Source organism: Nuphar pumila, chromosome 16 (genome assembly GCF_984573655.1).
Source record: "Nuphar pumila chromosome 16, dmNupPumi1.hap1.1, whole genome shotgun sequence".
Taxonomy (NCBI): Eukaryota; Viridiplantae; Streptophyta; class Magnoliopsida; order Nymphaeales; family Nymphaeaceae; genus Nuphar; species Nuphar pumila.
The window spans coordinates 61,784,506-61,908,790 of NC_143264.1; the positions used below are offsets into that span (position 1 = coordinate 61,784,506).

Genomic DNA, 124,285 nt, shown 5'->3' on the forward strand with positions numbered 1-124,285 from the left:
ATTTTTTGCCCAAGAATACCTTCTAACACTGAAGCCAAGTTTTAATGCATAATCATTGTATAATTTGTATGCAGCTTTCTTATTATTAAACTTCATTCCCTCTACGGGAACAGAGTCAAGTGTACTATCATGTAGACTTGAGGTGCCTGCACATTTGTCAAGTGTACTATCATGACTGTCTACCTCATTATCGATTTGCATTTCGTCTGTTGAAATATTCAAGTCAAGAGTGAATCCAATGCATGCACCCTTCTTACTATGTGCATCATTAGTGCACATATTCAATTCTTCAAGTGCGTTGATAGTATGGATGTCTGTTGCTCCATGACTTCCCAATGATTGAGATACGTCATCTTCACTGCAACTAGCTGATATGCTCAACACTGTCATATGCAAAATATCAATTTGTGTTAGCCAACACATACGTTTATTATGATTTATTCAAGATGCATATAACAATGGCTACTGATTAGTTAAGCACAATAGCTTACAAATTGATATTAACAAACAACACCATATCTAACAAATCGATACTCAAAAACACATAATATCTTACAAATCGATATACGATAATTCAACATAATATATTACAAATTGATAGTAACAAACAAAACAATATCTCATAAATCGATAGTAGAAAATACATAATATCTTTCAAATCGATATACGGCAATTCAGCATAATATATTACAAATCATTATTAACAAACAAAATAATATATCACAAATCGACAATAAAAAACACATAATATCTTATAAATCGATATATGACAATTCAGCATAATATATTACAAATCAATATTAACAAACAAAATAATATCTCATAAATCGATAATAGAAAACACATAATATCTTACAAATCGATATACGACAATTCAGCATAATATATTACAAATCAATATTAACAAACAAAATAATATCTCAAATTCGACAATAGAAAATACATAATATCTTACAAATCGATATACGACAATTCAGCATAATATATTATAAATCAATATTAACAAACAAAACAATATCTCATAAATCGATAATAGAAAACACATAATATCTTACAAATCAGTATATGGCAATTCAACATAATATATTACAAATCGATATTAACAAACAAAACAATATCGCACAAATCGTTACTATAAAACACATAATAGCTTATAAATTGGTATACAACAATTCAACATAATATTACAAATTGATATCAACAAACAAAATAATATTTCACAAATCGACACTAGAAAACACATAATATCTTACAAATCAATATACAACAATTCAGCATAATATATTACAAACGAAACAATATCTCACAAATTGATATGCATGTTACTATAACCACAATTTGTGTTACATTGCATATACTAAGTGAATGAACGATACTGGATGGGGTAGAGGCCCTTGCTTGCATCTGTAACCAAGCATTCTTGTCAACAGGTCCCAGCGTCTTACAAATGTCTTCAAGTTTTCAACCATTGAAACGATAAAATCTACCCGAAATAACAAAACAATGCCTTAATGACACTCACAACGACATACATTCTTCAATAATAGCACGATGACATGAAAAGGTACTCACGACGCTTTAATGGCACTTGTTGGAATATTTGTGCTTCATTGCTTTTTTTCATACTGCCTAACGAAAATGAAGAAGAAGAGAAGACTGTAAAAAGAGATGGCCGACAAACCCCCCTTTGACGCCCACCATTGATCGAACCAATTGTTTGATTTATAGTTATCTCCATGAGGTAGGAACGAACCAGGAAAAGTTTTCTATCTAACACAAGGCAGGAATGAGAAGGCAGCCATGTGTTGTAGCACAAGCTAAAAACAAAGGCAGAACATGCAAATCTATATACGGAGAGCGAGAGGACATTTTCGTCCAACGCATATCTATCTTACGGGAGGACATTTTCGTCAAAAGCATGTCTACCTTTTTTATATGTTATTTTATTACAAAGTCATCGTGGACATCATTGGCATATGAATTATCACGGGTCCCAAGATATTCCTCCGTACACACAAGAACACGCGAATTTGTGTTTTGGGGAAAACACACAACACCCTCCTGCTATAGTATAAGCTCAAAAATAGTCGACAACATGTCTCTTGTTGTCAACTTGAACGACATAATAGAAGTCTGAATTTTCTTGTTTCTTCTTTATAAAATACTTCATTGCAATCTGACAATCTTTTTCAAAATAACTTTGTTTTACATTTTTCAAATAAGCATACATCTGCGCTTTACCGAAGGAGACATGTTGAATCTCTCATGCATCATTTGCAAAGTCAGCCATTACTTGACATGGTTTTAAACATGCTTGCAACCCTCTTCATGACATCCATGAGATGACTACATCAATTGTATGCTCCTTGAGATTAAAATTCACAGGAAATGTGAAATCAGCATCATTCAAGAGTTAAGTGCACCAAGGTCTTTACAAAAGAGCAAGTATGTCAGGTCATGGCAATAACTGCATAATACAAAGGTTAAAATTGTTCTTTTACTTCAAATATTTGTGGTTTTGGTCATCGGGCAGATTTTGGTAAATTATGGGTTTTAAAAAAAAACATGCATCATTTTTTACCGTACATCAATTTTCGCTTATTCAAATTGCAGACATCTATCAAATGGCAAGAACAAAGAGATATTACTTAACAAAAAAGTCCAACTGAACACTGCATTCGTTTTACAAACAGTTTGGCTAAAGTAATTGGAATTAGACCTAATAAGGTTCCATATATTAAAAAACCTGTTGTTTCGCTTTGTTGTTTGAAGTTTGAACAGGAAAGATGACTCTGATTCTAGACCTAGATATTACTCGACCTTCATTGGATGCCAGAATCCAGAATCAATAGATTCCAAACTTTTTGATATCAGATTTGGTAAAATGTGTTTAAACTAGGGGTGGGCATTGGGTCGGGCCGCTAATGGACTGGGCCGTTGACCGGCACAGGTCCGGCCAAATGCCCGGTTCGGGCCAGCCCATTGGAAAACCCTGGCGCACGGGCCAATCGTTAGGCACATATGCCTAATCGGGCCAGACCTATTATTTAATCTATAATATATATTATATTATATATATAATGTATTATAATATATATTGTGTATTATATATATGTTATATAATATATATATATTATATAATATATATATAATAACGGGCTGGACTGGGCCGGTCTGGCCCAGGCCTGGTTCATGGCAGGATGGACCGGGTCGGCCTGCAGACTGTCCGGCCCAGTGCTCACTTAGTTTAAACTTGTTCATTTCTAATTTTGTATTGCTTTATTATGAGGGGGAAACGAGACAGTTTTCAGTCCAAAAATGATAAATCGTACCTGCCCAATTCTGAATCTTGACCTGATAAAACATGACTACTTTGTTGGACATTATGGGTTATGGGTCCAACCCACATTGTGACCCGGATTGACACCCATTAGTGGGTCACGTTAGTGACCACGTAATGGGGTTAGTGGGTGGGAGTTACGTGAATGTGGAGAGACCACATTCACGTAACTGCCTAATCTCCTATTACATAAAGGGTTAGGGGCTACGAGGATGATGTGACATCCATAGCATTTACCATGCCAAATTCAGTTCCACATTTAGATACAGCGGAACAGGGTCCTGCTCACCGTCGACCTAAGGCTTGGGCTCACTGAGGGCGTCGACCGACTGAGGAGAATGTCGAATTTCCTACACGCACTGTGGCAAATTCATGTATGCTTCCCGTCAATGTTTGTTTTACAGGATTCGCCAACATTGGGTTATGGGCCCATGATGCACGCATTCAGTTGCGCGTGGTCGTGTAAAACCTTTCGGCATATTGCAGCGTCTGTGGCTGTCGGGCGACTATAACAGATTGAGCCTGACTCATCTGTATTCAGAATACAGTCACTGCCGCCTTGGGGCGACAACGTTTTTCCGGCATCACATCCACGAAAAACCTCTGCCATTGGGCATCGGTGTAGTCGCCGTGGGGCGACAACCACCGGTACGTGGCGATGGTCATCGTGAGGCGACAAACATCGCGGGCAGCAGATCAAATCCTTATAAAAGAAAAGAAAGGAGGATCGACGTATACCTGTGGTCGTCGGGCTGCAGAGAGGATCTGTCGTTGCCGGGATGGTTGTTGTAGTCGTCGCCTGAGATCCCCTATAGTTGTCAAGCTGCAGGGGGTTTTGCCGGCGCTGGGATTGCCTCACTTTGATCGCCGACGACATATATAAGGTATATGGGTTTTATACCTGAAGCGTCGCCGGAGACACGCCGGAGGGAAGGTTGTCGGATTGATGGCGTCCGTCTAGCGACACATCGAATCAGAGGATTAAATTTTTTCTCTGTTTTTCGAATTCAGTCGTCGGGCAGGGGTTTCGGCTGGGGGCTTTTGCTGGAGAGCTGCAAGTAGCAGCATCGGCCATGCCGGTGCCACGGGTTGCCCAACCTCATCGTTGGTTTACAGGTTACTCCGACGACAATAAAAAAAAATGTAACCCTTACCTGTCACCGGGGGGTTGGGTTCGCCAGGGTTGATCGTTGTGGGGCGATTTGCCGACATGGGCAGACGTCAGTCACCAACGACCTTGTTGGTGCCGCTGGGGTGTCGCCGAGGGATTTAGGGCATCCGAAAACGACAGTCATCGCCTGGATCTATCGGAGCCAGGGGGTTGTCACTGGATAGGCGTCACCGTGGGGTGACGCAGGTCGTCGGCAACCGGCGTTGGTCGTCATTCGACGACGTGGGTCGCCATGGAACCAAAAAGGGTGGAAACCCTTTTGGTTTCCCTGAAAATGCAAACAGAAACCCATGATCAGGTTTCTGTTTTATTTTATGAGGGGACCAGATCGGGTCCAGCGTGAAGACCCGATGACAGACCCGATCCAAACCCATTTTGGGTCGATCGGGTCTGCTATTTAATTTTGGATCTGACCCGGACCCATAATGGTACCGGGTCTGGGTCTGATCCAGAAACATTCGGGTCCATTTAGGACCGGGTCCGATCCGGATCCATTAAGAGTAGGGTCCGACCCGAGTCCATTTTGGACCGGGTCTAACCCAATTCTATTTCGGATCAGGTCTAACCCGGGGTCCGTTTGGATCGGGTCTAACCCGGTTCTGTTTCAGACCGGGTCTAACCCGAGGTCCGTTTTGGACCGGGTCTGTTTCGGACCAGGTCTAACCCGGGTTCTGTTCAGGCCAGGTCTGACCCCTATCAAGTATGGGTCGGGTCAGACCCGGATCCCATTTGAACTGGATCAGATCCATGTTAATCAGGATCCAAACACTATTAAGACTGAATCGGATCAGGAACCTAATCTGACCCCTTCTGGAATCGGTTTGGAGCCGTTTTTTACTGTTTTTTTCCAGTTTTGCACTGATTCCTAGATGCTGAGACCCTGTTTTCATAAATATAAAGAGATACAGGGATTTTGGCATACGATTATAGGGTTTTATGAACTTTTGTTCATATTAAGTATCAGTTTATAAGGTTTAGAACCGGTTCAGACCCTTAGATGACCGGTTTGGGGCGGTTTCAGGCCAGTTCAGAGTGTTTTAGACTGGTTCCTACTAGAGAACCCTAGATTTTACCCATATGAGCATGTTTTTGTTATTTTTCATGCTTTATAAAGTATTTATTTTGAATAATGCATGACTTATGCATATTAATTCATGTATTTTGCGTTGGTTAAGTTGTGCATGATGATTTTAAGCATGAATTGTAACTAAATTCATGACAATTAGTTTATGCATATTTGTTGAAGTATGAAGTTATATTATGTCATGAATATACATGCATTAAAATGTGTGCATGGGCGTGCTCCATAATACGAATAGTTTTTTCGGTAAAAGATCTTGATTGATCGATTCATGTAATCACCAAAGTAATCTGAGTCGTGTTAATTAAGGATTCTTTGGACCGTATTAAGATTCGTTATTATGATTGTGTGTGAATTTATGAAACATTGATTCTATCCAAAGGTAGGTCATTGTGTTCCAAATTTACACAGAGTGTGATAGTAGATATGTATTCCAGCCCATGAAACATGTTCGTACCCAAAGGTACAGTGTTGAATTGCCTCTGGATATATGATCTACTAGTTTCACCAACTGAAGTCAATTCCTTGAGAATTGAAGAGACAGAGCAATTATGAGTATTGTCGTTTTCACCAAAGTGAAACAATAATGGCTCAACTATGCTTGTCTCAGAAAAGGTGAAAATAAAGGGTCTCACTTTTACCTTTTCAACACGAGTCTCGTCTGAGCAATAATAGTAATGTCTTTCAGTTTCCGTTCTTTGTTTTATCAGGTTCCTTCCTTATCGATGGTTCAAGTAATATCCCTATCTTAGATTGATCAAATTTTTCTGATTGAAAAGAAATTGTATTATTCACTTTGGGCTATATGGATTTAGATCTGGCCCTTAAAATTGATGAACCTCCCTCTCTTACAGAGCAGAGTACAACCGATCAAAAGGTTGCCTCTGAGAAGTGGGAGCGGTCGAACAGACTTAGCGTGTTGCTTTTGCAATCTCGAGTGGCTAAGAATATTTGAGGCACCATTACTCATTATAGGGTTGTGAAGGAATTTCTAGGAGCCATTGAGGCTCAGTTTGTCACTTCTAATAAGGCAAGGGTCAGTACGCTCATGTCCAAATTAGTTTCTATGAAATATATAGGTGACAGTCACATCTGACAGCACATTTTAGAAATGAGGAATATTGCGACTCAACTGAATGACATGAAGTTCACCATCTCTGACTCCTTCTTAGTCCATCTGATCTTAACCTCGTTATCTACTGAGTATGGACCCTTTAAAATCTTCTACAACACACATAATGATGAGTGGTCTTTTAATGACCTCTTGGCCAAGTGTGTTGAGGAAGAGGAGAGATTGAATGGTGAGAGAGTGACAAGTGCACATATGGCCTCTCATAAGGATAAACAGAGGTCGAGGCCAAAGAAAAGCTCCTTCAAAAGGAAGAATCAGAAGAAAGCCACTAGGGAGAGTTCAAACTCTCAGGTGAAAGCTAAATCCCAGTTAGGAGGCCCTTCTATGAAGTGTTTCTTCTGCAAAAATAAGGGGCATAAGAAGGTGGACTGTTTGAAGTACAAGAAATGGCTCGAAAATAAAGGCAATAGGTCTTTTGTTTCTCATGAGTGCAATCTAATTCATGTTCCATTGCATAGTTGGTGGATTGATTCTAGTGCCATGGTGCACATTGCCAACTTTTTGCAGGCATTTCTAAACAAAAGAGAACCAACAGAGCATGAAAAAGCATCTTCTCAGGAAATAAGATGTGTTCGCATATCAAGAGCGTTGGGACCTGCAGAATTGTGTTGGAGTCAGGATTTATATTGGATTTGGTCGATGCATTTTATGTGTCATCTTATAGTCGGAGCCTAATTTCAATTTCAAAACTTGATAAGTTTGACTTTGTATTTAAATTTGAAAAATCTGAACTTATTATTATGAAAAATTCAATGAATATAGGTTCTGCATATATGTGTGATGGTTTGTATCGATTAAGAATCAAATTCCAAATTCGGGAATCTCACTCTATTGAGAACACAATGATTGGCAATAAATGTGGCCTAAAAGATAATCAATCCTATTTGCTTTAGCATCAAAGGTTAGGACATATCTCGAAAGAGAGAATCCAAAGACTCGTGAAAGAGAGAATCCTTGGATCCCTTGATTTTACGAATATAGAGTCATGTGTTGACTGCATAAAGGCTAAGCAATCTAACACATATAAGAAAGATGTCAAACACAACAATGAAAAGTTAGAAATAGTGCATACGGATGTCTACGGCCCTTTTTCACCGTGTTATGCGGGTGAAAAATATTTTGTCACCTTTATAGATGATTACTCGCGGTATATGCATCTCTACTTATTATCTGAAAAATCAGAGGTTTTTCAGGTTTTTAAGGACTTCAACAAAGAAGTAGAGAAATAAACCGGTGAAGTTATTAAGGTTGTCAGGTCTGATAGAGGTGACAAATATTATGGTCGTTTCACTGAGATGGGACAAAATGAAGGTCCATTAACACGGTTTCTAAAAGAGGAAGGCATTGTACCTCAGTATATCATGCCTGGTAGTGCTACCAGAATGGTGTAGTTGAAAGAAGAAACTGTACGCTTAAAGAAATGGTTCGAGCGATATTGAATCACTCAAACCTCCCTTTGACCTTATGGGGTGAAGCTCTTAGGACTGCAATGCATATTCTGAATAAGGTTCCTACGAAGGTTGTTCAAAAGACTCCTTACGAGTTATGGACAGGTAGAAAACCTTTTTTATCATATATGCACATATGGAGATGTCCAGCAGAAGCTAAATTGTATAACCCACATATAAAAGCTTTTGATCCTAGGACAACTAGTGGTTTCTTCATTGGTTATCCAGAAAGATCGAAAGGCTTTAAGTTTTATTGTCCATCTCATACACCATAGATAGTGGAAACAAATAAAGCAAGATTTCTTGAAAATGGTTATGTTGGGATAGATGCATCTCAAAATATTGATTTTGAGGAAATGCAGGATTCAGGTTTATCACCTGCTAAGGATAAAGACTCAATTTTCTCTATCATTGTTCCTTCGAGTAATGTAAGAGAAAATCCAGTCAATGAATATCAATCCCAACTAAATCTGGTTATTGATGAGGATATACAACAGCAACAGGATACAAAGACTCATTTTGAACCACCTGTAGCACCTGTATGGAGGTCCACCAGAATTAGGAAATCTGCTATCCATCCGGACTATGTGATGTATTTACAAGAGTCAAATGATTTCATAGACATAGATGAAGATCCCTTCACATTTGCAGAAGTCATTGAAAGTGAAAGATCAACACATTGGATTAATGTCATGAAAGAAGAGCTTGACTCTATGGCAAAGAACCAAGTGTGGGATCTTGTACCTCGACCTGATGGAGTTAGACTTGTTGGTTGTAAATGGGTTTATAAAACCAAAACAGACTCTAAAGGTCATGTGGAGAGGTACAAGGCTAGGCTTGTTGCAAAAGGTTTCACACAGATAGAGGGCATTGATTATAATGAGACTTTTTCTTCTGTCTCAACTAAGGAATCATTGAGGATAATCATGACCCTCGTAGCTCATTTTGATTTAGAGCTGCATCAAATGGATGTGAAAGCTGCCTTCCTGAATGGGGATCTGGATGAGGAGGTGTACATGCAACAACCTCCTGGTTTCAGTATTGATGACTCGAATAACTTAGTTTGCAAATTGAATAAGTCAATTTATGGACTTAAACAGGTCTCCCGTCAGTGGTATAAGAAGTTCAATAAGGTAATAATGAACTTTGGATTCACTGAAAACATTGTTGATAAGTGTATTTACATTAAGACTAGTGGGAGTAAGTTCATAATTTTGGTTTTATATGTTGACGATATTCTTTTTGCAACTAATGATTTGACTCTTTTACATGAAACAAAAGATTTTCTTTCGTCTAATTTCGATATGAAAGACATGGGTGCAGTCACTTATGTCCTTAGAATCGAGATCTATCGTAACAGAACTAAGGGTGTCCTTGGCCTATCTCAGAAATCCTATATCCTTAAGGTTCTTAAAAGATATGGGATGGAGAATTGTTCTCCTTGTTCGGCACCTATAGTGAAATGAGATAAATTGAGCTTAAAGGATTGTCCTGAGGATGATATTGCGAAGGCTCAGATGAATGTTGTCACATATGCTTCGGCAGTTGGGAGTTTACAATACGCGCAGACCTGCACTCGACCTGATATAGCATTTGCTGTGGGAATGCTTGGTAGATATTAGTCAAATCCAGACATTGTGCACTTGAAGGCAGCGAAGAAGGTCATGCACTATTTACAAGGAACGAAAGACTATATGTTGACCTACAGGAAAGCTAACCACCTAGAGGTCGTTGGATACTCTGATGCAGACTTAGGAGGGTGTATTGACAGTAGAAAATCCACTACTGAATACATTTTCCTTCTAGCCGGTGGTGTTGTCTCATGGAGAAGTGGAAAGCAGTCTACCACTGTTGCTCATACCATGGAGGCAAAATTTATTGCTCTATACGAGACTTCGTCACAGGCCATTTGGATAAGAAACTTCATTATGGGTCTTGGTATAGTGGACTCTATTGAGAGACCACTAAAGATCTTTTGTGACAATGAAGCAGTCGTGTCCTTTTCAAATAACAACAAGAGCGCAACATCGTGTCGACACATGAAGTTAAAATATTTTGTTGTTAAAGAAAAGACTGAGAATCATCTGGTATGTATTGATACAATTGGGACAAAGGAAATGACTGTGGATCCCCTTACTAAAGGGCTAGCACCGAGATTGTATTCCCAACATGTAAAGGGGATGAGTCTTTTTTATTCCTTCTGATGTATGACAATACATTATGTGATCACATTTGTGTTTATATTTTGATTCTCTAAGGTTTTGAGTTATTGTTGATTTTGCATAAAGAATCTCTCATATGGGTTAGAGAAAATAACAGAATAACAATATTAAAGGACCAATAGAATAGGTGAGAGACCAACCTATTTATAAAGGTAATTTTTATATGCCTAAGCACTGAAGGTGAATTGTAGCGTAGTACATAGAAATATGATATTTCATAAAGGAGTGTTCATATCCATGACTCATACGATTCATTCTTGTGATAAAGGGTGGCATGTGAACCCACATAAAGAATTAAATCGAGATAATGGTATACACCTCAATTTAGTATACTTTTGGTGTCAATGGGTCAAGTGGGAGAATGTTGGACATTATGGGTCCAACCCACAGTGTGACCTGGATTGACACCCATTAGTGGGTCACGTTAGTGGCCACGTAATGGGGTTAGTGGGTGGGAGTTACGTGAATGTGGAGAGACCATATTCACGTAACTGCCTAATCTCCCATTACATAAGGGGTTAGGGGCTACGTGGATGATGAGACATTCATAGCATTTACCTTGCCAAATTCAGTTCTGCATTTAGATACAGCAGAACAGGGTCCTGTTCACCGTCGACCTAAGGCCTGGGCTCATTGAGGGCGTCGACCGGCTGAGGAGAACGCCGAATTTCCTACACGCACTATGGCAAATTCAGGTACGCTTCCTGCCGATGTTTGTTTTACAGGATTCGCCAACACACTTGGGTAACAAAATCAGATATATAAAAAATGAACCAGATCCAGTTTGAAGCTCCAAGCCTCTAGCTCTTTTGCATCATAGAAAAAATCCAACTAAAATGATTCAAATTGGTCAGATATCCAACCCACACCCATAGCATAAACCCTATGAGCCTGGTGCAATGCATTGGAGCTTGGTCAGACATAGGGCTGTCAACAGGTTGGATGTGAGGTCGGGTACCCGCCCGACCCAAACCAATATTTTTGTGTTTGGCAAAAAAATTTGTAAACCCAAAAAATAATTTAACGGATCTGAGATTTCAGTTTAAAAAATATTGAAAGTAGTTTCAGAAACACCAAGAAGCTCGTATCAAAATGCATATGAAACTCATCCCTCAAAATATTGAAAATCAGCTTTTTTTTTGCAAGTGAAACCAGTACTTAACCTGGTTTCATCTATGTTGGTGACAATAATTGTATCCCTCTCAAACAAGGTAAGACATAAGATAATAGGACCTCTGCAACCCCTTCTTACACCTTCTTGTATGTGTGGATATAGCTTACTTTCATTGAAACCAACACCAGGATTCTCTCACATTCATTCAGGTTGCCTATTGAGATTTGATAAGACATACAAGATACAAGAGATCATGCTCATACTTGCATATACTTTTTATATATCCTTGCAAGAGGCAATAATTACATCATTAGCTTGGGACTGTTCTATGTTTTTTTCTTTTAACTAGTTATTTTATTGCACGTTGCCTATACGTGGTGAGAGGTGATATTTTGATTTTCAATGCTTTTGTTTTTTCTAGCATTTTTTTGTCACGATATATATGATGGTATTATTTTTATAACATAATTGATTTGATGTAATTTTTATAAACTCCTACCATTATCTACCATTATCAAGGAAACCACATACCAAAATCTCGTAGCAATGTTTATTAAAAACTCCTATCAAAATTTTTAGATATACATTTTAATAAAAATGTACCCCAAACTTTGAGGATCTTTCGTACCAGTGCTTGTATCTTGTACCCGTACCCATCTTTGGCAACTATGGTTTTATGAAAAGGATCTCAAATAAAATACAAAGTGCTTACAGATTGGATTTGGACTTATGTGATATGCCCTTTTCAGTTTTCAGATTAAGACTCCCCGATCAGTATTTTCTATTAGTGTGTTTGGATCTGGATCAAAGCCAATCTGTGTGTGCTTTTTCACATGTAAAATAACAGGTTTTCATCCTTTCATACTGGATATATATAATACAAAACACAGATCCAGGTTCAAATCTGGTTCATCAGATCAAGCTTGTATTTGGGTCTGGACTTGAAGTTTCCTCTTTTCTCTTAGCCGATTTAGTGTTTGCAAAATTAACATCAATCCGGATTCAATTCTAAATCATCGGACCTAGTTCGTGATTTGATCCGAATCGAATCCGGATACTGATCGGTCATTATAAAACCGTATCCGATCCATTTGGCACCTCCATGATTCCCGTGGTACAAGGACTGACTTTCATTGTTTCCTGTGGACTTCTCTCTCTCTCTCTCTCTCTCTCTCTCACGAGGCGGCGTGATTGCAAGGTTGGTGCTTTTCCCTTACAGCCAAATTCTGTTTTCCGTCTTAGCTTCGTCTGGCGCCTCCTCTTCTTCTTTGGGTTTCAGTTTCTTTTGGATTTTTACAAGCACAGTTGAAAGCAGTAATAAATCAGTAAATTTTTTGTTGGTAGTGTTCTACTTATTTCCTCATCGAATCTGTATGATTTTGACTGTGATTTGCATATGCTATTTTGTTTTTAGAAGAGATTTGTATATGCTATTTGTTGAGAATTGGTATTTTGAGTGTTTGGGTGTTCTCCTGTTTGGATTTTTCTTGGGTATGGTGTGATGATTTTCTTTTTCTTATTATTTGTAGTGAGTTAAATTGGAACCAAGTTGAATTCAAAGTTGTGCTGTTATTTTTGTGAATTGATGATGACCCAAGTTTAGTTTTTTATGGCTAGACGTGATAAATAAGGTCTGTTTAGTTGTTTCTTGTTGGTTATTGTCTTGTTTAGTTGGATTTTGGGCAGATAACATGCTTCGTTGGTATACCTTGTTGTGGTTGGAAGATCAAAATCTTGACTGCCGATTTTGGAGAGGAAGGGGAGGTTGTGTTTTGTTGTTGTTTGGCATTGATTTTGCTGCTCGGATTGAGTTTTGGTTATAGAAAATGTTCAAATGATTTTGCTTTACTTTTTGCTCCCAAAGATACATGTCTCAATTTAGGTTTTATATGCTTGGAAACACGAATCATAGAAGAATTTGTTGTTTATTCATTTATTCTGAAAGCAGTTTTATTCTTTTTCGTTGAGCTCTGGTGGATCTAAATTGCAGTTTGAGCATAGATGGTTAATGTTCGAATCCCATTTTGTTTGCGCTCTGAGTGGAGCAAAGGGCTTTAGTTGGTGTCCTTTCACCATATATCTGGATATGGAGTTGGTGCTTTCTAGTTAAACGGATGTTGAAATCTTGTCTCAAGTGTTCTTTTGAATTTGAAGGTTCTTTGGCTGCTTTTGTTTATGCAGTTCTGCTCTCCTTTGAAAAGTATTTTGCCTGTTTCTAATTTTTGTATATTTTAGGGCCCTGTTATTGTGACTTTTTATGATTGAAGATTGTTTTAAATAAAATTTTAATTAATTTATGATTTTAGCTCTTGACCTTTTTCTTTTTTTCTTTTCTTTGCATCAGCTCTAAAGTACTTTTGTGCATTTTGAACTTACGGAGCCATACATTAGTAAACATTTAACAGGAACTAGTTTTCAGAAAATATCTTCCCTGGAGTCAAATTCTCTACTGGGACATATTCTCTATGCTATTACATTACTCCTAAGGGTAACTTTGTCGCTTTAAGGAAAATTTAGGGAGCACTGTCACTATAAGAACCTCGAGGTTCTTATGGACTTGAGGAAAATTTAGTCAGAGAGTGGTATATGATAAACTTTTCTTTTACAATTGGCGATTTGGAACATTGGATCTAGATCTATATGTACTGGATTGGCATGTAGGTATTTTTATTTTTTAGAGTGACAAGAAGATATCTGGATAGAAATGTAAGATCCTAGAAGCCATTGAGTGAAACTTTTGCGTATTCATTTCTTACTGATGGGGCTTAAAAAAATATTGGTAAAATCTTTGATTCTATGCATTTTATGTCCAATCAGTTCTTAAGTAGGAGCTGTATCCATCACTATTAAAGCTGTTTGAGCCTGTGTAGGCTTTCTTTTTCTTTTCCTGAATTTCTTTCTTTCTTTCTATAGAGAGGAAAGAAGAGTCTTGCTGATCTATCGTATATTGGTCTGCTAAAAATCATAAGGTCCTGAACAGAATCGTCTTTCCTTTCATGTGTGTGTGCATGCATGCGTGTATATGTGTGTGCTGTTTGCACATGCATGCCTGCATGCGTGTGCTTGTCTTGTGTTTATGTGGCTGTGGTTATTTGTATGTGTATGTTTCTATGCATAGGTTTGCAGATGGATGTGTGTGTGAAACTGCACTAGTGTGGTGGATGTGGATGTTAACAAGTGCACCAACTATTATTACACCTGATGAACGTCAATTGCCATGTTAGTACTTTCATATAACTGAAAAAGGCATTTGAGTAATATAAAACATGATTGCCTTTAATGGTAGGGAACTTTTTTAAGGAGTAATTTTGTGTGTTACAAACTTTATCAAAATACCATTAGGATTGTGAAAACGCTGCCATGACATTTTAGCTGCTGTTCTGTTGTTCATTTAGTTTAGTAGATTTTGTATTGCTTTACTTTATTCATAATCATGATCATGATTTCTCTAGAAATAAAATTAAACTTATATTTTACATCTGAATTGATTAGAAGAGGAATGGACGACCTCTGGAATCTTCTTCATTCAGGATATTGTTCCTTGTTATCTGCTTGCTTTGTTCTAAAAAACAACATTCACCTCATCTTTTGAACAGACCTTGTCCTCAAGGTTGGATGTTTCAGATACATTTGGAACTTATAATTGTATATCATCCTCTGAAGGGAGTTGTGCCGGTTGAACTTATTAGTGCTTGCCCATATGTATATTTTACTTTTTAAGCCTGTAAGTCTTCTGTTTTCCATTGTATCCTAGGGGTAATTCTTTATTTTCCCACCTTCCTTTGTACCATTGTCTTTGTATACTCTTTTACAATCTTCTTTCTCTTAGTGAATGAAATCGCTTTGCAAAATTTCCAAGCTTTTTTCCATTATGTGGAATTTTTTTCCTTTTAAGCATGATCTGGTTTAATTGCCATTATGTTGGATTTGTTGATGTTTAACATTACAGGCTGATTCATCCCCTATATTATTTACTTTTCTTTTGAGAATGCATCTTATATTATACTGATGGCAGGCCTAGCACATATATGTCCTCACTAATACAGTATTTTAAAGAGTTTCCAAGCTTGTCATTTTCCATATACAATTTCCGTGGGAACTAATCACTTCCAGTGCCTAGCATACAATATTCATGTGTTAGGAAATGTAATTGTACTTCATCTTCTAGTGTATGATCCTAAATCTAGATATTAGGTAATCGCAAAGCAAGTGTATAAGGGTGATTTGGTCATTCTATTCTATTGAAGTAATCATTGTATGTGTTTAGAAGTTACATTGTGTGATGTATCATCACGTTAATTAACATGTGGAAGCCATTCAACAAGGGCTAATTTATTGGGATTCCACCTCATGTTTTTGATGTGCTAGGTTAAATTATGAAAATAAGCACTGGGTTCATGTGCATAGTACTCTGAGTTGGCTAAGTTGATTTTGCTTTCAGTCTGTTCTGTCTGTGGTCTGTCAGACTGTCAGCTAGCATTTTTGCTGGTTATGCTAATACAGATGCATGTGAGCCTAGCCAGAGCCTGGGCTGATCGAGCTCGCCTTAGTGCCTTCAGCACATCACTTGTGTTTGGATGAATGGAGTTTGTTTAAGCTTGGAGCTTAGTGAAGTAGAGCCTGGGTCGTTCGAGCTCGATTTTTAGTGCCGGGGGCACCAGGCTTGGGCTCAGCTTGATGCTTGTTTAAGCTCAACTTCAGCCAAGCTTGAGCAGAGCTGAGTCATATTTTTCACAATAAAGAATTGTTTTCTTTGTCTAACAAATTAATATATGAGGACAGGATTTGAACCCTGGCCTCCCTTTCAAAGGAAGAGCAGGGTTACCATTCTAAAGTCCTTTGCTCATGTTAAAATTTATAAATGTGTGTGTGTGTCTGTGTTTGTGTTAAATGAGCTTAAAAGAACACCTTTTTAAGTGAACAATCTTAGAACAAGGCTCAGGCTTGGCTCGTTTAGTAAACATGTGAGCATAAGCTGAGCCCGAGCTTATCACAACAGGCTGGGGTCATCATGCAGCAATATTACAGTGTACACTAGGTCGTCTAAAAGATAGATTGAAGTAAGAAAAGGGAACTTGTGAAACAAAATAAAGGAAATGAAATGTAAACTATAAATATAATAGCCTTTTAATTGATCAATTGCAATCCATAGAGACCAACAAATTGCTATAAAGATTGACTGGGTTAACAGATTATGGGGTAATTTGCTGGGGTCTTCTCTCTCTCTTATATGTTCTTCTTTTATCCTTATATTGTCCTTATTTCTATACTAAGATCATGGAACTGTCTTTTGCAGCAATCATGGATTCCAACAGGGGTCAGGGAGGAATTCAGCTTTTACTTGCTGCAGAGCAAGAAGCTCAGCAGATTGTTAATGTTGCCAGAGCTGGTACATTCACATCTCTGTTTTATCTGCTTAGTGGATGAGTTTCTGTACAATTTTCACTAAATACTTGAGCTTGCTCTGTCCCTAGCAAAAATGGCCAGGCTGAAGCAGGCAAAGGAAGAAGCTGATAAAGAAATTGCTCGGTATCGTGCTCATATGGAAGCTGAATTTCAGAAGAAAATTGCAGAGGTAAATGTTCATTGGATTATGTGCTCCAATTTTTATGTTTTATACCATCATATGCGTGACTCTCTCTCTCTCTCTCTCTCAAATAAACAGAGCAGTGGTGACTCTGGGGCTAATGTGAAGCGCCTTGAACAAGAAACTGAATCAAAGATTCAGAACCTGAAAGAGGAGGCTTCGAGTATATCGCATGATGTGGTTCACATGCTTCTCAGGCAGGTCACAACCGTGAAGAACTAAGAGAATATCCTCAGCAGCTTGTCGTCTTATCATATGTGTGAGCTCTCATTTCTGATGGGATTCTGAATCCTAGCTTTCTTGTCTTTCATATTTCGAATGTCTTTTTTTCGGCTGTATCATCTTTGGAGGTGCTCTTAACTGGCTGTACTGTTTTTTTCTTGTTTAGATGATATAATGAGTTTATCTGATGTCCACATATGATTTTGGGATTCTATATACCAATGTCAACATATGTTCGACACTTCCTTATTTTATGGAAAAATGAAACAAAATAGATGCAAAACCATGACTGTCACGGGCCTATTTCCTTCAATGGGCCAGCGCGGCGCGACGGTCCTTCCTTACCGCCGCAAGCCTACTCGTCAGCTCGCTTGCCGGTCGCGGAAGCTTGTGATCAGAGAGCAAGAGAGAATAGATGAAGAGAAATTGCAATCACAAGAAGCAATCACAACGAGGGTGAACAAAAGAAAGCTCAACGCATTTAATTCATTCACAATTTTGTCCGCAGGCGATTACAGTTCAAGTATACGGGCTGCCCCTTCGGGGTATTGATTCACCTGAACCGGGCAGCTTACATCAGACTCAACAAAAGCAAAACAGACTCTAGCGCAACTGTACACTGTAAGTCGCAAGGGAACATGCTCTCTCCTTCAAATCATGTGTCGTCCTCGGCGCCATCTGTTTCGTGGTAAGCTTTGACTTCAGCCGGGTAGCGGCTATTCATTCGAAATGCAGGCTCCCACGTTGGTTCCGCTGTTTCTTCCCACTGCACCAAGTATTTCTTCGTTTGCCCCAAGTAGTTGACCTTGTGGCGAAGGATCTGACTGAGGTGCTTCTCGGCCCGTTGTGCTGCCGGGGCCCTCTGCATGATGGGAGCGCGTTGTGGCACACTGTGTTCCGGATCTCCATCATCTGGATGAAACTGCTTGAGGTTGCACACGTGGAACACCGGGTGCACCTTGAAGTCTGGGGGCAACTCCAACTTGTATGCCAACTTGCCCACCTTCTTTGTGATGGTGAAGGGTCCCTCATACTTTCTGAGTAGTCTGCGGTGCTGCCCACGGAAGATGCCTGTGCGACCAGGATATAGCTTCACCAACACTTGGTCCCCAACTTGGAACCCTGCGGGCCGACGGTGTTTGTCCGCCCACTTCTTTATTCTCTTTGCCGCTTTGTGTAAGAATGCCTTCGCCAACTCATTCTGCTCGTGCCAATCACGAACAAACTGATAGGCGAAGGATGGCCTTCCCTTTTCTTGTGCGACAAGAGTGTGCGGGGTCAGTGGCTGCTGCCCCGTGGCTATCTCAAACGGGCTGTGGCCTGAAGATTCGCTCTTCTGCAGATTATAACAAAACTGTGCCACATCAATGAGCTTCACCCAATTTTTCTGATTGGCACTAACAAAGTGCCTAAGGTACTGCTCTAGTATCCCGTTGATGCGCTCTGTCTGCCCATCTGTCTGCGGGTGAAAGCTTGTTGAAAACAGCAAATCAGAGCCAAGTAGCCGAAATACTTCACGCCAGAACTTGCCCGTGAAGCGAGCATCGCGATCACTCACAATGCTCTTTGGTATGCCCCAATGCTTCACCACATGCTTTACGAACAACTCTGCAGTCTTCTCTGCATGACACTCATTGGAAGCTGAGATGAAGGTGGCATACTTTGAGAAACGATCCACCACGACCAAAATAGAACTGAGGCCCTCTACCTTTGGTAGACTAACAATAAAGTCCATAGAGATGCTTTCCCAAGGACGTTCTGGAATTGGTAGAGGCTCAAGGAGACCGACAGCCTTCTGGTTTGTCTCCTTATCTTGCTGGCAGATGAGGCATGTCCGCACATACCCCTCAACGTCGTCTCTCATTTGCGGCCAAGAGTAGCCGCGCTCAAGAAGTGCTAAGGTCCGTTCCTGGCCAGGATGGCCAGCCCATAGTGTATCATGGCACTCCTTGAGTAGCTCTCGGCGAAGGCTTCCCCACCGTGGCACAAAGATGCGTCCCCCTTTTGTTACGAGGAGACCATCTTGTACCCAAAATCGTCGAGTCTTCCCTGCCTGCGCCAGAGAAACAAGATGTTGTGCGGTTGAATCCTACTGCGTACCTTCGCGAATGCGGCTCAGCAATGCACCCTCCAAATGCACTTCAGAAGGCTCCGCGCGCGTAGCTGCCAGTTCAGCCCTCCGGCTCAAGGCATCCGCCACAACATTGGTCTTTCCAACCTTGTACTCCAAGGCAAAGTCGAACTCAGCCAAAAACATCTGCCATCGAGCTTGTTTAGGCGTCAACTTCTTCTGCATCTGAAAATAGCTCGTGGCCACATTGTCCGTCTTGACGACGAACTCGGCACCCAAAAGGTAGTGCCGCCAGGTCCTGAGGCAATACACAATGGCGGTCATCTCCCGTTCATGCACTGTGTAACGGCTCTCTGCATCTTTCAGCTTGCGACTCTCATATGCAATCGGATGACCATCTTGCATAATAATTCCGCCAATGGCAAAGTCTGAGGCATCCGTGTGGACTTCGAAGGGTCTCGAATGATCAGGCAGTCGCAGCACTGGCTCCCTCACTAAGGCTTTCTTCAAGCCTTCGAAGGCATCTTGGCACGCTCCTGTACAGAGCCATACCCGATTCTTCTTTAACAAATCAGTGAGGGGCGCAACAATGAGGGAATAACCTTCGATGAAACGCCGATAATAATTTGCCAAGCCGAGGAATGACCGCAATTCTGGCACTTTGCTTGGCGGAACCCATTCCTGGATGGCCCTTATCTTCTGCCCATCCATACGCAGCACACCACGCCCCACAACGTGGCCAAGGAAGCTGATCTCCTCCTTCTCGAAGAGACACTTCTCTCGTTTGACACAGAGGTCATTCTCCTTCAGCACCTGAAACACTGTTCGCAAGTGCCCGACATGTTCCTCCATGTTACTGCTGTAGATCACGATATCATCCAGATAGACTACCACAAACTTGTCTAAGTAAGGGTAAAAGATTTGGTTCATTAAAGTCGTGAACGTGGCTGGAGCATTTGTCAACCCGAATGACATTACTAGAAATTCGTAAGCACCATAGCGGGTGACACAAGTTGTTTTTGGCTCATCACCTTCAGCAATCCTCACCTGCCAGTAACCCGATCGCAGATCTAACTTGGAAAAGATATGGGCACTGCCTAGCTGATCGAACAAGTCCGCTATCAATGACAATGGGTACTTGTTCTTCACCGTGACCTTGTTCAAAGCACGGTAATCCACACATAACCGTTTAGAGCCATCATGTTTCATTTGGAAAAGGATCGGGGCACCAAATGGGGCTTTTGATGGACGAACAATGCCTGCGTCCAACATCTCGTCTAGCTGCCTGCGCAGCTCCTTCAACTCTGCTGACCCCATACGGTATGGAACCATTGCGGGAGGCTTTGCTCCCGGGGTCAACTCAATCTTATGGTCGACCTCGCGTCTTGGCGGAAGACGTTTTGGCAATTCCGGAGGCATCACCCCCTGAAACTCCTCCAATAGAGGGGCTCGGGTCGGCGGCACTGCTGCTTCTACCTTCCCTTCATCTGCACGCACTGCAACTAAGAATGTCTGCTCCCCATGCTTGACACCCTTCTTCAGTTGCATTGCTGATAACACTGAAGACTTGCCTTTCTGCGTAAGGCACTGCACTGTGTGGGACAGGTCTGATCCCATGATCGTCAACGTGTTAAACTTTGGCAGCAGCATCACATTCTGGCTTCGCAGAAACTCCATACCCAAAATCACCTTGAAATCGTCCAGGGGCACCACAGAGAAGTTGGCTTTGCCGACCCAACTCCCCATTTGAGTAGCCACATCTCTTGCTTCACCAAGGATGGGCTTGGCCTCAGAGTTTACTGTTTTGATAGTCCTCTGCTTTGGCCCAGTTTTCAAGCCCAACCGCTCTGCCTCTTCCCGCGAGACAAAGTTGTGTGTGGCCCCGGAGTCTACCATTGCTGAAGTAAACTTTCCATTCATAATGACTTCTACGTACATAAGTTCCTTACTGACCTGCATGTTCTTAGCTGCGCAACTTCTAGCTGCGTTAATCGATCGCATGGCCCCCATCCTTGGTTGCATAGTCTCAGTGTCACTGCATTCAGTATCGCTGCATTCCTCCCGTGCAGCATTGGTTTGCCCGTCGTCCTTTAAAAGGCGCTTTGGGCATTGCCTGACAATATGTCTATCGCCGCAGAACCAACATGTCACAACCGCACCCTTGTTGCTGTTGTTATGCTTTGTGAAGTTCTGCTTCTTTTCGGATTGATGGCGTGTCGACGCCTCACCTTTATCGTTGCGCTGCTCATCCTTCTTGCCTCCGTGGTCAGGCTTCTTCCCAACTTTGGTTGATGGGGTGAAAGGCTTGCGCTGAGTGTCAACTAAGCGCTCTGCCGCCACATATGCATCCTCCAAAATACGGGGGTTACTCTTTTCCACTTCAGCCTGTGCCCATGGCTGAAATCCTACAATGAACCAGTTGAGCATGTCGTCTTCTAGCATGTTAAGTATCTCCAGCATAAGCTTCTGGAACGTTCTGACATAGTCTTGCAACGAACCAGTGTGTTTGAGCTCACGAACCATCCGATAAGCCTGTCTCTGCGCATTTCTTGGCATGAAGTAGTTGCGCAACTCTACTTTGAAGTCATCAAAGGTGTCTATCACACATTGACCCCTCTCCATGTCATTGCGCTTCCGCCTCCACCAAGCGATAGCATCACCATCAAGTAAGGCCGCTGCAACCTTGATCCTCATATCTTCGAGGGTCACATTCTGGATATCAAAGTAGTCTTCTACTTGGAACAAGAAGTTCTCAATGACCTTGCTGTCACGAGAACCATTGAATTTTGCGGGTCTAGGTACATCAATCTTTGATGATCTCTCACCATTTCCGCCATTTAAGGTCACCGTCCGCTGCAACGTACGGTTCCTCAACTCAAGATCGGTCACTGTAGTCGTCAATGAAGTGACCTGCCCCATTAGTAAGTTCACCTGCTCTTGCAGGCTCGCCACCACATCATTCAATCCATTGAATGATTCACATGCGCGTGAAATCGCTTCATCATGCGAAGTCACATCTTCCACCAGCTTGTTAACAATTGCAGCCAACTCTTCTTGGCCCCGAGATGAACCCATCTCCTCAGCTTCGGCAACTGCCTTGCCTTTGGTGTTGCGCAAGTGTTGATAAGGCGTCACGATGTCTTGCTCACAAATCGCAGCCTGTCGGCGTTTCTGTCGACACCGACTCCGGAGTCCCTTTCCCAGCACGAGAACGAGCTCTGGTACCACTTGTCACGGGCCTATTTCCTTCAATGGGCCAGCGCGGCGCGACGGTCCTTCCTTACCGCCGCAAGCCTACTCGTCAGCTCGCTTGCCGGTCGCGAAAGCTTGTGATCAGAGTGCAAGAGAGTAAGAGAGAATAGAGGGAGAGAAATTGCAATCACAAGAAGCAATCACAACGAGGGTGAACAAAAGAAAGCTCAACGCATTTAATTCATTCACAATTTTGCCCGCAGGCGATTACAGTTCAAGTATACGGGCTGTCCCTTCGGGGTATTGATTCACCTGAACCGGGCAGCTTACATCAGACTCAACAAAAGCAAAACAGACTCTAGCGCAACTGTACACGGTAAGTTGCAAGGGAACAATGACAATCCTATCATTTATTGCTTATTTCAGATCCATATGAACAAATATATTGGTTTACCCTTGGTTAAATTTCACTATAAGCACTGAATTGTGGCGTGGAAACCTTTGAATTGATGTATTTTCATCTGCGTCTATGCGAAGATTATAGTTGTTTTTCTGTTCAATTCCATTGAGCTCATCGGTGTGCTTACCTTTCGCTTGCGAGACTGCTGCTTGAAGCCTATAGAATCGCCAGGTTAATGGGTTGTCTATCCCATTATGTGTACAGCACTCTTTTTGAGGTCAGTTCACAAAGGCGGTACTGGACAGTAGAAATGATTTAGTTTTCATGCTTGAAACTGCTTCGTTCTTTGGATCGATGATTAGTTCTATTAATCATCGTAACTGCTTGAAATCCATTGCGAAAAATTCGCCAAATATGAGATCCTCACCGGGAGATGGCTCCTGTGTCACGCTCTCTTGTGCCACCAAGGTTAACTCCATTGATGAACTGAAAAAAAAAAATCATTGGAAAAAAAAGTGAACTCCATGGGAAGTAGTGCATTCTGCAGAAATTGCACCATTTCCATGGGAGCAGACACCGAACTTATATGGACACGATTTTGGGTGAATGGTGTAGATTGTGTAGTTAAAGTTTGATTTCTACATCCTATTGTTATTGAAATACTTTGATGTGCCAATAAAAAGAAAAGAAAAGAAATACTTTGGTGTGGTCTCTTAGGAGAATCCAGAGATGGTCTGGCCTCCATTCAAATGGAGGATCTGATATCCTTTGTTTTAGGCCCAAATCCATCGATTTTAAGTCTGATGGTGGTGGCCCCAAAGGGGTTTGGCGTAGTGGGATTGGGGGCCTAGGCCGCTAGGCAGGTGGTATAGGTTCAAATCCCATAGGTGTCATCCCTTGTGCAAGCCAAAGCGTGGTGACTCTCTTGGGGCAAGGTGTAAGTCCACGGAGTTTTACAGAACAGTGATCGTAAGTACGACAGGCAGAGCCATCACAGCTAGGTCTTTGGTCTTGAGTGCTGTTTCTCGGTGTAAATATAAAAAAAAAAAAAAGTCTGATGGTGGTGGGTTTGGGGATCTCTAGTCAAAAACCCTTAAATTTGAGATCTGAGGGATTCAAACGCACTCCATATAATTCCGAGCCTGGAATCCCAGAAATCTCATATTCGTACTTTTTTGGGGGAGAAACATGAATTTAAGATCTGTGCAACTGCTTTTTGAGAAAAGAAAATAAAAGGCTTCGATGTGATACGACCAAAGTTGCCCATTTAAGAATTCAATCAATTCACACTTTTAAGTGTGCTGATGCACCTGATCACCCACGATTCTGATGCTGATACAAATCTCATGAAAGCAGGTCATTTTCTCTCACTTTCTCGATGAAATCTAAGGTGAGAGAAAATGGTTCGTCATTATCTCAGGCCCCAGTTAGACTCATTTATCTCAGGCTCGTTGATGATCTCGAATTTGGTTCTGTTAGCTATAAGAATGGGCTCATTGATGATCTGCCTTCGCTTAGTCTCCCTGTCCTTTTCATTCTTACCTCCATACAGCAAAAAGGTCATAAAGTTAACAGTCATCTATCTTATAAATTAAGTGAGAAATGCAATTGTTTATTGGAGTATTGACGCAAATTGAAAAACTATTTTACAAATAACAAGTTTAATCTTACAACTCTGATCTCTTTTTAGATAACAAGTATTTATAAAAAAATAAAACCCTAATCTTACTTTTGGATTTTGGATAGATCCAATATTTAAATATAAAGATCAAAAAACTCTAAAATCTAAAATAGATCCAAATGAATCCTTATAGACCCGAGTCTTTTGCTTTGCTCCTGCATCATTCTCCCTAAGTTGGAGAAGACTTACATTCCAATCCATATCTCGCTTGAGCTTTTTTTTCAATCTCGTTCCACCATGTGGGTTATAGGCCCATAAAACAGAACCGGATCCTTATACTGTACCACAAACTGAGTAGACCAAGCAGATTCTGCTTCAATATCAATATATATATATATATATATATATATATATATAAAAACTTGAAACATTCTTTCTAAACCATCCATGGTTCTCGACTGTATCTTTTTGAAGATCTGAATCAAATGGACTGAATGGATTGGATAAAAGGTTGGTTTGATCTAATCTAAAGTAGTTCATGAACAAACAATTTGAATCTCTAGTTCCATCATCTCATGTTCCATATGCTGCTGATGTTGTACTCTAAACAGACTCAGGTTTTGAGGCAGACTTGGTTTAGGTGAGGTAGTTACAGGTGAAGTTTGGGTTTGGATAGGAGGTGATGAATAGATTGTTTTTTTGGGTATTGAGTCAAGAGGACTTGGGTTTAGGCCTACAGTGGGTTTGTCTTGAATCAGGTTTTTACTATGTTCTAAAAAAGGATTTGGATCGGGTTTCAGTTCTGCTTCGATATCTAAGGCACCTTGAAAAGTTTGTTCCAAGATTGTGAAGAAGATTTTATATAGTTTCTTAAAAAGGTAACCACAAAGTCTAACAATAAACTTAGCTATTTACTGGTCAAGGGTCTCAAAATTGTAGGTCTGCAATACCTTTCTATTAAACTCTTTTTATGTATTCTTGCAAAGACATTGAACCTTGATAAATAAACTTGATTTGAAGCTTATTTTGAGTGGGGCAGTGGTTTGGAGAAGTAGGAATATAAGTATAGGTAGGATCCATTTGGGTTGAATATGTGTTTGGTTCATGTTTGGTATTTGGGTCATGGGTTAGTTCAAGATTTTGTTGTTTTGAGTAATACTAGATCGATGTAGGAGGGTGGTGGAAGTGATTGGGATCCAAGACAAGGTTATAATATGACATTGTGGGCTTTGGGTAAGGGTTTAGGTCAAATTGGGTGAATTTAGGATCCAAACAAGGGTTTAAATGGGTTAAAAGGACTTGAAACCGGTTCTAAAACTCTGAACCAATTCCAAAAGTTGAATTAGGAGTAAAGAGAGAGCAATGAGACAAAACTATTTCAAATGGACATACAAGTCAAGATTTTTAAGGTAATGGAAAGGTCCTGCATATAATGTCATTCATATTCTAAATTATGTCACTGGCTCGACACTTTATATATTTTTAAAAAAATGGTTTTGACAAGGAGCCAAATTAAAAATGAATTAGTGAGGTCTGTTCATATGTAAGTGTCAATGGGTCAGTTCCATCTTTCCTGGTTATCTCAAGAAGCGTGTGGAGAGAGAGACTTTAAAATATTTCGTTTACATGAGAAAAATCTTGGGAAAATGTCAGTATATATGTACTTTTAAATATTAAAATGTATACAAACTGTAGAGAATATGAAAACATGTTTTATCAGGCTAATATCACAATTAGCGGTGTCACCAGGTCGGGTCTTATCAGACCCGATCCTGAATCGGGTCTAAAAGTAAGACGCAATCTGATTCATGTTCGGGTACAGCTAGAAACTGTGGATTCATATGGGTTAGCAGGTTTGGGTCTGGGTATGGCTGAAAAAATTAGACCCATATAGTATAATAGATTCAGGTATTAACGGTTCAGGTCTTAACAAATTTGGGTTTCAGCTGTGATCTTGATAGATCGGTATTCTAGGTCTAATTACCAACCAATAAAAAATATGTAAAATAATGAAATCAACTGTTTATTAAGAAGATTACATGCTACAAAATAGAAGCTTGATAACTATTCTAAATAATATAAAAAGAATATATCCATGCCATCCAAACATTTTAAGTTGAAAAAAAAATGATATATCAAATTCAATGAATTCTGAGTATTATTTTGGGACTCACCTCAATTCAACAATTTTCACAGTAGAAGGGTAATAGGAAGTATATGCAAAAATGAATTAAAGTTTAGATTACTAAAATGCAATGCATATTAATTTTAAGTTTATTGACATCTTTAAATGTTTAATTGAATATATAATATTTACCAACTACAAACTTTCAGATGGATCAAGTGTATAGTCAGTCAGGTCAAGTTCGGGTAAAAACGGGTTTGAATTCATAATCGGGTCGATTCGGTTTTAAAATATGGAGAACCATTTGGGTCCGAATACACAATCGGGTCGGGTCTGTTCGGGTTCGAGGCATCATTTATTATATGATACCCAACCCATTTTTACTACGGGTCTATATTTTAGACCCGACCCAAACTCATGGGTCCACCAATATCATTTGGGGTTGGGTATACCTAACCCAGTTACACCCCTAATGGCAAAGACAATATTTTGAAAATAATTCAGTTTATGGGGTTTATTGGCTTTGAAAAAATATTATAATAAAATCATTGTATTTTTCAAATATCACCGACAATTGTGTGGGAGATGGAGACTGACCTGCATGAAGTGACATTCAATAAAATATTCATGGTTTTTTAACCTTATGAAATTTTGTAGGGCTCTGTTGTTTCATTCGGAATGACCTTCCATGGTGGGAAACGACAGGGATTTTTAGAAAATTCAGCCAGCTCAACCTTCTCACTAAAGTTCTTTCTTATAGAAGGAGACATGATAGAAGGAGACATGAAAGGATTTTCCCATGAAAATGGTAGGTAGTGAAAAAAACTGAGGCCCACTTATGCCAGCATGACACAATCTTTTTTTTTTTTTAAGGCAAGCTGGGGTTAGGCAGACCCCCACCAGTTATTAGTAACAAAGTACTGGGGTTTGAACCTGCAACGTCCCAAGGAGACGTGCACTGACAGCTCCTGCAAACCACCCAGAGCCCCCATTGGTTTTTTTTCAATTTGAAGCTTGTTTCACTTATGGTGGGAAAAGGATGTCAGCTCAGCAATTTTCCATGAAAATATCATGAAAAAACAAGGGCTTAGGCATCTTTTGTTTCATTCCCACCAATGATAAGAGATTATCATGGGAATGTCATCCCATGATGGGGATCGACCATCCCAGGTGAAAGAATTTTCATATGAAAGTTTTCCTTTTCAATTTTAGAAGATGTTTGTTTCATGTTGAAAAGGTGGGTGGAAGTTGTGTTCATTTCATAAGAAAAGAGAGGTAAAAAATATAAAAGTGGGTATAAAATAAGACACATGCCCATTTCAAATGCCCATACAAGAATCGTGCGGGAAACGATTCACACCTGAAACCATTCGCAGGGGTGGGGTGGGGTGGGGTGGCGAGTTGTGATTGGATTTTCGTATCAACTATATGGTCAATGGTAAAAGAGCTAATGTTGATCATGAGCCCCATAGGAAAGTGATATAGGAATGTTTGTTTCACCTAAGTTCCAAAATGGGGAGGATTCATATGTAAGCCACCTATTTTCACATGAAAAAATGGTGAAACAAACATGTCCAGTGATTTTGTCACCGGTGTGTTTTTACCTAGTCCACACCTAATTTAGTTGCTTTGAGGTTAAGCTTACTAACGAGGAAAGATTGAATAGACAGGAGTAGTGAAGGGGAAGAAGGAAAGAAAAAAATGCAAACATCACAGAGAAGAAAAAATATATTACTTTGAGGGTTAAAAATGCACCAAGAAAAAACTATTTTATTTTAATATAGTTTAGTTTGTCTTTCAAGATAAACCTTTAAAAAAACACTATTTTAATGTTTAAAATGCACCCACAATAAAAACTACTTTATTTTAGAGGCCAAACACTGCTCAAGAAGGGTTCGAAGGAATGGAGCACGAAAGATAGCTATGGCGGTGGAGAAGAGCGTATCAATGGTTGGCCCTTCCCTCTCCTTCCTTGGGGGAGTCTATTGTTAGCTGGACAAGCCCCATGGTCACCAGTGAACCACTCACCAAACGTCGATCCTTCGGGCCACAGGCCATAAATCCTTGGGGAACATCGTTGGAAGGGGCAGCAGGTCAGAGTTAATGTCGATGAGGGCTAACTCGATCAAATTATGATACACCGAGGATAACTATTACCAGGGAAACAGTATGAACACTATTAGAACCGCTATGACGGACTCTCATGGCGGGATTTCTACGAGTCTTGACAAACTGCCCTCTACCCTATAGAGTTATGATTGAAGCCCTGGCAGTTCAATGACTGCAGTGTTGGGTCGGTCTGGAATCGCCTCCCCTTAAATGGTGGTGGCCCTGCGCTGAGACAGAAAAGCACAGCAAACACAAATACTGTTATGAAAAATAGTATATCAGCAGGGGAGGTGTTGTGTACCTGAGGCAGCCATTGACGGGTTGTTGTTGACGGTGGTGGGGTCGACTGGAGCAGAGAAGGCTGTTACCGGACGGTGATGGTCGATCAGGCAAAGAGGATTTATCTCCGCTAAGCCGGGCTGCAACCACCACAAGCACATACTCCCTTAGGCAGCCGGTGAGTAGACCTTTTCCCTCTGGATGGAAATCGACTCTATGGAGAGGTAAGAACTTGGAAGAAAACCCTCTCTCTCGATTTTCATGTATTTCTCCTTTTGATGAGGGTCGCTCATGATACCCTCTTATATAGGCACAAAATGGGAACGGTTTGTGCAACTGTTCTCTCCTTATTCTGTGCAGGTTTAACGAAAGAAACACCTTCCATAGAGGAGCGTTATCCACATCATGGGTAACCACTACCAACGTGGTGGTTTATCCCAACATTCTTCCACTTGTTCCGACGATAAACCTTTAACCAAAAAACTTTATGGGAATAACTTAATGAATGAAATGACCTTTTTATTTTATTCTATAGGTCCTTAGTAGAATCTCTAATCCTTATGAGATTAACAACAAAAAATAATAAGAATCATGAACTGAAAGTGATCACTTTATTTATATGCATATGTCAAAAAGAGTTTAACAAGCCCATCCTCATTACATGTTCAGAATATAATCCCGGAGCTAGCCCTTTAGTAAGAGAATCAACGATTATCTTTTTGGTACCAATATTAACAATATGCACTAAATGATTCTCTGTCCTTTCTTTAACAACAAAATACTTCAATTTTATATGCTTACATGACATAGTACTTTTGTTGTTGTTCGAAAATGACACCACAACTTCATTATCACAGTAGACCTTCAGTGGCTTTCCAATGAAATCAACCACCTTTAACTGTGATATGAAGTTCTTTAGCCATATAACCTGCAAGGTAGTCTCGTACAATGCTATGAATTCTGCCTCCATGGTGTGGGTAATAGTGGTCGTCTGCTTCTCACTCCTCCAAGAGATCGCGTCCCCAGCAAGTAAGAAGACGTACCCAGTAGTAGATTTTCTACTGTCAAGGCATCCTCTTAAGTCTTCATCTAAGTAGCCAATGACCTTAAGGTGATCAACTTTATGATACATCAAAATATAGTCTTTTGTCCCTTATAAGTACCGCAAGACTTTCTTGGCAGCCTTCCAATGGGGTAAACCTAGGTTAGACTGAAATCTGCCAAGCACCCCTACTACAAAAGAAACATTTGGTCGAGAACATGTTTGTGCGTACTGCAAGCTGCCAACAACTGATGCATATGGATAAACACTCATCTGTGCTTTGTCAATATCGTCCTATGGACAATCTTTTAGGCTCAGCTTGTCACCTTTTGATATAGGTGTTGAACTAGGAGAACAATTTTCCATCCCATATCGCTTTAACACCTTATCTATATAGGATCTCTGAGAGAGGCCTAAAAAACCTTTTGCTCTGTCTCGACGAATCTCAATGCCAAGAACATAAGCAGGCTCACCCATATCTTTCATATCAAAATATGATGCAAAAAATTATTTTGTCTCTAAAAGCAACTTTATATCGTTGATTGCAAGTAAAATGTCATCCACATACAACATTAATATAATGAACTTACTCTCACTTTCCTTAAGATATATACATTGATCAATAATATTTTTTGTAAACTCGAAAGTCACAATGACTTGGAAAAATTTAATATACCATTGTCGAGAGGTCTGTTTAAGTCCATATATTGATTTATTGAGCTTACAAAGTAGACGATCATTTTCAGAAAACCAAGAGGTCGTTTCATATATACCTCTTCATTCAGATCCCCGTTGAGGAACATTGTTTTTACATCCATCTGATGTAGCTCTAAGCCAAAATGAGCTACGAGGACCAAAATTATCCTTATTGACTCTTTAGTTGAGATAGGAGAACATGTTTCATTGTAGTCAATGCCCTTTATCTAGGTGAATCCTTTAGCAACCAATCTTGCTTTATGTCTCTCTATGTTACCTTGGGAGTCCTTCTTAGTCTTAAAGACCCATTTACACCCTACGGGCTTTACTCCCTTAGGTAACTCGACAAGATCCTACATTTGATTTTTAGCTATAGAGGCTAACTCTTTTTCATAACTTCTATCTAGTGTTTAGATTATTTTCTTTCCACAGCTTGCATAAAAGTCAACAGGTCATTCTCCATATCTATGAAATCACCAGGCTCCTGAAGGTACACCACATAATCAAGATGTATGGCAGATCTCTTAATCCTTGTGGATCTCCAAATAAGTCATTCTTCAGGTTCAGATTGAACCTGGTTATCTTGTTTGTGCTCTTCCGCATTGTCCACAATAGGTTCACTTTAGATTTGTGCATCAACAACTGAATGATCAACCACATCATCATTAGAAATAATAATGCGGTATCTTTCGGTGTTTTCCTTAACAGGTGACGAAATTGGATCATGTACTTCCTTAAAACCAAGGTTTTGAAGTGCACTTAATCCTACTGAACTATCTTCTAGGAATTTTGCCTTATCCATTTCAACAATCTGTGGTAAGTGAGATGTGTAATAAAATATGTACCCTTTTGATCTTTCTAGATAACCAATGAAATATCCACTGGTTGTTTTTGGATCCAAGGCTTTAATGTGGGGGTTATACAATTTAGCCTTTACAGGACATCCCCATATGTGCATATAAGACAAAGATGGTTTCCGACCTGTCCATAACTCATAAAGAATTTTAGGCACAAATTTTGTAGGTACCTTTTTAAAATATGTACAACAGTTCTTAAGGCTTCACCCCACAACTTCATGGGAAGTGTTGAATAATTCATTTTTTTAAGCTTACGATTTCTCTTTTTAGCTACATCATTCTAATAAGCACTACCAGATATGGTATATTGAGGCACAATGCCTTTCTCTTTAAGAAATCACGCTAATGGTCCTTTCTTTTGCCCCATCTCAGTAAACCTACCATAATATTTGTCACATCTATCAGACCTGACTATTTTAATAACTTTATCGGTTTGTTTTTCTACTTTTTTCTTAAATTCCTTAAACATTTAAAAAATATCAAATTTTTCAAAAATCAAGTAAAGATACATATATCATGAATAGTCATCAATAAAGGTGTCAAAATATTTTTCGCCTATATAACAGGGGGTAAACGGTCTATATACATCCGTATGGACTATCTCTAATATCTCACTACTGCGTTTAACACCCTCTTTATATGTGTTTATATGCTTAGCCTTTATGCAATCAACACATCAGTCATTGTCGGTAAAATTTAGAGATTTTAAGATCCATTTATTTATGAGTCTCTTTATTCTCTTTTTAAAGATATGACCCAACCTTCGAAGCCAAAGTATGTAAGATTTATCATTTATCAAGCTACGTTTATTTTCAACTAATGCATATTCAGAATTTTAGGACTCCTGAGTTTGGATCTTCACATTCAATCTATACAAACCATCATAAACTGAAGCATAACTAATTTCAATTGAATTTCTATAAATGAACAATTTGGATTTTTCAAACTTAAAACAATATCCAAATTCATCCAATTTCGAAATTGAAATTAAGTTTCTACTATATGATGAAATATAAAAGACATCATGAAGATCCAAAACTATGCTTGTATCTAGAGTAATCTTGCAGGTTTCAACACCCTTCACATGTGAACGCATCTTGTTTCCTAAATAGATGTTCTTCTCATGCATTTTTTGTTCCCTTTTGCTCAGGAACAACTGTAGACAGTTGAAAATATGAACAGTAGCACCAAAATCAATCCACGAGCTATTTTCAGGAATTTGTAATAAATTACTTTCATGAGAAATAAATGATAAATTATCGCTCTTTTCCAACCACTTCTTATACTTTATGCAATCTATCTTCTTGTGTCCCTTCTTACAAAAGAAACACTTTATGGGATCATAGTCGGATTGCTTGCCTTGAGATGTCTTATCCCCTATTGGCTTCTTCCTAGCATTTCTCTTAAATGCATTCTTCCTTGGTCCTATCTTGGGTGCATGAGAAGCCATATGTGTACTTTGCACTTTTTTCCCTTTCAACCTCTTTTTTTCTTCAACATACTTGAACATAAGTTCATTGAACGTCTATTCATCATTATGTGCATTGTAAGAGATTTTGAAAGGTCTGTACTCTAAGAAAAAGGACGCTAAAACTAAATACACTAGGAAAGAATCAGAGATGGTGAGCTTCTTGTCGTTTAGCTAAAACACTATGTTTCTCATTTTCAAAATATGCTGGCGAATGTTTTCCCTTCCAATATATTTTATAGATATGAGTTTAGACATCAGGGTACTGGCTCTGGCTTTGTTTGAACTCACAAATTGTGCTTCAATGACACTTAAAAACTCTCTAACTGTCCTGTATTGTGGTATGGCACTACGAATATTCTTAGCCACCTTAAATTGCAAAAGCAACTGACTAAGTCTATTTGAGTGATCCCACTTCTCAAAAGCATTCTTTTGTTCAGTAGTGCTTTGATCAGTTAGAGCAGCGGGTTCATTTATCCTTAGGGCCAGATCTAGATCTATATACCCTAATATAAAAAGTACAGTTTCTTTTCAATCACTAAAATTCGATTCATCTAGAAAAGATATACAACTAGAGTCATCTAAAATTATACAACTAAAAACTGCACGACAAAAGACATGTATCAAGAAACATTCGTATGAGACTAAAACTTTAATGAAAAAAGTAAAAGAATAAAGGCCCTTAATATGTTTATTTTCAGGCGAGTGAAGGGGATCATTAGAGTCCTACTTTGGTAAGAGCTCCGACATGTGAAACCACTTCGCCTACCGACCATATTCGATAAAACTAAGGTTCTTGTGAAGTTAGACCATCGACACAAGGTACCTTTGGATACACATGTGTCATGTATCTTGACACATTTACTTTATTCTACCCTACTTAAATTTCAAACACGATAAAACTACCTTTGGGTCGTTTATCATTTCACGAATCTAAGTACAATGTTAATATCAGCTTAAACTATATGATAGTGTCGAAATTCTTTGACGACATACGTGTATTCAGTCACTTTGGTGACGTGAATACACTAAGTCATCTAACTGTCCTTAATGCCAATATTAAACAATCATTCACACATGCATAATTATAAATAAATACATGAACAATAGCAAAAGTCAAGCTTAAATGGGTAAAACCCTAGGTCCTTAGCCAAAAACTGGTCTGAAAGCACTCTGAACCGGTCTGAAACAGCCCTGAACCAGTTATCCAAGGGTCCAAATCAGTTCTGAACCTTATGAAACAGTGTCAAGTATGAACAAAAGTTTATAAAAACTCTATAATCGTATGCCAAAATCCCTTTATTTTCTTATATTTATGAAAACAAAGTCTTAGCATCTCAGAACCGGTGAGAAACTGGAAGGAACCACTCAAAAACAGCTTTGAACCGGTCCTGAAAGGGGCTAAATTAGTCCCTGATCCGGTTCAAGCCAAATAGTGCCTGGACCCTACTGGATCCGGGTCAGAACCAGTTCAAACTGGATCTGGGTCAGACCCGACTTTGAACTGGATCCGGGTCGGACCCAGTTTAAACTGGATTCGGGTCAGACCCGATACATAACCGGATCTGTGTCTGACCCGGTACAAGACTGGATCCGGGTTGAACCCGGTTTGAACTGAATTCAGGTCAAACCTAGTACATAACTGGATTCAGATCAGACCCGATTTGAACTGGATTTGGGTTAGACCTAGTTTAAACTGAATCCGGGTCTGACCCAATACATAATCGGATCCGGGTCTAACCCGGTACCAGACTGGATCCGAGTTAAACCTGGTTTGAACTGGATCCGGGTCTGACCCAGTTTGAATTGAATTCAGGTCGGACTCGGTACATAACCGGATCTAGGTCTGACCCGGTACCAGACTGGATCCGGGTCAGACCCAGTTTGAACTGAATCTGTGTCGGACTCGGTACATAACTGGATCCGGGTCTGACCTGGTACCAGACTGGATTAGGGTCGGACCCAACTTTAACTGCATTCGGGTCTGACCCAGTACATAACTGGATCCGGGTCTGACCCTGCTTGAATTGGACCCGGGTTAAACCCGGTTTGAACTGAATCCGGGTCAGACCGGGTATATAACCGAATTCGGGTCTGACCCCGTACCAGTTTGGATCCGGGTGAGACCCGGTTTGAACTGGATCTGGGTCGAACCCGATTTGAACTGAATCTGGGTCAGACTCGGTACATAACCGGATCCGGGTCTGACCCTATACCAGACTAGATCCAGGTTGGACCTGGCTTTAACTTGATCCGGGTTGGACCCGACTTTAACTAGATTCGGGTCTAACCCGGTATTAACCGGATCAATGTCAGACCCGGTAATAACCTTATCTGGGTCCGACCCGATATTAACCAGAATGGACCCAGGCCCGGACCCTATCCGGATCACCCACTAAAATCAGAAAAGGAATATAAAACCCAAGGGTTTCTGTTTTCTGTGAAGAAGAGGGTTTACCCTCTTGGCTTGTCGACGACCCACGTCGCCGACCAGCTCACGGTGAAGAAAAGGCACCGACCCTGAACCGCCTCCGGTGACGGATTCACCCACTTCGCCCGACGATAGAAAGGATATCAGAAAGGTGTTTTGTTGCCCTGAATGCCGCGTGATGCCGGACGGTCGGTGGTGGTGAAAGCAGCCAACAAAGGCTGCCTCCACTCGACGACACATCCATGGCGTCCTGCAGGCGACCAGGGAGAAGAAAACCCCGCAGCCCGATGACCACAGGTAAAAACCTGAGCAGTTTTTATTTTATTTTTTTTTGTCTATCACCCAATGATGGCAGTCGCCGGTGCCGGCGACCAGCTGCAGCGTCGCCCCATGGCGACCTGCATTGCTGGACGACCAGAAACACACCCCGCTCAACGGATGCAGGTATGGGCCCATAATCCATTGTTGGGTCAGTTTGGAATCGCCTCCCCTTAAATAGCGTTGGCCTTGCACTAAGACAGAAAAGCACAACAAACACAAATACTGTTATGAAAGATAGTATATCAGCAGGAGAGGTGTTGCGTACCTGAGGCAGCCATTGACGGATTATTGTTGATGGTGGTGGGGTCGACTGGAGCTGAGAAGGCCGCTACTAAACGGTGATGGTCGATCAGGCAAAGGGGATTTATCTTCCCTAAGCCGGGCTGCAGCCACCACGAGCACAGACTCCCTTAGGCAGTCGGTGAGTAGACCTCTTCCCTCTGGATGGAAATCGACTGTATGGAGAGGTAAGAACTTGGAAGAAAACCCTCTCTCTTGTTTTCCCTGTATTTCTCCTTTTGATGAGGGTCGCTCATGATACCCTCTTATATAGGCACAGAGTGGGAACAATTTGTGCAATCATTCCCTCCTAATTTTGTGTGGGTTTAACGGGAGGAATACCTTCCGTGGGGGAGCATTATCCACATCGTGGGTAACCACCACTAACGTGGTGGTTTATCCCAACATGCAGATGATGGGACTCTGCACTTGGCTGAAGGACAATTTATTTCCGATCTTGGTCGCAAACGAAGAGCACTACAAAATAGTAACCTATGGAGGAGCTTTGAAAGTAGCAGGGAAGACTTAGTAACAAACAAGTGGAGACCAGAAGCTGTAATAAAACTGGAAATCAACACTAAGATCTCGACATGGTTTTAGTTTTCGAATATATCGCCTGAGCTCTGGTCGAAAGACATCATCACGGGGATTGTAGAAGCGATAAAAAGGAGAATACATTGGGGCCGATGTCTTCACTTGATCAAAAGAGAGGCACCAATTTGTGTGTGTCTAGATTGAGGTGTCAGTTGGCATTCCGACCACCACCAGAAGTGGAAATCGAAATTGAAAGGGGAATCACTTTCCATCATGAAATTGTTTATGAATGTAGCATTCACTATAGTTCTGTTTGTGGATCCATTTCACACCCGATGAACTTGTTCGAAGCTAAGCAACCATCGTCGATGAAAGAAGTGGAGGGTGGATCGAGCTCAAGGTTTCCCGTAGACAATGAAAAAAGGGTAAGGAATTAGGTGCTCAGATGAAAAGAAACCCTTTTTAGGTCCTGCATGTGGAAGGAGAAGGGGTCCCATTTAGAAGGGACCCTCTGTTAATTTCCACCAAGAAGAGATGAAGACAACAGAGTATGTTCCACCGGATGCTTTGATGATCACCGAGAAAGATCTCGACTTGTCTGAAGACACAGACCAGCAACAAAGTCACGACCCCCAAGACAGAGTATGCTACACATTTCAGAAAAGCATACACAATCTTCCAATACAATCTTTGCATTTCCCCCTACATCTGAACAAACTGGTGGTTGGGATCCAACTGGACCCCCACCCCACCCAGGTAAGGAAAATAGAGGGTCTGCCCTTTATTCGTGTGGATCCTTTAAGCATAAAGGTTCTACAGCTCATCGCAACCCAATCTCTGTAGAGGTACCACACTCAGGGTGGTCTGAACCGTAGTCAGTTGCAACTGTGTCTAGAACAGCTTGACAAGAGCCTTCCATGGCAGGGGGAAAAGCCATCGACAACTGGTCATCAAAGATTTTCCAGTGAAACACCTTAAAGGAACCAATTACATCTCGAACAATTCCCATAAAGGTAGCGACATGGAACATCAGAGGGCTAGGTCGTCGGTGGGCCCATCAACAAATTCTAAACACGTTGCACAACCATAGAATCGACATAGTGTTTCTCTTAGAGATGAAGATCACGAGAGATAAAATGTCCCAGATTTGTAAGGAATTTCTTAGTTTTGTCATGTCTGAAAATTTTGGCTCGAAAGAGAGTAGTATGATCATGTGTGTGTGGAATGAGATCTTTGTCAAAGTGAAAGTCATATTTAACTCTATCCAACTTATGATAGTTATGGTGGACTATCAAGAAAACATGGTAGTTATAACTGGGGTGTATGGAAGTAATGAAGCTTCAAAACGACATGAGTTGTGGAAGTACCTTGGGTCAGCTCCCTAGGGACAACCCCTGTCTAGTTTCAGGAAATGCATCAAAATTTTTAACTTGTAAAATTTAGAAAAAAATTTAAATTTTGTAGGTAATTGTTTTTAAGAGTTAAAATGACAATACAACAAAATATTTGTTTAAAAAGAAGTTAGTGAACCCTAGGCAGGTTATAGGTGAAATATCCAGCAAAATGATTGAGTCTTCAAATGTCTCAAATCACATTTTCATATAATCATTCAAACCAAAAATTTAAAAAGAAATAGTTTTATGCAAAAAGTTCATATATAAAATATCAAAATATGCTTAGGTGTGAACAAATAGAGAGAGTGGATTCTTAACATCACTATGTCATCATTTGTAGCAGTTGTTTACTTATCACTTGATCCCGTAAAAAGGGTTAGACTCATGAAAGCTTGGTAGGTACAACAATGTCACATAACTCAATACATGTATTAATCAAATTTTAATAACATTGTAACACATGCAACTGAACGATCCACAAATTTGTATAAGCGGGGTATTATCTCTATTTTGATTAGCAGTGTGAATATCATATCTTTGTTTCAATATTAACCTACCTGTGGGTACTCATGGGACGAAGTCAGAGAGATACACTAAGATCTTTCAAGGGTTTATTATTTCATGCAAATTGATGTCTCAAATGACTAGCTGAATCTGATCCAAAGGAGACGATATAACTATTATGATTTTTTTTTTCAAAAACCCCAAAAAAATAAGGATGCATATTAACTTCTACAAAAGTTGCAGGATCTACCACCTAGGACAATAATTGGAAGTCTTGTCTTCTAACTCTGATGTCTGGATACGCCGAGTCATTGATACTCGTAGATCTTAACAACTTGTCCATAGAATATTTTACCTCATATCCTCTTTAAATATACATTATATGTTAATGGGTTATTGGATTCTTTATTATTAAGAAGATTTACCACATTAGCATATGCCTCACTCAGGTATGTATCATCTACCTGTTCTAGGTAGGTTCTCATATTTATTATTATTGTAACCCATTCACTATGCTCTGTTCTTGAAACCAATCGAGCATCTTGCCTATAAAAGAGATTCTCAAATTTGCATGTGATTTTTTTATATTAAGGTTCATTGTTGCGTTGCAAGGTTTGACATGAACCTCAATTCATTTATCAATGTATGAGCATATCTCACATATTTCATAGTACAATGAAGATGATAATTGACCCGATTTTCATTAAAAATTAATGCTTTTGTGTTTGAAAACCAACAAGGGTATTCTAGAAAATTATCACGGTCAAAATGATATCCTGAACCTTTAGTCAAGGTGAATTTAGGTTGTTCCCAAATGTATATAAGGAAACTTGATACATGTGCGACTGAAGGCTACGTAATCGAAGTATCACATTTGCCCATGCAAAAATAGATTTAATTGTGTATTTCTAAAATTTATCAAACTATTTTTTTTTAATAATCTTTTAAAGTTCAAACCACGTAGGGTTAATGTTTCGTAAAGTTTGATAATTAAAAATGTTTGATGCATGCAAACATAAAATCTCACACATGTGCTTTTGAAAAGTGAATTAAAGCATGCATATGCATATTAAAATGTGTGTATGTAAGTAAATCATGCATAATTCAATAAAGCAGACATACGTAAAACTGCACACATAAGTAAATGCATGCATAATTTAAATAAAGCAGTCCCTGCATAAATGTCATCGTAAATAAATGTGTGCAAAATTTTAAATAAAGCAAGCACACACAAAACTGCATATGTAAATAGATGCATGCATAATTTAAAAAAAAACAAGTGCATGCAAACTGTGTGTGTATATATATAAAAGACGAATTGGGAGATGAAAGCTTGCATATGTGCAATGTTCATTCTAACCTCCTTATTAGAGGCAATAAAAAGAAACCTGATTAAATGTGCAAAGAACAAGGTAGGCTCAATCTGAAACAAAATCAAACAAATTCAAGTAGTATTGGAATTTTGCTAAAAATGAGTGAAGGAGGGTGACTTTGATGGGGTTAAGCATGAACTCCAACTAAAAGCTGAATTAAAAAGTCTTCAAGAGATGAAAGAGTCAATATGAAAACAAAAAGCTTGATGTCAGTGGTTGGATGAGGAAGATCACAACACAACTTTCTTTTACTCCCTTTATAATAGGAACATCAAAAGGAGTAAAATAACATCATTGGTTCTCGAGAACGGTTCACATACCTATTCTCAAGAGGAGATAAAGACAAAGGTAGGTAAATACTTCACAACCTTATTTCAAAAATCCATAACCAATTTGGTCACACTCATGTAAGAGAGGGAGGGAGCCAAGGGTTCAACATGAAGAGAATGAGCTGCTAGCAAAAGAAATATCAGAAGAGAAAATTAAAGGTGCAGTTTTTGAGATGGACCCCAACAATGCTTTTGACCCAAACAGGTTTTCAGGGTTCTTCTATAAAAAATATTAAAGCATTGTAGGTGTAGATGTTACCAAGGTTGTTAAATTTTTTTTTACACCAGGGGGTGCACCAAGTTTGCCTCTTAAATAAGTCTCTCTATGGACTCAAACAATCCTCGCAGAAGTGGTTTGCGAAGCTTTAATCTTATTTAAGGAAAATCAGATTTGTTCAATCCAAGGCAGCTTATTCTTTATTCTCATGTACAGGGAACGACCACAAAATGTTCATATTGGTGTACGTGGATGACATAATCATCACAGGAGATAATCTTTGATTAGATCAACGACCTCAAAAGGAACTTCAACAAAAAAAATTGCCTTAAAGATCTCAACCATCTAAAATATTTTTTGCGCATTGAAATGACTTCATCCAAGCAGGGCATATTTTTATCCCAACGAAAGTATACCTTGGATATATTAGAGGACATGCGATATATGGGTTCGAGACTATGTTGCTTTCTCATGGGGCAAAATTTCAAGTTCAATAATGAAGATGGATCCATTTTAGAATATATGAGCCTCTATCGACGGTTGATTGGTTGACTGGTATATCTCACCATCACACGCCCTAATATCCCCTATTCTATCCATGTTCTAAGCCATTTGTTAAGCCAACCACACACCTCTCATATGAATGCAACTCTCTAAATTTTGCAATATCTCAAAAGTACCTCGAGACAAAGAATTCTAATGAATTCTTTTAGTCTGTCGACTATTCTCGGTTATTCTGATTCAAATTGGGCTTCTTGCTCAATGACTCATAGATCTACTTCTGAATATTGTATCATGATCGGCCTGAGTCTGATATCTTGAAAATCAAAGAAATAGTCAATTGTATCTCGATCATTTGTCGAAACCGAGTACCATTCTATGACCTTAGCCACTTTGTGAACTCACTTGGGTCAAATATTTGTTGACAGATTTTGGGATCTCTTATCCTCAGCCGATGATTCTTTTTTATGACAATCAAGAAGCACTACATATTGTTGTTAATCCTATTAAATATGAGCGCACCAAACACATCGAAACTGATTGTCTTCTTATTCGGAGGGGGAATTCAAAATGGGTTAATACGCACTCAATTCATCCTCACCTATTCACACTGTGCAGACATTTTCACCAAGGCCTTGGGCAGTGAGCAACTCTTTATTTTGAAGGCCAAGTTAGGCATGCTTCAACTTGAAGGGCATATTAGCTCTTGTAATACTTTATCATTATCCAGTGATTTGTTACCTACACTTTTGGATAAAGATCAATCAAGATATAATCTTCTAGTTAGTTACCTAAAAGGAAAGGATTGACCCTCTGTAGTCAACATGATGTTATATAACCTCTTTTAAAAAGAATTATTACACATGCATTTGTCTTTTATGTCAGGTTGAATGGGCCCGTTCTTCTAATCACGTGTCATTAAATAATAAAAATATTAAAAATATTTTAGAACGTCTTCACAAAATTTAAAACTCAAAACATATCAAACCAAATCGACCTTTTTGTAAAATCTATTTTAAGTCGATTCGATACAAATTACAACAATGCATTGGCCTTCGCTTAGTTCTTCCTGTCCCCATTTTCACCAAACATTAAGTGGGGTTGACGTTGCTGTTAGACTAGTGGTCAAGGTTTGATTCTTGTAACATTTTCAGACGCTCAGCATAAGCCCCCTGAAGCGAGGATCTTAGCCTCGAGTATGATTGTTTGTTTCCTTTGGGGCACGTAAGTCTGATTGTCTTTTCAATTAGGAGGCGAGCCCGTTAAGTGGTATTATTATGCATATGTTTAAAAAAAATTAAATTATAAATTCATTAGAGGGGAGCATCTTATAATAAATTAAAGACACTTGTTTGTATAAAAAAAATTTTGGGAAAGTGTTTGCAAATAAGAAAAATAAAATATTAGAAATATACAAAACTATAAAAGTATTAAAAAAAATTCTCACATTAATATTGCAATAAAAAAACACAAGGCGATTTTTTTTTTAAATGTGGTTTTTTGAGAATTGCATTGGGTTTAAATATGTTGATAAAATCATGATAATTTTCAAATGACACCGATATTTGTGGCATCTACGGAGAGCAATCCTTTGGATGTGATACCTATTAAAAATTTCTTTGGGTTTTGGTCTTAACGAAGTTTCTTGGGGCATTCGTCACCGGTATGTGTATGTGTGGCTGTTGCTTTGAGGCCAAGTTTCCAAAGGGAATATGAAGAAAGCAGAATTTGGTGATGAACTGTGAATGGGGTACATGTTTCTTCACACTAGTCAATCTTTTTCTTCAAAATGGTTCATTTATTGTGCCTCTTTCAGGGATAAGGAATATCCGCCTCAGATACTTGTGATAAGTCTACACAGACGATACCAACACCTCTCTTTTTCCTCTTACGTAATCATCAGGGGAGAGAGAGAGAGAGAGAGGACAAGCAGAAGCCTACAAAAACGGTTTTCCCCTCTTACAGAATCTACCCCTGAAATGTTAAAGTTGAGGGCCAATGGGTCATTGAGCGATAGAGAAAGAGAGATCTTGAGGAGCTAAAAAGGTGAAACAAAAAAGCACTTTTTCTTCTCGTTTTTTTTTTTTTTTTAATGGTTGCTTTTTGGTGGATTTGATGTCCCGTCTTCTTTCTCCTAATCTTTTTCCATATCTGGCTGCGCCTGCGCGCGCTTTTTAGCTCTTCTTTCTTGTAAAATACTTTTAGTTTGGCTCTTGTGGGTCGGGTCAGATTTTCGCATTCTGGAGTCGGTTCTTCTTCTTCTTCTTCTTCTGTGTGTGTGTGTGTGAGAGAGAGAGAGAGAGAGAGAGAGAGAGAGAGAGGGGTAGTAGGGTCTTGGTGAGATTTTTTGGAAGGGGGAGGAAGAATTTGATTGGAGACTTTTGCTAAAAAAAGATTTACCTTCATGAGTCAAAGTACATGGGCTTTTGTGGTGTGCTTAGTGTGAATTTTTGAAGAAAAGAAAAAATATCAGGAAAAGAAGAATTTCTCTGGAGAGTTTTAGGCTTTTCTGCTAAATGTGTTCGATTCAGAGCTCAAAACAAAAAGGATGCGGGATTTTCGTGTTTTCGTCCAATTTTAGAAGAAAAATAAAAAGAATGGCTGATTCGCGCTGACCTTCAGCTGGAAAATCCGAACTCTATTGTGCAGAAGAAAATGATGATTCGCCATTAATTTTCAGCTGAAATCTCGAGCAATCTCTCTCTCAAACACACGCACGCACAGAGACGGAGTTTTTGGTTTGAATTCTATCAAAAAGATTGAGTGAACGCCCCTTTTTCAGTTTCTACTACTATTTTTCCACCTTCATGGCGATGCTCTAACGAGAAATTAGGGTTTGATGAAGAGAACTCAACGTTCTTTTTTTTGGGTTAAAAGCGTCGATCTAGGCACGAGCGCGCGCACGCACACAAATTTGCGGTTTGATGGAATCTTGGCGCAAAATTTGAATCAAAACAAGATTTTTTTTTAAATGGATTATCTTAGTTAAATAATGGTTACCGAAAAGAAAAGGGAAGTAAATTATATAGAAATGTAGGAAAAGAAAAGCCAGGCTTTTCTTGCATAACCGATAAAAATTAGGGAGGAACTGATTTAAAGCAAGATTAAAATGTGGAGCAATTGGTCTCCTCTTTCTCCGTCTATCGACTGTTCGTCCTTGTTGTGGGTGTTACTTTTTTATCTGAATTTTCGTTAGTTTCTATCAGTCAATCTCAATGTGATTTTCAGACTGATTGATGGTATTTTCCTCTAATTACATTTTGCTTTGGTTGATGTTATGCTTTGCATGGATATGAGGTCATGACCAAATTATGTGTTAGAGACGGGATGTGATTTTCATTCATGTTAGTTAAGATTGACTTGATAATGAATGAAAAATGAAAGAATCATATAATCAATTACGACCATCCCTGTAATCATCATTACAAAGATTTCAGATCCTGCCACAAGATCGGCTTGACCAGTATACCGTTGGGTTGGCATCTGTTGTGAGCCCTTGCTAACAGTTCTCATAATCATGGAGCTCGGCAAGCTCAAGGTGTCTTCAATTAAGTTAAACTCATTTCCTAATTCTCACGAGCCATGCAACTGTTTGATGATCATGGAGAAGACTGGAACAACTGTGTTTGATTCATGAAAGCATTGTTGGCATCTCAATTTATTTATCTCCCCTTTTAGTTTAACCTGATAAATTTCTTGTATGTCACCTGACGATGGAAGTACTGTAAGGCCTTATATGAAGCATATGTATTAACTCAACAGTCTATCTTTTTTGAACATTTTTTGGTGATAATTGATGTACCATGATACTTTTCTTGTTTGAAGTAATTGAAGAATATTACATTGATTTTACTGACCTTTTGTCCATCTGTTTGGAACTTAGACGGCATTTTTGAATCTTATTTTCTTGTTTTTTTGCAAGGAAGTGCGGAAGCTTCGTGAACCAAGTATTGTGTGTTTGAAGGGTGGCATCCTCAAGATGAAGTGTAATGCCATGGTGTCTTCCATGTAGATCTTGGTAGATCTCTGTATAATTTGCAACCAAGTCTCTAACTTTGCGCACTGTTGTCCATTTATTAGGTCCAGTGATGGATCCTATTGAAGAAAATGGAGAGATTGAGGTTGAAATGACACATGGGCCATATGAAAATGTGTATATTGCACTCGGAAAGAATTATAAAGAGAACGAGAAAAATTTGATCTGGACGATAAAAACATTCAGAGGGGCTAAGATTATTGTGCTTCATATCCATCAGCCAGCACAGATGATTACAGTTCCAAGTAAGTAACTGCTAGCTCAATACGTGTGCTCTACTGAAGTCAATTGTAATTATGAGCTGCAACCAAGTGATGGTTTCGAGTCTCTTTGCATTTTGCCCCTTTTCAGCCCATTGATTTACCCATTGATTGCGTTGATTGTACTTGAATGTTGATTTGTAGCTGGGACTGGTTCCGAACCCAGGCCATGTCTAGTCCAACAAGCAATGGGGCCATGCTGAATTGCTTATCGGACTGCATAATTTTATCAGGACTACCGGGTAGGTCCAATCCTGATTTTATGCTAGTTGAAAGCAGATTGTTTTGGTAAAACCTGATAAATTGGCAGCTGTGACCAAGAGATTGATTGCCAATGCTCACAAGTTTTTGGGTTTCTGGTGCACGTTGAAGATTTTATCTCTCTGTCTTTGGTTAAAAATAAGGCTGGAGCTCCTCTGTTTTACCTAAGCTGAGAAGTTATCTTTTGAGCTGCTGTGCTATAGCCAATGGTTATGGAACTGCCTCGGTTGTCATTGTTGCAAATATTACGTGTAAAAGCAAGCTGAAGTTTAGTTAGGATAGTCTTATTCACCCAGGATGTTGGTATCTAGGTGCTGTTGGTTAGTAAGCATAGCCGGCAAAAGTGCTTTGCAGCTGAATGACTTGGTTGGTGGCTTGCTTTTGCAGCGCAATCAATAGCTAAAAAAAACATAGCTGTAGCATGTTGGTTGTGCTTGCTTGCATGATGGAAACTTGTCTTGTTTGCTAGTGGTGCACGCTAAAAGAAAACAGTTTTTTGTGTCTTACTATGCACAACAAAGAAGCATGATTTTTTAAAGAAAAGAGATGTAGAACAAGGGAGTTCTTGCACTGCAGAATCCCTTTAGCAGAGTTCTTTGTGATTAAATTAAAAGAAAAAAGCTTGTGAAAAACAAAAGCTAATGTTTCTTTTTGAACTTTGACCCAAGGTCCCATTGTCAACATGTGACTATGGGTCTCAGTCTACTCTTTGTATTCGTTGCTTCATTTTTACAATAGATTTTAGAGATCAGACCAAGTTGAAACTTTTATACTTGCTCATTCAGCAGAGGAGATAGCCTCCGAGTGTGTGTGTGGAGCACATGCATTCAAGTGGTTTGAGTTTACATTTTCCTTTTCGGCTTGTGCTTGTACAAGTGCAAGCACATGAATCAGGTTGGATTGCTCTTACTTCTTTCTCTTTGGCTTGTAGTGGGTGGAAAAATGCATTACACTAAGTTAAGACCTAAAGAAGTAACTGCTCACAGGGAGTTGGAGCGGCAGGAAATGATGAAAAGCATTGAGCAGTACTTAAGAATTTGCTGCATGGCAAAGGTAAAACTATAAATAAATTATTTTGGATTTTATCTAATAATTCTTTTCCTCCTTAGTGTCTGTGAAGCACAAATGCTTTTGAAGAAAATTTGCTGCTGTTTTATTCACGAAATAAGATAACATGCCATCTGCTTGTTATCAGGGTTAGTTTTGGCAAGTTTGGCTGTGCATAAAATATTGGAAATATTGGTTTGCATTATAATGGAGGAAATAAACCTATTTGCGTCCCTTCATTGCTTTTCTTAATCATGCTCAAAAATAAGAAAAAGTATAAAACATCAATTTTAGAATTCTTTTTCCATGCTAGTTGATGAGAGAGCAGCCTTTTGGAGTCAACATTTTTTTGTCTGGGCAAGTTTCTTAAGTCAAACTGGTAGGATACATGGTTGATCAAAAAGAGACTTCCCATGGGAAAGGGGTGTCTCATTCTCCTAATCTTCCTATAGTCTTATCTACACAGATTTTCAAGCCCAATTTGTGATATCCAAATCTAGAGAGTTTCATTAAAAGAGAATCTCCTCCTAATTCCCACATACTTAAAGGAGAAAACTCTTAGCCACTCACACCATCAGAGAGATTTCCATATTTTTTTTTTAAAAGAGAGATTTCCATGAAATAAAATCTCCTAATTCAACATGTCCCATGGGGAAATATTACCTACTATCTGGGTAAAGCTGCACTCTTCTATAACCTAAACAAAATAAACCAAAAACAGATAAGTTTAGCACTCCATTCTACCTTATGACTTATGAGGCATCTTTTCATCTAAAACAACTTGACTCTTTATACTTTGTGCTTTTCCTGGGCATGCATTGCATATGTCACGGTTAATAATGTTGCTTTTGCAGGTAGAATCTGACAAACTGGTTATTGAAGGGAGCAACATTGAAACAGAAATAGTGGACTTGGTTGTTCGTGAAAATATCCACAAACTTGTTATGGGGGCAGCAGCAGACAACAATTATTCAAGGTAAGAAATATAAACATCATTATCTTACATTCATTACAATCCTGGTTCAAGAAAGAGTAATCATCTATCTAATTTCATATACTTTCCAACATTTACTGAAGTGGTTCCTGATCAATTAATATTGAATATCTAATCTTCTCTATCTTGGATGATTTAGAGTAGCTAAAATATAACTATTTTGAAGAGCTAAATAAGGAAAATAGATTATTTTATGCCATACAATTTCCAGGAAACTTCTCGAAGAACAAATAGAAAGATGCTACTAAATTAAGTTTCTGACAGGAGTGTGTGATGAAACAAAAATCAATGCAAAATAAAATTGTTGATGTATATTCTAGTAATCATTAAATAAACAATCCATGGACCATGTGTTTGTAGGTGAAACTAGTGAAAAGTCAATACACATTTCATCAAATTATGCACTTTACTGTTTTCATGCATGGGTGTACTCCTTTGTTAATTTTGGTGAGTTTTTTCATGCATGTGGTTTCATGGATGATTTATGGATATGTTACTTCCAAGAGGCTAAAAAATTAGTGGTTGCATGTCAATGTTTTATACATGGGACAAAGATATATATCCCTTTGGCATCTGGTGGATAGTTGAGAGCTCAACACATCCTGTGGTTCTTTGTTTCTTTGGTTTCTATTTCTGTCTAAAGTCATTTTCATTGTTAATTTTTCAGTTGTCTGTCATTCTCACTGGATTGCGTCAAAATCTCATTGGATTATATGTAAAAATAGAAAATTTGCGATGCGCTTTTTGTCACCTTTTTTCTTTCTTTGTAGATAACTAGAAAGTGATTTTGATTTGTGATGCAATTGGTGGCAACCAAAGGGCTTCCAATCTGTCTTTAGACCCATTAAAAATTTTCAGTTGTCTACATTTTTTACATTTATCACCATGAAGCGTTATGACTTTGGTAATTTCCACATTTAAGTTTCTTTTTATTATTTATTCCTAGTTTATAGTTTTTATTCTTTTTTATCAAAACTGTCATGATTTGCCTGAGTTATTGACTTGTTTTGAGTGGCTTGTGTGTCAAAGGAAATTAACTGTTTTCTGTCCAAACATGGTTTTTTCAGTTATGGCCTAGATAAATAAGCTTAACAAATTATCAATAAATAAATAAATGAAATGGATATTTGCTTCCTTATATGTATACTGTCAAGTGCTTCTAATATTATACCCACTCTTGGATGTTCACAATATTATTCTGTTCCATATATGTATATATGTTATGTATAATGTATGTAAGTATGTATGCATATGCATGTGTGTGTGTGTGTGTGTGTCTGTCTGCGCGCATGCATAACATAGTTATGGAAGTGAAAACATGTAAGACGTAGGTCATGTTGAATTTCTAGAAAGTGCATCATAAATCTGCCTCTTTGGAATACAGGGACCACGCAAAAGAAGAGTCCTGCTTGACTATAAAAACCTTTGGAAATATTTCTAACTATCAAGTAACCTTTTCTTTAGTAAACACTAGGTCAAGGAAAGTTATTATTCTGAGTTTAACTTACATGAGGTTCGCTTGACTTGATGTGGTCAACCTGAGTTGAGTTAAATGCCTTCACCTTGGCTTATGAAGACATGTATATTGAATGTGAGTTTATTCTATGGTGGGCAAGAAGCTTCTTGCCTATCATTTTCTTTCTAACTATTTGAAATGAAAGGGAACACAAAGTTATCATCTTGAATGACTCAATATAGGTTAGTCTATCAATTACATCCAATATAACTTCAATTTCAAGTAAGAATTACCACAGCAGTTAGTTTAGTTTTCCAGTTATCAATGCAAGCTACTGCAGTGGTCCGCTAAAAGACCTTCTTCACCAAAGTCCGATATCTTTGTCAGGGAAGGATTCTAATATTTTGCAGATGGGTAACATGTCTTATATACCAATATAGACTCAAAATAGCAATGGCCACTGTGAGTCCTTGATTAAAATTTCAGTTGTCCATTGTCATGCAGTTCGTAATGTCTGTGGATGGGGTAATGAGAACTCTTGCATGCTGATATTAAAAGTCTCAACAAAATAGTAGCATCTATTTATTTTGCTACCATGCTATCTTAGAAATTCAAATGTCATATGAAATTATTTCATCATTACTTCTTTGCTCTAATTTCAACTGCATTTTTTGAATGTTCTACCTGTGACAGAAAGATGAATCTTCCTACTTCCAGAAAAGCACTCCATGTCAAAAGATACACACAGCTGTCTTGTCAAATATGGTTCATCTGCAAAGGAAACCTTACCTGCATTAGGGAAGCTTCAAGTATTAGAGACGAACAGTTGCCAACATCATCACTGCCAAGTACCCCACTGCCACCAAACAGATCTACTTCTGTCAATGAGAGCATACGGAGTTGGATTTCAGGTGGCCGATCAAAGAGCTTTTCAAAACAGTCACCAGACCAGAGTCCAGCAAGTGCTGCCAGTAGTTCTGGGGGAGTGCCACCGAGGATTCAGAGAAATGATTCTCAAAATTCTGTTTGCTCAATGGAAAATGGTGTTGGCAATCCTGAGACACTCTCAATTCCTAGGGATATGGAAGAAGATCTGGTAGCATTATCTCCAGTGAACAACTCCAATTATGTTCCATATGAAACATCTCCATCAGATTATCCAGTGGGGGAGGTGGGCTATACTTTTATCTGTTTTTTTTGCCATTATATTCCTGTTCCCTTATGATTTTCTATATGTGTAGTATGTGTCCACCAAGGTACTGCTTAGTTTAGCCACTAGGCCATCAGGTCCGAGTTTCATTGGCTTTTAACCTGACCCAAATTCCTATTCTTTGGGAGTCAAAATTGATTTATTGTGGAGTTGGGTCAAACTGTATCTTTAAAACTATGTTCCGATATTTAATTCTACAATGTGTAAGCTTTTGCTTGAGTTGGATCAAGAACTTGTACATTCACCTATTTAAGCAAAACCCAAAATCATTAAATATAAGAATCAGCTCCAGTTTTGTTTAGATTCATTAGCTTAATCAGAGATGAAAAGCTTGTGAACTGAACTAGGCAGGAGAATCTTAAATTTAAATATTGGTTTGGCTTCAAATTGGGTGTTCTAAAAGTTTGGATCTGGTTATATGTTATTGAGGACCCATATGCACTCGTGCCCACATTTAAAATTTCAACTGATCCTCTGCCCATCCCTCCATTGTCAAAGTTTCTTCCAGGCACTGTTCTATTTTTAGATTAGTTTGATTTTGAATGCTTAATCATAACAACCTTTTCTATGCTAAAATATACTTTTATTACATCTTGCAAGGAAGAGTATACGCCAATAAATGGGTGAATGGTGAAGGTCCTACCTGATTCTTAACAATTCTTTCAGTACATATAATTTCAAATATTCTTTTCCTATATCCACCATTGTTCATAACCTACTCAAATGTTATCTGTGGGCCCAAGCGGGCTAGCACTGGGATCAAATCTGAATTGTGTTAGTGCTAATAAAGTTAGCGAAAGTTAAACCTGCATATGGATTCTTTTTTTTTTTTTGCTCTAATAACTTGGGAATACATGGTTTCAGGAAAATATGAACGAAGTAGAAGTGCTTTATGGTAAACTGCAAGCAGTGATGGATGAAGCTCGTAAGTTCAAGCGAGAAGCATATCAAGAGTCAGTGAGACATCTACAAACTGAGCAGCATGCCTTGGGTGCCTCACGAAAGGTAAATATTACTCTCATGCTTGCTTCTTACAAAATGACAAAACACACATGGAGATTCTTGGTCATAAAAGATGATCCATTACCTGTGCTCAGTTTCATTTATTTTCTTATTTCGAAGCTGTATTTCAGTTTGTTCTGGGAACTGATCGGTATTGGAAAAAATGTTCTCTTTTTCATGATATCATCACGAATTCACGATTCAGAACAACCACACCATTTAGACAGTCACAAATGTCATTCACAGTCCTGTTTGACACAATCAAATGGTTTTTTGTTCTGGTTACTGTTAGAATATGTGCTCTTATATATATACACACATATATATATACATATATATATATGTATTTTAGGAGTTTGTAATAGATAATAACCTTTAGGGGTATTTTGGTCATTTGACCTTGTAACAGGATCTGCCCATTAGGAGCTGAACTGGCATCTCATGTTTCTTTATTTTTTTGAATTCTCTTATTTCTGTTTTTCTTTTTTTTTATTTAGTTGGTATTGTCAAGGGCACTTTTGTCTTTGTCAATATGATGGTTGGGGGCTCCCCAACGGCTAGAAATCTAGCTGTTGGGAGCTCCTCAATAGCTATATATATAATGTTTTTCTTTTTTTTGTATTTAGTTGCTATTGTCAAGGGCACTTTTGTCTTTGTCAATATGACGGTTGGGGGCTCCCCAACGGCTAGAAATCTAGCTGTTGGGAGCTCCTCAATAGCTAGTTTTATATATATATATATATATATATATATATATATATATATATATATATGGGGCTATGGCCCGCTTGTAACCTATCATCAATAAAGAATATTTTTTTATACTTTAATGTTCTTGATTAGCCCTTAAGTGGCTTTTGTGCTCATACCTCTTTAAGGGTTTACTTTGTGCCTCTTGTATGAGGTGTGTGGAGGCTTCTTGATTTCATTACATGCTATCAGTGCCATCGGTTGTGAAGCTTGTTCGTGTAGACGTGAGTTTCTGGATCGTGTGATCGTGAGCTCATGGTGTCCAAGAGAACTTCATTTTCATTATATATTTCTCTCTATCTCTATCTCTTTCTGTATCTCTTTCCTTCCTTTGTACCTATGAAGGATGATCTAAAAGTTATCGTTTCCATTCCTGTGAGACTCAATGACACAAACTATGTGATGTGGGCATCCATAGTGAAACATAAAATTTGGGAAAAGGGTTTATGGGGTTTGGTTGATGGCTCCGATAAAGAAGTAAAACTTGTGCTCATAAAAAACGAAATGGCATAGAAGTATCTCTTTAAGAAGACAACATTACTAAAGTCGTTGCCTATTATGAAAGAAGATGAAAAGAGTGGAGGATGGGTCATTCTAAAATCATAGGATGACTCGTTCCAAAATCATAGGATGACTCATCAATAGTGTTGACATAAGGAAAAGTTCTAGTTTGACAAAATTCGATTTTGCTAATGATGCTTGGAGATATCTTTAAGAGATGTACTCTTTAAAGGACATAACCCATGTATGTAACCTCCAAAATAAAGTGAGGATCATGACCCAAGGAGACATGAGCATAAGAGTATTATAATGCTCTTTCACTCCTTTGAGATGAATTAACATTTTTAGAACCAAAGTGTCATTGTCTCTTAGATGTAGAGATCCATGAAAAAATAATTTTAAACGAAACATTTCTATCAATTTGTAAATGGGCTTAGACTCGTGTTTGAGGGGACCAAGTCGGGGTTCCTCCGTAGAGGATATGTTCCTTCTATAGTTGAAACATTAGAAGAATTAATTATGGAAGAGAATAGTTTGAAAAGACCCATCATTTATCAAAGATGAAGAATCAATGTTTGTTATGTCAAGACCCGAGAATCACACAAAAGTCTACAAGCCGCTATAGAGAGTTAGTCTGCATTGTTTATTAAGTATTCTAAATGCAGGTATAGTCATTTTACTCCTCTATGCGGATGATATGATTATCACTGGAGGTGATAAACAAAGAGTTAATCATATCAAAGTTGTTCTCAAAGCCAACTTTGATATGACAGATCTTGATTTTCTTTGCTATTTTCTAGGAATTGAAATAATTTATTCAATTCGTGGGTATTTTTTGTTTCAGACTAAATATACAACCAAGATAGTAGAAATATAGGTCTTACTGATGAAAAGTGAGTTGATACGCTAGAGGTCATCAATGCCAAAATGAAGAAAGATGACGAAGAATCTCTGGAAGATCCAACTCCATACCGCCAAATAATTGATGTGTTAACTTACTTTTCTATTATTCGTCCTGATATTGTCCATGCTATTTATACTGCTAGTCAATTCCAGCATTCTTTCACTACAATACATATTAGTGATGTAAGGAGGATAGCTAGATACGTTAAAAATACAATTAATCATCATTTATTTTTATCATCTTCATCTCCATTAGATATTATTGCATATTTTGACTCTGATTGGGTTGGAGATATGAACGATAGTCGTTCAACCACTGAATTTTGTTTTTTTAGGTGATTCCTTGATATCTTGAAAATGCAAAAAACGTTAAAAGACATCCCTATCTTCTACAAAAGATGAATGTAGAGTCATGACCACTACGACTTTTGAATTAGTATAGTTGAGATAGTTACTAGAAGACTTGGGAGTTTACATAACTGAACCCTCAAGATCATGCTCTGACAACAAGAACATCGTCTATATTGCGGAGAATCATATATTCCATGAGTGTACAAAGCATATTGAAATGGATTGCCACTATGTTTGAGAAGAATTCTTGAAGAAGACTATCACATTACCATATGTATCATCTGAGTATCAATTGACGGACTTCTTCACTAAGGCCCTTTTATCTCCCAAATTTCACTTCCTTATAGGCAAACTCTCGGTTGTCACCCCGTGAGTTTGAGGGGGGGTTGTTAGAATATGTGTTCTCTTATATATATATATATATTATGCATTTTAGGAGTTTGTAATAGATAATACCCTTTAGGGGTAGTTTGGTTATTTGATCTTATAATAGGATCTGCCCATTAGGGGCAGAACTGTCATCTCATATTTCTTTGTTTTTTTTTTGTATTTTCTTATTTCTATTTTTGTATTTTTGTATTTAGTTGGTATTGTCAAGGATAGTTTTGTCCTTGACAATATGACTGTAGGGAACTCCCCAACAGCTAGTTTTTTGTATATATATAGTCAAAAGCCCCAACTAGGCACTGACTAGTCCGCCTAGTCGGTCTAGGCTAAGTAAAAAACTTAGGCTTTGCAATTCCTAGGTGGGTACCTTAAAAGGTACCAATTTTGCCGACTAGGCACTGACTATGGTGCCTAGTCAGCCACTAAGTTGCCTCTGCCTAGGCACGAGTATAGTTTAATTATTTATTATTCATATATATATATATATTGTTATTTTTTTGCATATATATAATTATATGTATGTGTGTGTTTGTGAGCATGATTAGTTATTATATTTATACGTGTGTGTGTGCTACTTTGCTTTTAGGATTTTTTCTGTAAAACATTAAAAGCATGCACAATTAATTTTAATTGATTCGGTTTTTTTATATATGTGTGTGTTACTTTGTTTCTGATGAATTTTTCTATAAAAGCCTGACAGCATGTTTAGCATTATGAATTATGTAATATGTTATTTATATATGTATGTGTTATTGTGCTTATGTGAAAGGTTGAAAGCATATTTTGTTGATTATACTGAATATGTTATGAATAATTGAAAATATATAATATATATATATATATTATATATAGTCTGGTTATGTATATTAATATATTTTGTGAAAGCATGTGTAATTTTGTACTTGTAATGAAATCATCTTATTAGTAAAAAAATTAAACATATTTTTATGTATATTTTGTGTACTTTTTTTTATATTTAACTGGGGTACCGATTAGTCCCGTCTAGTCCTCGACTAGTCTTTTAGGGGTCTACCGACCTAGCACTTTTGAGTATATATATATATATATATATATATATATATATATATATATATATATATATATATATATATATATATATATATATATATATATATATATATGGGCTATGGCCCCCTTGTAACCTATGTGACATAGGTGCGGGTGTGGCGATGCAGCACTTTAAAAAAACTTGGGTGTGAGGGTGCAGGGAGGGTATATATCATGGTTTTAAAACTCATTGACTCGTCACTCGGCTTGTCCTTGAATGACCTGTGACTCGGCCGGGTCATGTTAACTTTATATTTTATATAAAATATATAAATATATGTATATTCTATGTATATTTTATCAATATATTATATATAATATGCATTATATGATATTATATTCGGGGAGTTGGACTCTTTTGCTGTGACACACACACACACACACACACATATATATATATATATATACTCATCCTTGGTAATTTCAGTGGTGAAATTACATCAGTCGATAAAGAGGCTGGTTTTGTTGTCTAGGTATTAGGGTTAGTTTTGAAATGCAGCGTGGGTAAAATAATCTTTATTTGGTCGAAATGGCTGTTCCGTTATGTCTGCTTTTTTAGCCATTTAATTATCAGATTATGTCATCTATTAATGGCTGAACTCTTGATCTTCTTACCTGGTTGTATTGGTTATTGATGATGTGAGATATCAGGCTAGCCTTTTTGTAAAAATTACCTTGTTGAGAACATTTACAACCATGGTTGCCAGTTGAGGAAGCGGGAAGCGAGAGCGGGAAGCGAGGTACTTTCAAATTTTTAGGAAGCGGGAAGCATGGGACCACTTAGGAGCGAATCGGGAATCGTCTCGGAAGCGACCTAGGAAGCGAACAGGAAGCGACCTAGGAAGCGAAATAAATAAATAAATAAAAAATACAAAAAAAAAATTGAAAAAAATGAGGGAAGCGAGGGGGAAGCGTTATGGGAAGCGTACTTCCCATTAAAAATGGCGCTTCCCCACGCGTTTCGGAAGTGCGATGATTCACGCTTCCCCACTTACCTAGGCACTTCCGGTAACTCTGTTTACAACCAATAGGAGTCTATTTTACATCTATCATCTGTTTAACCTTGTTTTAGAAATTAGTGCATTTTAGTTTGAACTACTAGGGAACTATTAACCTTATAGAAAAAGACATGAAATGATCTGTGGCCATCAAAAGGCTTTGATAAATGCATGCTGGTGTATCTATAGCATGTGGCAAGGAAATCAAGGATTGCAGGTCAGAGTTTGCTGGACCATTCTGTACCTGTTGGGAGTATTTGAACTATTGAAGGCTTCAATGTGCTGCTACCGTATGTAATGAAATAAGCGGAAGAAACCAAGAATGCTAAAGCATTCACTATGTCCCACACGGACAAATGCAACAAGCACAAGAGAGAAAATCCACTAAGGGATATACAAAGGGCCTTATAAAAAGGCTACACACATGAAAAATAATATCACTATTATTGAAGAGGAGCTCTCAAGAGCAATACAACATACATGGGGGGTTCCCCCTATTTATAAGAAGAGGAGACCAAAGGGGCTCCCAATAGAGTCGTTGGGAGCCCCCAACGGTCACATATGTGACCGTTGGGGGCCCCAACGACTCCATTGTGGGGCCCCTTTTCGGTATCCAAAAAATACAAAAATAAAAATAAAAAGAAAAATAAAAAATAGTGAAATACGAGAAACAAAATAAGTACCCCTATGGGGTACTTTGTGAAATGACCATAATACCCCTATCGGGTATTATGGTATTATTACATATGTTTTAACACCCCCCCTCAAACTTTACGGGGGAATGACCGAAAGTTTGCCAAGGAGGAACAAGAAGCGAGGAGCAGGCAGGGCTTTGGTGAAGAAATCAACAAGTTGATATTCTGAAGTGACATATGGCAGTGTTACTGTCCCACGAAGATATTCATCACGTACATAATGACAATCCATTTCAATATGTTTCGTCCTCTCATGGAAAGTGTGGTTGCTGGCAATGTAGATAGCACTTTTGTTGTCGCAACAAAGCTTCGAAGCCCCGGTAATTTCGACTCCCATATCTTGAAGAAGACTTCGAAGCCACACCAGCTCCATTGTAGTGGTTGCCATAGCCCTGTATTCTGCTTCAGTAGAAGACAATGAGACTTTCTGCTGTTTCTTGCACCTCCAAGCAATTAGCGAATCTCCTAGGAATACACAAAAGCCAGTAGTTGAGATTCGATCATTTGGGTTTCCTCCCCAGTCAGCATCAGTATAAGCTAGTAAATCTAAGGAAGAGATTGAGGATAGGAATAGCCCTTTAGTCAAAGTATTTTTAATATATCGAATGATCCGGAGCACAGCACTCATATGCACAGATGTAGGAGCATGCTGAAATTGGCTTGCAGAGTGCACAGCATGAGCAATATCGGGCCTGGTGATAGTCAGATAGGTGAGGGAGCCTATGAGTTGCCTGTAGGGCGTAGGATCGTCCAGCAGAACTCCATCCTCCAGTCGTAGTTTAGCATTGATAACCTCGGGAGTCTCCACCTTTTTATCATCTGAAATCCCAGATTTGGAGCATATGTCTGCAGCAAGCTTCATTTGTGACAGTATATACCCTCGAGGAGAGTATGCAACTTCTATGCCAAGAAAGTACCTGAGAAAACCTAGATCAGACATATCAAAATTATGTTTTAACATATTTTTAACTTTAAGAATACCGCTTTCATCATTGCCAGTGATGATCATATCATCAACATAAAGCAGAAGGATGATGATACTATTACCTGCATTTTTAACAAAAAGAGCAGTGTCAGTATAGCATGAGCGAAATCCCAATTGTAACATGATAGCACTAAATCTATCATACCAAGCCTTAGGGGCTTGTTTAAGACCATATAAGGCTTTTAATAACCGAAGGGTTTGACCTTGGTTAACACTGATTCCAGGCGGAGGATCCATATATACTTCTTCATTCAACTGACCATTAAGAAAGGCATTTTTAACATCTAATTGGAATATAGGCCATTTCTTAGATGATGCTACCGCAATTAAAGTTCTAACGCTTGTCATGCGAGCCACGGGAGCAAAAGTCTCCTCATAATCGATGCCATATTCTTGTGAGTATCCCTTAGCAACTAATCTAGCTTTATAGCGCTCTAGGGAACCATCACTTTTTGTTTTGACTTTGTAGACCCATCGACATCCTATAGCTTTCTTATTTGGAGGAAGGTGAACTATTTCCCAAGTTTTAGCTTTATTTAAAGCATCTAGTTCAACTTTCATTGCTTCAACCCAATGAGGTATACTTTTTGCTTGATTATAATGGGAGGGTTCATAGTAAGAATGCAAGGCTATTAGACAAGCTCTATATTTAGGTGAAAGAGTTTCATATGAGACAAACCTATTAGGTGGAATTGATTCTCTAGAAGAACGCCTAAGGGAGGTTTCTTCTAGGGGTTCATTAAGCCGCAAGAATTTTTCTAAAGCACTAATAGGTTGGGCTTCCTCACGCCGAGTGTATACTTGGAGATTGTCACCATTAGTTGGTGATACATCATCATCATGAGAATCATGAGTATTTTCTAAAATTTCCGGATGACTCAAAGAGTCATCATTTGAATCTTCTAAAAGATCATTGATAAACATATAATCAATTTCATTTGATTTTTCCAATATGTCAAATCCATTTTCATCTTCTAAAAAGGTTACATCTTTGGAGACAAATAACTTATTGTTTTTATGATCAAAGCATCTATAGCCTTTTTGATTTTCACCATATCCTAAAAATACACATTCTATTGCTTTAGGTGACAATTTATCTCTTTTATGTAAAAGAACAAAGCATTTACACCCAAAAATCCGAAGACGATTGTAGTCGGGTGTCATATTAAAAAGTTTTTCATAAGGAGAGATATTATTCAATTTTGAAGATGGCATCCTATTGATTAAATAGGTGGAGGTTAACACGGCTTCGGCCCAAAAATTTTTAGGAATATTTTTAGAAATGAGTAAGGATCTAGTGGTTTCCAAAATATGCCTATGTTTTCTTTCCGCTAGACCGTTTTGTTGAGGAGTTCTTGGGCAAGATTTTTGATGACAAATGTCATGTTGTTTTAGATATGCTTGAAAATCATTTGATAAGTATTCTCCACCCGAATCGGATCTAAGAATGGATATTTGACTTTGAAATTGATTTTGAATTTTTGCATGAAATTCTTTAAAGAAGTTAAAAACTTCCGATTTAAAGTTAAGAAAATAAATCCATACATATCTAGTATAATCATCAATAAAAGTAACATAATATGAATAACCACCTTTAGATAGAACCGGAGATGGCCCCCAAACATCGGAATGCACCAATTCAAAAGGTCTTGTTGTCACAAAGGATCTAATAGGAAAAGGAGTAGACTTCATTTTGCCAAAAATGCAATCTTTGCAATTGATATCTTTTTCTTTACAAAACTTGTGTCCAAAAGGAAAAAGATACATTTTAGAGTAACTTGGATGTCCAAGCCTTTTATGCCAAGTTTCAATATTTTTGTCTTGGACATAAGTACAAAATGAGGTATTTGGAAGCATTAAATTATCCATAAAATAAAGGTCTCCCTTCCTATGGCCTTGCCCAATCCGCTTCCCGGACCGGAGATCCTGCACAAAGCACCCTTGGGATGAGAAAGATATTTCACATCCATGGTCGGCTATTTGAGAAACGGAAAAGAGGTTAAGATTTAATTTTGGAACTATTCTAACTTTTGGAACAAGGAAATTTTGAACATTTTTAGAATCAAGAGTTCCAACACCATTTATTTTGAGAAAAGTTCCATCGGCCGTAGAGACACAAGACATTTTTGAATTGGTGTGCACATTGGTTAATGCATTTTCATGAGGGGTCATGTGAAAAGAAGCTCCGGAATCTAAAATCCAAGAGTACGTACCGGGAGGTGATGATGAGGCAATGGCGGCACCGGAGGTGGAAGAAGTGACCTTTAAGATTTGTTGAAGAGCCAAGGAGATTTGTCCAAGAGTGTCTTTGAGATCCCCGTTCTTGCCGTCATCTTCTTTGGTGGTGGATTCTTCAACGGAAGCCACCTTTGGCTTGAATGCCCCATTTAACTTTGGGCAAACGGGTTTAATATGTCCCGGCTCATAACAATGATGACATATAATCATTTTTCTTCCACCACTCCCTTGCTTTCCAAAATGAGGTGGTTTGTATGTTTTAACATGATTGCCGGGTTTAGATACGGCAAGAACTTCCTCTATGCTTTTACCCATGCTATGCCTAGTCTCTTCTTGAGTAATCTCGGCAATAGCTTCTTCTAAGGGAGGAAACGTGGATCTATGGAGAAGTGAGGATCTCACTTGTTCAAATTCGGGACGAAGCCCAAATAAAAATTGAAACAATCTATCTTGTTCCATTTGTTTTTGTCTTAGAACCACATCCTCCATAGATACCCATTTGGGCTCTAAAAGAGCCAATTCATCCCACAAAGGATTTAGAGCACTATAGTAATCTTGTATGCTCATGTCGCCTTGTTTTGTGGTTCTTACTTTTTCTTGCAAGAAATAAGCTCTTGCAAGATCCTTTTGGGTAAACATACCCTTCATGAAAAACCAAGCTTCATTTGCCCGGCGGAATTTTGCAATATTTGCACATACCTTAAGTTCGACATTATTCATAAACCATGCAAGGATTTTTGCATGGTTGCTCTCCCAATCTTCCATTTGATGATTATAATCTTCAATGGCCTTGAGACGAGCATCGCCTTCAAGTGCTTTCTCTTGATCTCCTTCCATCTTTGTGAGCTTAAGTTGGGGTTCCGGAACGGTTCCCATTACATAACCCCAAAGCTTCTTGCCTTTGAGATTATTCTCCATTGCGGATGCCCACATCATGTAATTTTTTCCATTGAGTTTGAATGATAGATCGATCTTGACTTCCATTGCTACACAAGGAAGATGTGAGAAAGAAAGGAAGTAGAGAGAGACAAGATTTTACCTTTAGAAGATCTTATGGCTCTGATACCATGTAATGAAATAAGCGGAAGAAACCAAGAATGCTAAAGCATTCACTATGTCCCACACGGACAAATGCAACAAGCACAAGAGAGAAAATCCACTAAGGGATATACAAAGGGCCTTATAAAAAGGCTACACACATGAAAAATAATATCACTATTATTGAAGAGGAGCTCTCAAGAGCAATACAACATACATGGGGGGTTCCCCCTATTTATAAGAAGAGGAGACCAAAGGGGCTCCCAATAGAGTCGTTGGGAGCCCCCAACGGTCACATATGTGACCGTTGGGGGCCCCAACGACTCCATTGTGGGGCCCCTTTTCGGTATCCAAAAAATACAAAAATAAAAATAAAAAGAAAAATAAAAAATAGTGAAATACGAGAAACAAAATAAGTACCCCTATGGGGTACTTTGTGAAATGACCATAATACCCCTATCGGGTATTATGGTATTATTACATATGTTTTAACACCGTAGCCATACGTGAAACAGTAAAAATTCATCAAAGAATTCTGGTTTAATGTTATTACACAAAGTCAAGAAATGGATATAATGGTATGTTTCTTTGGAAACCCATTTAGGGTATAGAAGCTGCAGGATATGAGTCCCAGGCCCAACATAATTCAAATCTAGCATCCATTAAGATTGGGTCTATATTAGAGTTTTTATGAAAAACACTATTTTGAGAAGTACATTTGATGTTTTAATGTTTCTCCCAACATAACAAGCTTTTTGCTAGCATTAATGAAAATCTTTTTTTCCTTTTTTGGTTTTCAAAGTCTTGTTTTAGATGACATGTTTTAAATGGATTTTTGCTAATTGTGTCCTGGTCATCTAGTCCAAATGAACAATCTAGTAACTGTGGTCCATTGACATAACCCCCATCAGTCCTTTAATTTTGTTGTTCAGATAAGAAAGACTGTTTTCTCAAGAAAGAATTTGTTGAAGAAGAAATGCACAAGAACGTCAGAGTTAGAAGCTGGGCATTGGGCCAGTCTGGACTGGCAATGGGAAAACAACCAGGACTTGCTGTGCCCTAGGCCCAACCATTGAAAGCCCAGACCAGGTTTGAGTGGCTCGTTGACGGTCAATAGGCTGGTCAAGTACACCCAAATTTAGTATTTGGCCAGGCCAGCCTGGCCCTCAGCTCATTGCCCACCCATTGAAGTGGGTTGAATGGCAGGGCCCTTCTAGGTTTAGGCCTTTGCTACGTTTGTAGGGCTTTTGCCAACTTGACCTGTCACAAAGATGGATTGGATAGTGAGTCCACAAACTGGGCTGTGCTGTGCTTGCTCACCCTAGATAGTAATTGGGTCTGTATGTGCATATTGACATTTCTTTTCTTCGGGTTCATACCCTTGTAACATGGATAATATTCAAATATTTTCTGTTTCTTAGATCTCTATGTTCTGTTCTCAATAATATCATAACTAATTTCTTGTTTTGCACATCTACCAAAAGGCAAATGCGCTTGCGAAAGAGCAAAGTTATAGAAAAGAAGTGCAAGATTTATTGTTAAAGGAGAAGTCTCAGCTAGAGAAGCTCTTGAAGGATCGGGAAGATATAATCACAGAATTGTCAATGGAAAGATCCAAATTTGAGGCACAACTAATTTTAACTAAAGCTGCAAGAGAGGAACAAATTACAGAGCTATCTACAGAAAGAGCATCACTTGAGGCACGAGTTGCAAATACTGAGCGTGTTCTCCAAGAAACTATTAAACAATTAGAGGAAGTGCAGTTGTCCCTTGTCAATATATTGAGGGACAGATCAGCAGTGCCAAGTTTTGTCGAGTTTCCATATACCGAGTTAGCTGGGGCCACCAACAACTTCGATCCAACTCTAAAACTTGGGGAAGGAGGTTTTGGTGCTGTATTTAAGGGGAGACTCCGTTACATAGCCGTAGCCATCAAGAGACTGAACCCTGGGAGCACCCAGGGAGTAGCAGAGTTTCGGCAAGAGGTAGCTGTTTACTTATTATACCCTTTTGTTCAAGAAAATTCTATTATCATTGTCATAGATGTATTATCAGAAACCTTGTATTATATCCATTCTGCCAGGTTTTAATGAGTGTTCTTTAGTGTGACTTTGAATGCTAAAATTGACAAACACATTTGATTGGTTGTATTGATGCCTAATGACAACAGATAACTAACAAGCTGGGAATAGTATTGGATCATTGTGTACTGGCGTTTCCCCAGTTGTGAGCATTAGGGTGCTGGCTACCACAAGTCCCAAATGGTCAATGAGGATTCACTGGCCATCCATTGCACAGTTATCAGCTATATATATATATATCAGCTATATATATATATATATATAAGAACATGTTTTAGTTCTTTTTATTGCTTTATCACGTCTTACATTTTATATTTAGGTAGATTTTTTTAGCTTTATTATCAGTTAATTCTCATTATATTAATTTAAACGATGAGTTTCTCTGCATCTGAAACTCTTTCCTAAATTTTTCTGATTTCTGATCTATAAATTTTTCTGATTTTCTGATTTCTGATCTGAAAAAAAAATCAGATCGATGTTTTAACCAGGGTGAGGCACCCACACCTAGTCACATTAATTGGTGCATGCTCTGAATACCAGTGTCTTGTCTATGAGTTCCTTCCTAATGGGAGCCTTGAAGATCGTCTGCTGTGCAAGAATGGAACGCAACCATTGGGGTGGCAAGTGAGGACACGAATTGCTGCAGAAATTTGTGCTGCACTCCTCTTCCTTCATTCAACAACACCACATGTGGTAGTTCATGGTGATCTGAAACCTGCCAATATTCTTCTTGATGCTAACCTCAATGTTAAAATCTGTGATTTTGGAATCTGCCGCCTCCTCCCTTGTCAAGGGTCTGATGTCACAGACACTGTTCGTAAACACACTGATCCAAAGGGAACCTTGGCCTACATAGACCCCCAGTTCCTTTCCACTGGCGAGTTGACACCCAAGTCGGATGTGTATGCATTTGGTATCATTATTTTGCAGTTGTTGACTGGGAAGCCAGCGTTAGGGTTGATCAGGGAAGTCCAAACAACAGTATCAGTCAGGAATTTACAATCTGTAATAGATCCAGCAGCTGGAAACTGGCCATTTAACGAGACGTTGCAGCTGGCAAATTTGGGACTACAATGCTGTGAAATGAATAGGAGATCTCGCCCTGATCTACGAAGAGATATTTGGAGGGTGTTGCAACGCTATATGTAGCATGGTGTCTTAGCTGCTTGTTATTAATTAATAAGCACTAGAGTGCTAATCTGCCAGTCATGCTGTGAAGCTAGATCTTATGGTATTTAAGCAGTGAGTTTAAAGAACGATTAGTCCCAGCCCTCTGTGGTGGCTCTTTTGGGTTTGACATTAAACTACCAAGGCATAGCTGCTCTTTGCCAATGGATACAGGTTTCTCTTGCTGGTTGATTAAGGCTTAGTATTCCTGGTTCACACAACTTGTATCAAATAACCCCTGCTGTAAGTATTTGTGTATAATCACTCTCCGTCGATGTGCAGGCCCATCTATCTGGTTGAATGCGATGTTAATATTCGTTGTTTCAGATCAAGTTCCTGACCATGTAAGAGACACGTGTTTTATGCTCATTCTTGAACTGCCCATTTTTAGGGGGTTATTGCTAACAGATACCACGCTGCTTCAAGATTATTTGATTGAATAGTTGCTTCAGCTCCTTTCCTGTTCCTTTTCTTAAATCACCTGATTTTAGTTTTGGAAAACCACCTTGACGAAATTGTTGGGTGGAAAAAACAAACAAACAAACAGAAGAAGATGGTTCTCCTAAAATCGAAAACTGCCTTCTCCTTTATCGCGTGGGTGGGCAGGGGGGGGGGGATGAGGATAAACCTCGCCCATCGTGAGGGCTATAAAAAGCAGCCCTCACGGTGCGTTTCTTCCACCCGATGATCAAGCAAGAGAGTGAAAGAGAGAGAGGTGTGAAGAAAAAATCAAGAAAGTTGTAGAAAGAGGGGATTAGCTGCATACCTGTTTTGTTTGGCTTGCCAAGCCAATTTCATAAGTTCTAATGAGCTCTTTACAAGCCGAACACAAGCCAAGCCAGGAGCGAGTGATCTTTTTTATCAGCCCTACTTGCTCCCATGTTCTCAGCTTACCGAAGCCTACAAGGCCTCCACTCATCTACTGGTACACACCTCAAGGATGAGGGTCAACAGTGGTGATTCATTAACAGCGAAACAAAAAAGTTGACACTATTCCTAGAGTTAGATTGCTGCAATAACGGTGACTTTATATATTGCTTTTTTAGATATATCTATAACGGCGACTTTATATATCATTGTTAAAGATATCTCTAACGGTGATTAATAAATGTTGCTGTAATAGATTATCTTTAACAGCGACATATGTGGTTGTTAAATCTTGCCCTTAAAATACTTTTGATGACAATATTTAACGGTCATTAAATGTCATTGTTATTTATCAATAACGATGACATTACACCATCGCCGTTATAGGGTTTTACTCTATAACAGCGAACGACGACCTTGTATGACGTCGTTATAGAGTGTTAAATATATATACAAGGATTAGGATCAATAGCAACGACGTTTTAATTTTGACATTTATGTCGCTGTTATAGATTACGCGATAACAGCGACATAAATGTCGTCGATATTGAGTCTATAAATAGGGCCCGACGGACCCTTCTAAAGTTCTCTCTCTCTCTCTCTCTTTGGCCTTCCTCCTCCCTTCTCGGTTGATGCCACCAGGCCCCGGCCTCCTCCTCCCTACTCGGCTGACACTGCCACACCCCAGCCCTCTCTCAAAGGACTCTCTTTCTCTCTCTCACTTTGTCTTCTTCCTCCTCTTCTCTTTCTTCTTCTTCTCCCCTTGTTGCAGTGCGAGTAACCAAGTCATCAACCCCACGAAAGGCTGCAGTGCATTCTAGGGTTGGCCAAGAGAGCAAAAGCTAAACAATTTTTTTTTGCCTTTTCCTTTTTTCTCTCTCTGCAAGGAAAACCGAAAGGAAAGGAAATGCCGATCTCCTCATCACACTCTTTTTCTCACCAATCGTTGTGCAACTCAGCTGTGATGATCCGTCCTTTCAATGCCCAACCAAACAGGTAAGAGGGCTCAACGGCGGGAGTGAGGGCTCTGCGATGGGAGAGGGAGAGGACAAAGGGAGAAGGGCCCTATTTTTTTTTATTTAAATACCCAATGCCTCGGCCGTTGGATCTAAATAAAATCCAACCGCCAGAGTTATTGATTATAGGTTGAGTAGCTATCGTGTGTGTGTATATATATATATATATATATATATATATATATATATATATATATATATATATATATATATATATATATATATTGAAATAAGGTCACTTGCATTTAAAAATAAAACAAGGGTGGCACAACGATCGAGCTAACTCGACCTCAGCCTATTTGATGAGTTAACGAGCCAAGTTAAGCCAAACAGCTGGTGTTTGTGTTTCCTTGTCAAGCCTATTTCATGAGTTCGTACATGCTAATTGTGAACCGAACGTGGGCTGAGTTATGGGATGTCTTGTTGCCATTTCGTAGTCCTACCTCCTTACCAAGAAAAACTTGCAAGTTGGAGACGTGCATTTCAATTTTTGAGAAATAGGTGAAGCCATTTGATGTACATTTAAGAGTAAACAAAACAATAACAAACAAAACACATGTTTTGTATGTCTTTTAATAATTGTACTACGTTCAATGTAACACATATCCTGAGATTCATCAAAATCTTGCTAAAATATCATGAGAAATTATCTAAACGTTTTAAACTTTTATTTCTCACTATATTTTCAAAATATCGTGAGGCTTTTTTTATAACATAAATATCATGTTTTAAAACTAATATTTATGTTTTTATCGACAATTTATAGTTAAAAATATGTGTTTTAATATTTTTATTTGTATTTATTTATAAAAACCATCGACAGCACCACAGGTATGAATCCTTTTTTTTGTGATTTTTTGGCTGATCTGAGGGCAGATATCCATGGCTGCTGGCGAGTTGTAGGAAAAGAAAAAAACTATGCAAGAGAGAGAAGGGGCCGAGTCCCTTCCGTCCATTTTTATTAAGACCAGGTTGGGCTAGGTGTGACCCAAACTGAATCAAGTAAACAAAAAAGAAAGTGCCGAATCAAACCAGTTCAGACCGAATCGGACTAAGCTGGTTCAACTCGATCGTATCAGATCAAATCGACTCAATCAGACCGAACCGGTCTGGGTGTGAACCAGATCGAGTTGGGTCTGACTGGGTCTCGATTCTCAGCTTAGATTCAGTTTGATTTGGATCAAACCGAATATGGGTCCAGTTCGGTCTAGTCAATCTGAACCGATCTAAATTGAACCAGATCCAGACAAATATGGGTATGGATCCTGCCTGTCTGATCTAGATCTAAAATTAAACTAGATCTGGTTCAAACTAGTGCTATATCTAGATCCAACTGAATGGATCGGTTCTGGATCCATATTAGAATCGAGTCTGGATCCAATTTGACAGTTCTGGATCTAGATCAGAGCTGGATCCGAATTCAACTCATAATTGTATCTAGATCCAACTCATAGATGGATGGATCAATTATGAATTCAAATAAGAATTGGGTCTGGATCTAGTCTGATAGTTTTGAATTCAGATCAGAACTGAATCTGGATTTAGTTTGTGATTAATTATGAATTTTGAGAATCTAATTGAGTTTTGAACCAAACCTAGATGGGTTGAGACTAGGTATAGTAAACCTATTACTTTAAGCTGAGACGAAATCTGTTTTAACATAGGATGAGGCAGGTCAAATCATAAGAGTTGAAATTAATGACCAAATTATCATTGTGTGTACCCAAAATACAATTAAGTAAAATGGGCATACCTTTACACTCTGAACTTAGAATTGAGTGATGTTTGGTGCGTTAGACTCGTATTATAGAGGTGAATCTTTTTGTCTTCTGGTTTTGGTTAAATCAGGGGTATAAAAATCGAGGTCGGATGAGTCAACTCGAGAGGGATATTTTGATAATTTTGTCAAAAAATATAAGTTATGTGTATTAATACGAACATGCTTGTGTGATGATCAGATTCTACTGTTAAAGCCTCTTAATACTCGATTGCGATCAGAGAACAACATTCGTATTTGAGGTAAGGAATATTATAAGTAAACTTAGTTGTGAATAAACTATTGTGCGTCGCATGTTATTGTTGATGTTATGTATTCACATTATTAGAAAGATAACTCTTGAGTGTGAACATGATATGCATAAAATGATCGTGCATTGTATTGAGATATTTATATGCACACATTAATCATGATATGTCATGTATATTAGAAAAAGATTATTTTTGTGATAATATATCTATATAATAATATGCATTGTGATGAAATTGCGATTAGACTTGAGTCCCTTTATTCTATTCATGTCATATGAATTTTTATATTAAGATTAGCATGCATGATTTCTTAAATTTTGAAAGTGGTGACCTATAGAAAGGGCTACCTAGTTCACAGTCAGAGTGCAGCCATCATGGAGAGTGGGCTATCGGTGATTTAACGTCTTAGAGACTCTATATTGTTGCATGCTTAATATGATTAAAGTGTGAACCCTAATGTCATTCTGAGATTGAGAGTACGATCTGTCACGATTATTTCACGATATCATTAATGAAAGAACGAGTGAAACACGAGCTTGAGAATATGGTTCAATATAATAAACTTAAAATATGACTTAGAGTTATATATACACAATATTTGAGACTCTAGACAACCATGGATGGTTGAAAACCATCATGATTAGGATGTAGCATGATGCTGAGATTGAGTTTGAGTCTGACCTCTCGACTAGCTATCAGTGAGATTTTTTTTTGTTTCACTGCAGTGTTGGTGATCTGGGGATCACTGAAAGTGTATTGTTCATAATCTGATCAACATTGTAGAATTATAATGTTCTACGCGGGTTGTTACACCCATAGACGACTATGATCGGTATAGCCAACCTAGTGTTATAGTTTGTGTGAGTGAGTGTTTGAAAGACTTAAATGAGAAAATTAAAATATACAAACCTTGTGTGGTGTGTCAAAAACTAAACTCAGACTAAGAGCTTAGAGTCCACTATGATTGTAAGTTAAAGTCATTATTTGATTATAAATATTTTTTACTGTGTTGTAGACTCATTTTATTTTTATTAGCATTGAACACTCATATAACTGTTATTTTTTACATTATGAATGATGATCTTTGTGAAATAAATTGAGTTATTAGAAAAAGAATGAAAAAAGTTTTCTCTCTAAAAAGTAATACCAATAGGATTTGGACTCTTGAGCTCCCAAATTTTACAATGCATGAGATTTTTAGTATGTGGTTCACTAACTCCGTAAGAGGATATGTGGTGGCCGTATTGTGATATAAGAATAACATTCTTTCCGGAATATATGTTTATTTTGCGATCTATTGTTGCCTGCATAATGTCCTGTTAACAAACGATGTCATGTTAACGAGCCAAAATCTGTGTTCAACGTAGCACCATTTGATTGGTGCTTTTCAATGTCGCATGTTTGTGATTTTCGATTAACAGTAGTATAGGTCATGCCTACTTTAGCCCTCGTAAGAATCATTCTCTCACATAATTGAGAGAATGGTTCTCGTATTGCACCATTTTCTCATGTCTAAGCAAACATGAGAAAATGAGGCATCAGGATCCGTTTATCATTTCTTTTGCAAATGAGAGTCCATTTCTCATTTGCCACGAGAATCGTTATCTCATCTGCCCCATGTCATTCCAATTCATATGATTGCATTTCTCATTGGAAATGGATTCTAAAGTGGTAGGGCCCAGCAAACATGCCCTAATGCTCTGTTTAGGAGCCGGTGTTGGGAGGGGTGATGGGAATGGGAGATAGAAAGGGTGATTGGAGGGGATTTGTCAACTACGTTCTCGTGAAAATGTGGTTGAAACAGGAAGATGGAAGGCCAAAACCCCTCACATCTTCCAACTAGGAGTGTCAACGGGTTGGATACAACCCAATCATTCCCGCACTGGATCTGGTAGGATCAGGGTTTAGTAACAAAGGAATGGGTCCAGTTAATTATCTGGGTCAGACTTATGAGGTCCGATATTAGCATATTCTGCCGAGTATTGTTTATGAAATTTCATACCAGACCCATGTCCCACCAGAGTTCCGATTAAGATTCAGATTTTTTCAATGATAAAACAAAAAGTTACTATTTTTACTGGGTATTGAATTGGTCTTGTTTATGTAATCCTTCTAGGACCTATGCATGGTTTTTCCTATGGTAGACCTGGTTCCAGATCCAGTACAGTACATCAGTCAGATCTGGGTCTGAACCCGTTGAGTCCAGTGAAGGTCCAAGCCATTGGCACTCATCTGGCCAACCAAATGGGTTTGATTCAGATATCTGACCCACCAATTACCATTAAGGCTCAGTTTGGGATATAGCAATTGAGTGAATTTGATGAAAATGAGTTGGAGGAAATGGATTTGGAAAGAATTAGATGAATCTATCTTGTTTGGTAGCACCTTCAATTCTTTCAACATTCAAGCTGCATAATTCTCTTTGATTCTCTAGAGACATCTCTTTGTTCATATAGAATAAGAGGAAAAATAGAGACATATATTGCAAATAAGGTAAAATAAAAGTTGGCCGGAAGTTCCTTATTTCAAGTGGAATCCCTCAGGGAGAAAGGACTTGGCAAATGCTTCCTCCCTGTGAAGGAAACCAAAATTAGATCTAGCTGCCCTCATAGGACAGACGGGTCTCCCACCTGTTCTTTGCCACGACTCATTGGGTCTGGTTCGGAAAGATCCAGGGTACTTGGCTGGGCAATGCTGTCATTCAAACCTTGTAAGTCTGATCTCTAGCATTGTTAATTTCAGTGCAGATTTACATTGGTCTGGTCTGGTATGTGCCCTATCAGCTGGAGTAGGGATGCAAATGGTTTGGATTCAGATCAGATGTTGCCAACACCATATTCGACTATTCGGATGTTTGCTAAACAGATCCGGATTTGGATGGTGAAAAGGTCATGCCATATCTGCTTTTTTACATGTAAACAGTTTAGGATATTTGTCAGATTCAGTAGCGAGTAATCACAACCATACCCACATCCAATTGTAATTGGATATGGTTTTGGCTTACCAAATGCAACTAAACGGAATCGGTTTCGGTCAGATATCGGGTAAAATCTGATTCATTGACATCCCTAAGCGATCAAGTTTATTCAGCTCAGGTCCGAATCCAGTGTCACTGGTTAAATTGGACATGAACCGGGCCCAACCTGACATTAGGTTCAACCTAAAGATCCCTTCTAGGGAAGATTCTTACGTAGACTGACCTGAGAATGTGAGACCAGTCGAAGTTTTGTGTCTCCCATTCTGCTTGCCGTACGTCCATAGACCGGACTTGGTCAAATTCAATCGTTAGTCAAGGAGAACAGCCTTTGACTAAAATGGTGAACCCTTTATGAGTTGCTTGACCTTATCAAACTTGTGGGCTCAACCAGTGGTAGCAAACAAAAGGCCACCGACTTGAGTGGTCAAAAGATTGACTCGGTGACCCTAACTAAACTTGGTCGGCTCTAAGTCTTGCAGGAATTGGTCTTGAATCATTGACAGCTGAAGTCCACAAAGATTTCAGCGATATTTTGAAAATATTATCATTTTGTTTTGATATATATTTGGAAAATGATAAATCTGAATATTTTCAAAATTGTATATTTTTTTAAATATCACGATTTTTTTTTGAAGAATGAGAGTTTCTCTCTCCTCAATTCATTGTGGCTCAGTTGAGCTTGATCGCTTGAGTGAAGACGAGACTGCAAAATTCAAAAAAATAAATAAGTATAGTTTTTAAATAGTTTGTCATAACAAAGAAGATGAGAGTTGAAAGACCACTAGGGCTCTGCTCATCCGGTGGGGGCGACTAGTGAATGTCACCAAGTTGACGGAACTTCACAAGTTCCAAACCCACATATGGTGTCTCTTGGCCTTAAGGTTGAAGCATGGGGTTTCACCAACTAGAGGCCAGCAAAACTTAAGGGGTTTGGAATAGTGAGATGTGGCCTAGACCGTCTAGATTCAAATCCCATGGGCGTCACTCCCTGGGGTCGAAGGGTAAGCCCTCGGAGTTTGATGCTGACAGGACAGTGACTGTAAGTAAGCCAGGCGCGCAGCTAGGTCTCTGCCCCTAGGGCAGTTTCTCCTAGTAAAAAGAACTAGAGGCCAGCCAATGTGCTGCATTAAAAAAAGAAGAAGAAGATGAGAGTTGAACCTTACAGCCTTCACATTGCAACAAAATTTTGTTCTGTACTACTACTAATTCTATGAATTATGAATACGTAACCCTGAATACTAATTTAAAATAAAAAAGAAAAATAGAGCTTAAGCTCAGGTTGGAGCTTGATTTCTTAAACAAAATAGAGCTTAAACTCAGGTTGAACCTGACAACTCTCACATTACAAGCTAGTTTGGATTGAATTGGAGGGACAAGAACCCTTCTCAACAAGGTCCAGAGCAGCCTGGACCAGTCTAAGCTAGACCTAGTAACACGTACATTGGTTTGCATCTCGGGTCTTGGTCCAATAAGACCCGGGGACCAGCTCAAGCCCTAGAGCTGGGTCAGACTAGGGGCAAGTGGGGGCCTTTGACCATGCCTAATAGGCTCCATTGAAACCTACCTGCATGAGCCTGACCTAATCGTCAAGTCAATCTTTTACAGTTTTACTTAGAGCAAAGGAATACGAACGTGAAGGTTGAGGGAAGCCAGCTATTGGATGGACGACCTTGACTTTGTGTGAAGAGAGAAAGGGGGGCAGGGAAAACCCAACAAACACACACTTTTCCCACCCCTATAACCAAACGTCACATGCTATATAATAAATTAAACAATTGTCATATACAAATACAAGAATTAAAATGTGTTTTGATATTTAAGATAATAACCCTGGAAGATTTTTAGTGGCCTTCACGTTTCACTTGTTTGTGTAAAGCATGGAAAGTTGTAGATTGGTGTCACTGTTTCATTATAAGTTTTTCAAAAAAATAACAGACTTTTTAGCCTTTTTAATGCAATAGTTTGGTTGGACTCCTTGAGCATTGGTGCGCTCATGACACTTAGATTCTTAGGAACCTCTACTGATGAGAATTTCTTTCCCACCAATTTCTCTCTCATCAAAGGCTAAACGCTTTCCGATTGGTGGATCCACATACCCGGCTAATCGCCTGAACTAGGGTTGTCTCAAACCCGTCCTGGCTGGGTTTAGGTTTTTTGGGGTCACCAAAAATGGAATCTCAAACCAGGATTCACGTAATTTCAGAAATTTACTTTTACTAAAAATACATATAAAATAATCAGGTCGAGTAGGGTTGGGTACCCAACAAAAAAAAGTCCGGCCAGGTTAGGTACCCGGCAAAAATCATAACCCAAACTCAGATCTCCTATATATTGACTGAGCCGGGTTCAGGTCAACCTTATTATTATTAGGGTCGGCACTTTTCATGCTCATACTTAAACCGGACCCATTAACAGCTTTAGTTTCAACTTCAAGGTAACAAAAAAATAATGGGGAGAGGAATCATCCACGACTGCATCATGCTTAGAGCTAGAGGACTTCTCTCTCTATATTCCTTCTGAACAGCCATCATTTGGGCTTCTCTTCTCCTTTGTTCCTTTGTTTCTGTTTTTAAAAGTGAGATGATTGGTCTTGATCACAAGCAATAGAGAGGAAGGACTCTCTCTCTCTCTCTCTCTCTCTCTCTCTCTCTCGCGCTCTCTCTCTCTCTCTCGCCTCGCTCCCTCTCTCTCTCTCTCTCTCTCTCTCTCTCTCTCTCTTTCTCTCTCTCTCTTTTTCTCTCTTGTGGAAAGGCCGGCGACAAGGCGACCGGTGAGGAGTCAGCAGCGAGCACCCTGGTCTCTCTCTCTCTCTCTCTTGAGGTTTTCCGGCGTAGTGGGAGTCGTCAGCAGCGGTGTGGGAGACTGACCGGAGGCCCTGACGCCGGTGCTCGACGTCCCGTCGTCCCCCTTCTCCGGCCTCACCTCAGCCCCAGCCGTTTCTCCCCCTTGCCCTTGCATTAGAACCACCTCTTCTCGTTTGTCCTCTTTCCCCTCTCGTCAGCTCTTTCCACTCTCTATCATCGGAGACGATGGACTTTCCTCGACGACCCTAAGCCCCAGCCGTCTCTCCCATTTCCCCTGCATTAGACGTTATACAATCGATCAATAGAACCCTACCACTCGGATCGATTTCTTTCCTTGAGGCCATCGCAACGACCATCTCCGACATCCTCCGTTGCCGACCATCTCCAACCACCAGTAAATCATCGATCATTGGATCTGTCCGTGCCCTCAGAGCCATCCTCTTCTCGCTGCAACGACTCTCACCAGGTTCTTGGGGCACCACCACTTTTGTTTCTTCCACTGGTGGGGGTTACGATCGTGGACGGCCACCGGCATCAAGGGGTTTCGTTTCTCAGCCTGCAAAAGGGGTTATGCATTGTGAAAGGGGTTTCGACCACAGGCAACAAGCATTTCGGAGTTTCTACGACAGACGTCAAGGATTCCGACCACCACTGCCAATCCATCGGTAAGTCGTTCCTCTCTCTCTCTCATTCTTTCTCTCTTTCTCCCCAAGACCACTCTGCCCGGGGCCATCGACCACGTTACGACCCTGTTTCGATGCCCTTCCACCCCATCACAAGACTCCTTCTCGCTCTCCATCGCCCTCTCTCTGTGAGGAGTTTATACTATGGCACATAATCGTCATCACCGGCTGAATTCTGGAGCATTTTGGGGACTCAGCTCTAGGCAGCCTCGTCGCATCAACCGTGATGCTCTGCTTGTTTTGGACAAGGCCCTTAATGATTGGGGGGCTGCCTATTGTCTGCGACAGTATGGTGCTTCTGTTAACCTGCCGTTTCGCGTAACAACATCCTTCTTTCATCAACTCGGAGAGGTTTTCGCAGCATGCCTAAAAACCAGATCGTTAATGCTCTCTGACATTAGGAAATTCCTGCGAGTAGTGCGGAAGGAGGCGGCAGGGGCTTGCTCAGTCGGTTCCGTCCTTCATCCGCCTTTCTTTTTCAGGCTGTCTGCGGAGGAACTGCTCGACGGATGGCAGCTTGTTCCATCGGCGTGGCAACAGTCATTTAGTTCTGTCATTGGTAGTGCACAAATCTCTCGAGCTCGAAAGGCCGATTGGTGGTGCTCGGAATGCTTATCATTGAATTTTCGCAGTCGTACCGATTGCTTCCATTGTGGGTGCGGGCGTCCACTACAACAAAGCAGTAGATTAGCGACGACCACATTCCGTCTCTCATCCGTCGCTAACCATGTTAGCGACGGATTAGCGACAACGAGGCGACAATATGCTTACGTCGCGAATATTTCGACGCTAACTGGTGACAGAATTATTTCGTCGCCAGGTCCGTCGCTAATTGCGATGGAATAACGAGCGCTATATTCCGTCGCCAATCTGCCGGTACTAAACGGCGACCACGGCTTGGCGACGGATTTACTTCCGTCGCTATGCCGTCGCTAGATTAATATGAATAGCGACGGATGGTTCCGTCGCTAATCCGTCGCAAACACGAAAAAAAATTAAAAAAAAATTATTTGAAAATTAAATACCGAGAACTGTACAATTTCTATTTCGTGTACAATTTATATTTCCTGTAAATAAAAAACAAACCACACAAAAAATTTCATATAACAAGAATCTACAACAATTAATCGTTCCACCTTAAAATTAAGAAGTTTAATTATTTACAATTCAAAAATTACAATTAGGAAACATAAAAAAAATAGAACTTCTTCAACACAGTCCTCTAATCATCCCCAAGATTTTGTGCGTCTTCTTGTTCATTGTCTTTATCTGTCCCTTCAGCTCCACTACGCTGATTATCTCTAGCAGCCTACACAAGAAAAGAACAGTCAGTATTCATAAACAAAATATAATGAAATAAATTACACACTATATGTGATTCTATCATGTGCTCATGTGTGATCTAAGGCAATAAAAAAACTCTATATGTGATTCTATCATGCTCATATGTGCTCTAAGGCAGACAAAAAGTTATATATATATATATATATATATATATATATATATATATATATATATATATATATATATATATATATATATATATATATATATATATATATATATATATATATATATGATTCTATCATGCTCATATATGTGCTAAGGCAGTCAAAAAATTGAATATGTGATTATAGCATGTTCATATGTGTTCTAAGGCATCTAGAAAAACTCTATATGTGATTCTACCATGCTCAGATGTGCTTTAAGGCAGGCAAAAAACTATATATGTGATTCGATCATGCTCGTATGTGTGCTAAGGCAGTCAAAAAATTGAATATGTGATTATAGCATGCTCATATGTGCTCTAAGGCAGGCAAAGCAAAAAAATGTATATGTGATTCTATCATAAATGATATATAGCATGTTCATATGTGTTCTAAGGCAGTAAAAAAACTCTATATGTTATTATAGCATGCTCATATGTGTGCTAAGGCAGTCAAAAAACTGAATATGTGATTATAATATACTCATATGTGTTCTTAGGTAGTCAAAAAACTGAATATGTGATTATAGCATGCTCATATGTGTTCTAATGCAGTCAAAAAAACTTTATATGTGATTCTATCATGCTCATATGTGTTCTTAGGCAGACAAAAAAACTTTATAAGTGATTATAGCATGCTCATATGTGCTCTAATGCAATAAAAAAACTCTATATGTTATTATAGCATGCTCATATATGCTCTAAGGCAGTCAAAAAATTGAATATGTGATTATAACATGCTCATATGTGTTCTTAGGCAGTCAAAAAGTTATATATGTGATTCGATTATGCTCATATGTGTTCTAAGGCAGACAAAAAACTGAATATGTGATTATACCTGAGAGGGACCTGGAATCGAAGATCCCCTATCCTGAACAACGGCCTTGATCTCATTTCGGAGAAAGGGGGCGACGGTGTATTGGAAGTAGTTATTCAGTGATTCATTAACGATCTGGCGTACATCAGCACCGGAAAGAATAGTCGGCTGCTTGGAGCTTATGTCGGCGCAAGAAGTCGGTGAGCCGTAACTGGAAGAACCAATAACTGGTGAAGTGTTCATATTACTCCCAAACCCGAACACGCGACCTTTTTTGGGTTCACCTGCTGCAGTCACCCATGCTGTAGGATCAAATGATGGATGCTGAGTAGCGTCATCGCCATATCGCTCTACCATCTGTTGCTCATATGCCTCCTACAAAATAATGTTTAAAGTATTCATTAATAATTAATGATAACATTATGATAACTTGCATATATATTGCAATGATTATTAATAGAATTAATACATATCGTTGTCGTTCTCGCCTTCTCTGATACGAAGACTCCCGTGGTCTTCCGTTTATGTGTTTTTACAAACACATCCTTATATGGTACACTGCCTCCTTTTTCTGTTTCCTGCGAAGTTAAATGACAAAAGATTTAGTACACAAGTTTGCAACAATACTTATAAAATTAATATTATATATTGATGAGTTACCATTTTCTTTAGGTGGCTCCCAAATGTCTTAGATCCACCTGTGTGTAGATGGGCTTCGGGCATCTTTGATCGATTTTGTGCAGCCTTCGCAGAGCGATTTGTAAATGCATCTCCCGCCCACTTATCGCACATTTCATCCCAATAATCTCTCCTGATAGTAATAGGACCATGGCCCTTCCACAATAATGGATCATCTACTACGCCAGATGTTTTTTTTGCTGCAGTCTTCATAGTGTGCAGCATGTCTACAAATCGATTGACAGTCACCTTCTGCCACACCTTCCTTGCATCATTTTCTTCCACCGTAGTTGCAAAGCGATTCGAAGCCTACAAATATTTTCAGAAAGTTAGTAGACATTGCTTAAATAAATTAAATATGAAACACATTAACTATGAGAAACAATTGTATACCATGAATGAGGACCACAATCTGTCTAACACCTCCTTTGAGTACTCTTTCCATTGAGCAACTGGTCCTGGTAGATGTTGAAGAAGTGAATTCCTAATCTCCCGTACTACTTCTTGTGGCTCAAACCTCGTGCTGCACATGAATTGTTACATAGTAAATATCAATATAAAATATTTAAAAGATATGCAATAATTGAAAACAAAATACTTACGGTCGATTATCGATATACACTATTCGAATGAGTCTTCTTGTGCCAGCCTGAGAAGACCCTGTTTTCTGTGTTGACTGTTGACTTGTGTGATCAACTGGTGTAGGTGGGTCGTGTACAGGCGCAACATCATCTGTAAAAAAATACATTAGAAATTCTCAGAATGCGCATTTGAACTAATCAAGCATCCAATTAGTTATATGATATACCTATCACAGGAGCCCGTGAAGATGAAGGCTGAGCCTAGCTACTACTGGATGAGCGACCACTATAACCTCCACGAACCATATTCTAACAAATAACATATGCCATACAATACATTCAAATAATTCACATCAAGTATTACAATGCATTCAAGTCATTTACATCAAGCATTGCAATGCATTCAAATAATTCAAATCATTCACATCAAGTATTGCACTAATTCAAATCATTCGTTGCATAAATTATAATACATTCAGATAATTGAAATCATTCACATCAAGTATTACAATGCATTCGAATCATTCATATCAAGTATTACAATACATTCAAATAAAATTTTTAATCAAATATATTACCGAGTCATGTATCCACATATAGAACATAAAAGGATTTATAATTGAGTTGCATATACATATACTTACTCGATGTATGGGTCGATCACTGAGCAATTAAAAAGAATATAGATGTGTGCTGCATCTTGCTCTCGATCTGTCAATAGCCTTGATCGGCAACTACCAAATGCATGCCCAGGTGGTTGAAATATCGCCAGCTTGTCAGCTACAGTTACTTGTTCTCCATCATCGTTACGGGGCAGGCATGTGTAACCTGTTGGAATATGAGGTTCGAAGTACATAGATGAGAAATTTGAAATCTCTTCTAAAGTGTACGCCTCACAAATAGAGCCTTCTACTCTGGCTTTATTACGAACCTTTTTTTTTTAGGTCGAACATGCATCTGACAATAATATATATTTCAAATTTTAAATATCTGTCATTAAAGAGACAAATATAAAAAAACATATACCTTTCAAATAGGTACATCCATCGATATTGCACAGGGCCACCAACCCTTAGTTCATATGGCAGATGTATGATCAAATGTTCCATAACATCGAAAAATGCTGGCGGAAATATCTTTTCTAGCAGACAAACAGTGGTGATGACAGAGTCCTAGAGATTCTTTACATCTGATACAACGACCTCCGATGCGCACAATGTTCTGAAAAATCCGCTCAACTCAGACAATACCCCCCATATAGGTTTGTCTAACATATCATGGAATGCTAGGGGTATTAATCGTTGCATAAAGATATGACAATCATGGCTCTTCAACCCATATAACTGCCCATCGTCAATCTTCACAGCCCGAGCAATGTTAGAGACATATCCATCAGGAAATCTCAGTTGTCTCAACCATTGACATACAAATTTTATTTGATCAGGTCCGAGCACGTACTTCGCCTTTGGTTTCAGTACTTTGCCATTATACTCTTTGAGTTCCAATTCTGGTCTTTTACATATTAATTTTAAATCCATACGGGCCTTCGGATTATCCTTCATTTTTCCTTTAATATTCATTACTGTATTGAACACATTATCAAACACATTTTTCTCTACATGCATCACATCCAAATTATGTCGTATCAATAGGGTCGGCAAATACGGCAGTTCCCCAAAAATAGATTTTTTCGTCCAATTGTGATTCTTCCCAAATCCACGGAATGGTGTAGGACTGCGGGCATCTGTTAATACATCTGGAAAGTATCACAATCTTCTTAGAATCTCTATGCCGGACAATCTTGAGGATGGACCTTCCGTTTCAGTTGTGCCTGTTTTAAATACATTCTTTTGACGTCGGAACGGATGATCGCTGGGTAGAAATCGACGATGGCACTCAAACCAGCAAGGCTTCCTTCCATGCCTCAATCTAAAAGCTTTGGAATCCTCCATGCAGTACGGATAAGCCAACCTCCCATGTGTGCTCCAACGAGATAACATACCATATACAGGGAAGTCACTGAATGTCCATAGAACAGCGACCTTCATGTTGAAATTTTATTTTTTGTGGGCATCATAAGTGGTAACACCGTCATCCCACAGTACTTTTAATTCATCAATCAATGGCCTTAGATATATATCAAGATTTTGGCCAGGTGAGGTCGGACCAGGGATCAACAGAGACAAGAAAAGATTTGGACGTTTCATACATAAGCTTGGTGGAAGGTTGTATGGAGTTACAAATACTGGCCAGCATGAGTATGGAGTTGATCTACCCCCAAATGGATTAAATCCATCTGTACATAGACCGAGTCTAACATTTCGCACTTCCATTGCGAAGTTCTGATGAGTACGATCAAAGTGCTTCCAAACTTCAGCGTCAACAGGATGCGTGATCTTGTTTTCATCGTGTCGAACTTTATTTGCATGCCATCTCATGTGTTTAGCTGTCCCTGAAGACATATACAATCGCTGCAATCTAGGAGTGATAGGAAAGTAGCGGAGCGACTTGTATGAAACTTTCTTTGATCTCGTGCTACCATTGCCTCTTGTTTTTGGCTTGAACCGAGGATGCCCACATGACGGGCATGATATGTTGTTTTCTGATCCTTGAAATACAATATGCAGTGATTTGGACAAGCATCAATCTTTTTGTAACCCATACCTAGAGCGTTGACCATAACTTTCGCACGATAGAAATTTTGTGGCAATTTCTCATCTTTGGGCAACATACTCTTCACATTCATGCACAAATGGTCAAAACATGATTGACTCAAATTATACTCGGACTTCAAATTCATTAGTTGAAGAACTGCAGACAAGATAGTGTGACTCTCACAACCGTTCCAAAGTGGCTCATCAGCATGTCTAAGTAAATCATAAAATCTACTAGCTGTATCGTTTGGTGATTCTTCATCTACGACAGTTCTTACATCACTAGAACTCATAGCAGAACCCAGTTCTGTTCCTGCGGCATCAAATATCAAATCCGTATATGGATTATTGTGCACCACATTCACCCGTGCATCAAAATCGTTTCTAAATTCTTTTCCATGAAACATCCAGTTCTGATAATCACTCACAAAACCCTTCCTGTATAAGTGATGTCTAACGCTATGAGGTTCTACAAATCAATTATTCTTACAAATCTTGCAGGGACACCTAATCTGACCTGTAGGATCCACTGTACTGACACTTACCGTTGCAAATTCAATAAAACTGTCAACACCATCCATATATTCATGCGATAACTCATTGTCCACTATCCTACGGTACATCCATTCACGGTTTGCAGTCATTCTGTCGTATGATGTTACGAATAGTATCCTAACGAATTAAAAGAAAATAATCAGAATGCTACGATGAAGAAAATATCAAATTTATCATGCAATATACTATGTCAAACAATAACAAGAATTTTGATGCATGCATTGATAACTTAATATTTTCATGTGCAAACTATTAATGACACGATACAATCATTTGAAGCAAGCTTTTATTATAAAATTTCACATGGAAGTCAAAATCAAATTGAAAGTAACTACATGCAAGCATGAATACAATTACATCAAACATTGCAATACATCGTAATCATTCATATCAAACAAATGGCAAACATGTACCTGCAACAAACACACTTCAATATCTCACTAACTACTACCATGCTTAGCATGGACTCCGTACTCCAAAAATAAGAACACTTCCATATTCATACATTAAAATCATGCTCAGCATGATCTCCGAACTCCAACAAAGTAAATATCAACAACCAAGTGAGTGTGTGAACAATAAAGTGTTACATCTAATAAATTAAATAACATGTGATACACTTGCATCACTTACTCACCACGGGTATTTACCAGATTTGCATTGTTTTTGTCACTTACTTACCACGGATGGCAGGGCACAAGTGAGTTCCGTTGAAAAATCTACACAAAAAAACACTGTTTTAAAATGAAGTCACCACGAAAAAAAAAACTGTTCTGGCAAGGGGTCGACTCCCTTACGGAACATAGGGGGTTAACCCCCTTACGGAACGTAGGGAGTTAACTGACCCCCTGTTCGGGCAGCGGGTCGACCCCCAGCCTGTTACGGCAGGTGGTTAACCCCCTGCCGGGGTCGACCCCCTGCCCGGGTCGAACCCCTGCCGGAAAGGCAAGGAGCAAGGGTCCCCTGCCGAAAAACGCAGGGGGTTAGCCCTCTGCAAGAAACGCAGGGGGTTAACCCCCTGCCAGAAAACGTGGGGGTTAACCCCCTGTCGGAAAACGCGGGGGTTAACCCCCTCCATTTTCCGGAAGGGGGTTAACCCCCTGCCAGAAACGAGAGGGGGTTAACCCCCTATCGAAAACGGCAGGGGACGCAGGGGGTTAATCCCTTGCGTTTTCCGACAGGGGGTTAACCCCCTGCGTGAACCGGGAGGGGGTTAACCCCCTACGTGAAACCGACAGGGGGTTAACCCCCTGCGTGAAAACGGGGGTTAACCCCTGCGTGAAAATGGGGGTTAACCCCCTGCCGGAAACGGTTGGGGGTTAACCCCCTGCGTGAACCGGGAGGGGGTTAACCCTTTGCGTTTTCCGGCAGGGGGTTAACCCCCTGCCGGAATCGGGAGGGCGTTAACCCTTTGCCGGAAACGGCAGGGGGTTAACCCTTTGTGTGAACCAAGAGGGGGTTAACCCCCTGTCGGAAATGGCAGGGGGTTAACCCCCTGCGTGAAAATGGGGGTTAACCCCCTGTCGGAAACGGTAGGGGGTTAACCCTCTGCGTGAACCAGGAGGGGGTTAACCCCCTGCCGTTTCCGGCAGGGGGTTAACCCCCAGCCGAAACCGGGAGGGCGTTAACCCCTGCCGGAAACGGCATGGGGGCGTCGGGCGTCCTTTACCTTTCTCCGGGCGGCGAACGTTGGGACCGGCGAACGGCGAGAGCAGCGAACGACAGGAGCAGCAAAAGAAGAAAAGGAAAAGCTGCCTAGGATTAGGGTTATTCTAAAGTTAGCGACGGATTAATCCGTCGCTAAGCCAACGTAAAATCAAATTTACGAAAATAGCGGCGTATTATATTATGTCGCCACATCCGTCGCTAAATAGCGACAGACTAGATTCCGTCGCTAACATTGTCGATAAATGGTGCGATCGTAACGACAAAACAGTCCGTCGCCTAGTCCGTCGCTAATTAGCGACGGACTAGGCGACGGACTATCTTCCGTCGCTATTTTCATAAGATTCATTAATTATAGCGATGAATATTTGTCGCTCGCTAATCCGTCGCTAACTAGCGACGGAATCGTTCCGTCGCTAACGTCCGTCGCTAACAACGTATTTTCTTGTAGTGGTCAAGGATGCAGACACCCTGTTTGCTACGCCCGACGAAGCTTTCGTCGTTCTGCTCACTTGCCTTCGGATTCGGTTAATCGCCACGGTAAATCATGAAAGAAGGTTACCTTCAACAATCTGCAGGAGCTATGTGTGTTTGAATCTCTCGAGCCCCCGTGCCAAGCATTTCGAGTGGGATCCATCTGGGTTTCCATTCGTCTGACAAACCAGAGTTCCACTGGAACGTCTCCATTGTCGTCGGAACCTGCTTCTCTAGTGGAAAATCATTGTGAACTTATGATGGAGCGATTGTCACAGCTCCCCAAAATACAGGAGTCCCCTTATCGATACTTGGAGAAAGAATCTCCTCGTGAAGATGTTAACATCAGTACCCGCTCTGTGCTAGAGGATCAAGTTTATGGCTACTCAGATGTTATGATCCATGACGCTTCGTATTCTGCCTGCCCTGTTTTGAAAACCTGCGAGAAAGCAGCCCCGAAAGGATGTGTCGTTCTTGGCCAGCGCACAAATATCTCATTTTTATGCCATGTCGTTGTCCCGACGGTTGGCAACATTATAGATATCATCATTGGACCCTTTCGGATAATCGTGGAAACTCCTTTGACATTCATCTCCTATCTCTCTTCTTGTTTTGGAACGAAAGTTTTTCATTATCGACCGGATACGGCTCCCGCCTTAGTTTGTGGCAGGGGGGTGGGTCGGGAACACAACGTTTACAAGGCTCCTCAAGCGGTGCAAATAGACATTGTGCACGAAATCAATGAAGGGGAATCCTTACGGGAAAAGGGGGGTGATGACCGAGTGCTTTCTCAAGTAATGGGCTTTGATGTCACGGAGGCAACATAACTACTGGGTATCGATTTATCGAAATCACAACTCCAAGAAATCTCAAAGGATCTTACGGTGCGTGCTACAACTGTGGATTCATTAGTTAGTCAACCTTCTCCGTATGATGGGTATCCAACGTCCTCTAGTTTGGGATCTACGCGAAAGAGAAGGGCTACCAACATGACTATACCTCGAGTGCAAAGGAGAGATGTTGTTTCATCGCGTCGTTCACCCCGGACACGCAGACCTCGGATTATTCCAGACTGTGTCCAATGAAGATGGCTTGCTGGAATATTCGGGGTTTAAACTGCCAGACTAAACGCTTATTCTTCTCTAATTGGATCAGACAGGAAAATTTGGATGTGATTTCTATTTGTGAAACAAAGATGAAAGAGGTTTCTATTGCTGCGGTTTCAGAGCTATGGAGGGGCGCGAGTTTCTGTTTTAAAGCGGTTGTTAACCATGCTGGGGGTATTTTAATTTTGTGGAAGTCTTCATTGGGGGTGGCTGAGGTGGACCTAGGTCAGTTTTCGATTTTCATCGCTTTTCCTGTACAAGCTCTGAACCGTGTGGTCGTGCTTACTACTGTGTACGACCCAAATTGCTCTTCTAGAAGATTATTGTTATGGGAGGATCTTAATCGAGTGCTCTCTCTGGCTGGTGATTGCCACATTATATTGGGAGATTTTAATTGTTTATTTTCTATTCAAGACTCGAATAATTTAGTGATGCCCAATCCGTCGATCAGAGGATTCCAAGATTTCGTTGCCGCCAATCAATTATACCCAATGCCATTATCTGAAGAAAGGTTTACTTGGTCTAACCGACAGGCACAACCATATTGTAGGTGTTGAGAAACTATGTTTTGATGATACATGATAAATATGATATGCTTTCATGATGCATATATATGATAGATGATAAATACATGATATGCTTTCATGAGATATGATAAATATGATATGCTTTCATATGTGAAACTGAATATGTTATATTATGACTGGATATGATGTGCTATGTATTTAACGAGTATTTGATGCAAGGTTATTTCACTTAAGAAGAGTGAAGACAACTTGATCAAGTGCAACTATTTGATGCAATCATACTACTTTGAAGAAAAAGCTTGATGGGCCATACATTCATAAAGATTATTCAAGAAGATCGGCTTCCTCAAGATGAAGACTTTTTTCTTCTTTAGAGTCATATATAACAGAACCTTCAGAAGCATGCATATTTCATATTAGACTATATGCTTTGAAATCATACAAGCCATTTATTTACAAAAAGTTAAGCTTTCATAAAAGGATACGTTATGTATATTGTAGCATTTTAAAAACACCTTTTTGAAACAAATCATTGTACTTCCTACAAGCATTTATGAAAAAGACATTTTGACAAGATATAATAGCTCATGATTTCAAAAGCATTAATTGTACTTTCTTACAAGCATTTATGAAAAAAATATTTTGACAAGATATAATATCTCATGATTTCAAAAGCATTAATTGTACCTTCTAACATGCATTTATGAAAAAGACAACTTGAAAAGATATAAAAACTAATGATTTCAAATATGAAAGAAAAAGACAAAATGAATTAATTCATAATACACAAACATTTACGTAAGAAATTTTGGTTCATAATACATATGCATTTATGTAAGAAAAGACAAAATGTGAAAAGATGTATTAGTTCATAATACATAAGCATTTATGTAAGAAAAGACAAAATGCATTAGTTCATAATACACAAATTTTTACGTAAGAAATTTTTGTTCATAATACATAAACATTTATGTAAGAAAAGACAAATTATGAAAAGATAATACACAAGCATTTATTTGAGAAATGACTATTTGTAATATAAGTATTACTCAAGCATTTAGTGTACTTCACAACCATTCATTTTAGAATTGACTATTTGAGAAAATAAATATTATTTTATTAAAATAAGAAATGACCATTTCTTTCTGTAAGCATTAAATGCCACCTCAAAAAGCATTTGAGAAATGACTATTTATTTATAAATAAAACCCATACTCAAGAATGTCGACTTACTTAAAGTCATCATTCCTTCTGTAAACATTAAATACTATTCCAAAAAGCTTTTAAGAAATGACCATTTATAAATAAAGTACTCAACAAACATTTATCACACTTACATACATTTATTATAAGTGACGACTTGTAAGAAAAATATTAATATACTAATATTCATTAAATTGAGTAAAGACAAAATTACATGATAGAATATATTCCAACGTTCAATGTACTACAAACCATTAAATTGAGTAAAGACAAAACTGCATGATAAACTACACTTCAATGTTCAAAAATACTACAAAACATTTATTATGAGAAAAGACCTAATACAAAGAATAACTCATTTAAAATACACCAACGAATAGTGTACTCCAAAAATGCTTCGTATGGAAAGAAGACTTTTTGAAAAAGCAATATAGTACACTTATCTTTTTCACACTAAGTTGTTTTTGAAATGACCTGACTTCTCATATCCCAAAAGGACAATCATTTCAAAAAGACAACGACTAGTTTTCTAAAGACTATATATATACAAACACAACAGTGTGAAAAGACAAGCAAGCATTCAACGAGAAAATTTCCTGCTCGACACTCTAAGAAAAGAGCTTAGAAAAAGAAAGAGAAAAAGAAAGAGAAAAAGAAAGAGAAAAAGAAAGAGAAAAAGTCAACAAAAGCTCTTAGAAAAATACAAGAGTGTGTAAGAAAAGAAAAAGATCATTCTGAGAATCTTCATACGTGCATTCATACTCTGCATATCATTCTGAAGGTTCTATAGGAAAGTGTTGTAACTTTCTGATCTCTGCTGTATTCCTTCTCTGTTGAGAGAAGTAGACCTCTGTGAAAGAGGGTGTTTTTCCCTTCTCTGTTGAGAGAAGTAGACCTCTGTGAAAGATGGTGTTTTTCCTTCTCTGTTGAGAGAAGTAGACCTCTGAGGAAGAGGGTGTTTCCCTTCTCTGTTGAGAGAAGTAGACCTCTGAGGAAGAGGGTGTTTCCCTTCTCTGTTGAGAGAAGTAGACCTCTGTGAAAGAGGGTGTTTTTCCCTTCTCTGTTGAGAGAAGTAGACCTCTGTGAAAGATGGTGTTTTTCCTTCTCTGTTGAGAGAAGTAGACCTCTGAGGAAGAGGGTGTTTCCCTTCTCTGTTGAGAGAAGTAGACCTCTGAGGAAGAGGGTGTTTCCCTTCTCTGTTGAGAGAAGTAGACCTCTGAGGAAGAGGGTGTTGTACTATTTATCCGGTGACTCGGATGTTATAGTGGTAGGCTCAAGTGTTTTACTTGGGGACTGGATGTAGGTCAGTAATTCGACCGAACCAGTATAAATCCTGTGTTTATTGTGTTGTGCCTTATTGCCTTATTTTTTATTTTATCGATCTGCATCGTATTTCACTATTCACCCCCCCTCTAGTGGAATTTCATTTGGTATCAGAGCAGGTTCTGCTGGTTTCGACATAACAAGTCTTCTGGCACAAAAATGGCATCAACTTCTTATGCTCGTGATATTGAAGATCAACACTCATCTCGCCCTCCTTTTTTTAATGGCACTAACTATGGCTACTAGAAATGTAGAATGATCATATTTCTCAAGTCTGTTGATTTTGCTGTATGAAATATCGTAGAATGTCCATATTCTTCTCCTACATCAGACTACTCTTCATGGACTGATGAAGAAAGAAAAATGACAAACTTAAATGCAAAAGCCATGAATGCTCTGTACTGTGCCATAGACCAAAATGAGTTTAACAGAATATCCATTTGTGATTCTGCTCATGATATTTGGCATTCTCTGGAAGTTATTCATGAGGGAACAAACATAGTAAAAGAAACTAAGATCTCATCTTTGGTTCGTAAATATGAACTATTCAGAATGATCAAAGATGAAACCATTACTGAAATGTTCACAAGATTCACCAACATCACAAATGATCGTAAATCACTGGGAGAAATTTATTCCCAGACTGACAAGGTAAAAAGGGTGTTGAGATCTCTTACTTCAGATTGGGAGAAAAAGACTACGGCCATTGAAGAAGCCCAAGACCTATCCAAACTCACCTTGGATGACTTAATAGGAAATCTTATGGCCTATGAAGTTTATATGAAAGAAAAAAGGGAAGAAGAACAATCTACACAGAAAAATCTTGCCTTCCCAACTCTCTCAGAGGATGATGATTTAGAAAAAGATTATGAAAATGCTCTTCTTACCCGAAGATTCCAACGCTTCATGCGAAAAGACAGGTTTTCCAAAAAGCTCAAAGAAAAGCAAGATAAAAAAGAAGAGACTATGTGCTATCAATGCAACAAGTCAGCTCACGTAAGACGTGACTGTCCTCTCCTAAAAAGAAAGTCCAAAATCGAGGAACCAAAGAAGAGGTTCTTCAAGAAAAAGGCTCTACATGCTCAATGGGATGATTCAGAACCATCCACTAGTGAAGAGTCAAGTGATGATGAAGCTGAAACTGCAAACATGTGCTTCATGGTAGAAGAAAGCTCTGTAAGTGAAACTTCTGACTTTTCTTTTGAAGAACTTCAAAATGCTTTTCAAGAACTTTTTAAAGAATCCAGAAAAATAATTCTCAAAAACAAAGTTTTAAAATCCGAGAATTTAGAGCTTTTCCAGAAAAATGAAAAACTCAGTATTGAAAATTCTGAGTTGAAAAAGAAAAATTTTATGCTCACTTCTGAAATCACTTCTACTAGCTTCAAGACTAAAAATCTTCAAGTAGAAATTTCAGAATTAAAAAGTAAAACTGAAAACCTTATGAAAACAATTTTCAAGTTTACCAAAGGAAAAGAGAACCTGGACAAACTTCTTTCCTCTAAAAAATTCTCTTTTTACAAGAATGGTATTAGTTACTCTCATTATAGTAAACCTTCTTGTACGAATCAAAATACCACTTTTGTCAAAGGTTCTATTGAACCTAAGCAGGAGTATTATAATTTCAATTCCATGCACTCCTCTAAGATTATAGATAAACTCAAATCAAAGTGGATATGGGTTCCAAAATCTAACAAAAAAGGACCCGATCGGGTACCAAAAAGAGTTTCTACTTGATCTATTGCAGGCATTGAAAAAGAAGAACAGATGGATATCAGACGGTGGATGTTCAAAACATATGACAGGACATCCAGATCTTTTTGCTGTTCTTCATCATAAAGAAGGAGGAACCGTCACCTTTGGAGATAACAACAAAGGTTTGATAATTGGTATTGGCAATATTGGTAATATCAATAAACCTCTTATCAAAGACGTTCTCCTTGTTAAAGGTTTAAAACACAATCTCTTAAGCATCAGTCAAATGTGTGACATAGGATATAAATGTCAGTTTTAAACATGATGCATGCCTCATAGTGGACACAAACGAAAATATTGTTTTAAAAGGTATAAAGAAAAATAATGTATATGAATTATACTTATATAATATAACTGAACATTGTCTCATAAGCAAATAATGGCTCTCAAAATTTATGGCATATGAGAATGGGACATGTTAACTTTAAATATATCTCTAAAATGGCTAAAAATAACTTGGTTCGTGGGTTACCTAAAATACCATTTAAAAGAGACTATTTTTTATGATGCTTGTCAATTAGGAAAATTGTCAAAATCATCCTTCAAATCAAAGAATGTTGTGTCAAGTAAAAGACCTTTAGAGCTTTTCCACCTGGATCCTTTTTGTCCTTCTAGGGTAGCTTGTCTTAATCATAATAAATATGCTTTTGTCATTATTGATGATTACTCAAGATTCACTTGGGTAATATTTTTGAAAAACAAAAGTAATACGTTTTGTGAAATTGAAATTTTATGAAAAAATTACGATATGAAAAATCCTCTTCAATTGTTAAAATTCGTAGTGACCATGAAGGAGAATTTGATAATAATTTTCTTTGTAACTTGCATGGTATTTCACATAACTTTGCCTTTCCTAGAGCTGCACCTCAAAATGGTGTAGTAGAAAGAAAGAATAGAACCCTTCAAGAATCTGCTAGAACTATATTTCAACATAACAATCTTGCTAAATATTTTTGGATGAAGTTGTTAATACTGCATGCTATATTTCAAATAGAGTACTTATTAGACCTTTGTTGAATAAAGCTCCCTATGAATTATTCTATGACAGAACTCCAAGAATAGACTACTTTAAAGTCTTTGGGTGCAAATGCTTTATCCTGAACACAAAAAATAGCCTTGATAAATTTGATGATAAATCTGTTGAAGGCATATTTCTAAGATATTCAAGTCATAGTAAAACATACAGAGTTTTCAATAAGAGTACTAATACTATTGAAGAATCTATGCATGTCAGTTTTAATGAATCTATTGGTCAATCTGTTCATAATAAGACTAATGATGATGATCTTGAAAGTACAGATTTTCTTTTAGATAACACAGCTGAATCTAATAAAGATGATCATCAAAGAACATTTGCTGAAATCAGAGATCATCCTCAAAAGCAGATTTTGGGAGACCTGACCAAGGGGGTTCAAACAAAAGCTCAGTTGGAACATATTGCAAATATGGCCTTCATTTCTCAACTTGAACCTAAAAAGATTGATGAAGCCATCATAGACGAGTTCTGAATGCTAGCAATGACTGAAGAACTTAACCAGTTCCAAAGAAATGATGTGTGGGATCTTGTACCAAAACCAAAAGATCATCAAATCATTGGGACAAGATGGATCTTCAGAAATAAGCTGGATGAATCAGGTAATGTTGTAAGAAACAAGGTAAGGCTAGTGGCTCAAGGATACAATCAGGAGGAAGGTATTGACTTTGATAAAACATTTGCTCCTGTTGCTAGACTTGAATCTATAAGAATGTTTTTAGCATATGCAAGCTATATGGATTTTAAACTATATCAAATGAATGTTAAAAGTGCTTTTCTAAATGGTTTTATAAATGAACAAGTTTATGTAAAACAACCTCCAGGTTTTGAAAATGAATAATTTCCTGATCATGTTTTTAAACTAAAACGTGCTTTATATGGATTAAAACAATCACCTCGTGCGTGGTACGAGACTTAAAACTTTTCTATTTTACACTCTCAAACTAAACACATTCAAATTAGACACCACTTTTTAAGAGAACAAGTCTTAAACAACATAATTAAACTCAAATTCATACCCACTAATCAACAATTAGCAGACATCTTCACTAAACCTTTGAAACATGAAGACTTTACACGAATTAGAAGAGAATTAGGAATATGCAAACTAAGTGACTTATAATTAATCACATTTATTAAGACTAAAACTTCTTATGAGTTCTATTAAAATCTTATTTTTTTTTCTTATCGATGTTTTTTTTTATATATGTATTTTTTTTAACTATTCAAAGTCAAACTATATTCACGTATACTCTAAACACTCATAAAAACACATTCATCATGACACATTCTTTATGTCTTTCAACTTGTCATCTTTCAAGTACACATCAATAATAACTCCTTGTCCTATTTTCTTTTCACTCATATCCATAAGAAAAATTAATATTAAGTAAAGCTATCATGACTCTGTTCACATCACTCATCTCATAACACCTTTTATCACTTTTGTCTTCTTGTGAAAACCTCTCTTACGATAAGCTATCCGAGATTCAACATGATATTGTGTTTCTCACTTATGTTATTTTTTCAAGTGATATATCCCTTTTCATGACTTCCTTTCCTCCTATTAAGACACTTCACTAAACTTTATGTTAAATAAATCGAGTGTTTATCCGTCTTATTTTCTTCACCACCTTTTTCAAAATCAAGCTGTCATATTTCACGTAAAATCTTACTACATCATCTGTTATATCATACCCTAAGTACAATCTATTATCATCCTTTCATCCTTCACACCTTTTATTAAAAATTATTTGAAAAACTTGTCCTTCAGTTTTTTATTCTCATAAGTACTATTAGTACCATTTTTTTTCTCTCTCTATCTCATACGAAGTGAGACTCCATCCGTGATCTTTGACCTCTTACAATTTATCTTTTTCAAAAACTATGTTCTTCAAGCAAAACATCAATTCCTATCAATCATAATTTTACTTTATATCATACATCAAGTGTTTGTTGTCCTTTATGACCACTCTTATCTCTCTACAAATTCGTATCACCCTTCTTTATGTCTACTTTTACTCCTTCCACGCATATCCATAAAAATACTTCTTATATAAGCAATTATTACTCTTCACTCATAAATATTTTTTGTCTCCTCATTTCATCTCTCAAATACATTTTTTTTATTATATATTTTAGATTTTTGAATCCAACTCCTACATGTCTATTTTTATTTCAATTCTTATATATTTTTAACTCTTTCTCCTTCTTGTCTCATCATTTCTCTTACCACTAGTCAAAGTCAAAATGTGTCCTCATATTTACGTATACTCATAAAAATTACAAATATGAAAACACATTAATCATGAAACATTTTTTAAGTCATTCTTTTCTTTCAAAAATGTCATATCTTTCAAAGAACACATCACATGATCACCCTATGACCTATTTCCTTTCATGTCTATCCATAAAAACTATTTATATATTAAATAAGCAATCATGACATTTCTTTATCTCTTTAATCTCATATCACTCATTAATTATTTTTGTCCTCTTCTCTATCCATGTCTTATTTGAAAATCCATGTATGTCATCACTCTCTTCATACGCCCAACTTAAAATTTCTCATTATGTCTTTTCAGCTTGACTTTATCTCTATTCATCTCTCTCATATGAATTGAGCTCACTTCCTTCTTTACTCTGTCTCAAAACAATGGATCGCCCCATGTATTATTTGAAATCCATTTCTTGACTTGTTGTCTTCAACTTGCTTCAACCTGGTCCATAATATTAACTCTTCGACTCTGATCCCACCTTTTTGTCAATGACAAAGGGGGAGAGAAAACCTACCTCTCCTATGTAGGAGAAAAACATTTAACTCTTTATCTCATACACATGAAGTATACACAAACTTTTTTTATGTTAATTCTGGTGTTTTTTATGATTACTATTTCCATGCATTTTTTATTTATGATATCATATTTAAATCATCATAATATATATGGCTTAGTGACAGGGGGAGCATATATTGTCATCATAAAAAAGGGGGAGAATGTTGAGAAACTATGTTTTGATGATACATGATAAATATGATATGCTTTCATGATGCATATATATGATAGATGATAAATACATGATATGCTTTCATGAGATATGATAAATATGATATGCTTTCATATGTGAAACTGAATATGTTATATTATGACTGGATATGATGTGCTATGTATTTAACGAGTATTTGATGCAAGGTTATTTCACTTAAGAAGAGTGAAGACAACTTGATCAAGTGCAACTATTTGATGCAATCATACTACTTTGAAGAAAAAGCTTGATGGGCCATACATTCATAAAGATTATTCAAGAAGATCGGCTTCCTCAAGATGAAGACTTTTTTCTTCTTTAGAGTCATATGTAACAGAACCTTCAGAAGCATGCATATTTCATATTAGACTATATGCTTTGAAATCATACAAGCCATTTATTTACAAAAAGTTAAGCTTTCATAAAAGGATACGTTATGTATATTGTAGCATTTTAAAAACACCTTTTTGAAACAAATCATTGTACTTCCTACAAGCATTTATGAAAAAGACATTTTGACAAGATATAATAGCTCATGATTTCAAAAGCATTAATTGTACTTTCTTACAAGCATTTATGAAAAAGACATTTTGACAAGATATAATATCTCATGATTTCAAAAGCATTAATTGTACCTTCTAACATGCATTTATGAAAAAGACAACTTGAAAAGATATAAAAGCTAATGATTTCAAATATGAAAGAAAAAGACAAAATGAATTAATTCATAATACACAAACATTTACGTAAGAAATTTTGGTTCATAATACATATGCATTTATGTAAGAAAAGACAAAATGTGAAAAGATGTATTAGTTCATAATACATAAGCATTTATGTAAGAAAAGACAAAATGCATTAGTTCATAATACACAAATTTTTACGTAAGAAATTTTTGTTCATAATACATAAACATTTATGTAAGAAAAGACAAATTATGAAAAGATAATACACAAGCATTTATTTGAGAAATGACTATTTGTAATATAAGTATTACTCAAGCATTTAGTGTACTTCACAACCATTCATTTTAGAATTGACGATTTGAGAAAATAAATATTATTTTATTAAAATAAGAAATGACCATTTCTTTCTGTAAGCATTAAATGCCACCTCAAAAAGCATTTGAGAAATGACTATTTATTTATAAATAAAACCCATACTCAAGAATGTCGACTTACTTAAAGTCATCATTCCTTCTGTAAACATTAAATACTATTCCAAAAAGCTTTTAAGAAATGACCATTTATAAATAAAGTACTCAACAAACATTTATCACACTTACATATATTTATTATAAGTGACGACTTGTAAGAAAAATATTAATATACTAATATTCATTAAATTGAGTAAAGACAAAATTACATGATAGAATATATTCCAACGTTCAATGTACTACAAACCATTAAATTGAGTAAAGACAAAACTGCATGATAAACTACACTTCAATGTTAAAAAATACTACAGAACATTTATTATGAGAAAAGACCTAATACAAAGAATAACTCATTTAAAATACACCAACGAATATTGTACTCCAAAAATGCTTCGTATGGAAAGAAGACTTTTTGAAAAAGCAATATAGTACACTTATCTTTTTCACACTAAGTTGTTTTTGAAATGACCTGACTTCTCATATCCCAAAAGGACAATCATTTCAAAAAGACAACGACTAGTTTTCTAAAGACTATATATATACAAACACAACAGTGTGAAAAGACAAGCAAGCATTCAACGAGAAAATTTCCTGCTCGACACTCTAAGAAAAGAGCTTAGAAAAAGAAAGAGAAAAAGAAAGAGAAAAAGTCAACAAAAGCTCTTAGAAAAATACAAGAGTGTGTAAGAAAAGAAAAAGATCATTCTGAGAATCTTCATACGTGCATTCATACTCTGCATATCATTCTGAAGGTTCTATAGGAAAGTGTTGTAACTTTCTGATCTCTGTTGTATTCCTTCTCTGTTGAGAGAAGTAGACCTCTGTGAAAGAGGGTGTTTTTCCCTTCTCTGTTGAGAGAAGTAGACCTCTGTGAAAGAGGGTGTTTTTCCTTCTCTGTTGAGAGAAGTAGACCTCTGAGGAAGAGGGTGTTTCCCTTCTCTGTTGAGAGAAGTAGACCTCTGAGGAAGAGGGTGTTGTACTATTTATCCGGTGACTCGGATGTTATAGTGGTAGGCTCAAGTGTTTTACTTGGGGACTGGATGTAGGTCAGTAACTCGACCGAACTAGTATAAATCCTGTGTTTATTGTGTTGTGCCTTATTGCCTTATTTTTTATTTTATCGATCTGCATCGTATTTCACTATTCACCCCCCCTCTAGTGGAATTTCAGTAGGGTGCTAGATAGAGTCTTAATTTCACTCGGACTCCTTGAGATCATCCCAGATATAAAGGGGTGGATTCTTGCCCCAACCGTGTCCGACCATGGTCAGGTGATCGTGCAATGGGGAGGAGGCTTTAGATCAGTTCATCGCTTTTCTTTTGAGCAGTGGTGGTTAACTGAACAAGAGTTTCATTTAGTGGTTGAGGGCTCTTGGGGTTTGAGGGTTCATGAAGACAAGGCTGCTATCCGATATCAAAAGAAGCTTTCGCGCCTATCGAAGGATATTAAACTTTGGTTGCAAAGGCGGTCTGTGAGTAAGTTTCACGAGATGGCTGAATGTGAGGCAGAGATCTCATCACTATTCAACCTATTATCTTTCACCGAAGGGTTGTCGGACGTGCAACTGCAGGGGTTGCAAAGCAGACTTGCTGACTAGACAATGTTATTGAAACGTTGGAGGCTAAAAGAGGAGTTGAAGTGGAAGCAGTGTGCTCGGGTGAAATGGTTGGCAGCAGGGGATGAAAATACTTGTTTTTTCCATTCTTTTGCTTCTGATCGGTTTAGACGAAGTATCCTTCAATCGATCACAATTGACAAGGTGTTGTGGGAAGGCCAGAATCTTGTGCCAGCGGTCTCCGATTATTTCGAGAAGCTTTATTCTATTCCGCCAAATACAGGGGGTAATATTGGGCATGAGTTATTTCTTTCTCTTCAACCGGATCAGGTCTTAACCTTGCAACGTAGGTTTTCAGAAGCAGAAATCATGAACGCAATTAAGGATTTGTCGGGTTGGAAGGCACCGGGAGTAGATGGTTTCCCTGTAGATTTTTTCAAAGTATTTTGGAGAGTAGTGAAGAGTGATTTGTGTACAGTGCTGGATGAGTTTCATCGTAACTCTAGACTGTCTAGGCAGTGTCATGTCGGATTAATCTCTCTTATTCCAAAAGAAAGCGCTGCCACAGATATTATGCGCTTTCGTCCCATTTCCATAATGGGAGCCTTGTATCGTATAGTCGCAAAGGTATTAGCCTCAAGACTAAAATTGGTGGCATCTAATCTTTTTTCTGCTTTTCAGTTTGCTTTTATTCCTAATAGAAGAGTTCAACAAGCATATATTTCGGCTTTAGAGGTCATTCACTCCATGCATGCGAGTCGGACTCCTTACTTCGTGTTGAAGCTTGATTTTAATAAAGCATATGATTCTGTGTACTGGCCTTTTCTGTCGCAAGTGGTGAATCACATGGGATTCGGTAGCCGTTTTTTCAGATGGGTGTCAGAGCTTATTACCAATGCACAAGCCATGGTGTCCATTAACGGGGTAAAGGGTGAGCAATTTTCTTTGCGGCGGGGCTTACGGCAGGGATGTCCGCTATCTCCACTTTTGTTTAATACAGTGGTAGAAGGACTTGCAGTGATTCTTAGACGCGCGCAGACAAGGAGCTTCTTACAGTCATTGGATATCCAAGGCTTTTCTGGTCATATTATACAATATGCAGACGATATGCTAGTTTTTGGAAGGGCTTCAATACAGCAGATGCTTCGCGTTAGGCTTATTCTCATGTTTTTTGCAGCGTTGTCTGGGCTGAAGCTAAATGAAAATAAGTGTTCGATCACGCTTATGAATGGCGATCCGACTAGTCAAAATACAGTGGAAAAAATTTTCAACTGCGCAATAGGGCCGTTGCCGATCAAGTACTTGGGCCTCCCCCTACAAGTCAAGTCAACCTCTAAAACATCATGGGCACCCGTTGTTGACAAGGTGTGTCTTAAGCTCCAGTCTTGGCGTGCAAGATATTTGTCTCTTGCGGGCAGAATTACTTTGATCAAGCATGTTTTGTCAGCAATTTCAGAATTTTTCATGTCGGTCTGTGTCATGCCTGTCAATGTTGAGCACCAACTGAAGCGCGTCTTGTCAAAGTTTTTGTGGCGTGGTGTAAATGGACCTTATAAGAGGCACTTGGTGGGATGGGACTCCATCGTTATGCCAAAGACTATGGCTGGCTTAGGAATTTTTGCTTTGCGTAAAAGGAGTGTGGCATTGGCTGTGAAACAGTGCTGGTTGGCTCATACGTCACAGGATGCATGCACAAACTTCCTACGGCTAAAATATGGTCTAATCGATTCGCTTGCTGTTCGCCGGGGGGCTCGTGGACCATACACATCGCATTTGAGGAAAATGTGGTTTAGGGCATTGCGTTTGTTTCTTGACAGGGATTTGGACGTAGGGGTAGACAGATCTTGGCTTCAATGGGCAGTCTCGAATGCGAGAGTTTTCCAAGTCCACAAGGTCTACCGTTCTCTTCTGCCTTCAGGTCAGGGCTGGATCTTCAACAATGCTCTATGGGCGAAGGGACCATCTCCGAGGACCAAGGTATTGGCTTGGTTGATTCTTCATGACCGAATACAGACCCATAACACTATCAAGAGGATGGGTTTTCAGTTTCTCAGTTGGTGTGTGCTTTGTCGACAGGTTGAAGAAACTACACAACACCTTTTCTGGTCGTGTGAAGTGTTTCAAGAATTGTTTTCTAAAACTTGGAGGGCTCCATCAGTTGTTGTGCGGGAGGGTTGCTTTGCGTTAGATCTTATCCTCGGCTCTGCTATAAGTAGATGCGAAAAGAAGTGGAGGACTATTTGGAGAGTTTGGTTGTTTACAGTGTGGTGGTTCATATGGATGGCCAGAAATGATGCTACTTTTCGGGATGTCTTGTTCAACCTTAACCGTTTGACCCATAGGGTCTTGGCTGATGTGTATGCTATCTTACGCATATATCTCAAAGACCTGCCTCTGCCACAAACCGATCCTCATATAGATGTTTGTGGTCCTCTATGAGTGTTCTGTTTTGTGTTATTGGTGTTCTCATGTTATGTTGTGTTTGTGCTTGTGGGTCTCAACACTTTGTTGAGTTTCACTTTTAAGTAACGTTGATCGCTTTTCGGCTCTCTCTCTCTCTCTCTCTCTCTATATATATATATATATATATATATATATATATATAATGGTTATTAATGAAGGTACTAAACTAATGAGCTAGAAATCATAGGTGCAAGTGACTCAATCTAACCACACAAATCTGCTCAGCATGGTTTGTTTACTAAGGATCAAGCTTTGGATAGCGCTTTTATGCTATAAAAATGTGATCTTTTGAGTTATGAAGTTTTGACATATTGTGGGCTGTTGATTTTTGAACCCCTTTGAAAACCTAATAATTGTCATAATCACATTATTCAAAACAAGTTTTTTTTACTAAACAAACCAGGTAGATCACATCCATAACATTTGATTTACAAAAAAATCAATATTTTTTGAAGAAAAAAGTGATATCTACTCATTATAGTTCTGGACCTTCATTAATAGCCAATACTTATCATATATATATATATATATATATATATATATATATATATATATATATATATATATATATATATCTTAATTTTCTGACACTGCGTATATGCAGGAGGATGAGATCCAGACGGGAGGCAGAGAGAGTTTACATATAGCGGCGGTGAGCAAACCATTTGAAGAGAACAAAACCAATTTGGGATGGTGTCTGCACAACTTCAAGGGGCAGAGCTCGTAATATTGGACGTCCATCTACCCTCCTAGATTTGCCCGCACCAAGTAAGCCCCACCACCAATTAATCCTCTTTTTAATTTATTTCTTTTTTTTTTTTGAAAGGCAAGCTGGGGTTAGGCTGACCCCAGCCGCCCCATGTGGCAGAGGGATTCGTTCACGGGCTTTCAGCTTGACACAGGAACCCACTTACCACATGGGATACCACCTTCACTGGAAAATTATAAATAGTTTGATGTCCAATTAGATATTTAAAAGTCTAAATGTATATATCTTATCAATTTAATTTGGTTTTCTTATATTAATCTGATTTAGTTCCAGGCTACAAACAGCGATTGATATTCTGAAAAGATCACGCTTTTATTGCTATGGTATAATAAAAAAAATGGTAAAAATCTTTATAACGCTAAGATACTCTCAAAGATATCACTTTTTTAAGACCGTGTGTGATTTTATGTTGTTACCGGCACCGTCGTCCCGGACGGAGCCTTCGCGGGTTTGTGAAAAATTCTATGCTCGTGTTAGAAACAATTCTTTGCTTTTCCTATTTTCTTTATCTCTTCACATTTTTGCATATTTTCTTCTTTTTTTTTAGATTCCATATATTTTCAGATTTTCCTGAAAAACAATTTGCTATGATTTATTGTGGAGTTTTCCGTTGAGGTTTCGTTGGTAGGGATAGATTCACCCTGAATCAGTTTTCAAAACAATTCAGGGAATTGGCCGATTTCAATTCTGGTTCAGAATCAATGTTAGAAAAAAAAACAATTCAGTGTTTTTCGTAAATTTTTCTACCGACAAAAACCTGACAGCAATGATGCCATTATGATCAAGCTCTCCATATATTTCGAGTTATGTAAAGGATCCTTTACTGTAATATTGTGCTGGGTGCCTGGGCCCATCGATATCGTCTGAGTAGCAGGAGATAGAGTAGCGTTCCTTTACGATATTATTATGCTTGTTCCGCCGTTAATCGTCAATGAGCTCTCTCCCTCTAACTGTGATCCTTTAATGGTACTATTGTGGGTGGTCCTGTAGCAGCTTAATCTGCTGGGGTATGATGGTGGTTGAAGGAGTGAAACCCCTTCTCATGCTATCTGCCAAATTGATTTCTTTTTAGTGTGAAATAAACCATGAATTTTGCCACTCTCACCCTACTCTTTCCTTGAGCAACAATGCAGAATTGCAGATAACCATGGGAAAATGTCAATTACCCATTTAGTAGAGGTGTGAAACAAACGAAACCACCCCTAGTCCATGGCACTGAATTTGGCCCATTTGATGTAAGAAACACTATAATAAATATATAACTTATAAAATGACCGCAATGCTAAATGAAATACGCTATTGGATTTTCAGGAATTTTGATCATGCATTTTGGATGAAAAAAATAGTATTTGGAGCCTCAAAAATTTATGAAAATTGTAGGCAGTTGATTTTTCAAACCTTATAAAATCTATCCATGCATCGGGATCAAATGGTCCATGAAGTGATTTATATAAAAACAAGTATATAAATCACATCGGGTCAGAATTTTCAAAAAAATATTGAAAATCCAAAAGCATGTTTCATTTAGCACCCTGCCCATTTTGTAGGCTTTCCTTTATATACATACATATATAACATTTTGTAGCATGTTGTATGACTGTTTTGAGGACTCAAAATAGTTCACTACAAGGATGAGGGTTAATAGCAACAACTCTTTTTCAGCAAGACAAAATCTTGGAGCTATTGATAACACAATAACAATGATATTTTTGTCATCATTAATTGATAAGTAATAACAGGGACATAAATATCTTATCGTTATTATTCTACTACGGTCATGAAATTTGCCATTATTAGCTTATCAATAACGACGAGCTGAATATGCCTTGCCCCTGCACACGTCTAGCCGTTAACGATATATGTATAATGGTGATATTATTTGATCGTTAAAATACGTTACGATTATATTTAACAACCAGAAGATCTCGTTGTTATATATAGATCAATAACAGCGAGATATGGATCGTGTCGTTATAGAGTTTAAATTTATAACGACAATAGTTATGTCATCGTTATAGAGTCTATAACAGGGGCTTGACGGACCCCTTTTATATTTCTCTCTTTCTAATCCTCTACCTATCAAGCCGTCGATCACTTCCATCATCAACATCGACCCTCTCCACGACCCCAATCTTTCTCTCTCTCTCTCTAACCCTGTCTCTCATTTCTTCTTGTCGACGCCACCTCCCACCACGCCACCATCATCGACCATCATGACCCCACCCCGTATGCCACCCACCCAATGCTGAATTCTGACCACCCTCTATGGAGCCGCCGCCGGCCCTCCCCTCCCTCCAGTCTGCTCCCTCCCTCACTTGAATCCCTCTCTCCCTCGGTTTTGTTTTGCCGACCACTGGTCACTCCACTGCCGGGCCACCTCCTTTCACGGCAGCCCCTAGCTACTGCTGCTGGCCACCGCCCTTCCCACATTAGGTTAGGTCATCTTCTTCCTCTTTATTTCTTTCATTTTTTTAAAATCATAAATGAGTGCTTGTTTTGATTTTAGGGGTTATATTCAATTTTTTTTCAATTGGCATAATGCATGATTTTTTAAAGATTTAAGTTTTTTATTTAGTTTATTTTTTAAAGAACATGAATGTTTAATTAGGTTTTTAAGGTTTATTGTATTTTTTTATTATCATTAGGCATGTAATGAATGTACGATTTTCATTGGAGGGTTTGATCTTATAGGTTAGCATCAGGTAAATGTTCATCGTGGGTGGCTTTTAGTTTTTCATTCTATCAATCAATAAAATTTGTTAGAGACAAAAAGTGACTTCTGAGAACACTAATAGTATAGCATACCAAAACCAGTTAGCATCTTAAACTATTTAGGTTTTCTCTACTATTTTTCACAGACTATGCACTATGCTAACTTCTTATAATACCTACAAGTTCCTCATGTAGTTGCCTGAGTCCTTCATATATGTTAAAAAACTAAACAACGATAGTTTTATCTCAAGAAGTCAAGGCAACAAGTTATTTATCAGATGAAACATCCAGTTGTCATCTGAAATCATGAAATTTAGTTTATGGTTTTTGGGGTGTTGATGTCCTGGTTAGATGTCTCTATGTCTCTCTTAATGTATTTTGGACATATGAAACTTGTATTTTTTTTAATCGTTTTTTATGTAGCCAAACTTGAATAGATTTTTTTACATGTTTTGTGTGTATGACTACTGTTAGTGAACTTCCAATTCATACGAGTTTGTGTGTTTTTGAAAACTTGGTTCTATTGGGCCATTTGTCTAAGACCTAGACTTTGGTTCCAATTGAAGTGAATGCTGGACTAATAAGTCTTGACCAGCATTGTATTGTTGTTTACCAAGTTTGAATAAATCTGTAAACAATATGACACCTGATTGTTTTTTTCTCTATTTGTTATTGACACTACAGGTGATCCTTTTCTTGTTTTCATGTTATTAGAAATTGTTGTCCGTGTATTTCTAGTAAGGTAAGACTATATTGGATGCTTATATAGTTCTTGAGTGCTTCAAGCCATTTAGATTCAGCATGTTGAACATATAGTGGAGGTTGCAGTGCAAAGTGCAAAATGCAAATGAAAAGGCGATCAAGCTGAAGGAAAATCTGGATTACATCATAGCATAGCAGAGAACATTTAAGGATAAGATCAAGCAGCTGGAGCGTGAACTTGAAGAACAGTTGGATTTAGAACAAAAGAAACTAGATAAGTAATCATTGTCTCTAACTTTCTTGCATTTTTTGTTTCTTTCCATGGGAGTATCAATATAGTAATCCTGGGATATACCATCCAAATAAATTTCTTTAATTTTTTTTTGGCATGTACAGAAAAAAAAATACTTTTTAGAGTGATATTTGTGGCAACTTCATTGGGAAGATATTGAGATATTATCTCTTTCAAGTTTCTGGTTAATTATATTCATAAGAGGCCTCGTAGAGTTCTGAGCTTTTCTCTGGTTATCTCAAATTTTATCCAATTCTCAGATATGCCTATGAGAGTTGGAATTTTGTACTAATCAAATCTCTAGGGGTTTCTCAGCATGCGCAAGCAAGAGGGCTTGTATTTTATAGCATCCTGTAACATCCTTAAAATATCTAACCTTTTTAAAACTTTCCCAAAACTCAAAATTTTAAAAAAAAATTAAAAATTTTCATTTGTATAAAGTTTTATATGACTCTCGAGAGTAATGTATCAACGAGTTCATCTACCAACTGTTTCAAATATTGTACTGAATCAACTTTAAACACAACCCGATTGAAGTTATTACTCTAGGAGATATCACATATAAAAATGCAAAAGATGAAATTTATTTAAGGGTTAAGACAATTGAGGCGTACGTAAATAGTTGAGATTTACAATCGTAAGTATAATTATTGTATAAAAGAAAAGATAACATTCATAAGAAAATCTCATTCCAAAATATTTACAAGTCTTAAAAGAGTACTGATCCAGAACGGTAAGGTTTAATGTTTTACAACCCTTAAAAAATGTAAATGATTTTGGATCTTGTAGAGATTATACTAAGAGAGTCTCTTCGAGTGTTTACCAACTCGACCTTCGCCTAATCTTCCAAGATGATATCTGTAATATTATAGAAAATTAACCACATATCCGTAGGAAACCCAAAACCAAACTTCAAGAATACAAATCAAGTTTGTAATTGTACAACCAAAGTTTAATTCTCATCATTTATAAAATGAGGTTCAAGAGAATCGCACTACAAGAAAAACGTTAATTAGCGACGAATTATTTTTGTCGTAAATTTATGATGAATTAGCTAGAAAAAATTAGTCGTCCCTAAAATTGAAAATTAGTGACGGATTAGCGATGAAAAAATTTTGCCGCACAATTCATCACTAATTAGTGACGACCAAATTTTGTCGCAAAATCTGTCGCTAATTAGCGACAAATTTGCGACAAAAAAATTCTGTTGCAAAATCCGTCGCTAATTTCTGATTTAAACTAAAATTCTCCCGCCCTTGCTCTCTCTCCCTTTGATTACCCAACACATACCATTGTTCCCTGCGAGATTCAAACGCTTTTTGTGTGTGATACATTTAAGCTGAGGGCTAGGGTTGGGGTTACATGGTTCCTCGTGCAGGGCGCAGGGCGCAGGAGCGAGATAAATTTGGAGGGTGACAGGGTCTTAGTAGGTTCTGGTGCAGTTGAGGAAAACAAAGAGATGGCAGCTCCCGTCGACGACGATGATGGTCTACCCCCTCCCCCCCGACGACAGGAATCTGACGCCAGCAAGTGCTAGAGAGATAAGGTTTCACATCTTTTTTTTCAGTGTCGTTGAGGCTGCCGTCACCACCAGCGGCCAGCCAAGGTTGTCAGCTCCGACGGTTGGTCGATGGCGACATAGACTGCCATCATCCACCGCCGACTCCCATTAGAAGACGGTGGTAGAAAAACCCTATTGTCTTCACTAGCGACTGACGAGACCCAGCTCCCGTTTGCTGCCATAGAGACAAAGCGCAAGCAATGCGAGGTTTCGTTGACAAAGGCCACCCCATGGAAACACTCTATCATCGATGAGTCCTCCTAGTAGACACCGGCGAAAGGTAACAAAAAAGGTTTTTTTTTGTTTATACATGCATTGCCCAGGCTGAAATTGCCACCGACGGTCGGCCAAAGCAGTTGGCAGCGATGATCGATGGATGGCTTAGTTTGAATGCATGTCTCACACTTATGTTTATGTTCTATTCTAACATGACAAGAAAGAAGATTAAAGTTATTCATATTATGAATGCAACGAGAATTTATATGTTCTAATCTTGAATGCCAAAGAAAATAGGAGTCAACCATATAAACAGAAGTAGTAGCTTCATTTATGCTCATCTTGAACATACCACCAGTGGAAAACCCTTTTCCTACAAAGATTTTTCCTTTGGTCACAGTTACAATCCCAGACTCAATAACAATCTTAAAGCCATTTCGTGACAGTAGATCTGCATAGATTAAATTTTTCTGAACTTCTGGAGCATAGTGGACATTCTCAAGTGTTAGGACTTTTCCGGAGGTGAACTTAATTTCCACACTCCCTTTTCCCAGCACTTTAGTTAAGGAAGAGTTTCCCATAAAGAGATTGCATCCCTCCCCCACTACTTCATATGACTTGAACAAGTTCCTGTCGTTTGCCACATGAACAGTGCTTCCAGTATCCAGGTACCAATCCTTATTTGTAGCCACCACAAAGGTTTCAGATATTACAGCAACAAGCCTCTCTTCTAACTCATTTGGTTTAGGACCAGTCCTCTTCCGTTCTCTGCATTCTCTAGCAAAATGGCCAAACTTGCCACAAACATAACAACTAATTTTCTTTTTATTAGTTGGCTTTTTCTCTTTCACGAAATTCTTTTTGATTTTCTGGGATTTCATGATTTTGCCACCCTTGTTACTAACAAAATTCACTTTAGGATAACCTTCTTTAGGACTCGAATTCTTTTTGTCACGAAGACGAGTCTCCTCCTCAATTCAGATGTCCTTAAGAAGACCATCTAAAGTGATTTTCTCATTTTTATGTTTTAGGTGATTCCTATATTCTTTCCAAGAATCCGACAGTTTCCCAATGATGACAGCAATTTAGAAGTCATCATCAAGATACATACCTTCTCCTTTGATCTTATAGGCCAGAATTTGCATCTCATGAATTTGAGCAAGTATCGACTTATCATCAACAATAGAAAAATTAACATACTGATCTACGACAAACCTTTTGTTACCAGCATCTTCTACATTGTACTTGATCTTGAAAGCATTTCACAACTCTCCAGCCGACTCAAATGGTGAATACAGGTCAATGAAAGAATTAGCTAAAGTGTTCAGGATATGCCCTTTGCATCGGTAGTTGTCAGTATGCCACTTCTCTCACTCTTTCTTCTGTTTTTCTGTCTCAACTTCTCCAACAACGACAGTGGGACAGAGCTTTTTGAGGACATAGTCAATATGCAGCTCGGACAGCAAGAAAGAGACCTTTGATTGCCACCGCTTGAAGTTTGACCCATCAAATCGATCAAGTTTTTCAAGGTCACGGCTAAGCAGATTGATGGAGTTGGATGTCGAACCAGAGGCCATAATTGAAGTTCTAAAATTGTTTTTCCAACCTTGTGAAAAATGGATTTTAGAAAAAAGATTTCAAGCCTAGAGGCACGTTCTTAAGATCGCTATCTTTAGAACTTCAATCGCCCCACTCCGGGAATTCCGAAGATGCGAAAAAGGGTTTTGTTACGACTGAGTTTCCAGGATACAACTAGGCTTGAACCTCAAGAGAGTCATTGCTTCGCAAGAACAGATGACCTCTCCCACACATGAACTCTGCAAGCCAAACCGAGAAGAAAGAAAGGAGAAAACTGGAGAGTTAGAAATTCCAATCATTCAAAAGATGGAAAAGGAAGAGATTTATAGACTTGTGAGAAAGGCCAAAACGTTTTGAGATAAATGAGATTAATGGCCACAATCCAGACGGTTTGAAAATAGGATGAAAAGGTCCTTGAACGGTCACCCACCTTTAACTGTCAATCAAAGGCCTTCAAAACCATCCAACAGTCACAATGCAACATAAACTCTGGGAATTCCGAAGATGCGAAAAAGGGTTTTGTTACGACTAAGTTTCCAGGATACAACTAGGCTTGAACCTCAAGAGAGTCACTGCTTCGCAAGAACAAATGACCTCTCCCACACATGAACTCTGCAAGCCAAACCGAGAAGAAAGAAAGGAGAAAACTGGAGAGTCAGAAATTTCGATCATTCGAAAGACGAAAAAGGAAGAGATTTATAGACTTGTGAGAAAAGCCAAAATGTTTTGAGATAAATGAGATTAATGGCCATAATCCAGACAGTTTGAAAATAGGATGAAAAGGTCCTTGAACGGTCACCCACTTTTGACTGTCAGTCAAAGGCCTTCAAAACCATCCAACAGTCACAATGCAACATAAACTCAATATAAATGTTATTAAAACCTTTCAAACGACCAAATATCTCAAAACCCAAAATCCAAAACGGACATTTGCACCTCGCACCGCTGTGAGAAGTGCAAAGTGCGTCATCAAAACGTCACACTGCGCCTCTTGTGTGCGCACACGTGTGTGCGCACACGTGTGTGCGCACACGTGTGTGCGCACACACGTGTGCGCACGCGGCATGTCCATTGCTGCATGATGCGCAACAACGTCCGCAATCCACCTAAAGACTCAAGGCTTACCAAAGTAAAAAATAGATAACAAACTCACTATTTAAACCTCTTGAAAAACTTTTCTCTCTTAAATATGGGACTAAACTTTTTCAAAACACTTTTGGTAGTAAACAAAATCATCAAGATTTAATATTTTAAAACTTTCCTAACAAACCAATCACCGTCTTCTGCCGCTATCTGTCGGCAGTTGTAATAGCCATAAGCCTGCAAAACCAAAAATCTCCTATTTTCCCCTTTTACTTTCTGTAGACACAGCAACCGTTGGTGGCCTTTGACAACCGATCCTGAATGTCGTCGGCGACGGCCATCCACCGGCAACCAGCAGTTGAATGCATTGAGAAGGAAGATGGACGGGGCGGTGCCTTCTGTTATGGTCATAAGGAAAAGGAGAGGTTCAATGGTATCCTAAAGATGTATGTTAGTACTCATAATTTTCATAATTTAACAACACGAACAAAGGCAGAGGATCCATCGACTAATCGCTACATTGTGTCATTTGAAGCCAATGACATTGTCGCCGTTGATGGTATTGATTTTGTGAAATGTGTAGTCATGGAGCAGAGCTTCATGCTACATCAGATCCGCAAGATGATCGGGATTATTGTTGCAATCATGCGAGACTGCGCTCCAGAGTCGTTGATAACAACAACTTTGAGGAGGTAGACTTCTGTTTGAATTTCAAATTTCATCCAGTTTTTTGTGTGATCAGTTCATACTATCGATTTTGGTCTCTTCCTGGTTTTGCCATTTTAATTTTGCTTTCTCGTCTGTTGTTTTCTTTGAAAATTTAGTGAAATTGGCACTTACAGGAAATGCTAAAGTTTCATGTCCTTATTCCAGTGCTGTTGAAGCTTTCTGTAAGGAAATTTATTGAAGAGAGCAATTAGGGAAATTGATACTTTCGCTTAGCTATTCATGGATGCTATGATGCTCTTAGAGCTGATGACACCTTTTCATGATGTTTTCTTATATTCAACTGTGAATAATGTTGCTCTTTCATTTGCCTTTGGTATCTTCAGGGATGTGAATATCAATGTTCCTACAACCCCTGAGCTGGGTCTTTTTCTGTATGAATGCCTTTATACTTCATATAATTAGAAGTAGAGAAATTCTCATGAGGAGTTGTCTTTGGAGGGATATGCTGAACAAGTGAAAGAATTCAAAATGAAGCATATATATGCTCACATTGCGTCAACTAAACATAAGAAAGGAGTTTTAGCACTTTGGCTTCACTCTCTAAACCATCGTAAGTATCTTGATTTTCGAATGGAACATCCCAATGGAGATAATGATACTGAAGTAGGCATGCAATGTAAAAATGGTGCCACCAGTGATGTTTTCATGCTATTATTGCTTAGGTGTGGGGGGCTCAACTGGCACAATACAATTATATATTGGTTATCAGGTGAGGAGGAAGCAAAAAATGGAATGGTGAGCAGTTCCGAAGTAAATTTGCTTATACAAATTTCAAACAAATTTTTATTTTTTTTTTAAAATTTTGTGACAATGACGGATATTATCCATCGCTAATCCATCAATAAAATAGCGACGAATTAGCAACATATATGTATCCATCGCAAAACCAAATCCATGATGGACTCGTGATGGATCATGTCTGTCACTAATCCATCGCTAATTAGCGACAAATTAACGATAGATAAGTTCTGTCGTTAATTAGCGACCAAGAATATGTGATGGACGATATCCGTCACTAATCCACATTTTTCTTGTAGTGTTCACAACAATAATCAATCACATAGCATTCATCCATTCATTCATATTCATGACATTCATTCATTCACATCCATGACATTCATTCATTCACAACGATGAATAATAATTAAACAATTCACATATAATTTCTCAATATAATTAGGTCAAATCTCAATTAACCATGTTGAGCATGAAACACACACACATATGCTTTTCAAACAAGTCGATACATCAAAGTCTCTATCAAACATAGCATATGTTTCTAAAAAGTTGCATATGACAAATGGATCGAAGTCTAATTGGATAATAACAACGTATTTGATACGTGCATGTTTTTCAAGTGCATAAGACATATCAGCCAGAATATCAGAGTCCCTATCAAACATAACATATGCTTCTAAAATATTGCATATGACAAACATGTCGAAGTCTCATTCGACAATTCTAGCATACTTCATACGTGCATGTTTTTCAAGTGAATAAAACATACTAGTTTATGAAAAATATAAGCATTTACCTTCTTTTTTCAAAAAGTGCATACACATGTTCATTTCATGACTATGATATGCATTCTTACATTTATCAAATCATTAGGATATTTAATGCACTTTTGCATTTAAACAAATGAAGAATAGGCCCTTTCTCTTGACCTTTCTCATGTGTCTCACACACACATGCACGTCACATACAACAATCAAGTCCATGACTTGAAATTAACAGGTCAATCAGATAGCTCTCAACATATCTTTTTCATTCACATGTGAATTCATATGCAATGAAATATGTGAGAGAGCACAAACCGGCTGAGAAACGATTCTAGTGCTGGATTTGGCACAAAAATCAACAAACCTTCATTTTAAGAAAAACCAACTAGATAAATCACCAAAAAGAGAAGGAAAAAAATAGAAAAAAAGAAGGAAATGGAGATGATGATACTCACCTCCACGCTGCTGTAGTAGTGGCTGGCACAAATTCTTAGGCAGCTGGCACATTTCCCAAGAAATAGAGAAGGGAAAGAAATAGGAATATGGTTTTCAAAAACCCAAACGAGAAAAAGGAGAAAGAGAGGGGTATCGACCCCCTTTGAGAGAGAAAAAGGAGAGAGTGAGGGTGGGTCAATGCCGTAGTGGGTCCCACACTACCCCTTTAAGCATCACTTCCAAACAGGTCAAATTCTTTTGGATCCGATTTGGGTCCAAAAAGCGTATATGAGAAGGGGGATAGTCCACCCCTTTTACATATGTTTTTTGTCAAACCTGACCCCATAGATGTGATCTCCATGGTTGAAAATGTAAGAATAGACTCTCGGATCCTCACCCAGGTGGGTCCTCTCTCTGTTTATTAATGGTGCAAATGGTGGTTTTGGATTGGTGGGTGTGAGGCAGAGCGCTTGCAATATGAGGATGGCGGGAATAGATAACATGGTGGAGTTACGGAAGAAGCAGTTGGCCTCGAAGATATCCAAGTTGACGCTCGAGGAGGCCCTCACACTCGCTCGAGCTTTAAGTTATTACCTTAATCTCATGGGGATCGCGGAGACGCATCACAGGTTCTTTTCATTTTGCTTTTCTCCATGATACTACTATCATGATTACTTTGATCGTGTTTTCTAAATCATCTGTTTTTTTTTTTTTGGGTCACCTTGCAATTGATTCTTATATGTTGTGTTGCTTTCATGGAGTGGATCTTGTGTGTGAACTTATTTTGTTCGTAGATGTGATGCAGAATGGTTGTACCGCTGTTGGCTTTTGTATTTACAAATTGTTATAGTCTTCTAATGATCCCTTTCGATCAGATGCCTCTCTCTGGGTATGTGGTATTTGTTATACTTGAATAATTAAGACAAAGCAACACGACCGATTGGCTGAGGATTGGTATACGAATGGAATCAGGTTTCATGTTGTGTTACTTTTTAGATATGTAAACTTCTAATATTTGAAGATCTGTTTAGCTTAAACTTGTAATATTCATGATAGAGCTTGTTTTTGTCATGATAAATGTTTAGTGCACTCTACTGTTTCAAATTTCTATTCAATGTCTATATTCTGTGAATGTAAAAAAAAACAAACTAATTTTTAGTTTTTTATTTGCAGGTTTTATATAATCCTATAACTGCGAGATTCCTGTCTCGCCCTATGTCACATGGGTGCGGGTGCGGGGGTGCGGGCAAAAATGTATATATATATATATATATAAGGGGGTCCGGGGGTTCCCCCCGGCATGGGTCCCATGGGCAACAAAAGCACAAGCGTTCCTTGAAGAATGGCTGTTGACCGAGTCATCGATGAACCAAGTCCTTGGCGTCGACGATTTAGCTAGACAGCACGCAATGGTTAATTTGGTCATGGATCGACCAACTTGGGAATGTGCGTGTCACAAGTTCCTGCCCTTATGAGGATGGTGTTTGTGGGACTCGCATGGGGAGTTGAAGTGGCCAACTCCGGTGCTCAAAATCCAAGCCCTATTAAAAAGGCAAATACCCACCCCGCGTAACCTTGGTGACTTCTGAGCGGGTCAACAGTCGCCCCACCTTGAATACACACTATGTAGGTTCGACTAACTTGTTTCAAATGCTCGACTAACTTATTAAAAGCAAGTCAGGCTCAAGAGTCACCCAAAAGAACCAGTTATAGACTATAGTCGAGTCGAGTGAGTCTGACATGATAAAACAAAAAGCTATTTTGAGTGTGGTTGGATAGTGCTGAACTGAAATGAAAGGCTCGAAGCGCGTGACAGCCTGGCACTCTATGGCTTTTTCGTTTCAAAAAGCTGGAAGCGTCGTCCAAAAGCAAAAGCAAAAACAAAAAGGAGGGACTTCTCAGTGACTAGTTGTCGTGTTACGCTTGTCAGTCTCCCAAGCGTCAAACAAAAAATGTTTCTTTGAAAATGAAAGGTCGCATCAACCATGTCACATAAGTCCAAAGACATATGAGGACGATGGAATGATCATTATCCTGGGCTTGGGCCTGGGCAATTTTTTTTTTTTAAATTCCGCAGCCCATTTCATAGGGCAAAACTTAAAAAAAAATGGACCAAAATCACCCTAGGTGTGGTCAACACACCCAGGGTCGGGTTGACCGCACCCACGTCGAGTTGCATCGACGAGGGTGCGGCACCCTGCTAGCCGAATCCCTGTGACATAGGTCTCGCAATTATAGGCAAGATCCATATCTCGCCATTATAGCCTATACTGGCGAGTTAATTCTTCCTGTTATAGCTTATAACAACGCATAGGGATCTCATTGTTATACACTACAACAAAGCAGTAGATTAGCGACGACCACATTCCGTCGCTAATCCGTCGCTAACATGGTTAGCGACGGATTAGCGACAACGAGGCGACAATATGCTTACGTCGCGAATATTTCGACGCTAACTGGCGACAGAATTATTTCGTCGCCAGGTCCGTCGCTAATTGCGACGGAATAACGAGCGCTATATTCCGTCGCCAATCCGCCGGTACTAAACGACGACCACGGCTTGGCGACGGATTTACTTATGTCGCTATGCCGTCGCTAGATTAATATGAATAGCGACGGATGGTTCCGTCGCTAATCCGTCGCAAACACGAAAAAAAATTAAAAAAATTTTATTTGAAAATTAAATACCGAGCAATTTCTATTTCCTGTACAATTTATATTTCCTGTAAATAAAAAACAAACCACACAAAAAATTTCATATAACAAGAATCTACAACAATTAATCGTTCCACCTTAAAATTAAGAAGTTTAATTATTTACAATTCAACAATTACAATTAGGAAACATAAAAAAAATAGTACTTCTTCAACACAGTCCTCTAATCATCGCCAAGATTTTGTGCGTCTTCTTGTTCATTGTCTTTATCTGTCCCTTCAGCTCCACTACGCTGATTATCGCTAGCAGCCTACACAAGAAAAGAACAGTCAGTATTGATAAACAAAATATAATGAAATAAATTACACAGTATATATGATTCTATCATGTGCTCATGTGTGATCTAAGGCAATAAAAAAACTCTATATGTGATTCTATCATGCTCATATGTGCTCTAAGGCAGACAAAAAGTTATATATATATATATATATATATATATATATATATATATATATATATATATATATATATATATATATATATATGTGTGTGTATGTGTGTGTGTGTGTGTGATTCTATCATGCTCATATGTGTGCTAAGGCAGTCAAAAAATTGAATATGTGATTATAGCATGTTCATATGTGTTCTAAGGCATCTAGAAAAACTCTATATGTGATTCTACCATGCTCAGATGTGCTTTAAGGCATGCAAAAAACTATATATGTGATTCGATCATGCTTGTATGTGTGCTAAGGCAGTCAAAAAATTGAATATGTGAATATAGCATGCTCATATGTGCTCTAAGGCAGGCAAAGCAAAAAAAATTATATGTGATTCTATCATAAATGATATATAGCATGTTCATATGTGTTCTAAGGCAGTAAAAAAACTCTATATGTTATTATAGCATGCTCATATGTGTGCTAAGGCAGTCAAAAAACTGAATATGTGATTATAACATGCTCATATGTGTTCTTAGGCAGTCAAAAAACTGAATATGTGATTATAGCATGCTCATATGTGTTCTAATGCAGTCAAAAAAACTTTATATGTGATTCTATCATGCTCATATGTGTTCTTAGGCAGGCAAAAAAACTTTATATGTGATTATAGCATGCTCATATGTGCTCTAATGCAATAAAAAAACTCTATATGTTATTATAGCATGCTAATATGTGCTTTAAGGCAGTCAAAAAACTGAATATGTGATTATAACATGCTCATATGTGTTCTTAGGCAGTCAAAAAACTGAATATGTGATTATAGCATGCTCATATGTGTTCTAATGCAGTCAAAAAAACTTTATATGTGATTCTATCATGCTCATATGTGTTCTTAGGCAGGCAAAAAAACTTTATATGTGATTATAGCATGCTCATATGTGCTCTAATGCAATAAAAAAACTCTATATGTTATTATAACATGCTCATATGTGCTCTAAGGCAGTCAAAAAACTGAATATGTGATTATAACATGCTCATATGTGTTCTTAGGCAGGCAAAAAGTTATATATGTGATTCGATTATGCTCATATGTGTTCTAAGGCAGACAAAAAACTGAATATGTGATTATACCTGAGAGGGACCTGGAATCGAAGATCCCCTATCCTGAACAGCGGCCTTGATCTCATTTCGGAGAAAGGGGGCGACGGTGTATTGGATGTAGTTATTCAGTGATTCATTAATGATCTGGCGTACATCATCACCGGAAAGAATAGTCGGCTGCTTGGAGCTTATGTCGGCGCAAGAAGTCGGTGAGCCGTAACTAGAAGAACCAATAACTGGTGAAGTGTTCATATTTCTCTCATGTGTGCTCCAACCAGATAACATATTATATGCAGGGAAGTCACTGATTGTCCATAGAACAGCGGCCTTCATGTTGAAATTTTGTTTTTTTTGGGCATCATACGTGGTAACACCGTCATCCCACAGTACTTTTAGTTCATCAATCAATGGCCTTAGATATACATCAAGATTTTGGCCAGGTGAGGTCGGACCAGGGATCAACAGAGACAAGAAAAGATTTGGACGTTTCATACACAAGCTTGGTGGAAGGTTGTATGGAGTTACAAATACTGGCCAACATGAGTATGAAATTGATCTACCCCCAAATGGATTAAATCCATCAGTACATAGACCGAGTCTAACATTTCGCACTTCCATTGCGAAGTTCTGATGAGTATGATCAAAGTGCTTCCAAGCTTCAGCATCAACAGGATGCGTGATCTTGTTTTCATCGTGTTGAACTTTATTTGCATGCCATCTCATGTGTTTAGCTGTTCTTGAAGACATATACAATCACTGCAATCTAGGAGTGATAGGAAAGTAGCGGAGCGACTTGTATGAAAATTCTTTTGATCTCGTGCTACCATTGCCTCTTGTCTTTGGCTTGAACTGAGGATGCCCACATGACGGACATGATATGTCGTTTTCCTGATCCTTGAAATACAATATGCAGTGATTTGGACAAGCATCAATCTTTTTGTAACCCATACCTAGAGCGTTGACCATAACTTTCGCACGATAAAAATTTTGTGGCAATTTCTCATCTTTGGGCAACATACTCTTCACAATCATGCACAAACAGTCAAAACATGATTGACTCAAATTATACTCGGACTTCAAATTCATTAGTTGAAGAACTGCAGACAAAATAGTGTGACTCTCACAACCGTTCCAAAGTGGCTCATCAGCATCTCTAAGTAAATCATAAAATCTACTAGCTGCATCGTTTGGTGATTCTTCATCTACGGCAGTTCTTACATCACTAGAACTTATAGCAGAACCCAGTTCTGTTCCTGCGGCATCAAATATCAAATCCGTATATGGATTATCGTGCACCACATTCACCCGTGCATCAAAATCGTTTCTAAATTCTTCTCCATGAAACATCCAGTTCTGATAATCACTCACAAAACCCTTCCTGTATAGGTGATGTGGTTCTACAAATCGATTATTCTTACAAATCTTGCAGGGACACCTAATCTGACCTGTAGGATCCACTGTACTGACACTTGTCGTTGCAAATTCAATAAAACTGTCAACACCATCTATATATTCATGCAATAACTCATTGTCCACTATCCTACGGTACATCCATTCATGGTTTGCAGTCATTCTGTCGTATGATGTTACGAATAGTATTCTAACGAATTAAAAAAAACAATCAGAATGCTACGATGAAGAAAATATCAAATTTATCATGCAATATACTATATCAAACAATAACAAGAATTTTGATGCATGCATTGATAACTTAATATTTTCATGTGCAAACTATTAATGACACGATACAATCATTTGAAGCATGCTTTTATTATAAAATTTCACATGAAAGTCAAAATCAAATTGAAAGTAACTACATGCAAGCATGGATACAATTAAATCAAACATTGCAATACATCATAATCATTCATATCAAACAAATGGCAAACATGTACCTGCAACAAACACACTTCAATATCTCACTAACTACTACCATGCTTAGCATGGACTCCGTACTCCAAAAATAAGAGCACTTTCATATTCCTACATTAAAATCATGCTCAGCATGATCTCCGAACTCCAACAAAGCAACCATAAATATCAACAACTAAGTGAGTGTGTGAACAATAAAGTGTTACATCTAATAAATTAAATAACATGTGATACGCTTGCATCACTTACTCACCACGGGTATTTACCCGATTTGCATTGTTTTTGTCATTTACTTACCACGGGTGGCGGGGCACAAGCGAGTTCCGTTGAGAAATCTGCACAAAAAAAATGATGTTTTAAAATGAAGTCACCATGAAAAAAAACCCTTTCAAACTTAGGACAATAGGATCCTGCCAACTCATCCTTGGGCGGATATGGATCCACGAATATCATATTTGTAGGAATTGTGACTAAATTTGCTAATGGGCAGCGCCGTTTGAAAAATGAGGTGTGGAGGGGCCTCGCTGAGCATTCAATGGGGCTCAGCTCTTGTGGAAGATTAGTTGAGGTGGCTCTGGCGATTGGAGGCACATGTAGGTGACTCCGATGAGGCTCCGACGGACATGGGAGATGCTCAGGAGGTTGTGGATGGAGAGGTGTGAGGGTTGAACTCGAGCGCAACGAAGGAGAGGGTGCAATGGGAAAGGGCTTTTCCTTGCCGGGGTCGACCCCCTGACGGGGTCGAGCGCCTGCCGGGGTCGACCCTCTATCGGGGTCGACCCCCTGCCGAACATGACAAGGGGTTGACCCCCTGCCGGACATGACAAGTGGTTGACCCCCTGCCGGACAAGGTAGGGGGTTGACCCCCTGCCGGCCGGACACGGCGGGGGGTCGACCCCCGGCCGGACACGGTAGGGGGTCGACCCCCGGCCGGACACGGCGGGGGGTCGACCCCCCCCCCCCCCCCCCCCCGGCCGGACACGGCAGGGGGTCGACCCCCTACTAGGGTTGACCCCCGGCCGGACACGGCAGGGGGTCGACCCCCGGTCGGACACAGTAGGGGGTCGACCCCCTACCGGGGTCGACCGCCTGGCGGAGTTGACCCCCTGCCGGAAAACGCAGGGGGTCGACCCCCAATCCATTTAACGGTGGGGGTTCGGAAATACCTGCGGTTGCTCCGGGCGGCGGCGGCGGAAGGTTGACGGAGATCGACTTCCGGCGAACGGTGGGGGCCGACAGAGAGGTCGACGGGGATGGATAGGGCGGCAGGAGGGAGAGGGCGGCGGGCGGGAGCAGCGAAAGGAGAAAGGAAAAGGAGGGCTGGGATTAGGGGTAATGCGACATTTCGCGACGGCTTAGCGACGGATTAATTCCGTCGCTAAGCCATCGTAAATCAAAAAACGAAAAAGGCGACAGAAAATATTCCGTCGCCTAGGCCGTCGCTATTTTGCGACGGAATTTTAGCTGTCGCAATTCCGTTGCTAATTGCCGTATTTATTGCGACAAAATATTCTCTCGCACAATCCGTCACTACGTAGCGACGGATTTTGCGAGGGAATATAATCTGTCGCTAGTTTCGTAAAATTCTCCAAATATAGCGACGAATTCATTTCTCTCGTTAATCCGTCGCTAAGTAGCGACGATATAACTCCGTCGCTAAATTTCGTTGCTAATCAACTGTTTTTTTGTAGTGATAGATAACAGCGAGAATAGTACCTTGCTATTATAACCTATAAGTAGTCTATAATGGCGAGCGAGGTATGTCGCCATTATATCATATCTCACTATTAAAACAAAGTCACCATTAAAGATTGTCACACCGTTATTGGTGTTCCTAGTTTCAACGTGATTCTTTACTGGTGTTGGTTCACCTTTTAACAGCGAGCTTTAAATATGGCTGTTATTACTCAACAAAGGCATTTTTTTCGATGACTTTTCTATGAGAATTATCATCGTTATAGGCTTATAATGGCGAGAAATAAGCCAATAGCAGCGAGATATATTGCCACTATTGACTAGCATCCTTGTCGTGGTTGGTGGTATGCCAAACTATGGATTTGCAAGCAGTACGTCTCATTTCAAATCTTAGAAAAAAAGTATTAGCAAGATGTTAGCCCATGTGAAAATTCCAGCTGGGAGATTAGGAGCACATTAAATAAATGAAAAACATCCATGAGGGCATTATTCTATAGCACAAATCATAAAATTTTATACCTAGAATGAAGCCCAAAAAAAGGGTGGCCACCAATTTCTAGTAATGTCAGCCAAACACATTGTTTATATATATATATATATATATATATATATATATATATATATATATATATATATATATATATATATAGAGAGAGAGAGAGAGAGAGAGAGAGAGAGAGAGAGAGAGAGAGATGAACATATTAAGCCCTCTTTTCTGGTTCTACCCAGTTAGGCCCCATAGTTTGAAGTGTTTTATTTTAGATCTGAACCGTTAGATGTGTTTAGCATGCTTGATTTAGTGAGAATCGACTATTGGATAATGTTTTTCGATAAAAAAATGTATTTTATGAGCCAAAAATATTTGATGCCTTCATAGCCATTGATTTTGGATCACCAAAAAAACCTTTATACAGGTTAGATTCTGGTGATCCAAAAGCCGGTTTCCATTAAACAAAACCTATAGATCACGTCTACGGTGTTAAATGTGAAAAAAAATGCTAAAAACTACACTTTTTGAAGGGGCCTGACCGGGCAGAATGAGAAAATGAGGCAGGAGGAGCATATATATACATATATAGTATAGTGCCATTAATCCATGAGCATTTGATTTGATATAAATGTTTTTTTGTGAAGGACAGAAAAAACACTCTAGAGACCTGGTCGCTCTGGCTAAAGCTTACTTTGTCATAATTCTTGTGTACCTTCGTATGAAAAAAAATTTATTGTGTATCTGCAAAAGGTTTGGATTCTATAGTATCTTTCTAAAATATTTGAAATCAATTACGAATATGGAGGGGAGCAAATTGGTTAAAGGGCAGATCTATGTGCAGATCCTTTTTAACTCAACCAATGGGATTTGTTGCTTTTCTCTTCCTTCATTTGATTGTGGTTGCCAGCTAAAAAATATTTAATAGGTACATGGTGCATGCTAATGCAGAGGTGTGTTTTTCTTCACTACTGATAGAGATATTGGTTTACATGTTATAATTATGCAGCTTTGTGCTTTTGATGTATTTTCATTATGTGCAGAAGATAGTCCACAGTTTTGACCGTTGAGCTATTGGAAACATGGAAAGATGTATCCTGATTGGTTTCCAGAAAGCATATTATCTTTTATTATTTATTTTGTAAATCTTAAATCATATTTGATGTTTACTTGGCCTTTTGTTGTTTGAATCAAACTTGGTCATTAGGTATATCCAAGTTTAGGTGCTAATAGATGCCTGAAGGACACAAAAATTTCTTCTACATTTGAAAGATTGATTTTTTTTATTTAATTTTACTTTTGTAAGTATATTTTTTTAAAAACATCCAAGGTAAAAAGTCGATTCTATTGATTCGATCTAAAATTGGAGGATTTTTTAAGAGGGCTGAATGATTTTAACAACAGTGGTTTGAATAGTCAAGACATGCTCAACAATTAGTTAGCTAAGTTAAGTCGATACACTGAGAAAATGAACTAAACACTTAGCCGATCAATTAGAATCAAGACTAAATAGTAGTATATTATAGCACATATGAGTTTGGCAAATCGGATAATACTACCATGGAAAGACCAAGGCTGAGTTGCTAAGCATAAATGGTCACTGTAAGCAGCTAATTCCATAGGTTTCTATCTGAACTTGGTAGGCTTTAGTTGAAAACCATTCCTTGAACGGTGATTTGATTACATGAGTTATTGGTCTTCAGGTCACAACAGTGGCTGAGATACTTGAGTGGGACAATGTTAAAAAAGGAATCATTTAATCAATTTTCAGGCACAGTATTCACACGCTTGTCATGGGAGCAGCAGCAAATAATAAGCAATACCAGGTGACATTAAATGCCCATTACTCCTGAGTAGGGTTGTCAACGGGTCTGGTTTAGCCAGACCCAACCCGGACCAAACCCTATAGGGTCTGGGTATGGTGACAAATAAGAAGACCCAATTAAGACCCGGGTCCAGACCTGAAGGTCCGATTAATACATGGACCCAGGTATAGTTGTGAAATTTTATACAGGACCCTACCCGAGTTCCGATTAAGAGCTGCAATTTTCAATGTAAAAATGATAAAACAATATTATTTTACCAGGTCTGGTTCATGTAGTTCTTATCGCATCCGGGTATGGTTTCACTTATAGTAGACCCAATTAGACCTGGTTCCGGACCTGATACCATACCTGAAAATCTGGTCTAAGTCTAGTTCCACCTGAGTCGGAACCAAACCCTACTTGTTGACACCCTTGATTACTCCTCAGTCTATTTGCCACAAGAAATAAAACACACGGTTCGATTAATCACTGCTTTCCCTTTCGCATGAAAGTTTTTTCCCACCGCCTTTCTCGGTAAAATAGGCCTTTCAAGTGAAAAGAACGGCCCAGTGGGAAAATACAGGACCTGATTCGATGCATGCATAGGCCCCACACTTTCCCTAGAGGGTGTTTGTTTCCACTTGAGATCAAGGGACCGCTTAAACTGATCCCTTATTTGACAGCCAATCACATAAGAGCAGATCGGGTCCAAGGGACGTTGGACACAAAACTGTCCAAAGTACCTTTGATGCCATCCATCGTCAAGATGTACAACACCCAAAAGTTGTAAAAAAGGATGGAACTTCTAACAAATTTTTTGGATGCCCTTCACTTTATAGATGAAGGGCAGTACGTAGTTGAAAAACAGAAGGCTGAGATGAAGCTACGGATGGTTCATGGGTGTCGTTCATTTTGATGATCATCCAGGGGCAGAACCACGTTATTGGGTTGGGAGGGTGGGCAGGTGCCCACAGAAACCCCCCATGGGGTTATGGAGCAGTGCCCACCCCCGGTGAAGGTTGGCACTGGTGTCCAACCCAAGGAGACCGACAGGTAGGGGTGGGCATCAGCATCAGCCCAGCCCAGGCCCATTTAGAGCTTTGTCGGGCTTTAAATACGGTCTCGATCGGAGATGGCCCGGTTCTTAATGAGTTGGGGTTTGAAGAGCAGCCCATGGACGGGCCAATGTGAAGCGGGTTGAGTCCAGCCGAACTCCACTCAAATCCATTTGTAAATAATAATAATTAACAAGTTCCCAACTTTTCATGTACCCAACTAATTATCTTTCTAGTTTTCATAAAATTAATGTAATTAAGTAAATAATAATAATTATTTAATTTTTTAAAATTTTATATTATTCACAAATTAATAAATAACTCGGCTCAGCTAGGTAGCCTACGGGCCAGGCCAGACCCGGCCCACGTATATAACGGGCCAGGTTTCGGCCTGGTACCTAACTGGCCAAGTTTCAGCCCAGTACTTAAGGGGCCCGAGCCTAAAATCTTAGCTCAAACATGGCCCATGGTGCATCGAGTCGGCTTGGCCCATCAAGCTGCCTGGCCTGTTGCCCATCCCTACCGATGGGCGATGGCTTGCTCCGGCCCTCCCCTTTCCCAAATCCCTCCCTCCCCCAATAACCCTACCTAAGTACATCTCTCTCTCTCTCTCTAGAGATTCCCTGCCTATGCCCTCCCCACCTGTGAAACCCCTCTTTGCAGCTTTGCTCTTGCTCATGACCCCCCCTCTCTCTCACAGCCTCTGCCCTCCCCCATGATGCGACCACACCTGTGGCCCACTTTCTATAGCTCTGCCCTTGTTGATGACCCCACATGCCACTCTCTCTCTCTCTTTGTAGCCCCCTCCCCCTGACAGCTTGACCCCACAACAGCACCACATGCTCATCTCCATCAGCCATCGAATGCAGGCACCCAGGTAGCTTCTGGCCATTCGGTGCACCATGCACATCGCTGCCACAACATGCGCAGAACAAGGTCCTCTCTCTCTTGTGTTTACAACATAAGTACATAACTGATAATGTAAGAATTAGAGTTTCGATTAACATTTAGGTTTATGGTTTTTTGTATTTTTTTTTATCATAATTAGCATTTAGATATGAATGAAATAAATATTAATTAGTTATTTTTATAGTTTTTAATCAATATTACGCATGATCCACCTGATTGATTTTAGTTAAAATTTTAGGGGTTTTGTTATTTTTTGTTCGAATTAGTTTATGTATGAAAGCCATGAATGGTATTTGCTAAGACTTAGGTTTTTATTTAATTTTTTTTAAATAGCATAAATATTTAATTAGATTTTAAAGTTTTCTATATTTTTCTGAATGACATTAGATTTTTATTTTGTTAATTTTTAAATAAGATAAATATTTAATTCAGGTAGTCTTATGTATTTTTAATTAATATTAAGTATGATCTACATGCTTAAATAAAATAAATGCATAATTGATGATGTAAGAATTAGGGTTTCAATTTTGTATGTGTTTAAATGATATAAACTTTAGATTATGCTTTTAGGATATTACATAAATTTTTTTTATTGATTGACTTTGTTTAGAACTTAGAATTTTAGGGTTTTTTGTTTAAATTAACATAGATGAGAATTTTAATTTTTTTTTCAATTAGCATTCATTTGTTTCAATTATCATGCAATTTTTTATTTCAATTAGCATGTATTTGTTATTACGGTACCGGTACCGTGCAGTTCTTAAATAGTTTTTTAAGTATATAGGCATGTTATTATGATTTCTTTATTACTGAAACATGTTTAATTTCAACCAATGTTCTTAATTATGAATGACACTTTATAGTTCCTTACTTGCTATTATAGTTTATTGTTATAAAAATTATTATTATTTTTTATTGTGCATTTGTATCCACTATAGTTTAAATCCCCCCTAATGGCATCTAAAGTACCTTGGACCTGATCTTCTCCTCAATTACATTGCACTGGATCCCTTCTGGAAAAGGAAGCCATTTTCATGCAAAAGGAATTTCTGGACACACACATACACAATATATATGAAAAATTGGTAAGGTACTAAATCGATGGTCAATGGACATGATAGACAGTCAGCGTGTTTGCACAGATTTAATACCTATGGATTTTGCAGCTACCAATCACTGATATATATATATATATATATATATATATATATATATATATATATATATATATATATATATATATATATATATAGTGTTCCTTAGGCCTATTCTTTTCGTTAGGGCTCTCAGGCCCATTCAAAAATCATAGTTTTAAGTATTTTTTCTCACGTCAGGGACCGTAGATGTGATCTATAGGTTTTGTTTAGTGGGAACCAGCTTTTGGATTGCGAGAATCTGACCTATATACAGGTTTTTTCGGTGATCGAAAACAATGGTTATGAAAATACCAGTTTTTCTCGGTTCTTAAAATTATGTTTTTTCCTAAAAAAAAACATGGTCTAAGAGTCGATTCACACTAAATCGATCATGCTAAACACATCTAACCGTTCAGATCTATCATAAAACACTTAAAACCTATAGGGCAGAATGAGAAATGGACCTAATATGTTCAATTCTCTCTCTCTCTCTTTATATATATATATTTATTTATTTATTGGTGGTAGTTGTTTAATCAATAGCTGACTAAAAGAAACCTGAGTTAAGTAAAAGATGCAAAAAAGGCCATTAAGCACCTCTAAGAACATTTGTTTTTAAACCCTTATGTT

General features: G+C 38.4%; 3 protein-coding genes and 1 long non-coding RNA gene across 4 annotated transcripts; all 4 read left to right on the top strand.

Annotated features, from left to right (window-relative positions):
- Positions 1-12,622: 12,622 nt before the first annotated feature.
- Positions 12,623-17,589, top strand: LOC149813330 (V-type proton ATPase subunit G 2-like). Its single transcript, XM_089991265.1, has 4 exons — positions 12,623-12,706; positions 16,805-16,897; positions 16,983-17,083; positions 17,174-17,589. The coding sequence occupies exons 2-4, from the start codon at positions 16,810-16,812 to the stop codon at positions 17,315-17,317; spliced, it is 333 nt and encodes a 110-aa protein (XP_089847391.1). The 5' UTR covers positions 12,623-12,706; positions 16,805-16,809; the 3' UTR covers positions 17,318-17,589.
- Positions 17,590-42,997: 25,408 nt separating this feature from the next.
- Positions 42,998-64,820, top strand: LOC149813331 (U-box domain-containing protein 33-like). The gene is made up of 8 exons (XM_089990967.1): positions 42,998-43,106; positions 44,983-45,341; positions 46,549-46,670; positions 47,519-47,640; positions 49,808-50,285; positions 51,189-51,329; positions 62,725-63,225; positions 63,793-64,820. Exons 2-8 carry the CDS (start codon positions 45,149-45,151, stop codon positions 64,468-64,470), a joined length of 2,235 nt encoding a protein of 744 aa, XP_089847093.1. The 5' UTR covers positions 42,998-43,106; positions 44,983-45,148; the 3' UTR covers positions 64,471-64,820.
- A 9,130-nt stretch (positions 64,821-73,950) lies between these two features.
- LOC149813332 (uncharacterized) lies at positions 73,951-103,524 on the top strand. Its single transcript, XR_016428346.1, has 3 exons — positions 73,951-74,845; positions 99,523-99,686; positions 103,084-103,524. It is a non-coding gene; the product is annotated as an uncharacterized LOC149813332 (long non-coding RNA).
- A 4,628-nt stretch (positions 103,525-108,152) lies between these two features.
- LOC149813333 (uncharacterized) lies at positions 108,153-109,299 on the top strand. The gene is given in 3 exon segments (XM_089991105.1): positions 108,153-108,523; positions 108,884-109,163; positions 109,270-109,299. Coding segments are annotated over 3 exon segments (681 nt in total).
- The last annotated feature ends 14,986 nt before the right edge of the window (positions 109,300-124,285 follow it).

Bases quoted from the DNA above. Each gene is read 5' to 3' on its own strand.
- LOC149813330 (XM_089991265.1), top strand. From the start codon at position 16,810: ATGGATTCCAACAGGGGTCAGGGAGGAATTCAGCTTTTACTTGCTGCA. The intron at 16,898-16,982 runs GTACATTCACAT...CTCTGTCCCTAG, and splicing joins TGTTAATGTTGCCAGAGCTG to CAAAAATGGCCAGGCTGAAG. The intron at 17,084-17,173 runs GTAAATGTTCAT...TCAAATAAACAG, and splicing joins TTCAGAAGAAAATTGCAGAG to AGCAGTGGTGACTCTGGGGC.
- LOC149813331 (XM_089990967.1), top strand. From the start codon at position 45,149: ATGGATCCTATTGAAGAAAATGGAGAGATTGAGGTTGAAATGACACAT. The intron at 50,286-51,188 runs GTGGGCTATACT...ACATGGTTTCAG, and splicing joins CAGATTATCCAGTGGGGGAG to GAAAATATGAACGAAGTAGA. The intron at 51,330-62,724 runs GTAAATATTACT...ATCTACCAAAAG, and splicing joins CCTTGGGTGCCTCACGAAAG to GCAAATGCGCTTGCGAAAGA.